This window comes from Phyllobates terribilis, unplaced genomic scaffold (genome assembly GCF_046119375.1).
Source record: "Phyllobates terribilis strain yellow unplaced genomic scaffold, ASM4611937v1 Scaffold_10__3_contigs__length_209671492, whole genome shotgun sequence".
NCBI classification, from domain to species: domain Eukaryota; kingdom Metazoa; phylum Chordata; class Amphibia; order Anura; family Dendrobatidae; genus Phyllobates; species Phyllobates terribilis.
Genome location: NW_027362770.1, coordinates 181,474,007 through 181,618,185, shown reverse-complemented (window position 1 = coordinate 181,618,185; position 144,179 = coordinate 181,474,007). Strand labels below are relative to the sequence as shown.

General features: G+C 47.9%; 3 protein-coding genes across 3 annotated transcripts; 2 read left to right on the top strand and 1 right to left on the bottom strand.

Moving 5' to 3' along the window:
* The first annotated feature begins 41,694 nt into the window (after positions 1 to 41,694).
* Positions 41,695 to 81,920, top strand: LOC141164081 (histone H2B 1.1-like). Its single transcript, XM_073649237.1, has 3 exons — positions 41,695 to 41,797; positions 55,223 to 55,399; positions 81,493 to 81,920. Exons 1-3 carry the CDS (start codon positions 41,695 to 41,697, stop codon positions 81,918 to 81,920), a joined length of 708 nt encoding a protein of 235 aa, XP_073505338.1.
* A 9,672-nt stretch (positions 81,921 to 91,592) lies between these two features.
* On the bottom strand, positions 91,593 to 92,205 carry LOC141164242 (histone H2B 1.1-like). The gene has a single exon (XM_073649369.1). The coding sequence runs from the start codon at positions 92,172 to 92,174 to the stop codon at positions 91,794 to 91,796; it is 381 nt and encodes a 126-aa protein (XP_073505470.1). The 5' UTR covers positions 92,175 to 92,205; the 3' UTR covers positions 91,593 to 91,793.
* A 122-nt stretch (positions 92,206 to 92,327) lies between these two features.
* LOC141164241 (histone H2A.J-like) lies at positions 92,328 to 92,899 on the top strand. The gene has a single exon (XM_073649368.1). It carries the CDS (start codon positions 92,490 to 92,492, stop codon positions 92,892 to 92,894), a length of 405 nt encoding a protein of 134 aa, XP_073505469.1. The 5' UTR covers positions 92,328 to 92,489; the 3' UTR covers positions 92,895 to 92,899.
* Positions 92,900 to 144,179: the final 51,280 nt, after the last annotated feature.

Here is a 144,179-nt window from a genome sequence, read left to right as displayed (position 1 = left end):
CCGCTGCTCTTTCAACCTGACGTAATTGCCTGTAGGAAAGAGTCCTCAATTTGCCCTTATCAGCACGCACACGTGTGTACTGTGAATCAGCTACATACTTCTTGATTGCCAAGACACTTCATCCTGATCATCGCACAATGTTGATTGTAGTCATGCCTTGACCTAAACACTCCACAATTTGTTGCTTCTCAGCAGCCGACACATCCTTTTTCTTTCCCATTTTGGCAGAAAATGTAGGCTGCTTAATAATGTGAGAGAGCCTTCTTAAGTAGTCTTGCCTTTCATTGGACACACCTGCCAAACTAATTAGCACAGGTGTCTGCAATTGCTTACAGTGATATAAAGAGCCCTGACACACATCACCATCAATGAGTTTAACTGACAAACAAACAAATTCTTCCCTTATCACTCCTAAACACTTTTTGCATAATAATTTGGAACGCAGTGTACATGTGCTTTTCCACAAAACACCAGTGGTTCACGTAGTGAATCTTACAGTTCTAACTTGCCAACCGTGGTCTGTATGGAATTGTTCAATAAAGGGCCCAAAATTAAGATAACATAGATGGGAGAGGTCTCTATGAATAGGAATTCCTAAGTATTTGATACCCTGTGAGGGCCAGGCAAAGGGAAAGTTGGACTGGATGGAATTCTATATGGATTTAGGGAGGGAGACATCGAGGGCCTCAGACTTCGCTGCATTGATTTTAAAATTTTACCATGTAACAAAGTGATCTATTTCAGCCATAACAGCAGGGATGGATATATGTGATTGAGTGATATATACTAGGACATCATCAGCAAATAGAGAGCACTTGTACTCGGTGCCTCCCACCTCAATCCACCTAATATTGGGGTTATGGCGAATTGATGAGAGCAGGTGCTCCGTCACTAGGATGTATAAGAGAGGGGACAGAGGACATCCCTGCCTTGTCCCATTGGTGATTGTGAAAGGTGATGAAAATGTTCTGACGCACCCCCTGGGCCTTGGGACACCCGGAGCCGGACCCTTTTTGGTGGATGCTGGTGGTTGTAGTCTTCGTGGCGGCGACCCGGTTCCGTGGCTCAGGGCGGTCAAACCAGTGGCGGAACTATTTATGTGGTTTTGATGTTTAAATGTCCGACTACGCCACCCGTGGATTGCGGTCAGAGTGAACCGCCGCTACAGGGCAGACCGCTGAGGCTGGTGTTGTGGGTGCAGCAGAGCGTAGCATAACTCCCCACGGGAGGAGTATAGCCTCAGGGCAGTGTATGCGGAGGATGGGGGTGATGGTGCAGGGCAGCAGCAGTAACGACACGGAGTCAGTGATGCAGTCCAGGGCCTTTACTCACAGTTCTTATTATCCAGACCACGTCTGCAGGTAACGGCTGCCCACGTCGTACTGTGCTCACCAGGTGAGGGGCTCAGACAACTCCCAGATAACTTTGGAGCACTTCACAGGACACCCTTTGTGTGTCCTTTGTCTGGCCTTTCTTACCAACACTTCTGTCCGGCTGCCTCGGGCCTCCTCTTGGTAAACTTGGCGCCAGTTTCCCTGACCCTATGTGGTGCCTTCCTAGCGGGTGTAGCGAGGGGCTGCGCCACATAAAATGTCAGAGCCTCCGGTTTCTAGCTGAGGGTCGTTTCCTGCCTCCACTAGTTCGGGGACCGGTCTCCCCCTTTGGCCTGACCCCTCCACGCAGGTGGATTCGGGCGTGCGGTGGCGACTCGCCCGTCCGCACCCCTGGGATCCCTTCATTCCTCGTTCCTGGAGCCTTCTCCGCTCCTCTTCCTTCCTTCTCCCTCTTCCAGGCCTGGGCCTCTGTTACTAGGCCCGCCTCCGGAGCAGAGCTCATGCAGAGCCCCTGCTCCCTGCCACTTCTGCTCAGACTTCTCTGCACTGAACTAAGATGGTGCCCACCTTTTATACTCCCTTCTCAATGCACCCAGGAACTGCTTCCTCCCTGCTCCTGCACTACAGGGTTCCCCTTCCTCAGTGTTCCCTCCCCCCACTCCAGCCAGGGACAGGGACTGTCGTGCCCATCTCAGGGGCATATTGGTCGCCCTGCCCCACGGCAATGTGGTGTAATGCATGCAGGTGTCGGGTCCTGATCCACACTCCATCCTTACCTGAGAGTGAGATATCACACCTCTGGGTGAGGTGCAATACGTCTGTAGCAACCGAGCCCTCAGGGTGCTACAGTTCCATTTATCTTCAGCCTAGGTGACGTATTGCGATACAGGGCCGTGATTTTGGCTATAAAAGGGTCCCCTAGACCCCTACCCCAAGCTTTTTAAGAGAATCATATATGGCGTGCCAGGAGACTCTATGGAATGCTTTCTCAGCATCCAACGAGAGTATCTAATTACAAATTTTTAACTGCATCTAGCCCAGGAAATACTTTGTGCCTAGTAGCAGTGTCTGCTAGTCAGCGGATTATCCCGGCTGTTAAGCAAGCTACACCACCTGTAGTTTAGACACTTAATTTTTTCAAAGGAAATGCTTCGGGACCATGGGATACTTAGTGAAGAGCATCAGGAGGCACCCCAAGGCATAGGGGCTGGGACTGGCAGTAGGATGCCTTGCGGTGGACAGCCGAGCTCGATCCTTATAAAAGCTTTTTAACTGCAGCAGCTTTAGTGGACGCTACTGGAGCTGGAATTACCGCGGCTGCTGGCATGAGACTTGCCCTCCAATAGATCCTTGTAAATGGATTTAAAGTGTATTCATTCAAATTAGAGAGACAATTTAAATTAAAAAGCTTAGAGCTGCCTCCACCACAGGGGGGCTCGCTCGACCCACCAGCGGACAGGCACCAGTATTGGGAGAGGGGGGCTGGCCGTCAGGGTTCACCACGGCTCTGGCACAAACCCGGCGACACGGAGGTGGCACGGGCAGGAGCGGACTGGCCGTGTCGGCTTCTCACTTTTTGGATTTTAGAAGGGCATGACATGCCTATATCTGTGTCTCCCCCTCCTTTTACTCCTCCACCTCTTTTATTTTCGCATGACTATATGTACTTGTCACTTTTCCATGTGTTAGTTATGTCTTCTGAGCAGTTTGTCAGCTTTTGGACACCTTTGAAGGTGTTTTCTATGTGTTTCTATGTGTTTTTGTTTGCCTGCCATTGGTTTTAACGGTGTTCGAAGGTGTTCGACGAACAGTTCGACGAACAGTTCGGCGAACACACGGGTGTTCGACGAACCGAACCGAACTCGAACACTACGGGGGTGGCTCAACACTAGTGTTGACTGTGCAGACGTCACTTCCGAGCGCCAACTGCCGGTGTTGGAGCTCAGGGATAATACTGAAAACAGAGGAGCCAGAGGTGTAATTGGAGCAACTTTAAAATCTGTAGTAGTGAGAATGTGGACAGAGCAGGAGAAATTGCCGTCCGCACAGCAAGGGAACAGCTGACGTTACTGAACCCCAATGACACGGCAGCAAGTGTTGACTGTGCAGACGGCACTTCCGAGCGCCAACTGGCGGTGTTGGAGCTCAGGGATAATACTGAAAACAGAGGAGCCAGAGGTGTAATTGGAGCAACTTTAAAATCTGTAGTAGTGAGAATGTGGACAGAGCAGGAGAAATTGCCGTCCGCACAGCTGGGGAACAGCTGACGTTACTGAACCCCAATGACACGGCAGCAAGTGTTGACTGTGCAGACGGCACTTCGGAGCGCCAACTGGCGGTGTTGGAGCTCAGGGATTACAGTTCAGGTGGTAGAAACATGAACAGAACAGGAGACCTGGATACTTTTGCCAACAATTATTTATTCTGGAAGAGGACTGGCAAATTCATGAGAGATCCAGGCCTTGTTCATTTTGAGAAAAGTAAGCCAGTCAACGTTATCGGAGGATAGTCGCATGCGACGGTCTGTTAGTACACCACCTGCTGCACTAAAGACGCGTTCCGATAATACACTAGCAGCAGGGCAAGCTAGCACCTCTAATGCATACTGACTTAGCTCTGGCCATGTATCTAGCTTACAGACCCAAAACTTGAAGGGAGAAGAGCCGTCTGGGAGTACACTAAGAGGGCAAGACATGTAGTCTGTCATCATCTGACGGAAACGTTGCCTCCTGCTGACTGGAGCCGTCTGTGATGGTGTAGACATTTGTGGCGGCGGGGACACAAAACTTTGCCACATTTCGGCCATACTGGTCTTGCCTTGTGCTGAGGCGCTGCTTCTGCTCCCTCTTTGTGCAGAGCTTCCTCCACTGCCTCGACGCACTGAGCTGCTTTGTAAAGCACTAGCAGCACTGCTCTCGGTTGGAATGGAGAACATGATGGAATGCACCAGTGCGTCTTGGTACTCCCGCATTTTACGCTCCCGGTTCAACGGTGTTATGAGGCTTTGTAAGTTGTCCCGGTAGCGAGGATCTAGGAGGGTGGACACCCAATAATCAGCCGTGTTGAGAATGTGGGCGATGCGGCGGTCGTTTCTCAGGCACTGCAGCATGAAATCAACCATGTGCTGCAGACTGCCAACTGGCCAAGAAACGCTGTCCCCTGCTTGAGGCGTGATCTCTGCCTGCTCTGCATCACCCCACCCTCGCTCTAGATACTGACTACTAGAGCATTGTGTACCTCCCTCCGCTGGACAGATGTCTTCCTCATCCATTGACTCCTCCTCATCCTCCTCACAAAGTGTCCCCTGCCTAGGCCTTTGTGAGGAACCACGTTGCGCAGACTGTAGAGAAGCAGATGGCATTTGTGACTCCTCATCCTCCACCTCTTCCAAAACCTCGTCCCTTAGTGCTTGCAGTGTTTTTTTAAGCAGGCAGATAAGGGGGATAGTCATGCTGACTAGTGCATCATCTGCACTCGCCATTCGCGTGGAATAATCGAAGGCACGCAAAACGTGGCAAATGTCCTTCATAGAGGCCCACTCAGTGGTGGTGAAGTGTGAATGGCGCGCACTGCGACTTCTTTGCGCCTGCTGCAGCTGGTACTCCATTACTGCTGCCTGCTGCTCACACAACCTCTCCAACATATGTAACGTTGAATTCCACCTGGTGGGTAGGTCACATATGATGCGATGTTCCGGAAGACGTAATCGGCGCTGCAGAGCTGCAATGCGTGATCTTGCATTGCTGGAACGCCGCAAGTGAGCGCACTCTATGCAGACCTTGTGAAGCAGTGCATCAAGATCCGGATAGTCCCTCAAAAAACTCTGCACGACCAAGTTGAGCACATGTGCCAGACATGGGATGTGAGTGAGGTTGCCTAGGCCCAGAGCTGCCACCAGATTTCGGCCATTGTCACACACTACCATGCCTGGCTGGAGATTCGCTGGCACAAACCACACGTCGCTCTGCTGCTTGATGGCATTCCAGAGCTCCTGCGCTGTGTGGCTTCGATTCCCCAAAGAAATTCATTTTAATACGGCCTGTTGACGTTTGGCCACGGCTGTGCTCATATTGGTCACCATAACAGGTAACCGTTCACGGGTCGATGTGGAGGTAGACCGTGACGGCTCCTGCAGCGCTGATTCAGAGGAACTGGAGGATGAGGAGGAGTCAATGTGTACAGACTGGATTCCTGCAATCCTTGGAGTTGGCAGAACATGTACAGCGCCACTCTCAAGATCTGTACCCGGCTCCACAACATTTACTCAATGGGCAGTGAGGGAAAGGTATCGTCCCTGTCCATGCTTACTGGTCCACGCATCGGTGGTCAGGTGGACCTTGCTAATGACGGCATTTTGTAGCGCATGTTTAATTTTTCCCTCCATATGGATGTTGCAGGGCAGGGACGGCTTGCCTGCTGAAATAAAATCGGCTGGGCACGTTGTATTGTGGGACTGCCAATGCCATAAAGTTACGGAATGTGTCAGTCTCCACCAGCCTGAATGATAGCATTTCAAGGGCCAGTAGTTTAGCAATGCCAGCATTCAGAGCCTGTGCTCGGGGGTGGTTTGCCGAGTATGGGCGCCTTTTCTCCCATGCCTGTGCTAACGATGGCTGTAGACTGGCCTGGGAGTGTGAGGATGACTGGGAAAGTGGTGCTGTGGGTGGAATTACACTGTGTCTCTGTACAACAGTGCCAGAGATTCTTCCATGGCGATCCTGTGAGGAAGCCGAACCAGCTGTGTGTGAGCTGGAGGAAGAGGCTACAACACGAGCTGAAGAGGTGGTAGGTGGTGCTGTAGGTTGGCCTAGGTCTTCAGTGTGTTTTTGTAACTCCACCACGTGCTTGGTCCGCACATGTTTCCACATATTTGTGGTATTGAGGTTGCTGACACTTTTCCCTCTTTTCACCTTCTGATTACACAGCTTGCATTTGACAAAGCAAATGTCATCTGCAACTGTGTCAAAAAAGGACCAGGCACTGCAAGTCCTGGGAGCGCCCGCTTTGGATTTTGGAAGAGCCATGCTCCTAATGGGTGCAGAAGTGGAGGCTACAGGCAACCAAGTCTGCCCCCTCCCTCTCCCTCCTTTTTGGGCTGTTCGGGGAATCTCTTCCTCAGAGCTGCTCCCACCACCTTCCTGTCCCTCACGCCATGATGGGTCAAGGACCTCATCATCTACACCACCCTCTTCAAACAACTGCTTCTCCTGGGTAGTCTCGACAGCACAGTACGCACCAGAAAGTGGCACCTGAGTCTCATCATCAGATGCGTACTGAGGTGTGCTGCTGATCATAGGCACTGGCCCACCCGCCTCTTCAGATTCAGAGAGACAAAACGGTTGCGCATTACTGCATACTACCTCTTCTTCAAATTCTCGAATTCTGCTTGGCTGGCCCCCTCTTTCCAAGCCAAGAGATTCAGAGAACAGAAGTAGAGATGGCTCCTGTCCAGGGCTCTCTGACTGCCTGGGCAATTTGGCAGGTGGTGAAGAGACAGATGGGTGCTCTTCAGTGCTCAGGACCTGAGAGGATCTGGAACTAATTGAAGTCGATGCGTTAGCTGCCATCCATCCGACAACGGCTTCAATTTGGTCCTCCCGCAGCAGTGGGGTACGGCTAGCTCCTACAAAGCTGCGCATAAAGGACTGTTCCCTGGTAAAACTGGGGGATGCTGAGTCACTGGTGCCCGCAGCAGGCACAGAATCCCCACGTCCTCTCCCTGCAGGCACAGAATCCTCACGTCCTCTCCCTGCAGAAGCTCCACGCCCACGACCACGCCCACGACCACATGCCTTACTCCCTGCCTTCTTCATCTTGGTAGACTGATAAAGATAGGCAGAAAAGTACTAAGGGCTTAGTGTGCTTATTCCTGAACAGCTGCTAACAGGTATAAGAAACACTAATTTTATAAAGTGTGGACTAGACTTTAATATGAGCTAATGTGGCCTACACAACTGTAAAGTGGAGTGTTTGGTGAACTTTATTTAGGTTTTTTTTGTCACAAAAAGACACTGGATGTGCCTAAAGATGTAATAACGATAGTATCACAAACTTTTTGTAGCTATTACAATGTAGGAAGGTAACCTACAATGCAATAGATGAGGCTACAAAAAATAGGCTAATACTAATCTGGCTGGGGCTGAAGGGCACAATGCTGCAGAAAGGCTCCTCTAACTACTCCTATATAGTGTGTTTGGAACCAATTTAGCTGAATACGTATGGAACCACCACACTAATAGGAGAAATCAGGAAAAATTATGAATTGGCAAAAAAGGACAATGTATGAGGCAGTGAGACACACTGAGTGCACTACAACCAGACGTGGTTGAAGCACACACTACAGGGTGAGCTGCACTCACACACAGACCTTGCAGACAGCGGTGAACAGTACAGATGCAGAGCACTGTGCACTAGCGCTGCAAGACCAAAAAAATTTCTCTATCTACTCCTATATAGTGTGTTTGGAACCAATTTAGCTGAATACGGATGGAACCACCACACTAATAGGAGATATCAGGAAAAATTATGAATTGGCAAAAAAGGACAATGTATGAGGCAGTGACACACATTGAGTGCACTATAACCAGACGTGGCTGAAGCACACACTACAGGGTGAGCTGCACTCACACACACAGACCTTGCAGAAAGCGGTGAACAGCACAGAGAACTGTGCACTAGCACTGCAAGGCACAGCGATTTATAAAGTAGCTTGGGTAAAGCAGAATAGACCAAATAAGTAGCTAAAACTGTCCCTCAGAACAACAGCATCCTATCCCTAACTGAATTCACAGCAGAGTGAGCTCAAAATGGCGGCGGCGGCTTTTATAGTGCATCATGACATCATTTCAGCAGCCAATCACAGCCATGCCATTAGTTAAGATGCCTACATGCCTAACAGGATGTGCCCACACTTCTTAGGATCCTCATTGGCTGAATAAAATTAAAATGGCTCATTGCATTATGGGAACTTCCGATTCCGGTATACGATATTGCAAAAGTATCGGAATTAAGTATCGGAATTCCGATACCGCGAATATCGGCCGATACCCGATATTTCAGTATCGGAATGCTCAACATTACCAGCAGTATGTCTGCTCCTGGCCATGCATATCCATGTCATAAATGTCTAAGATATTCCCCTTCACTGTGAACCTATCAGCATGATTTCTACATATGTTTTGTATCGCCACATCTGTAACTGTAATGTTAAAAAAGCTGAAAAGGAAAAAAATTAAAATGGCAGAATTTCTGTTTTTTGGTTGCTGCACGTACTAAAAGAATACAATTAAAAGCAATCAAAACGTCTCATGGATTTCACCAAGATATTGTCAAGGTAAAATATATATATTATAGAAAATCAATTAGTTTCCTTTAATAGATTACCTAATCAATGTGAATCAATATAGAGATGATGGAATAATCTATGTGTATGTATGTATGCAAATGTGTATATGCACATGGATTATTTTAATAGTTAATGAATATATAACTAACAGCTTCTGTTCTAATTTGTAGACACGAACAACTAAATGATTTCCTGAGAATGACGTATGCATGATAACAGAGAGATTCGTGTCGAGTTGGCAAAGATGGAGCTGAGAAACGAACTCACACCTCCCATCAGAATTCCTAAGACGTTACTGAGGCCAAGAGATACATAGATGATCAAATTACAGCGTGCCGAGTTATCAGAAAAGAGCAATAAATTTTACTAATCCCACCTAGTAGGAGAATGCTATTTAACCCCATGTCTACGTATTAAAGTATGCCATTTGCGTGGTTCAGTCTCTGAGTGAAGTTAATCAACCAGATTAGAAGATTTGGTTAATTAGCTTCTCTGCATGCACTCGGACATCTTTAATTTGGAGGAGAGCAGTTACCTAGTGTTACGGGTCAGGGTGGTGGAACCTCTGTGCCGTGGTGCAAGGAGAGACCCAGAGGGGCGTAACTAAGTATCAACTCAGACCGACCCTGGTCGTACGGCGGCAAACGACTCCGCGACCAGGGAGGGACCGAGCAGAGGGACCAGGTGCTACTCTGGGGACGACCTTGTAAGAGAGCAGGTGGCTCCCAGGGGTCAGATGACTGGGACTGACCGGTATAGCGGATGGGCACAGCAAGCAGGCAGAAGTCTCTGGGTTAGCTGACAGGTGGTCACGGCACGTGACGGCAGAGCAGGCTGAAGTCTCTAGGTTTGCAGACAGGTGGTCACGGTAAGTGACGGCAGGAGCCTCCAGGTAGGCTATCAGGTGGTCACGGCAAGTGACGGCCAAGCAGGCTGAAGTCTCTTGGTTAGCAGGCAGGTGGTCACAGCAAGTGACGGCAGAGCCTCCAGGTAGGCTAGCAGGCAGATAGCAGGTAACAGGCGAGTGCTCCCAGGTGAGCAGGCTTGCAGGCAGGTAACTGGCAGGTGCTTCCTGGTAAGCAGGCGGGCTTGCCCATAGACAGACTGGCGGGTACAACGGAAGGCAGACTGTCGGGCTGGAGAGTAGTCAGGCTGGCGGACTGGAACAGTAGTCAGGCTGGCAACTGGACCTGAGGGCTGAAGCAGAGGTAAGTATACATGTGCAACAACTATTGCTCGGGCACCTCCATTTTGGAGGAGGTGCCTTATATATGGGAGGTCCTCCGGCAATTGGCCGGGGACTCCTTAGGACAGCGCGCGCGGCCCCTTTAAGAGAGAGGAAGCGCGCACGCCCGCAGCACAGTGCCCGGGAAGCTACGCGCGATGGCCGCAGCAGGAAGAGGAGCGCAGGAGGACGCCGCGCGGGGAGGTGAGAGGGACGGCGTCTCTGCCTGGCAGGGGGCAGAGAGGCCGATGCTACACCTAGTGTATCTGAAATTGGTGAAACCTTCACAATATCAATAAAAACTACAACTCAGTGCACAAAATAGCTCTCACACAGGTTCATTAATATAAAAATGTGACCTGTCCCAGAAAGTAGCGACACAAAATGAATTTTTATTTTACAAAATTCAGAAGTTTTTTAACTACTAAAATATAAGAATATCTTGGACGTTCGGTCAATCACTACCACAGTCTTATGGAACGGTAGAATTATGTTGTCAGATCATCTTTACCGCACAACGAACAACTTAAAACATAAAACCCAAATAACAATGTAGGTCGCCAATTTGGATTTTTTTTCCTTTTTCAGTACATTTATTATATGGTAAAATTAATGGTGTCGCTCAAAACTACAATTCGTGTCTCAGAAAACAAGTCCTCACATGGATAAGGTGATAGAAAAATTAAACAGTTTTGGCTCCTAGAAAAAGGGACATTAACATGAAGCTGCAAAAGTGTAAAAATCTCCACGTCATGATGTGGACTGTGCCCCCAGGAGTCCTGCGCTCAGTTGGGGCATACAGGGCGCACGGCACAGTAGTAGCAGAAATCCATAGATCCTATTGTAAATATGTGTCCGATTTGCTGCGGTGAACCTGAGATTGGTAAACATCAGTAACATAACCAAGCCTAGAACATGGATCTGGTACCAGAACCAAACTGCAAAAATTAGGCTCTGATCACATTTGTGTCTGTGGTTTGTCAGAAGCCTCCAACACCTCTAACACATACTGACACACATGTAACTGAGTGTATAGCAGTTTCATCCAGCAGACACTAGATGGCGCCGTGGTTCCCGGTGACGTCACCGCTCCTGCAGCCTCTAGTCATTAATAGCAGCGCTCAGCATTGCCGGGTGCGGTGGCGCGTGCCTGTAATCCCAGCTACTTGGGAAGCTGAGGCTGGTGGATCGCTTGAGTCCAGGAGTTCTGCGCTGCCCTGTGCTATGTCGATCGGGTGTCCGCACTAAGTTCAGCATCAATATGGTGACTCTGGGGGAGCTCGGAGCTACCAGGTTGCTCTAATGAGGGGTGAACCGGCCCAGGTCGGAAACAGAGCAGGTCAAAACCCCCATGCCGATCAGTAGTGGGACCGCGCCTGTGAATAGCCAGTGTAGAGCAGCCTGGACAACACATCGTGACACAGACATTTTATACAAATAGCAAATGATAATTTTATATTGGGAGATCATTATTAACCCTCAGTTACATCTGGAACAAATATTATTAGATTGTTGGTTTGAAAGAAAAAGAATGAACTATGCAAAATATGAAAATTTATATATTTATATATACATTCGTGTATTTGTACTTTCTTACTATTTCCCCAGATTCTGCTTTTCTGTCTCCTGATCTCTCTGTGACACTGAGCGCTACTGACACCTACTGGCAGAACTAAGAAAATGCCTCCATCTACTGTGCAGTACTGGGTGTTACCAGCAGAGGCCGCTCCATTTCTAAACCTTTAGGAGAGAACATGAATCACTGATACTCAGCAATTCCCGTTATAATAAGGTTACGGTGAAGCCGTCATCAGACAATGATCTATGTATAAATCAGGTTTTTTTGTTGAATGTTGTTTTCCTCCATATAAGAATCTGTATTAAAAATAAAAAGTATTATTACTATGAATATTTATGTTTAGAGCTCCATTAATTTCATGGTCTGTACATGAGGAGGGGTTACATACAGGATGCAAATATTAAGCACGGTGAACACACTCACAATGACAGACTGGTAGAGAAAGGAGAGGACCCTGCCCTTGTGGGGTTACAGTATACAGGATAATGAGGAGGAGACCGTAGTGTAGGGGGTTGCGATAGCTTCAATGGTGGGAAATTGCAGGCTGTAAGCCTTCCTGAAGAGATAGTGATGTGTTGGGGCACAGAATTCCAGATGATGGGGGACACTCGGGAGAAGTGTTGGAGGTGATTGGGTGAGGAACGTATGAGTGTGGAGGAGAGGAGGAGGTCTTGGGAGCAGTGGGGTAACTACAGTCTGTCGGGCCCCGATGCATGATTTGCATGAAAAACCTATTCCCGGTAGGACTAATGCCTACTTGCCAGGACATCCCTCCTGACAGCACCATCAGGAGAATACCAGAGTATACATTCAGGGCGAAACTACTGCTTGGAGGACCTTTCTTCTGAAGGCCATTTTTTGGCCTGATAAAATGTCCAGTTTATAGTGTCTGCAAAAGGTGTTAAGATTTGTCCATGTTGCATCTCTGCAGATTTGGTCCACTGAGGCCCCTGCTCGTTCTGCCCATGATGTGGCCACCGCTCTAGTAGAATGGGCTCTTGTGTTATCCGAAGGAGATCTTCCTTCTGAAGAATAGGCCAGGCTGATCACTGACTAACCCACTTTGCCAGTGTTGCTTTTGACATCTTTTTCCCCGTTTTTACCTGCAAACTGTATGAACAGATTGGGATCTATTCGCCAGGCCTTTGTTGTTTCCAGGTATTAGAGGATTACTCTTCTGACGTCTAAGGAGTGAAAAGTCAGTTCTTGACTATTTTTATGGTGTTGGCAAAAAGAGGGTAAGACTATCTCCTGGCTCATGTGGAAAGTTGTTACTAATTTTGGCAGGAAAGCTGGATCTAGCCTGAGGTTAATACAGTCATCTAAGATTAGGTATGGATCTTTGATAGAAAATGCTTGTATCTCCCCTATCCGTCTTGCTGTAGTTATGGAGACCAGGAAGGCAGTTTTTAGGGAGAGAAATTTTATGCTTGAACTTTCGAGAGGCTCGTATGGTTGTTTGCATAAGACGTTTAGGACTATATTTAAATCCCATGGTGGGACATAGGCTTTAACTGTAAGTCTCATCCTACTTGTGGCATTAATGAATCTCTCAATCCATGGATGACCTGCTTGTGGATAGACCATGAAGGCACTCAAGACTGCAATTTTCACTTTTAAGGTGCTAGGTATCAGGCGTTTATCAAATCCCGTCTGTAGAAACTCTAATATTTATGGAATATTAGGACTAGAGATTTCTGTCCTCGTTTCTTGATACTGTGCACAAAACTTCCTCCAGATTTTTCTGTATATTGCCGATGTTACTGGCTTCCTACTATTTTGCATAGTTGATATGACGGAGTCTGAAAGCCCTTTAGATCTCAAGATCTGCCTTTCAGGATCCAGGCAGACAGTTGCAGGAACTTCACATTGGGATGGTATATCGGTCCCTGGACGTTGTCTCTCTGGTAGGATGATGGGATCTTCTAGGGACATCTTTTTTTTCTGCAAAGGAAACCAACTTCTCCTGGGCCAAAAAGGTAGTATTGCTATTACCTTGGCTTGGTCCTCCTGTATCTTCCTTAGCACTGCTGGAATTAGTGGCAAGGTAAGAAAACCATATGCTAGATCCATATCCCATTTCTTGGACAAGGAAACTACCCCTGTCGGCCTGTCTTTTGGTTTAAGGGAGAAGAAGTTTGCTGTTTTTGTGTTTTTTCTCATGGTGAACAAATCTAACTAAGGAGTACCCCATCGATGTATTATGTGATGGAATTCTTCACAGTTCAGTTCCCATTCTGACTGTTAAAATGTTATCCCACTGAGAAAATCTGCCACAGAATTCTGAGACCCCTCCAGGTGTATCGCTGTCACTGATAGAACTGTTTCTTCTACCTTCTGAGAAGATCTTCCCTTCTAAAGCTTGAAGATGGTGATGTCTTGGTACCCCTTCATGTCTGAGGAAGGCAACTGTCATGATATTGTCTGACAGACTTCTGATGAGTTGGTCCTTTAGACTTTCCCGACACCTTTTTAACGTCTCCCAGACTGCCTGAAGCTCTCTGAGGTTTGATGACCTCGGAAGATCCTGTCTTTGCCAGGTACCGTGTAGGTACTGATCCTTTACATGGACCCCCCAGCCACTTTCACTTGCGTCTGTGGTGACTGTTACAAATTTAGACAACTTCCACATAACCACTTCCCGTAGGTTGGTCCTCAAAGTCCACCATGTAAATGACTTCTTTGTAATCACAGACGTTTATTTTCTTGTCTAGCCCATCTATACTTCTGTTCCAGGCTGTCAGAATCTGATGTTGTAGTTGTCTGGAGTGGAATTGACTCCACCGAATACCTTGTATAGAACCTGTCATTAATTCTAAAATTTTCATACTTTCTCTGATGGAGACCCGTGATCGCCTTCAGAAAGCTAGAAATCTCTGAGTTCTTTCCTTTTTTGCTTGGTAAGAAGGACATTTGTTGTTCTGAATCCAGTAGGATTCCTAGGAAGATTTTCCGTCTTCCGGGTATGAGATCTGATTTTTTTCCCATGTATTCTGATTTTTGATGGGAACGAGGCCTCAGAAAGGCCGATACTTTTTTAGGTTTGTCTTCTGGAAGTGCCTTTTTCTAGTCTGAGGCTCTTTCTAGAATGTCGTCCAGTACTGGACCAAATACTCGAAGGCCGGAAAAGGGAGTGGAACACAATTTGTTTTTGGAGTGGCTATCCCTTGACCAGATTTTATGCCATATTGCTAGCTTCATTTCTTGCGGCAAATCTAATTGACTCGGCTGAGGCGTCAGCCATAAATCCTGTTGCCATTTTAAGGAATGGAATGGATTCAGGGATCTCAATTTTGAATGTCTTTGTAGCGTCGGCGTCCCTGCCCTCTGCTAGGCAGGGACGCTGTTCCCCTCACCTCTCTGCTCCGAGCCCGGCGTCCTCCTCCCGCTCTGCTGGCAGCGCGCGCTCCTTCCCGGCCACTGTGCTTAGGGCGCGCGCGCGCTCCCTCCCTCTTAAAGGGGCCGCGCGCGCCGTCCTAAGGAGTCCCCGGCCAATGGCCGGAGGACTTCACCATATATAAGGCACCTCCTCCAAAATGGAGGTGCCCGAGCAATGTTGTTGCACTGTTCACTACTCTGCTTCAGCCCTCAGGTCCCGTTGCCAGTTACCTGTCAGTTACCTGCCTGATTCCTGCCAGAGTCCTGCCAGTTTGCTGTCTGTTTCCTGCCTGATATTCCTGCTACCTGCTTGCTAGCCTGAGGTCCGACGGTCTGCCTTCCTACTCCTGTCAGTCTGTCTATGGACCAGCTTGGCCGCTCACCTGGGAGCGCACATCTGCTACCTGCCTGCTAGCCTACCTGGAGGCTCCGCCGTCACGTGCTGTGACCACCTGCTATTCCAGAGACTCCTGCCCGCTCACCTGGGAGCGCTCCTCCGCTACCTGCCTGCTTGCCTACCTGGAGGCTCCGCCGTCACGTGCTGTGACCACCTGCTATTCCAGAGACTCTTGCCCGCTCACCTGGGAGCGCTCCTCCGCTACCTGCCTGTTTGCCTACCTGGAAGATCCGCCGTCACATGCTGTGACCACCCGTTCATCCAGAGACTCTCGCTTGCTCACCTGGGAGCATACATCTTCCATCTGCCTGCTAGCCTACCTGGAGGTTCAGCCATCACAGGTCGTACCTACCCTTTACCCAGAGACTGCCCCGGTCACTTGCCGTGACCTCCAGCCCGTTCTTCCAGAGACTGCCCCGGTCACTTGCCGTGACCTCCAGCCCGTTCATCCAGAGACTGCCCCGGTCATTTGCCGTGACCTCCTGCCCGTTCACCCAGAGACTGTCCCGGTCACCTGCTGTGACTGCCTGCCCGTCTTCCCTGGTCGCCACCCGCTCCCTTACAAGGACCGCCCCCTTGTATAGTAGCTCTGAGGTTCCGCCTCCCAGACCCGTTACAGTCTTCTTCCTTAGATGACCTTCTAAGTCCCTTATCCATATATTCATGGATCTTGCTACAGTGGTACCATCTATGTTAGCATTAATTATTGCAACAGAGGTTTCCCAAGTTTTTTTGAGAAGACCGTCTGCTTTTCTGTCCATAGGGTCCTTCAAGCATGATGAGTCCTCAAATAGGATGGATGTTTTATTTGCTACCCTGTCTGTAGGGATATCAAATTTAGGGACCTCTTCCAGTAAATTTATCTCCTCTGGCTCAAACGGTAGATGTGATTTGAAATTTCTTGGGATGATTAGTCTCTTTTCCACTTCTTCCCACTCTTCTAGGATCATGGCTTTTATGTGTTTGTTAACTGGAAATACTCTGTTCATACAGTTTCCTAAACCTCCAAATATTCTTCTTAAACCTTCAAATATTTCATCCTGTACCGAGGAGGGCTGGTGAGTATCCCCAACCTTCATTGTATTTCTCACGGCTAATTAAAGTGTGTCAGTGTCTTCCCCAGAGAAAAGATATTTGGGGGGACTGCGATAAATCCATTCCTTCTGTTCAGGGTCCATGTAACCTGAGAATTCTTCCTCCTCTGAACTGGATTCCATCTCTTTCTTGTGTGGCGCCCTGCTGTGCATTGATGCCACAGAACCCAGAAGGGTGCATAGATGGACTTCTCCACAAGAGGCCCTCATACGTTCACACACCTCCACCCTACCACCTCAGAGACAGAGAGGAACACAGCTCAGAGTGAGCAGAGAGCGTGCTGACGCTCGGAGAGCAGTGAAGAGGCAGCGAGCTGGCTGCTGTGCTTAGGCGAGCCAAGGCCTACAGCACGTGTGAAGGCCTAGTGAGGGCCTTGACTGGGCTGAAGGCGAGAGGAGAAGGAAGAAGTAGCAAGGGGGCAGAGGAGCATACCAGGCTCACCCCGATATATATACCGGACACCGAGTCCACGCCTACAGGGACATTTATACTCAGTAGGAACCACCGGAACCCCTGGAGGACTACAGGTCCCAGGTTCACCAAACGCTGGCTACAGTACCAGGACTAGGAGTCACGGAGGTCCCAGTGTCCAGGGAGAGTGATTTCCAAAGAGAAGGCCCTACCACCAGGTCAGCAGGTGCCAAGAGAGACAGTAACCAAGCTAGGCCTAGCTCCAGGCAGGTCAGAAGCTTAGAGAAGAAAGCAACGGATCAGGAGGCCCTATACCCGCTCACTGGGGAGAGTCCAAAAGTGCGCCCTTCACCTGGAGTTCCCTGGACCGTGCCTGCAGCATCACCAGTAAAGGAACTGAAGCTTACCCCCATGTGAGTGTCCGTCTTTCCTCCGGTACCGTCCTGCCCTCTCTCCCCTGCACCACCATCCATTACACCCCACGCTGCCCTGGAGCTAGCTCTACCTGTGGAGAGCCACACCATCCCTGCTGCCATAACACCAGCTCCAGAGGACTGCTCCGCAGCGGTTGCACCCCTTAGCCGCATTCTACAGGTGGCGTCACGAACTGTCCAAATCCCCCATATCTATACCCCTTTTTCACTGACCGCCCTGGGTCACGGACCGGGTCAGCCACCGTGATATCCCCCAGCAACCAGAGGCCCGGCTGCCGAGCACCCCACGGCCTAGGGCGCGCGTCAGCCTTGGCGTCACAAACAGGATTTCGTGCCCGTTGCCACCGGGTACTGTGCGCCTTTATTGAACTGAAGTGTGTGTTAAACTGCGGTGAGGATCGCCGCAATTATCGCGCTGCAGCGCGGGAAGGAGAGGGGCGTAACCGCGGGAACCTGGGAGGCGTAATTGCTAAAGAATACGAAGCCAAGGACACGCCCCGCCCCTGACGTCGAACCAGGAAGCGTCAGGTCCTGGAAGGAGCCAGAGGGCGCTCTGATGTCAGACGCAAGCGACGCAAGGTCCTGGAAGAAGACCGTCACCCGCGGAGCTGCGGCCTACCTGGTAAAGAAAGTGAAGAAGGTAGGCTCCGGTTCACTAGGGGGGCGCAACAATGGCCGACGACCAGCAAGCCGCCGGAGCACCGGTTAACGCTCCTGATGCCCAACCTGCGCCCGGCGCTGCACAGGCCGGAGCGGCCGCTCCACCAGCATAGGTCGAGACCCCGTTATTACCTATGGCCCTGCCGTATATCCCTGGAGCGAAGTGGCTCCCCCAGTATAACGGCAAACCAGACACCCTGTCTGGATTCAAGAGAAGAATATGCAGTGTGCTAGATATGTATTCTTTGACTGGCAAACAGAGAGCTGCAGTCGTGTTGGGACAATTGACTGGTGCCGCAGAGCGGGAAGTTGAAACCTGGCTAGCCGCAGACAAGGAATCGGTATCCATCATCTTTAAGAGGCTGCAAACTGTGTTTGAAAACCGCACTGAGACATATCTCCAGATGAGGTTCTACCACTGTGTCCAGAAACCCGAGGACAATGTCCGGGACTACGCCTGGTGCTTACAGGTAGCACTGCGGGCCCTGAAACAGGTTAGTCCAGCCAGCATACAGAATGAAAATAAAATGCTGACGGAACAGTTCATCCGGGGTTTGAGGTCCCAAGAAGAGAGCAGAACTGCACGGTGGTGGGCCCTAGATCATCCAGATGCCACCTTTGACACCCTTAAGGACATGGCTATAAAGGGTCTGCAACCCCTGGAAACATCAGGGACTGCTATCCAGCGTTACCAGGGTGGGGACACCCCAGTGCCTGCAGCACCCACTGCTCCTTCATTAACGGCTGAAACAAAGATGCAAACAGTGCCCCCTAGCGAGCTGGACAGCCTACGCTCTGAAGTGCGCCAGTTAAGTTAAACCCTGGCCACTGTCCTGAGCACCCTGCAGCTACAGGAGGAGCCCGAGCCGACAGCCCTGAGGATGTCCCCTGGATGAGAAGAAGAAGGAAGACAACGCCACCCCGTAGGAGGACAACGCCACCCCGGAGGAGGACAACGCCACCTCGTGGGAGGACCAACGACCAACGTCACCCTCCAGGAGAATTCATCTGCTACCGCTGCCAGTAGGCAGGACACACAGTGCGGAACTGTCCTTTAAACGAGCAAACTCTGGGGCCGAGGGCCGACACCCAGTAGTGAATCAAGCAGGCCCATCAAACTGGTACCATCGGTTCGTGAGAGGAAGACCTTTCCTGTCCATTGTGCTGGACGGCATCGTGACTCCTGCCCTGCTGGACACTGGATCTCAGGTAACCATCATGCCAGATGTCCTCTACAAAAGGTTCTGGTCCATAGACGAACTTCGCCCACCAGCTCCAAACCTTTCCGTGTATGCCTCCAATGGCCTTCCCCTTAACCTAGTCGGGGTTAAGGATGTGGCAGTAAAGGTGGGAAGAGTGGAACTGAAGGACCAGGGACTAATTGTAGTAGAGACTAATCCTGATGATACAGACTTGTATATGGCACTTGGCACAAATATTGTCGGTAACTGTTTGGGAGAAGTGTTGTTTTTGCTCCACCAGATGGCCGACACTGCCAAACCAGGGCAGAGGAAGGTGCTCCAGAGAGAGATCCGAGCCCTTATGTACCAGCAACAGGTAAAGCTAACAGGTGGTGAAATTGGTAATGTACGGGTGACAGACCCAATACCTATTGTGATCCCCCCGATGAGTGAGATGCTGATTTGGTGTAGAGCTGCAATAGGTCTCAAAGGACGGAGCTACCAGGTGGTAGTTGAGCCCCTTAGCTCGGAGCATAGACCTACACTCTTGACTGCCAGAGGGGTAGTGGATGTACGCAATGGGAGGGTGACCGTACTAAACTATGGGGAGGACGAGGTTAGATTACCACGCTACACCACTGTTGCCAAACTGTACACAGTAGATATCAACTCCATACACACGGCGGAGTCCTCAACCTCACCAGACGAAGTGGAGGATAATGACCCGGGAACCCAGGTGGAGGATTGGTGTCAACAGCTCCATGTTGGGACAGACACCACTCCTGCCCATCAGAAACAGGGTGTACACCGGGTGGTTCAGGAATACGAGCAGGTATTCAGTAAACACCCACTTGACTTTGGGAGGATTAAAGGGGTACAACACCATATACCCACAGGTGACCATCCACCCATCAAAGAACGTTACAGGCCCATACTACCAACACACTACCAGAAGGCGAAGGAAATGTTGCACGACACGAGGACGGCAGGGGTAATAAGAGATAGCTGTAGCCCCTGGGCAGCTCCCCTGGTCCTGGTCAGGAAAAAGGATGGAAGCATGAGAATGTGTGTAGATTACAGACAGGAAAATCGCATAACACATAAAGATGCATACCCTTTGCCCATATGGAGGAATCCCTGGCTGCATTAAAGTCTGCAAATTACTTCTCCACCCTTGACCTCACTAGTGGGTACTGGCAAGTAGCTGTTGCTGCGGAAGATCGGGAGAAGACGGCCTTTACTACCCCAATGGGACTCTGCGAGTTCAAAAGTATGCCGGTCGGACTCTGCAACGCACCCGGAACATTGCAGAGATTGATGGAGTGCTGCCTGGGACACCGCAACTTCGAGACTTTACTGCTATACCTGGATGACGTGATAGTGTACTCCAAAACTTACGAGGACCATTTGAAGCACCTGGCAGAGGTATTTGAGTCGCTGTCCCAGTATGGGATGAAGCTGAAGCCCTCCAAGTGCCACCTGCTCAAGCGAAAGGTACAGTACCTGGGGCACATCGTCAGTTCAGAAGGAGTAGCACCAGACCCGGAGAAGGTCACTGCCATCCAGAAATGGCCGGAGCCGAAGAGCCTCAAGGAGGTACGTCAGTTCCTGGGACTAGTCGGGTATTACCGGAGGTTTGTGAAGGACTATACCAAGAAAGCGGCGCCTTTGCAAGATCTCCTGGTAGGACAGTCCGGGAGAGGCAGAAACCCCCCGTTCCAGTGGGTAAGGAGCAAGCTGAATCCTTTGAGGTGATGAAGGAGATCCTGACCGGCGAAGAGATCCTAGCCTACCCTGACTACAGCCAACCGTTCCTGCTGTACACTGATGCCAGCAACGAGGGATTAGGAACTGTGTTAAGTCAGAAGCAGAATGGCCGAGAGAAGGTGATCGCCTATGGAAGCAGGAAGCTCCGCCCGACCGAGAGGAACCCAGAGAACTTTAGCAACTTCACGTTGGAGTTCCTGGCCCTGGTCTGGGCCATCACCGAGCGGTTAGAGCACTACCTAGCCTCCAGTAAGTTCACTGCCTACACTGATAATAACCCCTTGATTCATCTGGAAACAGCCAAGTTAGGAGCCATGGAACAACGATGGATGGCTCGGCTGTCAAACTACCAGTTCACCATTAAGTACCGGGCAGGCCGCAAGAATGCCAACGCCGATGCCCTGTCCAGGATGCCTCACCAATCGGACACCAAAGAAGAAGTGGATGACCTGGAGGAGATTGAGCTACCTGCCTTCCACCGTAATGGAATGGTCCACGAGCAACGAGCCTCCAGGAGGCCTCGCGGTAAGACGTTAAACCCTTTGCCTCACAACAGCTGGAAGGAGACCCAGGACAGGGACCCGGTTGTCAGCCATATTAAAGGACTGATAACCCAGGAAGGTTCCTTCCTGGAGAAGGACGCGTCTTCACAAGCCAAGCAGCTGTGGAATGAGATAAGCCGGCTGTTCATCTATAGAGAGAAGCTGTTCCGAAGGTACGTTAACCCCAGGACTCATGAGATGGTATGGCAGATCTTAGTGCCCAGGACGGACATCCAGATGGTGTTGGAGGCCTACCACGATCAAGCAGAACACTTTGGCTGGAAAAAGCTAGAAACCCTGCTGAAAGGTTGGTTTTATTGGGTTAGAATGCGCAGTTCCATAGAGAGATGGTGCAGGGATTGTGGACCCTGTAGCCCCAGAAGAAAAGGCTACAGCAGCCTGAAGGTACCCCTGCAACCCATCAAGACAACTCGACCCTTGGAGATCGTGGCCCTGGATCATGTGAAGCTGTCACCCAGCAGGTCAGGATATTCCTATGCCCTGACCATGGTGGATCACTACTCCCGGTTCCTGGTGGTCGCCCCCGTCAAGGATCTGACGGCAGAAACTGCGGCGAAGATGTTTCAGGCGTACTTCTGCAGGCCCCATGGATACCCGGAGCAGGTGCTGATAGATCAAGGCACTGCCTTCGAAGCCAAATTGTTCAAGGAGTTTTGCCATCTGTACGGGTGTAAGAAGATCCGGACTACACCGTACCACCCCCAAATCAATGGGTGATGTGAAAAGATGAATAACATAGTCATCGACCTGTTGAAGACCTTACCGCTAGAAGAAAGAAACCAGTGGCCAGACAAGCTACCTGACCTGGTAGATCTGTACAGCCACATACCTGTGAGTTCCACCAATTGTACTCCAGCATATCTCATGCGAGCAAAACCCGGAAAGTTGCCCATGGACCTGGAGCTTGGTGTAGTAGAACGCGAAGCAGATATGTCCACTGAAGACTGGGACACGACGCGACAGGAACAGTACAGGAGAGTACAAGCCTGTGTCGAAGACAGTCTGAATAGGGTAAGAGACAAGCAGGAAGCACAGTACAACAAGAGTGCACCAGCAGAACCCTTTTCACCTGGAGAAGTTGTAGTAAAGAGAAAAAGAAGAAACCACATACTTGATGACCAGTGGGAGAGGGAACCCTACACTGTGTTAAATTCAAGATTTGATAACAGGAAGACCTGTTTAATTACCAAGGACGGAGGAAGAACGACTGCAACGGTATCTAGAGACCATCTGAAGTTGTGTCCAGGACCGCTAAAGCCCCAGGAAGAAGAGCCTCCAATCGTACCGGAGGAGCCTAAAGAAGCAGTAATACCTTTTGAATTAGGAGATTTCCCGGCAGATTGGCCCCAACTAGGGGGAGCGGTAATAATACCTGTGCTACACTTCTACCAACAGCCAGAAGACCCTCCACAGCAAGTAGAAGCTGTAGGTGCCACAGAAGAGCCTGCTCAGGAAGAATCCCCAGAAGAAGGATCCCCGGTTGGAGCAGAGCAAGAAGGCCCAGCCAATGGTACACTTACCAGTCCCATAGAGAGGTTAAGGCAGTCTTGCAGTCCCTCCACACCTAGAACTGACAGAATGGGAGGTAGTACAAACACCAGTACCACACGCATCCCAGTACTACGTAGGTCAACACGAAGCACGCAGGGTCAGACCCCTGTCAGATACAGAGAGTAGGAAGAGAAACTCTGAAAGTATAAATAGTTGCCCCTTGGGGTCTGATTGTTCTTGTGTAATTTTCATGTATGTATTAACGTATTTTTGCCTTACAATGGACAATTTAGGTGACATGGACACTTTTCTTGTTGCATTTAATTACCCGTAAGGGTACAAGGACTCGGTGGCTGAGGACTGTGAGCAGCCCAAAAACTGTCATGTATATAGTTGCACTCCCTGGAGTGCCTTTTAAGCGACCACAGAACAAAAACCCGTTTGGAGTGGCGGAAGACGTGGTCCAGCACCTGGATCACCTATGCCCTGTAGCCACTCCCAGGGCCTACGTTGAGGGTTTTCAGGCGGGTCCCTCATGTTCGTCCATCGGTGAAATGGACATCAAGTTACGGAACGTGCTGTAACTTTATTGTTATTTATAATTGTAATTATTGTATTATAATGTTACCTGTAACGTTTAAGAAAAGTGGCTCCCTTAAAGGGAAGAAATGTTAATTGTTAACCTGTTTTGAAAAAATGCTTCAGTCCAGGAGTACTGAGTTTTACTAGGGGGGAATGTGGCGCCCTGCTGTGCATTGGGGCCACAGAACCCAAAAAGCTGCATGGATGGACTTCTCCACAAGAGGCCCTCACACATTCACACACCTCCACCCTACCACCTCAGACCAGCAGAGGGAGCCCATTAGGGATATATAAAGAGAGGGTGGAGCTAGGCAGCAGGGTTAGAGTTCAGTCAGTGTTCAGAGACAGAGGAACACAGCTCAGAGTGAGCAGAGAGTGTGCTGACGATCGGAGAGCAGTGAAGAGGCAGCGAGCTGGCTGCTGTGCTTAGGCGAGCCAAGGCCTGCAGCACGTGTGAAGGCCTAGTGAGGGCCTTGAGTGGGTCGAAGGCGAGAGGAGAAGGAAGAAGTAGCAAGGGGGCAGAGGAGCATACCAGGCTCACCCCGATATATATACCGGACACCGGGTCCGAGCCTACAGGGACATTTATACTCAGTAGGAACCACTGGAACCCCGGAGGACTAAAAGTTCACCAAATGCTGGCTACAGTACCAGGGCTAGGAGTCACGGAGGTCCCAGCGTCCAGGGAGAGTGATCTCCAAAGAGAAGGCCCTACCACTAGGTCAGCAGGTGCCAAGAGAGACAGTAACCAAGCTAGGCCTAGCTCCAGGCAGGTCAGAAGCTTAGAGAAGAAAGCAATGGATCAGGAGGCCCTATACCCGCTCACTGGAGAGAGTCCAAAAGTGTGTCCTTCACCTGGAGTACCCTGGACCGTGCCTGCAGCATCACCGTGCCTGCAGCATCACCAGCATCAAGGAACTGAAGCTTACCCCCGTGTGAGTGTCCATCTTTCCTCCGGTACCGTCCTGCCGTCTCTCCCCTGCACCACCATCCATTACACCCCACACTGCCCTGGAGCTAGCTCTACATGTGGAGAGCCACACCATCCCTGCTGCCATAACACCAGCTCCAGAGGACTGCTCTGCAGCGGTTGTACCCCTTAGCCGCATTCACGAACTGTCCAAATCTCCCATATCTATCCCCCTTTTTCACTGACCGCCCTGAGTCATGGACCAGACCAGCCACCGTGATATCCCCCAGCAACCAGAGGCCCGGCTGCCGAGTACCCCACGGCCCAGGAGGCACGTCACTTGCCTGAGAGCAATCTGTGAGGATTATGGGGGCACTAATTCCGTTACTGAATTCTGGACCTTTTCTCTAATTATGGCCCTTAGGTCAGTTATAAAGGAGGAATATTCCTCTTTAACCACCTTGGCAACACACTCCGGGCATAATTGTTTCCCATATGTGTCCGGTAGTTTTGTGTTACATATGGCACATTTTTCCCCTTTTTCTTAGGTGCAGAAGGTGTCATAGATGTTTTGGGAATCTCCTTATCCTATAAGGAACAAATCAGAATCAAGATCGTATAAAATACTACAGATGACAGATGGAATCAGTGTGTGAGAAAAAAGGGAACATCCAGATAACTGACTTTTACCGGGGGATCAGCAGGGGTATCAGAATGACCTGTGGTTTGTCCTTCTATAGCTGGCAGTCTGGATGCATTGGTAACCTCAGCTCCCCTCTGAAAACACCCTAAATAGTATTATTTCACCTGTCTTCTATCTTAATCGTCAAAAAGAATTTCCACTTTAATTAAGATTTGGCGCTCTTTTTTTCATATTTCCAAAGTGCGGTGGAACGCAGGCCGGGTACTGGAGGTCTGTGCGTCATCACCTCTGTAACCGGAAGTGCTCCTGCATTCAATCTTCACTGCGCACGGGAGATGTGCAGGGACAGAGCAGTGCGAACCGAGAACCCCCTAAGGGGGAAGTGGTACACCTCAGGAGCCATAGCTCAAATGGACAGTATGAGGGACCCCTCGATCAGTGCGGTGTCGGCCTCCGGACCCACGGCAGGAAGAAGTGACGCACCCCCTGGACTGTGGGGTACTCGACAGCCGGGCCTCTATGGATGCTGGTGGGGGATATCACAGTGGCTGGCCCGGTCCGTGACCCAGGGCGGTCAATAAAAAGGGGTTTTCTATTTATAGGGGATTTATAAAGTTCGTGACGCCACCTGTGCAATGCGGCCAAAGGGAGCCGCCACTGCGGAGCAGTCCTCTGAAGCTGATGTTACTGCAGCAGGGATGGTGTGGCTCTCCACAGGAAGAGCTAGCTCCAGGGCAGTGTAGATATTGTTGGTTGTGCTGGGCGTTGTAGTGCAGGGGGAAAGATGGCGCAGCTGAAATAATGGACAGAGGCAGTGCGGTGCAGTCATCCGAGTCTTTACTCACAGTTCTCATGTACGTTCCACTGATACACTGCGCGGGAGCCAGCCTCCCACCAGACCGGGGGTTCAGCTCTTCCTCAGGTAGGTTAGAAGCACCTGACGGAACCCCGCTTTCCTAATGTTCCTCTCTAGACCGACTTCACGCTGGGTCTTCTGCCTCCTGCCCTGCACTTCCCCACTCACAGACCCGCTCGGGTGCTCTGAAGTCCCTCCTGTCTCACTGGAGTTCCCGGACCTGCTTGACCCTCACGGGGATTAGAATGAGGATTTGGCAACTGAACTATATAAGTCAGAAGCCTCCGGTTTTTCCAGCCGAGACTTGGAGTAACACGACTGGTCCAGGGGCCGGTTCCCTTCTTGCGGCCTACGATCCATCTTGTCTTCTGACAGATTGGGGGCGTACAGGTGCCGTCCTGTACCCCTGGGATCCCTTTTACTAGAACGGAGCCTACTCCTCTGCTCCCCTCCTGGGCCTCTAGGACTGGGCTCTGCTTGTGGAGCAGTGCTCCTAAAGAGACTCTGCTCCCTGACTGACTAACACTCTCTTCTCCTCCCCTTTACTGCTTCCTCCACCCACACCCACTACTGGCTCCCCCTACCCTTTGGTTCCCCCCACTCCAGCCAGGGAACAGGGCTCAGCAGCTGCGCACATGCATCTTGCCCTTCCAGCCGGCCTGGAGCAGTGTAGTGTTGAACGCAGGTGTTGGGGTTCCGGGCAGCACTCCCTCGTTACCTGAGAGAAGGAGACACCACACCTCTGGGTGAGGTGCAGTACCTCTGTGGCGACTGAACCCTCAGGGGCGCCACAGAAGGAGAGAGATGCGATGATCCCATCCTGATCCTCCCGTGTCCAACATCAGGAGCACCTGCTTGACTGGAAACTATAAGTTCACCTCTTCTGCGTCTGTCCCTGATAGGGACAGGAAACCTCTTGTGTGTTCTTGTACCTATCAAGGATATGAAGGACGACCTCCTGATGGTGCTGTCACACCCTGATTATGTATACGTCCTCCATCCTGGTATATATGTCCCTCATCCTGGCCCCATCTTGGTATGTATATGCCCCATATATAGTGAGGGAAGGTAAAGGGGAAAAAAAGGATGTGAATAAAAATATAACTTTAATTACCTAATAAAATTAAAAAAATAGGTTGCTGAAGTTATCTATTATATAAACTCAATGGCATACTTGAATTGCCACATTTATTGCACAAAATTCTCAGTATGGTATTATAGATGACAACAAATTGTTGTCAATCTGTATATATAAAAGCTAGTGTTGAGCGAACATGCTCGACACTGCTCAGTACTCGCCCGAGCATCACACTACTCGGGATGTTCGGCGAGCACCGAGCATTTCCGGTTTACTCGGGCGGGAGCTCAGGTCTCCGCCCTGCATGTTTGGCGCTCTTTACAGAGCCAATGAACATGCAGGGATTGCCAGCCAGTCACTGTAATGCCGCAGCCATGTTGTTTGTGGGCATTACAGTGATTGGCTGGCCGCACAGCGTCACCTTGAGTATTTAAAACCGGGCGCCGCCATCTTGGACACAGTCGCTCCGGATCAGACAGTACAGGGAGAGTGCTGCTGACCTAGGGAGAGATTTATACTGTGAAATAGGTAGTGTAGGGTCTCTAAAGCCTGCAAAATCAAACAAACAGTCCTTCTCAGGACTAATATCCATACCAGATATCAGGCAGGCAAGCAGGCTGTATAGGAGAAGCAGAGGTTATACCAACAAACACTGCATTACAGTCCTGTGTGCTCCTGCTGGTCAAATTGCTAGACTTATTCCCCGGTCTCAGGGGCCAGGAAAAATCCTTTTTTTTTTAATCTAAATCCTGTATTTTTTTTTCCTCAGTCAGACTGTCCAAATACGCGTCTTATTAACCTTTTGGTATTCCCCCCACCCCCCCCCCACCCCCCAAAAAAAAAAAAAAAAATTTTAGTGTGTCTGTGACTGTTCAGACACCAATATATCTGTTTGAAAGATTCTGGTGTAGGCCAGAAAAGTATAACTGTGGTTTTGCAGTTCCACGGGTCAAATCTCTGTATTATCCTTTTTTGGCATTTTTTGCCATAAAAAAAAACAGTAATAGTGTCTCCCTGACTGGTCAGACAGAAATATATCTGTTTAAAGGAGTCTGGTGTAGGCCAGAAAAGTATAACTGTGGTTTTGCAGTTCCACAGGTCAAATCTCTGTATTATCCTTTTTTTGGCATTTTTTACCGTAAAAAAAACTGTAATAGTGTCTCTCTGACTGGTCAGACACCAATATATCTGTTTAAAGGAGTCTGGTGTAGGCCAGAAAAGTATAACTGTGGTTTTGCAGTTCCACAGGTCAAATCTCTGTATTATCCTTTTTTTGGCATTTTTTACCGTAAAAAAAACTGTAATAGTGTCTCCCTGACTGGTCAGACACCAATATATCTGTTTAAAAGAGTCTGGTGTAGGCCAGAAAAGTATAACTGTGGTTTTGCAGTTCCACAGGTCAAATCTCTGTATTATCCTTTTTTTGGCATTTTTTACCGTAAAAAAAACTGTAATAGTGTCTCCCTGACTGGTCAGACACCAATAAATCTGTTTAAAAGAGTCTGGTGTAGGCCAGAAAAGTATAACTGTGGTTTTGCAGTTCCACAGGTCAAATCTCTGTATAATACCTTTTTTGGGCATTTTTTGACGTAAAAAAAAACAGTAATAGTGTCTCTGACGCGCCCCCAGGGCCGTGGGGTACTCGGCAGCTGGGCCTCTGGATGCCGGTGGGGGATATCACGGTGGCTGGCCCGGTCCGTGGCCCAGGGCGGTCACCCAAAAGGGGAATTATTTAAAGGGGATTTGTAAAGTGTTCGTGACGCCACCTGTGGAGCAGTCCTCTGAGTCAGATGGTAGGGCAGCTTGTGATGGAACGGCTCCCCACAGGTGGAGTGGGCCTCAGGGCAGCATGGGGTAATGGTTGGTGGTACAGGGGAGAGACGGCAAGGACAGTTCAGGGAGAAATGACAGACACTCACACGGGGGTTCGCTTCGGTACCTTTACTGGTGGAGATGCAGGTATGGTCCAGGGTACTTGGTAAGCAGGGTGCACTTCTGGACTCTCCCAGTGAGCGGGTATAGGTCCTCCTGATCTGTTGCTTCCACTTGCTAAGCTTCTGACCTGCCTGGAGCTAGGCCTGGCTTTATTACTGTGTCTCTTTCTCTCTTGCACCTGCTGACCTGGTGGTAGGGCCTTCTCTTGGAGATCACTCTCCCTGGACCCTGGGGCCTCCGTGACTACTAGCCCTGGTACGGTAGTCAGCGTTGGTCACCCTGGTACTTGTAGTCCTCCAGGTATCCAGTGGTCCCTACTGGGTATAAAGGGGCCCCGTAGGCACAGACCCGGTGTCCGGTGTATATTTTGGAGTGAGCCTGGTACGTTCCTCTGCCCCCTCAACTCCTCTCTCCTTTCCTCCTTGCGGTCGGCCACACTCAGGGCCCTCACTACGACAGCAGCAGACGAGCTGCGTCTTCGCTGGTCTAAGTGCCAGCACACTCTCAGACTCAACACTCAACTCTGACTGACTCTGTCTGAACCACTCTCTTTTTCTGACTGAGCTGCCTGGCTCCACCCTCCCTATATATATATCCCTATCAGGGCTCCCTCTGGTGGTCTGAGGTGGTAGGGTGGAGGTGTGTGAATGTGTGAGGGCCTCTTGTGGAGAAGTCCATCCATACACCCTACTGGTTTCTGTGGCACCTGTGCGTAGCAGGGCGCCACATTCCCCCCTAGTACAATTCAGTACTCCTGGACTGAAGCATTTATAACAGGTTAACAAATAACAATTATAATAATTATAATAATAACAACAACAATAATAAGGTCACAGTAAGTCCCGTAACTTGGTGTCCATTTCACCGATGAAGGAACATGAGGGACCCGCCTGAAAACCCTCAACGTAGGCCCTGGGCGTGGCTACAGGGCATAGGTGATCCAGGTGCTGGACCACGTCTTCGGCCACGCCAAACGGGTTTTTGTTCTGTGGTCACTTAAGGGGAACTCCAGGGAGTGCAATTATTTACAGGAACAGTTTTTGGGCTGCTCACAGTCCTCAGCCTACAAGTCTCTGTACCCTGACGGTTAACGAAATAAACACATATATTTAATTTCAGTTTATACAATAAACAATAACAGGCAATACCCAACTGGGTAACTATTTACATTGCAAGCATTTCTAACTTATTCCTGGTACCTGGCAGGGATCTGATCTTTTGTGCTGCGTGTTGACCTACGTAGTACTGGGGTGTTGTTGATGTTTGTGTTTGCACTGTCTGCTACTCTGTCAGATCTACGTGTGGGCAAATTGTAGAACTGTCTTAACCTCTCGATGGGAGTGGCAAGCACACTGGTTACTGGGCCTTCTGGCTCTGCTTCTACTGGTGATCTTCTTCCAGGGATTCTTCCTGAGCAGGCTCTTCTGGGGCACTTACAGGTCTTACTTGCAGTGGAGAGTCTTCTGGCTGCTGGTAGAAGTGCATCACAGGTATTATTACAGCTCCATCCAGTTGAGGCCAATCTGCCGGGAAATCTCCTAAGACAGTATGGAGTACATCTTCTTTGGGTTCTTCAGTTACTATAAGAGGTACTTCTTCCTGTGGCTTCAATAGACCTGGGCACAACTTCAAGTGGTCTCTTGAGACTGTTAGGCTGTGTGGCCACGATGCGTTTTTTAAGCGTTTCCGCAGCGGCAAAAACGCTGCAGAAACGCTTAAAAAATACATGGTAGAAGGCCTGCCATGTCCCCCAATGATAATCCGCATGTGCTGTGCACATGCTGCGGAAATTTCCGCTGCGGATTATCATTGCGGAAGAGAACGCAGCACTACCAATTATTTTGCGGAAGTGCTGCGTTTTCGCCGCCATTGACTTGCATTGGAACGCGCCAATTCCGCAAGACTGTATCTGTACTTGAGTAATTGGCACGTTCTAATGTGCGGATGGTATCCGGCTGTAGAGGAGAGGAGAGTCTCATCCACACCCAGGTACCATTAAAAAAGCTGTAAAAAAAGAATAAAATAAAAAATAAATGTATACTTACCTTCTGGCGGCCCGCACTGCGCTCCTCCTTGCTTCCCGGCACTTCGCGATGGAATGAAGGACCTGCGCTGACGTCAGAGTCATGTGACAGGTCACGCGACGCTGACGTTGGCAGGTCCTTCAATGCACCGCTGCCGGCAGCCGGGACGGTGAAGCAAGCCAGCACGGGCCATCGGAGGGTAAGTATATATTTATTTTTTTATTTTTTGACATTCTCTCGGTCACACTATATAAGTCCATGCTGTTTGCATGGATTTATATAGTGTGACCTAGTTGACAAGCACTTTCCAAGTGATGCTAAAATCGCTTGGAAAGCGCTTGTCAACCCGCATGCGGAAATGCAAGTGAAGAACACTTCACTTCCGCATGTAACTGGCAGGAAAACGCATGTACAATCCGCATGCATTTTTTTCTGCCAGGGAGATGCAGAAACGCTCAGGAAAAAATCCTGAGCATTTCTGCATGGTGGGCACCAGGGCCGGCTCCAGGTTTTTCTGGGCCCCGGGCGAAAGAGTCTCAGTGGGCCCCTTTAACACATACCACGATTCATGATGCAGAGATACAGCGGAGGAATATATATATATATATATATATATATATATATATATATATATATATATATAGTACAATGCAAAGATTTCACTTCTTACATTACATGAGTGATATCTATTGTAAATTCCACAATAGCTCAGAAACCGGTGAATCGCTCCTCACAGAGTACTGGCCCCCATATAAGGCTCCATACGGAATACTGGCCCCAATATAACGCTTCATACGGAATACTGGCCCCCATATAAGGCCCCATACGGAATACTGGCCCCCATATAACGCTTCATACAGGATACTGGCCCCCATATAACGCTCCACACAGAATACTGGCCCCCATATAACGCTCCACACAGAATACTGGCCCCCATATAACGCTCCATACAGGATACTGGCCCCCATATAACGCTCCACACAGAATACTGGCCCCCATATAAGGCTCCATACGGAATACTGGCCCCCATATAACGCTTCATACGGAATACTGGCCTCCATATAAGGCTCCATATGGAATACTGGCCCCCATATAAGGCTCCATACGGAATACTGGCCCCCATATAACGCTCCATACGGAATACTGGCCTCCATATAAGGCTCCATATGGAATACTGGCCCCCATATAAGGCTCCATACGGAATACTGGCCTCCATATAAGGCTCCATATGGAATACTGGCCCCCATATAAGGCTCCATACGGAATACTGGCCCCCATATAACGCTCCATACAGGATACTGGTCCCCTTATAAAGCTCCATACAGGATACTGGCCCCCATATAACGCTCCATACAGGATACCGGTCCCCTTATAACTCTCCATACAGGATACTGGCCCCCATATAATGCTGCATGCAGGCTGTTACCCCCCACATAATGCCCCATACAGCCCCCCCCCCTTTTAATGCTCCATGCAGGCTGTTACCCCCCACATAATGCCCCATACAGGCCCCCCCCTTTTAATGCTCCATGCAGGCTGTTACCCCCCACATAATGCCCCATACAGGCTGCCCCCCCTTATAATGCTCCATGCAGGCTGTTCCCCCCCTTTATAATGCCCCATGCAGGATGCCCCCCCTTCTCTTTATAATGCCCCATGCAGGCTGTCCCCCCCCCTCTATATAATGCCCCATGCAGGATGTCCCCCCCCCTTTATAATGCCCCATGCAGGATGTCCCCCCCCTTTATAATGCCCCATGCAGGATGTCGTCCCCCCCTTTATAATGCCCCATGCAGGATGCCCCCCCCTTCTCTTTATAATGCCCCATGCAGGCTGCCCCCCCCCTCTATATAATGCCCCATGCAGGATGCCCCCCCCCTTTATAATGCCCCATGCAGGATGTCGTCCCCCCCTTTATAATGCCCCATGCAGGCTGCCCCCCCCTCTATATAATGCCCCATGCAGGATGTCCCCCCCCCTTTATAATGCCCTATGCAGGATGTCGTCCCCCCCTTTATAATGCCCCATGCAGGATGCCCCCCCCTTCTCTTTATAATGCCCCATGCAGGCTGCCCCCCCCTCTATATAATGCCCCATGCAGGATGTCCCCCCCCTCTATATAATGCCCCATGCAGGCTGCCCCCCCCTCTATATAATGCCCCATGCAGGATGTCCCCCCCCCCTCTTTATAATACCCCATGCAGGATGTCCCCCCCCCCCTCTTTATAATGCCCCATGCCTCCATACATTAATAAAAAAAAATCAAATACTCACCTCCCTTCTCCTCACCTGCTGCCTGCTGCCCGCTGCCTGCTGCCCGCTGCCCGCTGCCCGCCGCTCGCTGCTCGGCTCCGAACTCTAGCGTTGTCGGCGTCTTCCCGCTCAGCGCTCCCTGTGACGGCTCAGGGGAGGGCGCGGTGAAAAGACGTCACCGCGCCCTCTGACCTGAGACGTCACAGGGAGCGCAGAGCAGGAAGACAGCGGATCTGCGGAGGCACGGCGAGAGGTAAGTATCGGGCTGCCGGGGCCCTGAGCAAGCGGCGGAGAAGGGAGGGCGCTGACACCGCTCTCCTCCGCCCATAGCCCAGCGGGGTGCGCGACCGCCAGTGGGCCCCTCTGCCTGCTCAGGGCCCCGGCATTTGCCCGGGTGCGCCGGGTGCTGACGCCGGCCCTGGTGGGCACATAGCCTTAAAGATGTCTTACCTCCATCTTTACTAATTAGACAGGTTTTTCTATTGTCAAACCTGGAATCCAACACAGTGTAAGGTTCTCTTTCCCACTGGTCGTCAAGCTTGTGGCTTCTTCTCTTTCGCTTCAGCACAACTTCTCCAGATGTCAAGGGTTCTGCGGGTGCACTCTTGTTGTACTGTGCTTCCTGCTTATCTCTCACCCTATTTAGACTGTCTTCGACACAGGCCTGTACTCTCTTGCACTGCTCCTGTCGGGTCATATCCCAGTCTTCAGTGGACATGTCTGCTTCTGGCTCTACCACTCCAAGCTCCAGGTCAATGGGCAACTTTCCGGGTCTTGCTCTCATGAGGTACGCTTGAGTACAATTGGTGGAACTCACAGGTATGTGATTGTACAGATCTACCAGGTCAGGTAGTTTGTCTGGCCACTGATTCCTTTCTTCTAGAGGTAAGGTCTTCAGCAGGTCTATGACGATATTGTTCATCTTTTCACATAGACCGTTAGTTTGAGGGTGGTACGACATAGTCCGAATCTTCTTACACCCGTACAGATGGCAAAACTCCTTGAACAACTCGGCTTCAAAGGCAGGGCCTTGATCCGTCAGCACCTTATCCGGGTATCCATGGGGCCTGCAGAAGTATGCTTCTTGACGGGGGCTACCACCAGGAACCGGGAGTAGTGATCCACCATGGTCAGTGCATAAGAGTAGCCCGACCTGCTGGGTGACAGCTTGACGTGATCCAGGGCGACGATCTCCAGGGTCTGGGTTGTCTTGATGGACTGCAAGGGTGCTTTCTGGCTGCTGTAGTCTTTTCTTCTGAGGCTACAGGGTCCACAATCCTGGCACCACCTCTCAATGGAGCTCCGCATTCCAACCCAATAAAACCGACTCTACAGGAGGGTTTCTAGCTTCTTCCAGCCAAAGTGCCCTGCTTGATCGTGGTAGGCCTCCAACACCATCTGGATGTTTGTCCTGGGCACTACGATCTGCCATACCATCTCATGGGTCCTAGGATTAATATCCGTTCAGCACAGCTTCTCTCTATAGATGAACAGCCGGCTTCTCTCATTCCGCAGTTGCTTGGCTTGTGGAGAAGCGTCCTTCTCCAGGGAGGAACCTTCCTGGGTTATCAGTTCTTTGATACGGCTGACAACTGGGTCGCTGTCCTGGGTCTCCTTCCAACTGTGATGAGGTAAAGGGTTTAGCGTCTTGCCACGATACCTCCTGGAGGTACGCTGCTCGTGGACCATCCCATTTCTATGGAAGGCAGGTAGCTCAATCTCCTCCAGGTCATCCACTTCTTCTTCAGTGTCCGACTAGTGAGGCATTCTGGATAGGGCATCGGCGTTGGCGTTCTTGTGGCCTGCCCGGTACTTGATGGTGAACTGATAGTTTGACAGTCGGGCCATCCAACGCTGTTCCATAGCTCCCAACTTGGCTGTCTCTAGATGTGTCAGGGGGTTGTTGTCAGTATAGGCCGTGAACTTAGTGGAGGCCAGGTAGTGCTTGAGTCGTTCAGTGATGGCCCAGACCAAGGCCAGGAGCTCCAACTTGAAGGAGCTATAGTTTTCTGGATTCCTCTCGGTAGGACGGAGCTTCCTGCTGGCATAGGCAATCACGTTCTCTTTGCCATACTGTTTCTGGCTTAACACAGCTCCTAGTCCCTCGTTGCTGGCATCAGTGTACAGCAGGAAAGGTTTGCTGTAGTCAGGATTTCTTCTCCAGTCAGGATCTCTTTCATCACTGCAAAGGACTCAGCCTGCTCTTTACCCCACTGGAAGGGGGGGGGGGGTTTGCCTCTGTTGGACTGTCCTACCAGGAGATTTAGCAAAGGCGCTGCCTTTTTGGTGTAGTCCTTTACAAATCTCCGGTAATACCCGACCAGTCCCAGGAACTGACGTACCTCCTTGAGATTCTACGGTTCCGGACATTTCTGGATGGCAGTGACCTTCTCCGGGTCTGGTGCTACTCCTTCTGGACTGACGATGTGCCCCAGGTACTGAACCTTCTGTTTGAGCAGGTGGCACTTGGAAGGCTTCAATTTCATCCCATACCGGGACAATGCTTCAAATACCTCCGCCAGGTGCTTCAAATGGTCCTCATACGGCTTGGAGTACACTATCACGTCATCCAGGTATAGCAGCACGGTCTGGAAGTTACGGTGTCCCAAACAGCACTCCATCAATCTATGGAACGTTACAGGGGCTTTGCAGAGTCCAAACGGCATACTGTTGAACTCGCAGAGCCCCATCGGAGTAGTGAAGGCCGTCTTCTCCCGGTCCTCCTCAGCAACCGTTACTTGCCAGTACCCACTAGTGAGGTCAAGGGTAGAGAAGTAATTTGCAGACTTTAATGCAGCCAGGGATTCCTCTATATGGGGCAAAGGGTATGCATCTTTATGTGTTATGCGGTTTACCTGTCTGTAATCTACACACATCCTCATGCTTCCATCCTTTTTCCTGACCAGGACCAGGGGAGCTGCCCAGGGGCTACAGCTATCTCTTATTACCCCTGCTTTCTTCATGACATGCAACATTTCCTTCGCTTTCTGCTAGTGTGCTGGTGGTATGGGCCTGTAACGTTCTTTGATGGGTGGATGGTCACCTGTGAGTATATGGTGTTGTACCCCTTTAATCCTCCCAAAATCAAGTGGGTGTTTGCTGAATACCTGCTCGTATTCCTCGACCACCCTGTGTACACCTTATTTTTGATGGACAGGAGTGGCGTCAGTCCCAACATGGAGCTGTTGACACCAATCCTCCAGCTGAGCTTCGGAGTCATTGTCCTCCACTGTATCTGGTGGGGTCAAGGATTCCACTGGGTGTATGGCATCATCATTCACAGTACACAACCTGGCAACAGTGGCGCATCTTGGTAATGTGGCGCCCCTGAAGGTTCAGTCGCCACAGGGGTACTGCACCTCAGTTCGAGGTGTGGTATCTCTTCTTCCAGGTTAGGATGGAGCATCTCTCAGGACACCACTTCACCACTCACACCACTCCTGTCCTGAAGGGGACCTAAATACACCAGGGTGCTGCCCCAGCCTGGGATAGAGGAGATGGGGGGAACCAAAAGATAGGGGGAACCATGTAGTGGGTGAGGGTGGAGGACACACTTTTAGGAAACACATATTGTTTCGTATTTAATCTACGGCCATCTTAAGTTCAAGGTCTTTGATTGTGATCTTCGTCAGTGATTGTGGTCTTCGTCTCTGATTGCGGTCATACGCTAAAGTCCAGCATAAGGCCGCAGCTGACTGAAGATACACGGTCCTCGTACTCTGGCCTTGAGACGAGGAGCGGGTCAGAGTTAACCACTGTCTCTACCCGGTCAAGGTCCTGACCTAAGAAGGCCTGGAGGGGAGCAGAGGAGATAGGCTCCACAGGCAAAAGGATCCCAGGGGGATACAGACAGAGCGGCCTACGCCACCTGTATCTCTTACACTGCGTTTATCCAGTGGGACCCGGCCTTACACCACGTTCGAACCACACATAGTCAGGAGAAGACTTAGTGGGAGAACGACCTACCAAGGAGAGGAACACACACCAGAGGGGTCTCGACAGGTGCTCCTGATCTACCTGGAAAGTGCTGGACCCCCTTCCCGGTGGCAGCAGTACACCGCGAGTAGCAGAGAGAAGCTTTGCGGCTAAAGTTCATCTGAATGTGAGTAAAAACCCTGGATGACTTCACACACCGCCTCAGCCTGTTATTTACTGCGCGGCACTGAACCCACCATCCTTCCTCACACTGCCCTGAGGCCTGCTCCGCCTGTGGGGAGCCGTCCCATCTTAGCTGCCCGTAACACCGGCCTCAGTGGACTGAAGCAGCGCCGGTGCCCATCACCGGAAACCGCAGGTGGTGTAGTCGAATACCACTCTTAAGTGAAAGCCCATTACATCTTTTTATGTGACTGCCCTGGGCACGGAACGGGTCCAGGCCATGACTGCATCCCCCGTAACACCTACACTGACCCGGCTCCGAGTAACCCCACTTCCCAGGGAGGGCTATCGGGTGTCACAGTAATTTAACTTCCTCCTCCCCACAATTTAGGAGACTTATGGGTACCCTCCCATTGCGTACATCAACTACCCCTCTAGCAGTCAAGAGTGTAGGTCTGTGCTCCGAGCTAATGGGCTCATCTTCCGCCTGGTAGTTCTGTCCCTTGAGACCTATTGCTGCCCTACACCAAATCAGCATTTCACTCATTGGGGGAATCACAATGGGTATCGGGTCTGTCACCCGTACATTACCAATCTCAACACCTGTTAGCTTTACCTGTTGCTGGTACAGGAGGGCTCGAATCTCTCTCTGGAGCACCTTCCTCTTCCCTGGTTTGGCAGTGTCAGCACTCTGTTGGAGCAAAAACAACACTTCTCCCAAACAGTTACCAACAAAATTTGTACCAAGTATCATATACAAGTCTGTATCACCAGGGTTAGATTCTATGACAATTAGTCCTTGGTCCTTTAGTTCCACTCTCCCAACCTTCACTGTCATGTCCTTAACCCCTACTAGGTTAAGAGGAAGGCCGTTAGAGGCATACACAGAGAGGTTCGGGGCTGGTGGGCAGAGTTCATCTACGGACCAGTACCTTTTGTAGAGGACATCAGGTATGATGGTTACCTGTGAGCCGGAGTCCAGTAACGCGGGTATTGCTATGCCGTCCAGCACGATGGACAGGAAAGGCCTTCTTCCTACGAACCGGTGGTACCAGCTTGATGGGCCTGGTTGACTTACTCCTGGGTGTCGGCCCTTGGCCCCAGGGTTTGCTCGTTTAAAGGACAGTTCTGCGCTGTGTGGCCTGCCTTGTGGCAGCGGTAGCAGATGAAGTCTCCTGGGGGGGGCGACGTTGGTCGTTGGTCCTCCCACGGGGTGGCGTTGTCCTCCTCCGGGGTGGTGTCATCCTCCTACGGGTTGGTGTCGTCCTCCTTCTTCTCCTTATCCAGGGGACATCCTCAGGACTGTCGGTGAGTAGGATCCTTCCTTCCGGCTCGGGCTCCGTCTGTAGCTGCAGGGTGCTCAGGACAGTGGCCAGGGTTTTACTCAGCTGACGCACTTCAGATTACAGGTTGTCCAGCTCGCTAGGGGGCACTGTTTGCATTTTTGTTTCAGCCGTCAATGAAGGAGCAGTGGGTGCTGCGGGCACTGGGGTGGCCACACCCTGGTACCGCTGGATAGCAGTCCCTGATGTTTCCAGGGGCTGTAGACCCTTAATATCCGTGTCCTTGAGGGTGTCAAAGGTGGCGTCTGGATGATCTAAGGCCCACTACCGTACGGTTCTGCTCTCCTCCTGAGACCTCAACCCCCAGATGAACTGTTCTGTCAGCATTTTATTCTCATCTTGTATGCTGGCTGGACTAACCTGTTTCAGGGCCCACAAGGCTTCCTGTAAGAGCCAGGCATAGTCCCGGATACTGTCCTCAGGTTTCTGGGTGCAGTGGTATAACCTCATCCGGAGACCTGTCTCAGTGTGGTTTTCAAACACAGTTTGCAGTCTCTTAAAGATAATGGATACTGATTCCTGGTCTGCGGCTGGCCAGGTTTCAACTTCCCGCTCTGCGGCACCAGTCAATTGTCCCAGCACAACAGCGGCTCTCTGCTTACCAGTCATAGAATACATGTCCAGTACACCGCATATTTTTCTTTTGAATCCAGACAGGGTGTGTGGTTTGCCATCATACTGGGGAAGCCATTTCGCTCCAGGGATATACGGCAGGGCCATGGGTATCAACGGAGTCATGACCCCTGCTGGTGGGGCGGCCGCTCCGGCCTGTGCAGCGCAAGTTGGGCATCAGGAACGTTAACCGGTGCTCCGGCGACTTGCTGGTCGCCGGCCATGGTTGCGCCACCTGTGGAGTGCGGCTAAAGGGAGCCGCTGCTGCGGAGCAGTCCTCTGAGGCAGATGGTAGGGCAGCTTGTGATGGAACGGCTCCCCACAGGTGGAGCGGGCCTCAGGGCAGCGTGGGGTAATGGATGGTGGTACAGGGGAGAGACGGCCAGGGCGGTTCAGGAAGAAATGACAGCCACTCACACAGGGCATTCGCTTCGGTACCTTTACTGGTGTAGATGCAGGTATGGTCCAGGGTACTCGGTACGCAGGGTGCACTTCTGGACTCTCCCCAGTGAGCGGGTATAGGGCCTCCTGGTCTGTTGCTTCCACTTGCTAAGCTTCTGACCTGCCTGGAGCTACGCCTGGCTTTATTACTGTCTCTCTCTCTCTCTTGCACCTGCTGACCTGGTGGTAGTGCCTTCTCTTGGAGATCACTCTCCCTGGATGCTGGGGCCTCCGTTACTCCAAGCCCTGGTACGGTAGTCAGCGTTGGTCGACCTGAGACTTGTAGTCCTCCAGGTATCCAGTGGTCCCTACTGGGTGTAAAGGTCCCTGTAGGTGCGGACTCGGTGTCCGGTGTATATTTCGGGGTGAGCCTGGTACGCTCCTCTGCCCCCTCAACTCCTCTCTCCTTTCCTCCTTGCCATCGGCCACACTCAGGGCCCTCACTACGGCAGCAGCAGATGAGCTGCGTCTTCGCTGCTCTCAGCGTCAGCACGCTCCCTCACAACTAACTGTACTAACTTCTGACTGAGCTGCCTGGGTCCACCCTCCATATATATATCCCTAAAGGGCTCCCTCTGGTGGTCTGAGGTGGTAGGGTGGAGGTGTGTGAATGTAATGAGGGCCTCTTGTGGAGAAGTCCATCCATGCACCCTACTGGGTTCTGTGGCACCTGTGCGTAGCAGGGCACCACATCAGCCTGTCAGCATTTTCAGTTGACAGGCGGATGCGCTTATCAGTTATAATTCCATCAGCGGCACTAAAAACCCGCTCTGATTAAATGCTGGCGGCAGGGCAGGCCAGGACCTCCAAGGCATAGAGAGCCAGTTCATTCCACGTGTCCAGCTTGGATACCCAATAATTATAAGGCACAGAGGAATCACGGAGGACGTTGGTACGGTCGGCAAGGTACTCCCTCAGCATCTTCCCAAACTTTGCACTCCTTGTGAGAGTACCCCGCGCCTCAGGGCCTGTGCGATGGGAGGGGCTAAGAAAATTCTCCCAGAACTTTGACAGTGTTCCCCTGCCTCTGTTGGATTGGAGTTGTGTCTCTCTTGCCTGTAGTCCTTGGTTGTCCAACGAACTGTGACCTCTGCTGCCAGCGTTTTCAGATGGGAATTTTCTTAATAGTTCCCCAACAAGGGCCTTCTGGTACTGCCCCATTTTTGTAGACCTGTTTGCCTCAGGAATAAAAGGTATAAAGTTCTCCTTGTAGCGTGGGTCTAGAAGTGTCACCAACCAGTAACCCAAAATTTTGAGAACGCGAGGGTCATGGGAAAGGCAGTGTAACAAACTCAGCCATGTGTGCCAGACTGCTAACAGGCAAGACTTCCGTGTCCTCACCAAGAGGACTGATCATGCTATCCTCTTCCTCTCTGTCCTTCGGCCATCCACGCTGAAGAGATGGTATGACAGTTGTGCAGGTAGTACCGTCTACAGCGCATGAAACTAGCTACTGTTCTTCCTCCTCCTCATTGTCACCCAATCCACGTTGGGATGAGATGAGGCAGGGCTGTGTGTAATCACCTTGTATGGTTCCTTGCTCCATCTCATCGTGCTCCGCCTGCAATGCATCCTCTTTGATTGTGAGCAGAGAGCGTTTCAGAAGACAGAGAAGCGGGAAGGCAAAGCTAATTATGGCGTCATCGCCGCTCACCATCTTGGTGGAGTCCTCAAAGTTTTGGAGGATGGTACATATGTCTGACATCCATGTCCACTCCAGAGGTCTTATGTGTGGAGTCTGAACTGAATACCGACTGCCTTGTTGATGCTGGTACTCAACAATTGTATTAAAATTGTAAGAGAGAACTGACTGATGACCCTTGTCCCTATAAGAGTACAATTATTGACAGTGGTCAAAATTATTAGGGTCTCAATACACACGAGTCCATATAGTGAACAGACTCAATACATAAAACATTTGAGTGTACAAAGGATTAAATAAGAAAGATCTCACCCATATTCAGTTTTGTCCTCTATGTCCTTTGTACCTCCTCAGGATTCCCTGTTAGTGGTGGAGTTCTCATCGTTTATTGTCCCTGCCAGTCCCTATAACTTAGAGATGACCCTGAGACCCCAAGAACTCCCGCCCTTACAAGAGCAGTCCACAGCTGACCCAGTACTGGTTTGTGACGCCTCTACTCGAAAGCCATTTATTTTACCCTGTGAGATGGGGGACTCGGAGTCGGGTCCTATGATGGAGAGATGGGGTGCAGCCGTGGCCCGGACCCGACCCGTGCTCAGGGCCGTCACAATTAAAAGGATGGTGTGGGCTTATCCGGGTTGAGTGGCTGATTCCGACTACGCCACTTGTGGCACCTGGTGAAGGCCACCAGCGCCACTGCAGTCCGCTGAGGCATGGTGTTATGGCGGCCAAAGTTATTACTACTCCCCACAGGCGGAGCAAGGCCTCAGGGCAGAGAGACAGGATGGCAGGGGTAGTAGTAGAGGAGTACGGGCACCGCGTCCTGCGGTGTGGCGCAGAATAAACAGTCCGGAGGTCATAGGGGTGAACTTCCAAGGCTTTACTCACATTCGAGATGGCAGAAGGAAGGCGACTCCCTGCTCCCCACGGAGTCCTGCGGTCACCAGGGACGGGGGTCCGACTACCTCTGAGCAAGTCCAGCATTCAATCAGGACCCCGCACCAGAGTGTTCCTGAACTACAGACCGTATCCTTTCCTGTCTGTGTGTGTAGATAGGCCGGGTCTCCCTCTGAGCTCCTCTCAGAACAAGGGCACGGGTGGCAGCTCCGCTCCTTCCGATACCCGGTGGGATCCTCAGGGCCTACCGGGCTTTCCCGACCAGGACATGGAGTAGCAAGGTCGGGTGTCGGGGGCCGGTACCCCTCTTGCAGCCGGACTCCCTCTGAATATAGAACAGATCCATAATCTGTTTATCCCATCCATAATCTGGAGGGTGGGTCTTTTTCCCTTATTCCCGATGTGGAGATGCATGTGCCAATCCCCTGAAGACTCAGAATCCTGAAGAAACACGTCGGGAGGCACTAATAGGGCTAGTTCAGGGCTGTACTAGTAAAGGGTCAGCTGTGGACTGCCCTTGTAAGGGCGGGAGTTCTTGGGCTCGCAGGGCCATCTTTAAGTTATAGGGACTGGCAGGGACAATAAGCGATGAGAACTCCACCACTAACAGGGAATCCTGAGGAGGTACAAAGGACATAGAGGACAAAACTGAATATGGGTGAGATCTTTGTTATTTAATCCTTTGTACACTCAAATGTTTTATGCATTGAGTCTGTTCACTATATGGACTCGTGTGTATTGAGACCCTAATAATTTTGACCACTGTCAATAATTGTACTCTTATAGGGACAAGGGTCATCAGTCAGTTCTCTCTTACAATTTTAATATGTTTGTCTACCAAAAAAATTCTCTTTTTAAGAAAAATACTCAGTAAAAGTTACGTTTTAAATCCCCAATTTTGAAATTTTCTGACAAAGCTATTTGTGTGGATATTGGAAGAGGTCCTGAGGGATCTTTACTATGCTATGGCATCTCTATATATTTTTTGCTTAATTGTACTCAACAACTGCCCTCTTCTGCTCACAAATCCTTCCCAACATCTGCAGTGTAGAGTTCCAATGCGTAGGGACATCACAGATCAGTCAGTGAGCTGGAAGCTGCAATTGCTGCTGTAACATGGCAAGGGCGGCGGAAGCTGTAGGTGACTTTCTAAAATGGGCACACAAGCGGCGTACTTTAACAAACAGATCCGGCAGCTCCGGGTAGGATTTGAAAACCGCTGAACCACGAGGTTAAGCACATGGTCCAGGCATGATACGTGTGTGAGCTCGCCTCGCCTCAGAGCCGCCTCCAGGTTCCGGCCATTGTCGCACATGACCATGCCTGGCTGTAGGTTCAGCGGTGTGAGCCACAGATCTTACTGCTCTTTCAGAGCTGTCCACAACTCTTCAGCATTGTGCGGTTTGTCACCTAAGCATATCTTCAGCACAGCCTGTTGTCGCTTGGCCGAGGCAGTGCTGCAGTGCTTCCAGCTTGTGACTGATGAGGTCATTTCGGAGACGGAGGCTGAAGAGGAGGAGGAGGCTGAAGTGTAGGAGCTGTAAACTGTGGATGCAACCCTGATTGATCTAGGGCCTGCAATCCTTAGCATCGGGAGGACGTGTTCCGTCCCAAGGTCCGACTGGGTCCCGGCTTCCACTATGTTAACCCAGTGTGCCGTCAGCGAGATGTATCATCCCTGCCCACAAGCACTTGTCCACGTGTCCATGGTTAGGTGGACTTTCCTGGTAACTGCGTTGTTGAGGGCACAGGTAATGTTTTGGGACACATACTTGTGTAATGCCGGGATGGCACACCGGGAGAATTAGTGGCAGCTGGGGACTGAGTACCGAGGGACGGCCACCGCCATCAGGTTGCGGAATTCTTCCATCTCCACGAGCCTAAAAGGCAAGATTTCGAGCGCAAGCAATCGCGAAATGTGGGAATTTAGTAGTGTGGCCTGTGGGGCGTTGGCTGCGTATTTGCGCTTGCTTTCCAAGGACTGGGGCATGGACAACTGAACGCTGCGCTGGGACAAGGATGTGGACGTGATTCCTGATGCTGCTACTTGAGAGTGTGCAAGAACAGGTGCAGGGCAAGAGGCATCTTCGCATGCACCATGGACAGGGGATTGGCTTGCATGCACTACAGCGGAAGAAGCAATGGTGCCACCCGCAGACACTGTTCCTGGACCCTGGGGTTCGGCCCACAAAGTCGGGTTCTTTGCTGCCATGTGCTTGATCATGCTGGTGGGGGTCAGGCTTGTAGTTTTGCTACCCCTGCTGATGCTGGCCTGGCAGGTGGTGCAAATTGCCTTTTTGGGGTTATCGGCAGAGTCTTTAAAAAACAACCAGACTCGGGAAGACCTAACAGTTGTACTGGCAACTTCCTTCGTGTTAGTGTTACGGGGAACGGATGTCTGCCTTTTGTCTGCGGCCACCACACTGATTCTTCCTGCCTGTTGGAGTTCTCTGCCTCCCTCCCCCTGTGTGCTGCTGTCCTTGCTCTGCATGTCCTCCTGACAGGTTGGGTAATTTACTATATCATCCACCTCGTCTTCCACTTCCGCACCCTGGTCCACCTCCTGACTTTCTGGCAATTGTGTCTCATCATCGTCCATCTCCTGTGACTCTTTCCCACCATCACCTTCGTGTGACAGTGGCTGCTACATGTGATCTCCTCTTGCCCGCTTCAAGTGGACCGGGCGAGAGGCCCAAATCTATAAATGGAAAAGTGAACAGCTCTTCGGAGTGTCCAAGTGTGGGATCAGTTGTCTCTGGGCACTCGGAATGGAGGAAGGAAAGAAGTTCAGGGTGAGGAATATGCGGACCAGACTCACGGCTACCGAGACTTGACAGTGTGGAAGACACGGTGGTGGTGGCTAAGTGACTGGAAGCATTATCTGCTATCCAACCAATAACATTTTCACACTGCTGTGTGTTCAATAGTGGTGTTCTGCGGTCCCCTATTAATTGGGACAAGAAGGTCGAGCGAGAAGATGTGGGTGTTTGTTGTGGCACAATTTCAGCTTGTCCACGGCCTCGGCCTCTACATGCACCATCACCATCACGTCCATTGCCACGTGCCTTGCCCATTTTAAATGAAGGATAATATCTTCCACAATCACAACAAATGGCTGAATTTGGAGCGAACTTATATGTGATCCGTGTGACGGACAAACCACAGTTTTAAATACCTGACCTGTAGGTAACTATTTTGAACAGCAAACTGGTGTCAATAGCTTCACTGACACACTGAAACAAAATTTCAGTGGACGCCAGAAATGGCAATATTTTCAGCGCAATTATATGTGATCCCTTTGACGGACAAACCAGTTTTAAATAGATGGATTTTTAGAACTGTAATATGGAAAGGACCTGGCTGTATTCTGCAGTGTTAACAAGCAAATGCGGCAGAAAACGGTGTTCTCTGGATTGCTTTTTAAGCAAATAATGAGGATTAAGATCCCCAAAAAAATTATTCCTGGCCCCTGAGACCTGGGCCTATTTCTAGAATGTCTAACAGCAGCAGAAGGCAGAACTGGAATGGAGCCTCATGTGCTATATGCACTGCAGTCTGCTATATACCCTGCCTGCCTATATACAATACATATCCGGGTCAGTGCACTTATTATGTCAAATTAGAGATCTAATTCCCCTTCTAGTGAGCAGCGTCCATCAGACAGCGAGCACAGCGCTGATGTGTGCAGCACAAAACTAACATCGTAGTTATACACACAAATAGTTTATACCTGTTAGTATGTATACACCTAACACATACATGCAGGTGTCCACTGACACACGTAACTGAGTGTATAGCAGTTTCATTCAGCAGACACTAGATGGCGCTGTGGTTTCCGGTGACGTCACCGCTCCTGCAGCCTCTAGTCATTAATAGCAGCACTCACCATTGCCGGGTGCGGTGGCGCGTGCCTGTAATCCCAGCTACTTGGGAGGCTGAGGCTGGTGGATCGCTTGAGTCCAGGAGTTCTGCGCTACCCTGTGCTATGTCAATTGGTTGACTCTGGGGGAGCTCAGAGCTACCAGGTTGCTCTAATGAGGGGTGAATCAGCCCAGGTCTGAAACAGAGCAGGTCAAAACCCCCGTGCCAATCAGTAGTGGGACCACACCTGTTAATAGCCAGTGTAGAGCAGCCTGGACAACACAGCGTGACACAGACTTTATATACAAATAGCAAATAAGAATTTTATATCGGGAGAAACAAATATTATTAGATTGTTGTGACACTGAACACTACTGACACCTACTGGCAGAACTAAGAAAATCCTTCCATCTGTTGTGCAGTACTGGGTGTTACCAGTAGAGGCCGCTCCGGCTCTAAACCTTCAAGACAGAACATGAATAACTGATACTCAGCAATTCCCGTTATAATAAGGTTACGGTGAAGCCGTCACCAGACAATGATCTATGTATAAATCAGGTTTTTTTGATCAATGTTTTTTTTTCCATATAACAATCTGTATTAAAAATAAAAAATAATATTATTATTATTATTTATGTTTAGAGCACCAGTAATTCCATGGTGCTGTACATGAGAAGGGGTTACATACAGGATGCAAGTATTAAACTTTGTGAACAAACTAACAATGACAGACTGGTACAGAAAGGAGAGGACCCTGCCCTTGGGGGCTTACAGTATACAGGATAGTGGGGAAGGAGACAGTCGGGTAGGGGGTTGCGGCAGCTCCGGTGGTGGTGAGGTGGCAGCGGGGTCATTGCAGGCTGTAGCCGTCCTGACGAGGTGGGTTTTCAAGTTCCGTCTGAAGGTTCTGAGTGTGGCAGATAGTGATGTGTTGGGGCACAGAATTCCAGAGGATGGGGGACACTCGGGAGAAGTCTTGGAGGTGATTGGGTGAGGAACGTATGAGTGTGGAGAAGAGGAGGAGGTCTTGGGAGTAGTGGCATTACTAGAGTCTGTTGGACCCCAATGCAAGATTTGCATGAGCCCCCCACCCTGATTATGTATGTGTCCTCCATCCTGGTATTTATGTCCCTCATCCTTGTATTATCCTTATCCTGGCCCCATCTTGGTAAATATAGCTAGGGCTGACTTGTGGTGGATGTGTGCAGATGGTGACTTTTATCCAGTACTGCCAGTGGGATGGGAGGGTACATGTGCTATTGTTAAACTCCTGATACCACTCCAGCTTGTGACTCCGAATATAGACCAGCATGACACCAGCTTTCCTACTTCTTTTGACCCTCATGTGTACTTCGACTCTACTGAAGTCCCAAGAGGAGTACCAGACAAGTTCAAAGCCGGAGATCAAGTAGCAGAGGGACTTGAATTGCTAATCCCCATCGTTACAGAAAATAAAAATGTGGACTGGATAAATGATATCTACTATGACCAACTGTTGGATGCCAACTCTGTCCAGCACATGAATGTGGCACCCGTATAGTGTCCTTGCTTGTGGCTTGTGTGTGAGTGTCCATACGATGGTGTGACAGACAGACTGATCTGGAGAATCCGGTGAAGCAGTCTAGGAAGGCCGGCTTCTTCTATTAGGGGAGTAAAACGTATCTGGGGGAGTCTGTAGGAGGTCACTCCGGCTGGAACATCCACCCACTGCCACAAGAGAAGGGAATTGTGATAGCAGGAGTTATATTTTATCTATCTTAACTCTATTGTGGATATTCTACATGTATTCTCTCCTGCTTTCCAAGATGGAGTTTGAGCCAGGATATGTGTGTGAGATAAAGAGTCTTAGGAATGTCTTTGTCTAATGGACTTAGAGAAAGCATAGTGTAAGGTGGCTAATGGTTGCGTAGTGGATGGGAGGTATGTATCACAGAGATGGCTGGTTTCTGTGATGTAACCCGGAGTATTTTCTCGAGTGCACGCCTGCACTAAGAGGACTAATTGGTGCACCTGGGAGCCAGGGTACGGGATGCCAGGAGAGAATGGGCGGGTCGAGCAACACACATACCTCACCTCTGGGTGTGGTTAACAGCCTATAAAATCGAGGCTGTTGTTTGGCACATGGTCTGTATGCTTGAAGGGAGAAGGCTCCTGTGTATGGTTTCCCTCCAGACCAAGCCAGGACACCGGATGCTACACCAGCCTGTGTTACCACAGCGCTGGCCATCCAGAGACTTTGATAGAAGGACTGTTATCTTTGTTTTGCCTGCACTAAAGCCTGTTTTGTTTGCATTTTCCTTTTGAACAGTTTATGAAGCAAACATTACTGACATTTAAAGGAACATGCCTCCTGTTTGCCTCAAACCGCACCTGACTGAGTACCATCAGTACAATTGGTGTTAGACGTGCGGCAGCGTTCCCAGCAGAGACGTGTTATTGCTACAGGAAGGACTACATGTCCTGGGTCAAGTCTGTCACAAGCTAGCAAGCATCGTCAGACAAAATGGAGGACCTGCTGAAGCACCTGGTCCAGTCGCAGCAGCAGCAGCAGGAGACCAACAGGCTGTTGTTACAGCATTTCCAGCAGCATCAGCAGGAACAACGTCAGCAGATGCAGCTTCTGGCAGCCGTCATCCAGAGCAAGACGAGCGCCCCAACCCCAAGTCCGGCTGATAACACCCACGTCCGGAAGGAGGTACGAAAATGGGCTTTGCAGAAAATGACCCCGGGGGATGACGTTGAGGTCTTCCTGACCGTGTTTGAAAGGGTCGCCGAGAGGGAGAAACTTCCGCCAGAGCAGTGAGCAGAGGTACTGGCACCATACTTGACGGGAGAGCCCCAGAAGGCGTAATATGATTTAGCTTTGCAGGACGCCAATGAGTATGGCAAGCTAAAAACTGAGATTCTCGCACGCTTTGGGGTGACAATGTCTGTCAAGGCGCAGCGGGTTCATCGCTGGGCATATCACCGGGACAAACTACCTCACTCCCAAATTTTTGACCTGTTGCACCTGGTCCAGAAGTGGCTGCAGCCAGAGTCCTCTACGCCTGCGCAGAGAGCAGGTGGTGATGGACCGATTTGTGCACTCCCTACCGAGGCCCATACAGACTTGGGTTACCCAGGGTGATCCCCAGAATGCAGATGAACTGATAGGACTGGTCGAGAGATACCAGGGGGTTGAAGGTTCTTTCGGAAGGCAGCCCACCCCATACTGGGGGTCCCAGCAGGGGACGGAGGCCCAAAACGGGGTGGGACGTCCAAGGTCCAAAGGGGCGGGGGAAGTGGTGCCCAAGGTCTCTACGGGTGATGTTGTTTGCTGGAGGTGCCACGGCCCAGGACATCTAGCCACCTGTTGTACCTTGCCCTCCGAGCCGATGGACTGCAGCATAGGACGCCGTTGTTCATACTATGCATATACGGCCTGCAGTGTGAACTGTCCACCCAGTGAGGGGCCACAAGAGTGTCCCGTGAAGGTGAACGGGCGGCAGGTAACGGCACTGCTAGACTCTGGGAGTCTGATGACGCTTGTGAGGGTTACCCTTCCTCTCCAATTGATCCCGGGGAAAAAGTCGGCATACCGTGCATTCATGGTGATGCTAAGGACTACCCTATGGCCAGAGTGAATATTGAAATGGCCCATGGTACTGAGTCCCACGAGGTTGGCGTCATTCAGGACTTGTTGCACCTATTATTTTGAGATCTGTGGGGGAAGGGTTCCGGGTTCAGATAGGAAACCAGTTAACCCTGATGAGGTAGCACCACACCGAGAGTCAGACAGGTTTCCCTATTGTGTCCTTGTAGGGGATGAGGAGGTGGTGTCCCCTGAGTCTGATATCCCAGAGTTAGGGGTGACCAGTGAGAATTTTGGGTCTGCCCAACATAGGGACCTAACTCTGAAGGAAGCCTTTAATAATGTCACCGTCATAAATGGGGTTGCACAGGAACCGGGGGCTGACACAAGGTTTCCCTATTTTATGGTGAATGGGGAGTTGTTGTACCGGGTCACGAAAGTGAGGGAAGAGATGGTGGAACAGTTAATAGTGACGGGTCCCTATAGACGGAAGGTGTTGGACATGGCCCATTCGCATATCTTGGGGTGACATCTAGGGGTGGAAAAAACACAGGAACGGATTATGCAAAGGTTCTATTGGCCTGTGTGTCACCGGGAAATACTAAAGTATTGCAGGTCCTGCCCTACGTGTCAGCTAACTGCCCCCACCTCTCACTTTTGAAGTCCCCTTGTGCCATTGCCCATTATTGAAGTGCCGTTCGAGAGAGCTACCATGGACTTGGTCGGTCCCCTGGTTAAATCTGCTCGTGGGCATCAATATATCTTAGTCACCCTGGACTATGCCACACGTTATCCGGAAGCAATTCCTGAGAAATTCCTCCACAAAGAGTTTAGCCCGCGAATTGGTCCACGGTTTCTCCCGAACAGGTTTACCAAAGGAGAACCTGACCGACCAGAGAACACCTTTTATGAGTAAGGTGATGGGGGAGTTATGCAAGGTCCTGCAAATCTCCCAACTGAGAACTTCAGTGTACCATCCTCAGACAGATGGCCTTAATAAAAACCACCATGGTTTTAATAAACCATCTTATTAAAGATGGTTTATTAAAGCGCTAAATTGTATGCTGAGGAAGGCCATAGTAAAGGATGGTAGAGACTGGGACTGTCTCTTACCGTATCTGTTATTCTCCATCCGAGAGGTTCCACTTTCATCTACGACGTTCTCGCCATTTGAACTTCTCTATGGCCGACATCCGCAAGGTCTCCTGGATATAACCACGTCAACCTCATCAAGCCGTGGCAAGACAGGAAGGTTGTGGACGTTGGAAGAGTCACAATAGCGGAAACGCTAACGAAGGCCCAGAAATAGAGTCGGGAGTAACTGCAGAAGAATCGGGATCTGTTCTCGGAATTGCCGGGCAGCACAAGGGTCATAGAATATATATATGAGTGACCGATGATGTTATAAAGAGAGATCTACCCTGATGCTCAATGTATCAGTGTGGCTCTTCTGTGCACGTATTTGGATTTTACATTTTAATTTGGAACAGGCACAAAGTCTCAGAATGTCCCAAATTATGTGGTGACGACAGATGAAAAAAAATTCAAAACTGTGTAGAACATTAGAAGCCTGTATACAGATTCCCCTGTGAGTCCATACTATAATAATGCTTCACCAGGCACGTACGGTGATATTCTCCCATAGAAGCTTTGCTAGATTACGGCATGCGGTGGAGCACAGCATGATTGTTCTTCTGTTGGATTTTGAAGAATGAATGCAAGACCAAGAATGATCCACCATGTCCTCTATTTACTTCAGTGACAACTGATGGCCGTGTATATCCATGTCATAAATGTCAGAGACATTCCCCTTCACAGTGAACATATCACCATTTTTACTACATATGTTTTGTATGGCCACATCTGTAACTGTAATATTAAAAGCTGAAAAGGAAAACATCAAAATGGCAGAATTCCTGTTATTTGGTTGCTTCATGTCCTAAAAAAATACAATTAAAAGTAATCAAAACTTCTCATGGATTTCAGCAAGATATCAATAAAAACTAAAGCTCTGCACAGAAAAAGCTCTCACACAGGTTCATTCATATAAAAATGTGATCTGAGTTTTATCCAGCAGACACTAGATGGCGCTGTGGTTCCTGGTGACGCCACCGCTCCTGCAGCCTCTAGTCATTAATAGCAGCACTCAGCATTTCTGGGTGTGGTGGTGCGCGCCTGTAATCCCAGCTACTTGGGAGGCTGAGGCTGGTGGATCGCTTGAGTCCAGGAGTTCTGCGCTGCCCTGTGCTATGTCAATCGGGTGTCCGCACTAAGTTCAGCATCAATATGGTGACTCTGGGGGAGCTCGGAGCTACCAGGTTGCCCTAATGAGGGGTGAACCGGCCCAGGTCGGAAACGGAGCAGGTCAAAACCCCCGTGCCGATCAGTAGTGGGACCGCGCCTGTGAATAGCCAGTGTAGAGCAGCCTGGACAACACAGCGTGACACAGACTTTTTATACAAATAGCAAATAAGAATTTTATATCGGAAGATCATTATTAACCCTTAGTCACATCTGGAAAAATATTATTAGATTGCTGGTTTGAAGGTGAAAATAATTAACTATGCAAAATATTACAATTTATATATTTATATATACATCCGTGTATTTGTACTTTCTCACTATTTCCCCAGATTCTGCTTTTCTGTCTCCTGATCTCTCTGTGACACTGAGCGCTACTGACACCTACTGGCAGAACTAAGAAAATGCTTCCATCTGTTGTGCAGTACTGGGTGTTACCAGCAGAGGCCGCTCCAGCTCTAAACCTTTAGGAGAGAACATGAATCACTGATAGGCTATGTGCCCACGATGCAGAAATGAAGCAGAAAATTTCTGCAGCATTTCTGCATCTACCTGGCAGAAAAAAACGCATGCATGCGTTTTTCCTGCAGAATACATGCGGATCCACATGCGGGTTCACTTGCGTTTCCGCATGCAGATTGACAAGCACTTTCCAGGCGATAGCATCACTTGGAAAGTGCTTGACAACTAGGTCACACTGTATAAATCCATGCAAACGGCATGGATTTATACAATGTGAACCGTAAAAATTAAAACAAATAAAGCGATACTCACCCCCGAGGCCCCGGCGTGGCTGCAGCGCTGCTTCCTGTCTGGTTCCTGGCTGCCGGCATATCGCGAGACAGAGCGGTGAAGGGCCTGCGGTCACATGACTGTGACGTCACCGCAGGTCCTTCAGCGCTGCTGGCATTCAGAGAGAAGCCTCCGGACAGGTGAGTATAAACTTTATTTGTTATTTTATTCTTTTTTTACAGGTACAATGGTACCCAGGTCTGGATGAGAGTCTCCTCTCCTCCAGAACTGGGTACCATCCGCACATAGAGACGCACAGAAGCCGCTTGTAAAAATGTACAGTCGCGGTTTCTGTGCGTCTCAATGCAAGTCAATGGCGGGAGTTCCGCTGCGCTTCCGCAAAATTAAATGACATGCTGCGGATTTTTGTACGCAGCATAAACGCTGTGGAAAAATCCGCAGCATGTGCATAGAACATGCGGAATCCCCTTGGGGACCATGGGGTGCGGATTACCTAGCGTTTTACAAGCGTTTCCGCTGCAGAAATTCCGCAGCATAAACGCTTGAAAAACGCTACGTGGGCACCCAGCCATACTCAGCAATTCCCGTTATAATAAGGTTACGGTGAAGCCGTCATCAGAGAATGATCTTTGTGTTTTTTTTGTTTCATGTTTTTTTCCATATAACAATCTGTATTAAAAATAAAAAGTAATATTACTATTATTATTATTAATGTTTAGCGCACTATTAATTCCATGGTCTGTACATGAGAAGGGGTTACATACAGGATGCAAATATTAAACACGGTGCACAAACTAACAATGACAGACTGGCACAGAAAGGAGAGGGCCCTGCCCTTGCGGGCTTACAGTATACAGCAGACTTGGGCAAAGTGCGGCCCGCGGGCCACATTCGGCCCTCTGGCTGTTCCAGTCCGGCCCGTGGACCAAGACTGCCAAGGGGCTGATAACAGTGGCCCACGGGCCGCACTATGCCCTTCCCAGCTCACACACATGCCGTCACTGCCCGCCGTCACTGCCCGCCCACACGCCGTCACCGCTGTCTCAATCCGCGGTCTCAATCCGCTGTGAATGCATTGGTGGAGGAGGGGCCGCTACCTCGCTCTTCCATCAATCAGCATTAGAAACAGCTGACGCGATGGCGTCAGCCTGTGCACTGCGGAGAGTCAGTGCTTCTCAGACAGGAGCGCCAGGGGAACAGGGAGTGAGGTAAGTATATGCTGGACATAGGGGGGGCTTTAATGATGGACACAGGGGGGGCACTCTCATGCTGGACGAAGGGGGGGCTTTAATGCTGGACACAGGGGGGGTACTCTCAGGCTGAACACAGGGGGGCTCTCATGCTGGACACAGGGAGGCTCTCATGCTGGACACAGGGGGGGGCTCTCATGCTGGACACAGAGGGGCTCTCTCATGCTGGACACAGAGGGGCTCTCATGCTGGACACAGGGGGGCTGTCATGCTGGACACTGGGGAGGGCTGTCATGCTGGACACAGGGGGGGCTGTCATGCTGGACACAGGGGGGCTGTCATGCTGGACACAGGGGGGGCTGTCATGCTGGACACTGGGGAGGGCTGTCATGCTGGACACAGGGGTGCTCTCATACTGGAAACTGGGGGGCTTTAATGCTGGACACTAAGGAGGGCTGTCATACTGGAAACTAGGGAGGGCTGTCATGCTGGACACTGGGGAGGGCTGTCATGCTGGACACTGGGGAGGCTCTTGGGCTCTCATACTGGACATGAGGGGGCTGTGTGAGGCTCATGCTGGACATGAGGGGGCTGTGTGGGGCTCATGCTGGACATGAGGGGGCTGTGTGGGGCTCATGCTGGACATGGGGGGGCTGTGTGGGGCTCATGCTGGACACGGGAGGGATGTGTGGGGCTCATGCTGGACATGGGGGGGCTGTGTGGGGCTCATGCTGGACACAGTGGGGCTGTGTGGGGATCATGCAGGACACGGGTTGGCTGTGTGGGGCTCATGCTGGACACGGGAGGGATGTGTGGGGCTCATGCTGGACATGGGGGGGCTGTGTGGGGCTCATGCTGGACACAGTGGGGCTGTGTGGGACTCATAATGGACATGGGGGGCTGTGTAGGGCTCATGCTGTATATAGAGAGGCTGTGTGGGGGCTCAAGCTGTATATAGGGGGATGTCAGCACACTTAATTCTGCTCAATATTAAGTTACACAATTCATATTTATGTAATCATTAATAATAATAATTAGAATTAATATGTTAATATTAATATTGAGCAGAATTAATTTCAGCCTATTGGTTCGGCCCTCCCCAACAGTCACAGTCTCTCATGTGGCCCCTCGGGAAAATTAATTGCCCACCCCTGGTATACAGGATAATGGGGAAGGAGACAGTCGGGTAGGGGGTTGCGGTAGCTCCGGTGGTGGTGAGGTGGCAGCCGGGCCGCCTTCAGGTCATTATTGCACTTACTGCTGTATGGGGTTCGGTGAACAGCAGTAAAGAGGAGGGGCCCCCCTCTTGTGTTTCTACTCACCGGGCCCTGGGGTATCGCGTGCTGGCGTGTCGCCGTATATCTCGGCGCAGGGAGTTTCTGCGTTGGAGCTCTCACGGCTGAATGGCCGTGCAGCTCTGAAGAGAGTCCCTCCGCCTCTTCTGTGAAGCGCTGGAGTCGGCGCGTACACGATGGCGTCATCACATACCTGCCGGCATCAAGCACCAGGATGCCAGTCTGGAAGCGGAGCTGCAGGGATCGTATGAGAGGTAAGTATGAAAACTTGTTTTTAAATAGAATTAACTAAATGATCTTGGACTGGGCAGAGCATATGATGAACTGGGACTGGGGAGTGGGCAGAGCATATGATGAACTGGGACTGGGGAGTGGGCAGAGCATATGATAAACTGGGACTGGGGAGTGGGCAGAACATATGACGAACTGGGACTGGGGAGTGGGCAGAGCATATGATGAACTGGGACTGGGGAGTGGGCAGAGCATATGATGAACTGGGACTGGGGGGTGGGCAGAACATATGATGAACTGGGACTGGGGAGTGGGCAGAGCATATGATGAACTGGGACTGGGGAGTAGGCAGAGCATATGATGAACTGGGACTGGGGAGTAGGCAGAGCATATGATGAACTGGGACTGGGGGGTGGGCAGAGCATATGATGAACTGGGACTGGGGAGTGGGCAGAGCATATGATGAACTGGGACTGGGGAGTGGGCAGAGCATATGATGAACTGGGACTGGGGAGTGGGCAGAGCATATGATGAACTGGGACTGGGGAGTGGGCAGAGCATATGATGAACTGGGACTGGGGAGTGGGCAGAGCATATGATGAACTGGGACTGGGGAGTGGGCAGAGCATATGATGAACTGGGACTGGGGAGTGGGCAGAGCATATGATGAACTGGGACTGGGGAGTGGGCAGAGCATATGATGAACTGGGACTGGGGAGTGGGCAGAGCATATGATGAACTGGGACTGGGGGGTGGGCAGAGCATATGATGAACTGGGACTGGGGGGTGGGCAGAGCATATGATGAACTGGGACTGGGGAGTGGGCAGAGCATATGATGAACTGGGACTGGGGAGTGGGCAGAGCATATAATGAACTGGGACTGGGGAGTGGGCAGAGCATATAATGAACTGGGACTGGGGAGTGGGCAGAGCATATGATGAACTGGGACTGGGGAGTGGGCAGAGCATATGATGAACTGGGACTGGGGAGTCGGGAGAGCATATGATGAACTGGGACTGGGGAGTGGGCAGAGCATATGATGGACTGGGACTGGGGAGTGGGCAGAGCATATGATGAACTGGGACTGGGGAGTGGGCAGACCAGATGAACTGGGAATGGGGAGTGGGCAGAGCAGATGATGAACTGGGACTGGGGACTGGGCAGAGCAGATGATGAACTGTGACTGGGGGATGGGCAGAGCATATGATGAACTGGGACTGGGGAGTGGGCAGAGCATATAATGAACTGGGACTGGGGAGTGGGCAGAGCATATGATGAACTGGGACTGGGGAGTGGGCAGAGCATATGATGAACTGGGACTGGGGAGTGGGCAGAGCATATGATGAACTGGGACTGGGGAGTGGGCAGAGCATATGATGAACTGGGACTGGGGAGTGGGCAGAGCATATGATGAACTGGGACTGGGGAGTGGGCAGAGCATATGATGAACTGGGACTGGGGAGTCGGGAGAGCATATGATGAACTGGGACTGGGGAGTAGGCAGAGCATATGATGGACTGGGACTGGGGAGTGGGCAGAGCATATAATGAACTGGGACTGGGGAGTGGGCAGACCAGATGATGAACTGGGAATGGGGAGTGGGCAGAGCAGATGATGAACTGGGACTGGGGAGTGGGCAGAGCATATGATGAACTGGGACTGGGGAGTGGGCAGAGCATATAATGAACTGGGACTGGGGAGTGGGCAGAGCAGATGATGAACTGGGACTGGGGACTGGGCAGAGCAGATGATGAACTGTGACTGGGGGATGGGCAGAGCATATGATGAACTGGGACTGGGGAGTGGGCAGAGCATATAATGAACTAGGACTGTGGAGTGGGCAGAGCATATGACGAACTGAGACTGGGGGGTGGGCAGAGCATATGATAAACTGGGACTGGGGAGTGGGCAGAGCATATGATGAACATGGACTGGGGAGTGGGCAGAGCATATGATAAACTGGGACTGGGGAGTCGGCAGAGCATATGATGAACTGGGACTGGGGAGTGGGCAGAGCATATGATAAACTGGGACTGGGGAGTGGGCAGAGTATATGATGGACTGGGGGGTGGGCAAAGCATATGATGAACTGGGACTGGGGAGTGGGCAGAGCATATGATGAACTGGGACTGGGCAGAGCATATGATAATCTGGGACTGGGGGGTGGGCAGAGCATATGATAAACTGTGACTGGGGAGTGGGCAGAGCATATGATAAACTGGGACTGGGGAGTCGGCAGAGCATATGATGAACTGAGACTGGGGAGTGGGCAGAGCATATGATAAACTGGGACTGGGGAGTGGGCAGAGCATATGATGAACTGTGACTGGGGAGTGGGCAGAGTATATGATGGACTGGGGGGTGGGCAAAGCATATGATGAACTGGGACTGGGGAGTGGGCAGAGCATATGATGAACTGGGACTGGGCAGAGCATATGATAATCTGGGACTGGGGGGTGGGCAGAGCATATGATAAACTGTGACTGGGGAGTGGGCAGAGCATATGATAAACTGGGACTGGGGAGTGGGCAGAGCATATGATAAACTGGGACTGGGGAGTGGGCAGAGCATATGATGAACTGGGACTAGGGGGTGGGCAGCGCATATGACGAACTGGGACTGGGGAGTAGGCAGAGCACATGATGAAGTGTGAGTGGGGGGTGGGGAGAGTACTTGAAAATGATGATTTAGGAGTGGGGGGAGCACATGAAGAATAGGGGTGGGGAGAGCAACTGATGAATTGGCTGTGGGGAGAGCAAATTAATTGGGAGTGGGGATAGTGAGAGCAAATAATGAATTGGGATGGGTTAAAGTAAATGATGATGCAGTGGGAGTGGGAGAGAGTGAGGACATGACAAAATGAATTATAATAGGACCTGGCCAGAAGAGTCTACCTTGTCCTGGTGGCGGCTTAAAAAATCTTTTGGCCAAAACAAAAGTTGCTGGTTATGTGATACTAGATGGTGGCCCGATTCTAACGCATCGGGTATTCTAGAATATGTATGGGGCCGACCGGGCGCAATCAGCAGAGCGGTGTTTAAATTTGGCGCCAATATCGCTGATTGGTCGCGGTCGGCGGCCGCGAGCAATCAGCAGAGCGTTGATTAAATTTGGCGCCAATCTCTGATTGGTCGCGGTCGGCCGGAGGCCGCGACCAATCAGCCGAGCGTTGTTTAAATATTTTGCGCCAAAATCGCTGATTGGTCGCGGCCGGCGGCCTCGACCAATCAGCAGAGCGGTGTTTAAATTTGGCGCTAATCAGCAGAGCGGTGTTTAAATTTGGCGCCAACCTCTGATTGGTCGCGGTCGGCCGGAGGCCGCGACCAATCAGCCGAGCGTTGTTTAAATATTTTGCGCCAAAATCGCTGATTGGTCGAGCCGGCGGCCGCGACCAATCAGCAGAGCGTTGTTTAAATTCTGCGCCAATATCGCCGACCGCGACCAATCAGCAGATTGTTGTTTAAATTTGGTGCCAATCAGCAGAGCGTTGTTTAAATTTGGCGCCAATCAGCAGAGTGGCGTTTAAATTTGCCGCCCATATCGCTGATTGGTCGCGTCCGGGGGATGCGACCAATCAGCGTCGTATTAGCGAGGACCGGGGAGCGGCGCTGCCTGAGCGGGTACAATCGCTGTGAGCAGCTGGGAGATGAGCGGCTGCTCGCAGCAGAAGCATCCCGACCGGCGGCGCCGCTCCCCGGTCCTCCGTTCACACTTGCCGTCGGGAGATCAGCGGTCCTAGCCGCTGATCTCCCGACGTTAGCCGCATGGAGGTCAGTGGCGCCGCCGGTCGGGGTAGTTTTTCTGCTAGCGCCGCTCATCTCCCGGCTGCATCGCCGCTGACCTCGGTCCGGCAGATGAGCCGCTAACGGCCGCCATCTTTTTTCTGAAATCCTGCGTCGCTGATTGGCCGCGGCCAGACCAATGAGCGACGCGGGATTTCCTGGACAGACAGACAGACAGACGGGATAAGACAATTATATATATAGACTAGATGGTGGCCCGATTCGAACGCATCGGGTATTCTAGAATAGGTATGCGGCCGACGGGGCGCAATTAGCAGAGCGGCGTTTAAATTTGGCGCCCAAATCGCTGATTGGTCGCGTTAGGCAACCGCGACCAATCAGCAAAGCGGTGTTTAAATTTGGCGGCAATATCGGTGATTGGTCGCGGGCGGCGGCCGCGACCAATCTGCGAACCATGTTAGTGAGGACTGGAGAGCGTGTTTAAATTTGGCACCAAAATCGCAGATTAGTCGCGACCAACCAGCAGAGCGGTGTTTAAATTTGGCGCCAATACTGCTGATTGGTCGCGGCCGCCGACCGCGACCAATCAGCAGAGCGATACAGAGCGGGGTTTAAATTTGGCACCAAAATCGCTGATTGGTCGCCGGCCGCGATCAATCAGCAGAGCGGTGTTTAAATTTGGCGCCAAAATCGCTGATTGGTCGCGGCCGGCGGCCTCGACCAATCAGTGATTTTGGCGCAAAATTTAAACAACGCTCTGCTGATTGGTCGCGGCCGTCAGACGCGACTAATAGGCGACTTTGGGGCCAAATTTAAACCCCGCTCTGCATCGATCTGCTGATTGGTCGCGGCCGCCATCCTCGACCAATCAGCGAGAGTGGCGCCAAATTTAAACAACGCTCTGCTGATTGGTCGAGGCTGGCGACCACGACCAATCAGCAGATCGATGCAGAGCGGGGTTTAAATTTGGCCCCAAAGTCGCCTATTAGTCGCGTCTGACGGCCGCGACCAATCAGCAGAGCGTTGTTTAAATTTGGCGACAATACTGCTGATTGGTCGAGGCCGGCGACCGCGACCAATCAGCAGAGCGATGCAGAGCGGGGTTTAAATTTGGCGCCAAAATCGCTGATTGGTCGCCGGCCGCGACCAATCAGCAGAGCGTTGTTTAAATTTTGCGCCAATACTGCTGATTGATCTCGGCCAGCGACCGCGATCAAACAGCAGAGCGTTGTTTAAATTTGGCGCCAATCTCGCTGATTGGACGCGTCTGGCGTCCGCGACCAATTAGCACAGCAGTGTTTAAATGTGGCGGCAAGATCGGTGATTGGTCGCGGCCGCCATTTAAATGTGGCGCCCAAATCGGTGATTGGTCGCGGGCAGCGGCCGCGACCAATCAGCAGAGCGGTGTTTAACTTTAGCGCCAAGATCACTGATTGGTCGCGTGCGGAAAGCGCGACCAATCAGCGAATTGTATTGGTGAGGAGCGGGGAGCGGAATCGTATTAGTGAGGACCGGGGAGCGCCGCTGCCTGTGCGGCTACTTCCGCTGCGAGAACCCGGGACATGAGCGACTGCTCGCAGCAGAAATATCCCGACCCGCAGCGCCGCTCCCCGGTCTTCCCTTCACACCCTAGCCGCTGATCTCCCCACAGTATCCGCATGGTGTTACAAAGGTCCGGACATTTGTGTTAAAAATCGCTGATTGGTCGCTGGCGCTGCCCGCGACCAATCACCGATTTGGGCGCCAAATTTAAATATCGGCCGCGACCAATCACCGATCTTGGCGCCACATTTAAACATCGCTGTACTGATTGGTCGCGGCCGCTATTTAAATGTGGCGCCAAAATCGGTGATAAGTCGCGGGCACCGCCAGCGACCAATCAGCGATTTTTAACACAAATGTCCGGATCTTTGTAACACCATGCGGATACTGTGCGGCTAGGGTGTGAAGGGAGGACCGGGGAGCGGCGCTGCGGGTCGGGATACTTCTGCTGCGAGCAGTCGCTCATCTCCAGGCTTCACGCAGTGGAAGTATCCGCACAGGCAGCGGCGCTCCCCGGTCCTCACTAATACGATTCCGCTCCCCGCTCCTCACCAATACGATTCGCTGATTGGTCGCGCTCTCCGCACGCGACCAATCAGTGATCTTGGCGCTAAAGTTAAACACCGCTCTGCTGATTGGTCGCGGCCGCTGCCCGCGACCAATCACCGATTTGGGCGCCACATTTAAATAGTGGCCGCGACCAATGAGTACAGCGGTGTTTAAATGTGGAGCCAAGATCGGTGATTGGTCGCGGCCGATATTTAAATTTGGCGCCCAAATCGGTGATTGGTCGCTGGCACCGCCAGCGACCAATCAGCGATTTTTAACACAAATGTCCGGATTTTTGTAACACCATGCGGATACTGTGGGGACATCAGCGGCTAGGGTGTGAAGGGAGGACCGGGGAGCGGCGCTGCGGGTCGGGATACTTCTGCTGCGAGCACCCGCTCATGTCCCGGGTTCTCGCAGCGGAAGTATCCGCACAGGCAGCGCCGCTGACATCCATGCCGCAAGGGTGTGAAGGGAGGACCGGGGAGCGGCGCTGACATCCAATTGGTCACGGCCGCTATTTAAATGTGCCGCACAAATCGGTGATTGGTCGCGGTCTTGGCCCGCGACCAATCACTGATCTGGCGGCTAAAGTTAACCACTACTGTGCTGATTGGTCGCGGCCGATATTTAAATTTGGCACCCAAATCGGTGATTGGTCGCGGGCAGCGTCCGCGACCAATCAGCACAGCGGTATTTAACTTTTGCGCTAAGATCAGTGATTGGTCGGGTCCGAAGACCGCGACCAATCATCGAATTGTCTTGGTGAGGACCGGGGAGCGGCGCTGCCTGTGCGGCTACTTCCGCTGCGAGAACCCGGGACATGAGCGGGCGATCGCAGCCGAAGTATCCCGACCCGCAGCGCCGCTCCCCGGTCCTCCCTTCCGCATGGATGTCAGCAACGCCGGCGGTCCTTCCGCTGCTACCGGCCGGGACATGAGCGCCTTGCGCCGCTCATCTCCCGGCTGCATCTCCGTCCCGCAGATGGGTCCGGCGGTCGGGGTCCTTCTGCTGGTACCGGCCGGGAGATGAGCGCCTCGCGGCGCTCATCTCCCGGCTGCAACGCCGCTGAGCTCCGTCCCGCAGATGAGCCGCTAAAGGCCGCCATCTTTTTTCTGAAATCCCGCGGCGCTGATTGGCCGCTGCCGGACCAATGAGCGACGCGGGATTTCCTGGACAGACAGAGAGACAGACAGACGGGATAAGACAATTATATAGTAGACTAGATGGTGGCCCGATTCTAATGCATCGGGTATTCTAGAATATGCATGCGGCCGACCGGGAGCAACTAAGCAGCGAAGCAGTGTTTAAATGGGTTGTGCACTACTTTAAATTAACTTCACAATGTATCCCCTCGGTGCCCCTAATGAATTTTGTCATTACGTCATGTTGTCAATCCTGCTTGTGACTCGCCCCCTGGGCCGTGGGGTACCCGGAACCGGGCCTTCTTGTGTATGGTGCTGATGGGGGTAGTAGTGGCAACCCGATCCCGTGGCTCAGGGTGGTCAGACCAAATGGCAGCAGTCTATTTATAGGGTTTTGAATGTCCGACTACGCCACCCGTGGATTGCGGTCAGGGATGTCCGCCGCTGCAAGGCAGACCGCTGAGGCTGGTGTTGGTGCGCAGCAGAGGGATAGGACAACTCCCCACGGGAAGAGTATAGCCTCAGGGCAGTGTAATAGGATGCTGGGGGTGATGGTGCAGGCGCAGCATAAATAACACAGAGTCCAATGATGCAGTCCAGGGTTTTACTCACAGTTGTTATCCATGTAATTTCTGTCAGCAATGACTGCCGAAGCCGTGCTGCGTCCACCAGGTGAGGGGCTCGGTCAACCCCCAGGCAATTCAGGAGTATGGCACAGGACCCCCTTCTGTCCTTTCTCTGGCCTCTCGTGCCCCACCAGTGACCAAACTTCTGTCCAGCTGTCGCGGATCTTTGCGGGCAAACGTTGGCCCCCGTTTCCCGCTATCCTATATGGTGCCTTCCTAGCAGGTTTGGCGGGGGGTCGCACCAATAGATGATCATGACCTCCGGTTCTTGGCTGAGGGATAATTTACCTCCACCAACTTGGGAATCCGGTACCCTTCCACAGCCTGACCCTTCACCCGATATAATGCGGGTTTGCAACGGTTGCTGTCCGTTCTGCTCTCTCTTAGGGTCCCTTCTGCCTTCTTGTTTCTGGAGCCTTTCCTCTTTCCTTCGTTCTCCTTCTTCTCTTCTCCTCTCTGGACCCGGCCTTCTCTCTAGGCCTGCCTCATGGAGCTGAGTTCAGAGCGAGCCTGTCAGCTCCCTCTCCCTCTTTTCTCCTTCTGAACTGAACTGCTCTGCCTCCTAAGATGGCCCCCACCTTTTATCTGCTTCTCTGTGTCTGAGCTCAGGTGACCTGCACCCAATGAGCTCCTTCCTATGCTCCAGAAACCGTCCCCTCCTGCTCCTACATCACTGGGTTCTCTCCCCCCTCCCCACTCCAGCCAGGGACATGGTCAGTTGTGCCTGCATATATATAAATGGGAGCACCGTCGAGCTGTCCCCCGGAAATGGGGTGAGTGTGTGTATGCAGCTAACTGAGCCCTGGTCCATACTCCATCCTTACCTGGGAGTGGAATATCACACCTCTGGTTGAGGTGCAATACCACTGTAGCAACCGAACCCTCGGGGCGCTACACTTGTGACAACATCGCTGACGACGCACAGCCAGCATGTAATTCCCCCGGCTGCAGCCGGCTCTTGCTTCCACTTACATCACGACTATTTGCGGCTGCAGCCAGGGGTCTGCTGTTCCGCGTACCACAGTGAATGATGGGCTGTGGCCGGGCTTATCCTCCATCGTGTCACACCGAGCATCCACCGCGCGCTCTGTCAATGTATGCTTGTTCGGTGAATGCCTGTTGTGACGGGATGTGGGATAACCCCGGCCACAGCCCATCACTCACCGTGGAACGCGAAACAGGAGACTCCTTGGCTGCAGGTGCAAATAGTCGTGACATAAGCGGAAGCAAGAGCCAGCTTCAGGCGGGGGTACATGCTGCCTGTGCGCGGTCAACCGAGTATAAGCCGAGGCCCATAATTTTTCAACAAAAAAAAGGGACAATTTATTGACTTGAGGATAAGCCTAGGGTGGGAAATGCAGCACCTACTGTTAAATGCTGGTATGTATGGCTTCCTCATTCTGTAATTGTGGTTTGTATGGCTCCGTCATTCCCCTAATCCTGGTTTATATGGCTGACTTATCTTGGATTGTACGCCTTCCTCATCTTAGCTTGTATGGCCCCCTTATCCTGGTTTTGTATGACCTTCTCATTCCCCCATCTCTACAGCACAGTTCAAAAACTAAACCCTAATCCTCCCCTTGTTTCCTTTCTCTGCTCCAGCGCTGTCTGTCCTGTTTTCAGCAGCTCCTCGCAGGATGTGAGGCACAGCACGCGCTCTCAGATACTGCTGTGATTAGCTGCTGTCTGTAGATTCGCTGCTTTCCACGCCGGGACTAAGTGCGTGGAGAGGCACAAATCTGCATTCACTTTAGTAGCAGATGCTGCAGATGTCGCTATGAAGATTTAAGAATGATACAATGAATACACAGAATTTTCTGTGTAAAATAATACTTTGTTATTAAATACTAGATGGTGACCCGATTCTAACGCATCGGGTATTCTAGAATATGTATGCGGCCGACCGGGCGCAATCAGCAGAACGTTGTTTAAATTTGCCGCCAAAATCGCTGATTGGTCGCGGCTGGCAAACACGACCAAGCAGCAAAACGTTGTTTAAATTTGGCGGCAATATGGGTGATTGGTCGCGGGTGGCGGCCGCGACCAATCAGCGAACTGTGTTAGTGAGGACCGGAGAGCGTGTTTAAATTTGGCGATAGAATCGCTGATTAGTCGCGACCGCGACCAATCAGCAAAACGGTGTATAAATTTGGCGCCAATATCGCTGATTGGTCGCGGCCAGCGACCGGGACCAATCAGCAGAGTGTTGTTTAAATTTGGCGCCAATAATGCTGATTGGTCGCGGCCAGCGACCGGGACCAATCGGCAGAGCGGCGTTTAAATTTGGCGCCAATGTCGCTGATTGGTCGCGGCTGGCGTCCGCGACCAATCAGCAGAGCCATGTTTAAATTTGGGGCCAATCTCGCTGATTGGTCGCGTCTGGCGTCCGCGACCAATCAGCAGAGCCATGTTTAAATTTGGTGCCAATCTCGCTGATTGGTCGTGGCTGGCGTCCGCGACCAATCAGCACAGCAGTGTTTAAATGTGGCGTCAACATCGGTGATTGGTCGCGGCCGCTATTTAAATGTGGCGCCCAAATTGGTGATTGGTCGTGCACAGCGGTGTTTAAATTTTGCGCCAAGACCACTGATTGGTCGGGTGCGGAGACCGCGACCAATCAGCGAATCGTATTGGTGAGGACCGGGGAGCGGAATCGTATTGGTGAGGACTGGGGAGCGGCGCTGCCTGTGCGGCTACTTCCGCTGCGAGGAGCCGGGACATGAGCGGGCGCTCACAGCAGAAGTATCCCGACCTGCAGCGCCGCTCCCCGATCCTCCCTTGACACCCTACCTGCTGATCTCCCGACAGTAGCCGCATGGTGTTACTAAGGTCCGGACATTTGTGTTCAAAATCGCTGATTGGTCGCGGGCGCTGCCCGTGACCAATCACCGATTTGGGTGCCACATTTAAATATCGGCCGCGACCAATCACCGATTTGGGCGCCACATTTAAATAGCGTCCGCGACCAATCAGCACAGCGGTGTTTAAATGTCTCTGCGAGATCGGTGATCGGTCGCGCCCGCTATTTAAATGTGGCGCCTAAATCGGTGATTGGTCGCGGGCAGCGTCCGCGACCAATCAGCACAGCAGTGTTTAAATGTGGCGCCCAAATCGGTGATTGGTCGCGGGCAGCGCCCGCGACCAATCAGCACAGCGGTGATTAACTTTTGCAGCAAGATCAGAGATTGGTCGCGGACGAAGACCGCGACCAATCAGCGATTTGTGCGCCACATTTAAATAGCGGCCGCGACCAATCACCGATCTTGCATAGACATTTAAACACCGCTGTGCTGATTGGTCGCGGACGCTATTTAAATGTGGCGCCCAAATCGGTGATTGGTCGCGGGCAGCGCCCGCGACCAATCAGCACAGCGGTGATTAACTTTTGCAGCAAGATCAGAGATTGGTCGCGGACGAAGACCGCGACCAATCAGCGATTTGTGCGCCACATTTAAATAGCGGCCGCGACCAATCACCGATCTTGCATAGACATTTAAACACCGCTGTGCTGATTGGTCGCGGACGCTATTTAAATGTGGCGCCCAAATCGGTGATTGGTCGCGGGCAGCGCCCGCGACCAATCAGCACAGCGGTGATTAACTTTTGCAGCAAGATCAGAGATTGGTCGCGGACGAAGACCGCGACCAATCAGCGATTTGTGCGCCACATTTAAATAGCGGCCGCGACCAATCACCGATCTTGCATAGACATTTAAACACCGCTGTGCTGATTGGTCGCGGACGCTATTTAAATGTGGCGCCCAAATCGGTGATTGGTCGCGGGCAGCGGCCGCGACCTATCAGCACAGCGGTGTTTAACTTTTAGGCCAAGATCAGTGATTGGTCGCGGCGAGAGATCGCGACCAATCAGAGAATCGTATTGGTGTGCTACTTCCGCTGCGAGAACCCGGGACATGAGCGGGCGCTCGCAGCAGAAGTATCCCGACCCGCAGCGCCGCTCCCCGGTCCTCCTTTGACACCCTAGCCGCATTGATGTCAGCACCGCTGCCTGTGTGGCTACTTCCGCTGCGAGAACCCGGGACATGAGCGGGCGCTCGCAGCTCAAGTATCCCGACCCGCAGCGCCGCTCCCCGGTCCTCCCTTCACACCCTAGTCGCATGGAGGTCAGCGGCGCCGGCGGTCGGGAGATGAGCTCCTCGCGCCGGTCATCTCCCGGCTGCATCGCCGCTGAGCTCCGTCCCGCAGATGAGCCGCTAAAGGCCGCCATCTTTTTTCTGAAATCCCGCGACGCTGATTGACCGCTGCCGAACCAATGAGCGACGCGGGATTTCCTGGACAGACAGACAGACAGAAAGACAGACAGAAAGACAGACAGACGGGATAAGACTATTATATATATAGATTATTGCTTGTAGAACTTAATACAACTGAACAAAATTATTAAACAGATGATCGAAATATATAAACTATTCCATGAATATCTATCAATATTTTTAATAAAATCATCAGACAAAAGAAGTACGACCCTAGAATATATTTCTAAACAATATCAACCTAAAATATTTTGGCCGGCAAACACGACCAAGCAGCAAAACGTTGTTTAAATTTGGCGGCAATATGGGTGATTGGTCGCGGGTGGCGGCCGCGACCAATCAGCGAACTGTGTTAGTGAGGACCGGAGAGCGTGTTTAAATTTGGCGATAGAATCGCTGATTAGTCGCGACCGCGACCAATCAGCAAAACGGTGTTTAAATTTGGCGCCAATATCGCTGATTGGTCGTGGCCAGCGACCGCGACCAATTAGCAAAGCTGTGTTTAAATTTGGCGCCAATAATGCTGATTGGTCGCGGCCAGCGACCGGGACCAATCGGCTGAGCGGCGTTTAAATTTGGCGCCAATGTCGCTGATTGGTCGCGGCTGGCGTCCGCGACCAATCAGCAGAGCCATGTTTAAATTTGGGGCCAATCTCGCTGATTGGTCGCGTCTGGCGTCCGCGACCAATCAGCAGAGCCATGTTTAAATTTGGGGCCAATCTCGCTGATTGGTCGCGGCTGGCGTCCGCGACCAATCAGCAGAGCGTTGTTTAAATTTGGCGCCAATCTCGCTGATTGGTCGCGGCTGGCGTCCGCGACCAATCAGCACAGCAGTGTTTAAATGTGGCGTCAACATCGGTGATTGGTCGCGGCCGCTATTTAAATGTGGCGCCCAAATAGGTGATTGGTCGTGCACAGCGGTGTTTAAATTTTGCGCCAAGATCACTGATTGGTCGGGTGCGGAGACCGCGACCAATCAGCGAATCGTATTGGTGAGGACCGGGGAGCGGAATCGTATTGGTGAGGACTGGGGAGCGGCGCTGCCTGTGCGGCTACTTCCGCTGCGAGGAGCCGGGACATGAGCGGGCGCTCGCAGCAGAAGTATCACGACCGGCAGCGCCGCTCCCCGATCCTCCCTTGACACCCTACCTGCTGATCTCCCGACAGTAGCCGCATGGTGTTACTAAGGTCCGGACATTTGTGTTCAAAATCGCTGATTGGTCGCGGGCGCTGCCCGCGACCAATCACCGATTTGGGCGCCACATTTAAATATCGGCCGCGACCAATCACCGATTTGGGCGCCACATTTAAATAGCGTCCGCGACCAATCAGCACAGCGGTGTTTAAATGTCTCTGCGAGATCGGTGATTGGTCGCGCCCGCTATTTAAATGTGGCGCCTAAATCGGTGATTGGTCGCGGGCAGCGTCCACGACCAATCAGCACAGCAGTGTTTAAATGTGGCACCCAAATCGGTGATTGGTCGCGGGCAGCGTCCGCGACCAATCAGCACAGCGGTGTTTAACTTTTGCAGCAAGATCAGTGATTGGTCGCGGACGAAGACCGCGACCAATCAGCGATTTGTGCGCCACATTTAAATAGCGGCCGCGACCAATCACCGATCTTGCATAGACATTTAAACACCGCTGTGCTGATTGGTCACGACACTGCCCGCGACCAATCACCTATTTGGGCGCCACATTTAAACACTGCTGTGCTGATGGGCAGCATCCGCGACCAATCAGCACAGCAGTGTTTAAATGTGGCGCCCAAATCGGTGATTGGTCACGGGCAGCGTCCGCGACCAGCGACCAATCACCGATTTGGGCGCCACATTTAAATAGCGGCCGCGACCAATAACCGATCTTGCAGACACATTTAAACACCGCTGTGCTGATTGGTCGCGGACGCTATTTAAATGTGGCGCCCAAATCGGTGATTGGTCGCGGGCAGCGGCCGCGACCAATCAGCACAGCGGTGTTTAACTTTTAGGCCAAGATCAGTGATTGGTCGCGGCGAGAGATCGCGACCAATCAGAGAATCGTATTGGTGTGCTACTTCCGCTGCGAGAACCCGGGACATGAGCGGGCGCTCGCAGCAGAAGTATCCCGACCCGCAGCGCCGCTCCCCGGTCCTCCCTTGACACCCTAGCCGCATTGATGTCAGCGCCGCTGCCTGTGCGGCTACTTCCGCTGCGAGAACCCGGGACATGAGCGGGCGCTCGCAGCAGAAGTATCCCGACCCGCAGCGCCGCTCCCCGGTCCTCCCTTGACACCCTAGCCGCATGGATGTCAGTGGCGCTGCCTGTGCGGCTACTTCCGCTGCGAGAACCCGGTACATGAGCGGGCGCTCGCAGCTCAAGTATCCCGACCCGCAGCGCCGCTCCCCGGTCCTCCCTTCACACCCTAGTCGCATGGAGGTCAGCGGCGCCGGCGGTCGGGAGATGAGCTCCTCGCGCCGGTCATCTCCCGGCTGCATCGCCGTTGAGCTCCGTCCCGCAGATGAGCCGCTAAAGGCCGCCATCTTTTTTCTGAAATCCCGCGACGCTGATTGGCCGCTGCCGAACCAATGAGGGACGCGGGATTTACTGGACAGACAGACAGAAAGACAGACAGAAAGACATACAGACGGGATAAGACTATTATATATATAGATTATTGCTTGTAGAACTTAATACAACTGAACAAAATTATTAAACAGATGATCGAAATATATAAACTATTCCATGAATATCTAACTATATTTTTAATAAAATCATCGGACAAAAGAAGTACGACCCTAGATTATATTTCTAAACAATATCAACCTAAAATATTTTGGCCGGCAAACACGACCAAGCAGCAAAACGTTGTTTAAATTTGGCGGCAATATGGGTGATTGGTCGCAGGTGGCGGCCGCGACCAATCAGCGAACTGTGTTAGTGAGGACCGGAGAGCGTGTTTAAATTTAGCGATAGAATTGCTGATTAGTCGCAACCGCGACCAATCAGCAAAACGGTGTTTAAATTTGGCGCCAATATCGCTGATTGGTCGTGGCCGGCGACCATGACCAATTAGCAAAGCGGTGTTTAAATTTGGCGCCAATAATGCTGATTGGTCGCGGTCGCTGGTCGCGACCAATCAGCAGAACGTTGTTTAAAATTGGCGCCAATAATGCTGATTGGTCGCAGTCGCTGGCCGCGACCAATCAGCAGAGCGTTGTTTGAATTTGGCGCCAATCTCGCTGATTGGTTGCGGCTGGCGGCCGCGACCAATCAGCAGAGTGTTGTTTAAATTTGGCGCCAATAGTGCTGATTGGTCGCGGCCAGCGACCGGGACCAATCGGCAGAGCGGCGTTTAAATTTGGCGCCAATGTCGCTGATTGGTCGCGGCTGGCGTCCGCGACCAATCAGCAGAGCCATGTTTAAATTTGGCGCCAATCTCACTGATTGGTCGCAGCTGGCGTCCGCGACCAATCAGCAGAGCGTTGTTTAAATTTGGCGCCAATCTCGCTGATTGGTCGCATCTGGCGTCCGCGACCAATCAGCACAGCAGTGTTTAAATGTGGCGTCAACATCGGTGATTGGTCGCGGGCAGCGGCCGCGACCAATCAGCACAGCGGTGTTTAAATTTTGCGCCAAGATCACTGATTGGTCTCCAAGCATCTTCTGGAGCACTGACATATCTTGAGTCAACAAAACGTGATGATTCATCGTGATTGACTGTTTTCTGTTGTGTATCGAAGTTAGCTTTGTCATGCCCCTTGTAGATGTACTTGAAAAGATATTTAACACTTTTTATGAAGCACAGATTTCAACGTTGATGTGACAGTTGTAGCGTTTTAATAAGTACGGGTTGTATGGAACTATCCATGAGTTATTTATAATCTTTTTGTTGTGTACAATGTTATCAATCAGTTGTCGCCGGTAGGATGGATAGCCGTCCAAATCTTTAACAGTGTGCTGTTTCAACTGCTTTGGAAACCCTTTTGTACACTTTCCGTTTTCCATGCATGGACTTTTTGGATTTGCTACACCGCATGGGCCATGAACCAAATTACAGATTACAATATTATACAATTCAGGATACTTTTCTTGGTTAGGAATTTCAGCCCACACTATGTTGTCAATTTCGGCCTCCGTGCGAAACTTGGAATCCGCGTCTAAAATAATTAGTATATGAGCATGTGGGAGACTTCATTTCTGAATCTCTATGACGTGTACCATTGCTACGACTGTTCCAAAACGCCCATTTTTGATGTCTTTAAAAAGGCTGCTGAGTTTTAGTCGAAATACGCGTGCAACTAAGTCCGGTTTGTTTTCAACTTGCTGCCAGGGTTGTAGATTTTCGGTAATTTCCGGCCATTTAGGATTGCAGGTCATTGTTAAAAAAAATGTCAGGTCTTCCATACTTTGTTACTATTGCCATTGCATCTTGATAACGCTGTTACATGTTGCGGGGGCTACATTCAAACGACGACGGGAGAATTACTGTTTTTCCAATTGGAATTCCTTTTTGAATGGATTGTTTTTGCAAATGTTCTTGAAGAACGCAGTAGTCTTCAACTTTAAGTTGTTTTTGGTTCATTCGTATGAAATTGAGCCGACTAGCTTCAATTTTAACGTATGCTTCGACTAAGTACTGTCAGTTTCCCACCGTTTAAAATAGGATTGAAGTAATTTCGGACAGACAGAAGAAAACTGTAGTACTGTAGTTGTGTAATTCTTCTTGAAGTTCCTTGCTGGTGTAGGTTTTCATGCCACCCTTGATCACCGCTTGGAAAGAATAGCGGAAACAGAAGAGCATCAAGGTTGCTGTGCAAAATGCTAATTCGTTGTGTTTTAGGAACGAAAGGGTTGTTTTTGTCTGGCTTAAGATGGACTAATATATCCCTTTGAAAAGGAGGCTCTCCATCATCGTTTTGAAAAACAACTGCGACCTCACTTACACGTGGTTTGTTGTAACATCGGGGATCTTGTTGACGTTCTTGTTTAATGGCCATGATAATAGAAGGCATTTCTGTCCCATTTTGTATAGCTCTCTGTTCCTCCTCAGCTTCGCCGTATTTTAGCATGGATATGCGGCAGCAAATGGGCTGATTGTTTGTAAATGAACGGCAATTAGGTTCATCAGTTCTGCATTACACTTTTCATTTTCTTTTCGGTTCATCCTTTGTTCTGTAGCCTCATTTGGATCAAAGATGTATAATTGTGCAAATTTTGGTGGTTGTCCTAGTTCTGGGTGAAGTGTTCCAGTGCGGTGGTAGATCTGGCCATGAATTTTAAAACAATACGGTCCGAATCCAGGGGGCGGTGCAATGTTGGCACCAAATGAAGCAAACGCATGAGAACTGTTGATACTTCTGATATTTTCCATAAAATTTCTACTGTGTTCATGCGTTCCTTTCATCAACTGCTCAAACAGATCTGAGTAGTGACGTCTTGGTAGCATAACTTTTCCTTTTTGGCAGCATTGAGTAAACTGATTGTCAGATGTTTTTTCTCGATGAAATTCGGAGAGTCGCATTTAGAACAAACTACATTCATATTCCCACAGTAGTGTTGAATAATTATAGTTTCATTGTCTGTTACGTAATGTGCAAGTTGTTGAATGTTCTGCTGGGTTTGCCTTAGTTGGTAGAGCATTCGTTTTTGATAAATTTGGCGATCGTGTTGTTCTCGGTTTGTCCTGGATTCTGGAGATTCATTCAGCCGACATTGTCTATGGGATTCCGCATCGTGTTCCTGTCTAGCCACAGTGTGTTGCGGTGTTTCCCATTCCCGATATTGTCTGTGAGATTGTGCATCGTGTTCCTGTCTAGCCACAGTGTGTTGTGGTGTCTCCTGTTTCCGACATTGTCTGTGAGATTCCGCATCCTGGGCTTGTCTGGCGGTAGTGTGTTGTGGTGTCTCTTGTTCCCGACGTTGTCTGTGAGATTCCGCATCCTGGGCTTGTCTGGCGACAGTGTGTTGCGGTGTCTCCTTTTTCCGGCGTTTTTGGTGAGATTCTGCTTCCTGAGCTTGTCTGGCGGCAGTGTGTTGCGGTGTCTCCTGTTCCCGGCATTTTTGGTGAGCTTCCGCATACTGGGCTTGTCTGGCGGCAGTGTGTTGCGGTGTCTTCTGTTCCCGGCGTTTTTGGTGAGCTTCCGCATACAGGGCTTGTCGGGCGGCAGTGTGTTGCGGTGTCTCCTGTTCCCGGCGTTTTTGGTGAGATTCGGCATCCTGGGTTTGTCTGGCGGCAGTGTGTTGCGGTGTCTCCTGTTCCCGGTGTTTTTTGTGAGATTCGGCATCCTGGGCTTGTCTGGCGGCAGTGTGTTGCGGTGTCTCCTGTTCCCGGCGTTTTTGGTGAGATTCGGCATCTTGGGCTTGTCTGGCGGCAGTGTGTTCCGGTGTCTTCTGTTCCCGGCGTTTTTGGTTAGCTTCCGCATCCTGGGCTTGTCTGGCGGCAGTGTGTTGCGGTGTCTCCTGTTCCCGGCGTTTTTGGTGAGCTTCCGCATCCTGGGCTTGTCTGGCGGCAGTGTGTTGCGGTGTCTCCCATTTCCGACGTTGTCTGTGAGATTCCGCATCCTCGGCTTGTCTGGCGGCAGTATGTTGTGGTGTCTGTTGCTCTCGACGTTGTCGTTTACTTGCTGCTTCTGCTGCTTTTCGGTCTTCCTCCGTGGCGTATTTTCGCTTACGACCCATTATAAAATAGGAAGCGTAAAGAAGTATCTCTTCAGCGCGCGGTCACTGGCAGAACGTATTCAGTAAACCTGACTGAAGTCCCTCACACAGTGTGACTGAGAAAACATGCTCAGTATGTTATGGGCAGTTGGTGAGTCACATGACCACATGGGCGGAGTCAGCCCTGCTATCTCCCGTGGGTGGCATACTTATTTGAAATCCTGCGGTAATTGGCCGGAGAGCGTGTTTAAATTTGGCGCGAAAATCGGTGATTGCTCGCGGGCGGCGTCCGCGACCAATCATGGAAGTGGGTTTTAAATCTCGCGCAAATATCGCTGATTGGTCGCGGCCTGGGGCCGCGTCCAATCAGCGAGCCGTGTAACTAAGGACCGGACAGCATGTTTAAATTTTGCGGTAAAATCGCTGATTTGTCGCGGGCAGCGGCCGCGACCAATCAGCACAGCGGTGTTTAAATTTTGCGCCAAGATCACTAATTGGTCGCGGCCGCTGTTTAAATTTTGCGGTCAAATCGCTGATTGGTCGCGGGCAGCGTCTGCGACCAATCAGCACAGCAGTGTTTAAATGTGGCGCCAAAATCGCTGATTGGTCGCGGGCAGCGGCCGCGACCAATCAGCACAGCGGTGTTTAAATTTTGCGCCAAGATCACTGATTGGTCTCGTCCTCCTGCCGCGACCAATCAGCGAATTGTATTAGTGAGGACCGGGGAGCGGCGCTGCCTGTGCGGCTACTTCCGCTGCTAGAAGCCGGGAGATGAGCGGCTGCTCGCAGCAGAAGTATCCCGACCGGCGGCGCCGCTCCCCGGTCCTCCCTTGACATCCTAGCCGCTGATCTCCCGACAGTAGCCGCATGGTGTTACTAAGGACCGGACATTTGTCTCCAAAATAGCTGATTGGTCGCGGGCAGCGGCCGCGACCAATCAGCCTAGCGGGGTTTAAATTTGGCGCCAAGATCGCTGATTGGTCGCGGCCGCTGTTTAAATTTTCTGCCAAAATCGCTGTTTGGTCGCGGGCAGCATCCGTGACCAATCAGCACAGCAGTGTTTAAATGTGGCGCCATAATCGCTGATTGGTCGTGGGCAGCGGCCGCGACCAATCAGCACAGCGGTCTTTAAATTTTGCGCCAAGATCACTGATTGGTCGCGGTCTCCGGCCGCGACTAATCAGCGTATAGTATTGATGAGGACCGGGGAGCGGAGTCGTATTGGTGAGGACTGGGGAGCGGCGGTGCCTGAACGGCTACTTCCGCTGCGAGAAGCCGGGAGATGAGCGGCTGCTCACAGCAGAAGTATCCCGACTGGCAGCGCCGCGCCCCGCTCCTCCCTTGACACCCTAACCGCATGGAGGTCAGCAGCGCCGCCGGTCGGGGTCCTTCTGCTGCTAGCGGCCGGGAGATGATCGCCTCGCGCCGGTCATCTCCTGGCTGCATCGCCGCTGACCGTCGTCCTGCAGATGAGCCGCTAATGGCCGCCATCTTTTTCTCAAATCCCGCGTCGCTAATTGTCCGTGGCCGGACCAATGAGCGACACGGGATTTCCTGGACAGACAGACAGACGGGATATATATAGACTAGATGGTGGCCCGATTCTAATGCATTGGGTATTCTAGAATAGGTATGCGGCCGACCGGGCGCAAGCAGCAGAGCGGTGTTTAAATGTGGCGCTAAAATCGGTGATTGGTCGCGCCCAGCGTCGGCAACCAATCAGCGATTTTTAACACAAATGTCCGGACCTTTGTAACACCATGCGGATACTGTGGGGACATCAGCGGCTAGGGTGTGAAGGGAGGACCGGGGAGCGGCGCTGCGGGTCGGGATACTTCTGCTGCGAGCGCCCGCTCATGTCCCGGGTTCTCGCAGCGGAAGTATCCGCACAGGCAGCGCCTCAGACATCCATGCAGCTAGGGTGTGAAGGGAGGACCGGGGAGCGGCGCTGACATCCAATTGGTCGCGGCCGCTATTTAAATGTGCCGCACAAATCAGTGATTGGTCGCGGTCTTTGCCCGCGACCAATCACTGATCTTGCCGCAAAAGTTAAACACTACTGTGCTGACTGGTCGCGGACGCTGCCCGCGACCAATCACCTATTTGGGCGCCAAATTTAAAAGCGGCCGCGACCAATTGGATGTCAGGGCCGCTCCCCGGTCCTCCCTTGACCCTAGCCGCTGATGTCCCCACAGTATCCGCATGGTGTTACAAAGGTCCGGACATTTGTGTTAAAAATCGCTGATTGGTCGCCGACGCTATTTAAATGTGCCACACAAATCAGTGATTTGTCGCGGGCAGCGTCCGCGACCAATCAGCACAGTAGTGTTTAACTTTTGCGGTAAGATCAGAGACTGGTCGGGTCCGAAGAGCACGACCAATCATCGAATCGTCTTGGTGAGGACCGGGGAGCGGCACTCCCTGTGCGGTTACTTCCGCAGCGAGAACCCGGGACATGAGCGGGCGCTCGCAGTAGAAGTATCCCGACCCGCAGCGCCGCTCCCCAGTCCTCCCTTCCGCATGGAGGTCAGCGACGCTGGCGGTCCTTCCGCTTCTACCGGCCGGGAGATGAGCGCCTCGTGCCGGTCATCTCCCGGCTGCATCTCCGTCCCTCAGATGGGTCTGGCGGTCGAGGTCCTGCTGCTGGTACCGGCTGGGAGATGAGCGCCTCGCGCCGGTCATCTCCCGGCTGCAGCGCCGCTGAGCTCCGTCCCGCAGATGAGCCGCTAACGGCCATCTTTTTTCAGAAATCCCACGGCGCTGATTGGCCGCTGCCGGACCAATGAGCGACACGGGATTTCCTGGACAGACAGAACGAAAGACAGACAGACGGGATAAGACGATTATATATATATATATATATATATATATATATATATATATATATATATATATATATATATATATATATATATATATATATATATAGACTAGATGATGGCCCGATTCTAATGCATCGGGTATTCTAGAATATGTATGCGGCCGACAGGGCGCAATCAGCAGAGCGGTGTTTAAATTTGGCGCCAAAATCGCTGATTGGTTGATGCCGGCAAAAGTGACCAATCACAAAAGCGGTGTTAAAATTTGGCGGCTATATCGCAGATTGGTCACGGCCGGCGGTCGCGACTAATCAGCAGAGCGGGGTTTAAATTTGGCGCCAATAATGCTGATTGGTTGCGGCCAGCGGTCGCGACCAATCAGCAGAGCGCTATTTAAATTTGGCGCCAATAATGGTGGTTGGTCACGGCTGGGACCAATCAGCAGAGCGGTGTTTAAATTTGGCGCCAATAATGCTGATTATTTGCGACTGGTAACCGCGACTAATCAGCAGAGCGGGGTTTCAATTTTGCGCCTAATGCTGGTCAGCGAACGTGACCAATCAGCGGAGCGGGGTTTAAATTTTGCGGCAATAATGGTGATTGGTCACGGCCATTCAGCAGAGCGGTGTTTAAATTTTGCGGCAATAATGCTGATTAGTCGCGGCCGGCAATTTGGCGCCAATAATTCTGATTAGTCGCGGCCGGCAACCACGACCAATCAGCAGAGCGGGGTTTAAATTTGGCGCCAAAATCGCTGATTGGTGGCGGTCGCGACCAATCAGCAGAGCGGGGTTTAAATTTGGCGCCAATACTGCTGATTGGTCATGGCCGTCAACCGCGACCAATCAGCAGAGCGGGGTTTAAATTTGGCGCCAATACTGCTGATTGATGTCGGCCAGCAACCGCGACCAATCAGCAGAGCAGGGTTTAAATTTGGCGCCACAAATGCTGATTGGTTGCGGACGGCGACCGCGACCAATAAGCAGAGCGGTGTTTAAATTTTGCGCTAATATTGCTGATTGGTCGCGGACGGCGACCGCGACTAATCAGCAGAGCGGTGTTTAAGTTTGGCGCCATTACTGCTGATTGATCTCGGCCGGCAACCGCGACCAATCAGCAGAGCGGGGTTTAAATTTGGCGCCAATACTGCTGATTGGTCACGGTTGCTGGCCGCAACCAATCAGCAGAGCGGTGTTTAAATTTGGCGCCAATAATGCTGATTAGTCACGGCCGGCATCCGCGACCAATTAGCAGAGCGGGGTTTAAATTTGGCGCCAAAATCGCTGATAATTTGCGACTGGTAACCGCGACTAATCAGCAGAGCGGGGTTTAACTTTGGCACCAATAATGCTGATTGGTCACGGCCAGCGAACGCGACCCATCAGCAGAGCGGGGTTTATATTTGGCGCCAATATCGCAGATTGGTCACGGCCGGCGGTCGCGACCAATCAGCAGAGCGGTGTTTAAATTTGGCGCCAAAATCGCTGATTGGTCACGGCCGCGACCATTCAGCAGAGCGGTGTTTAAATTTTGGTGGCGGCCGGCGGTCGCAACCAATCAGCAGAGCGGGGTTTAAATTTGGCGCCAATACTGCTGATTGGTCGCGGTTGCCGTCCGTGACCAATCAGCAGAGCGGGGTTTAAATTAGGCGCCAATACTGCTGATTGGTTGCGGACTCCAGCCGCGACCAATTAGCAGAGCGGTGTTTAAATTTTGCGCCAATATTGCTGATTGATCGCGGACGGCGACTAATCAGCAGAGCGGTGTTTAAATTTGTCGCGAATACTGCTGATTGATCTCGGCCGGCAACTGCGACCAATCAGCAGAGCGGTGTTTAAATTTGGCGCCAAAATCGCTGATTGGTTGATGCCGGCAAAAGTGACCAATCACAAAAGCGGTGTTAAAATTTGGCGGCTATATCGCAGATTGGTCACGGCCGGCGGTCGCGACTAATCAGCAGAGCGGGGTTTAAATTTGGCGCCAATAATGCTGATTGGTTGCGGCCAGCGGTCGCGACCAATCAGCAGAGCGGGGTTTAAATTTGGCGCCAATAATGCTGATTGGTCGCGACCGCTGGCCGCAACCAATCAGCAGAGCGCTATTTAAATTTGGCGCCAATAATGGTGGTTGGTCACGGCTGGGACCAATCAGCAGAGCGGTGTTTAAATTTGGCGCCAATAATGCTGATTATTTGCGACTGGTAACCGCGACTAATCAGCAGAGCGGGGTTTCAATTTTGCGCCTAATGCTGGTCAGCGAACGTGACCAATCAGCGGAGCGGGGTTTAAATTTTGCGGCAATAATGGTGATTGGTCACGGCCATTCAGCAGAGCGGTGTTTAAATTTTGCGGCAATAATGCTGATTAGTCGCGGCCGGCAATTTGGCGCCAATAATTCTGATTAGTCGCGGCCGGCAACCACGACCAATCAGCAGAGCGGGGTTTAAATTTGGCGCCAAAATCGCTGATTGGTGGCGGCCGGCGGTCGCGACCAATCAGCAGAGCGGGGTTTAAATTTGGCGCCAATACTGCTGATTGGTCATGGCCGTCAACCGCGACCAATCAGCAGAACGGGGTTTAAATTTGGCGCCAATACTGCTGATTGATGTCGGCCAGCAACCGCGACCAATCAGCAGAGCAGGGTTTAAATTTGGCGCCACAAATGCTGATTGGTTGCGGACGGCGACCGCGACCAATCAGCAGAGCATTGTTTAAATTTGGCGCCAACACTGCTGATTGGTCGCGGTTGCCGTCCGTGACCAATCAGCAGAGCGGGGTTTAAATTAGGCGCCAATACTGCTGATTGGTTGCGGACTCCAGCCGCGACCAATTAGCAGAGCGGTGTTTAAATTTTGCGCCAATATTGCTGATTGGTCGCGGACGGCGACTAATCAGCAGAGCGGTGTTTAAATTTGTCGCGAATACTGCTGATTGATCTCGGCCGGCAACTGCGACCAATCAGCAGAGCGGGGTTTAAATTTGGCGCCAATACTGCTGATTGGTCGTGGACTCCAGCCGCGACCAATCAGCAGAGCATTGTTTAAATTTGGCGCCAATCTCGCTGATTGGACGCGTGCGGAGAGCGCGACCAATCAGCGAATCGTATTGGTGAGGACCGGGGAGCGGAATCGTATTAGTGAGGACCGGGGAGCGCAGCTGCCTTTGCGGCTACTTCCGCTGCGAGAAGCCGGGAGATGAGCGACTGCTCGCAGCAGAAGTATACAGACCCGCAGCGCCGCTCCCCGGTCCTCCCTTCACACCCTAGCCGCATGGATGTCAGCGCCGCTCCCCGGTCCTCCCTTCACACCCTAGCCGCAGATGTCCCCACAGTATCCGCATAGTGTTACTAAGGTCCGAACATTTGTGTTAAAAATCGCTGATTGGTCGCCGACGCTGGGCACGACCAATCACCGATTTTGGCGCCACATTTAAATAGTGTCGGCGACCAATCAGCGATTTTTAACACAAATGTCCGGACCTTATTAACACCATGCGGATACTGTGGGGACATCAGCGGCTAGGGTGTCAAGGGAGGACCGGGGAGCGCGCGCTGCAGGTCGGGATACTTCTGCTGCGAGCGCCCGCTCATGTCCCGGGTTCTCGCAGCGGAAGTATCCGCACAGGCAGCGCCGCTGACATCCATGCGGCTAGGGTGTGAAGGGAGGACCGGGGAGCGGCGCTGACATCCAATTCGTCGCGGCCGCTATATAAATGTGCCGCACAAATCGGTGATTGGTCGCGGTCTTGGCCCGCGACCAATCACCGATTTAGGCGCCAAATTTAAATATCGGCCGCGACCAATCACCGATCTTGGCTCCACATTTAAACACCGCTGTACTGATTGGTCGCGGAGGCTATTTAAATGTGGCGCCAAAATCGATGATTGGCTGCCGACGCTGGGCGCGACCAATCAGCACAGCGGCGTTTAAATTTGCCGCCCATCTCGCTCATTGGTCGCGGTGGCCGGCCGCGATTAATCAGCAGAGCGGCGTTTAAATTTGCCGGACATCTCGCTGATTGGTCGCGGCCGGCCACCGCGACCAACCAGCGTCGTATTAGTGTGGGCCCGGGAGCGGCGCTGCTTGTGCGGCTCCGTATTAGCGAGGACCGGGGAGCGGCGCTGCCTGTGCGGCTCCTTCTGCTGCGAGAAGCCGAGAGATGAGCGGCTACTCGCAGCAGAAGCATCCCGACCGGCGGCGCCGCTCCCCGGTCCTCCGTTCACACTTGCTGTCGGGAGATCAGCGGGCCAAGCCGCTGATCTTCCGACGTTAGCCGCATGGAAGTCAGCGGCGCCAGTCGGGGTAGTTGTGCTGCTTGCGCCGCTCATCTTCCCGCTGCATCGCCGTAAACCTCCGTCCGGCAGATGAGCCGCTAACAGCCGCCATCTTTTTTTCAGAAATCCCACGGCGCTGATTGGCCGCTGCCAGACCAATGAGCGACGCGGGATTTCCTGGACAGACGGGATAAGACAATTATATATATAGATAGATGGTGTTCGATAGGAACTGTTAATGTGTGATTGGTGAGGAGGTGGTGCAGAAGTGGAGTTTTTCCTAGAGTGGGCGGTGTGACTGTGACAGGTTTGAGGGATGGAGGCGGAGTGTCAAGGGGGCCTGAAAATTTTGCCACTATTGGGCCCTGAAATTCCTGTTGGCAGCCCTGCATTGCAGGCAGGGCCGGCGTCAGCACTCGGTGCACCCGGGCAAGTGCCGGGGCCCTGGACCATTAGAGGGGCCCACTCACTGTCGGGGCCCGGGGTAGCTTACCCGACATCTGTACAGGACCACCGGTGCAGATTGATTGCCGGCATTTCACCAGACACGGCCGCACGCAGTTCACTGCCAAGTCTGCACCAGCGGCAAAGAATGGCTCCAAGAAAGCTGTGACCAAGACTCAGAAGAAGGATGGCAAGAAGAGGAGGAAGACCAGGAAGGAGAGCTATGCCATCTATGTGTACAAGGTGCTGAAGCGGGTCCACCCTGACACTGGCATCTCCTCCAAGGCCAAGGGCATCATGAACTCCTTTGTCAATGACATCTTTGAGCGCATTGCAGGGGAAGCCTCCCGCCTGGCTCACTACAACAAGCGCTCCACCATCACCTCCCGGGAGATCCAGACCGCTGTGCGCCTGCTGCTGCCCGGAGAGCTGGCCAAGCACGCCGTGTCCGAGGGCACCAAGGCCGTCACCAAGTACACCAGCGCCAAGTGATCTGCTCCAAGCTCTACACCCACAACCCAAAGGCTCTTCTAAGAGCCACCCACCCCGTCTATATCAGAGCTGTGGCTGCTTCTGTATTCCACTGTTCTCTCCAGGAAATATGTGGCTGCACTGACAGATAACGTGTTAACAGATTGGTTATTATTTATTATTATAGCGCCATTTATTCCATGGCGCTTTACTTGTGAAAAAGGGGTATAATACAAGAACAATTACAATAATCTTGAACACAATGTGACAGCGACTGGTACAGGAGGAGCGAGGACCCTGCCCGCGAGGGCTCACAAGCTACGAGGGATGGGTGAGGATATAGTAGGTGAGGGTAGAGCTGGTCGTGCAGCGGTATGATGGAGCGGTGGTTACTGCAGGGTGTAGGCTTGTCGGAAGAGGTGGGTCTTCAGGTTCCTTTTGAAGGTTTCCACGGTAGGCGAGAGTCTGATACGTTGGGGTAGAGAGTTCCAGAGTAGGGCGGAAGCACGAGAGAAATCTTGTATACGGTTGTGGGAGGAGGAGATAAGAGGGGAGTAGAGCAGGAGATCTTGTGAGGATCGGAGGTTGCGTGCAGGTATGTAACGGGAGACTAGGTTGGAGATATATGGAGGAGACAGGTTGTGAATGGCTTTGTATGTCATGGTTAGGGTTTTGAACTGGGGTCTCTGAGCAATGGGGAGCCAGTGAAGAGATTGACAGAGAGGAGAGGCTGGGGAATAGCGGGGGGACAGGTTGATTAGTCGAGCAGCAGAGTTTATGATAGATTGGAGGGGTGCAAGAGTGTTAGAGGGGAGGCCACAGAGCAGGAGGTTGCAGTAGTCAAGGCGGGAGATGATGAGGGCATGGACTAGTGTTTTTGCAGATTCATGGTTTAGGAATGTGCGGATCCGGGAGATATTTTTGAGTTGGAGTCGGCAGGAAGTGGAAAGGGCTTGGCTATGTGGTTTGAAGGAGAGTTCCGAGTCCAGGGTTACCCCAAGGCAGCGAGCTTGAGGGACTGGGGAGGGTGGGCAGCCATTGACGTTGATAGATAGGTCAGTTGGGAGAGTTGAATGAGATGGCGGAAAGATGATGAATTCTGTTTTGTCCATGTTAAGTTTTAGAAATCTGGCAGAGAAGAAGGATGAAATAGCGGACAGACATTGTGGGATTTTGGTTAATAAGGAGGTGATATCGGGTCCAGAGAGGTAGATCTGTGTGTCATCAGCATAGAGGTGATAATGAAAGCCATGAGACTATGAGCTGTCCCAGGCCTAAGGTGTAGATGGAGAAGAGCAGGGGTCCTAGAACTGAACCTTGGGGGACACCGACAGATAGGGGGTGAGATGAGGAGGTGGTGTGTGAGTGGGAGACACAATGTCCGTTCTGTTAGGTATGAGGAGATCCAGGATAGGGCCAAGTCTGTGATGCCAACAGATGAGAGAGTCTGTAGTAAGAGGGAATGGTCCACTGTGTCAAAGGCAGATGACAGGTCTAGGAGGAGGAGGACAGAGTAGTGCCGCTTAGATTTGGCGGCTAGTAGGTCGTTTGTGACTTTAGTCAGTGCAGTTTCAGTAGAATGGTGCGGTCGGAAACCAGATTGTAGGCGGTCAAAGAGGGAGCAGGAGGAGAGGTGGGAGGACAGCTCAGAATGGACATGTTGTTCCAGTAGTTTTGAGGCATAGGGGAGAAGTGATATGGGGCGATAGCTAGACACAGAGGATGGGTCAAGGGAGGGCTTTTTGAGGATGGGTGTGATTGAGGCATGTTTGAAGCATGAGGGGAAAACACCAGTTGTTGATGACAGGTTGAAGAGGTGGGCTAGAGCTGGGATGAAGATAGTGGTAAGGTTTGGGATGAGGTGGGACGGGATTGGGTCAAGTTTACAGGTGGTGAGGTGTGATTTGGAGAGTAAAGAGGAAAGTTGATCTTCAGAAATGGTGGAGAAGGTGGTTTTGGAGGAAGAGGGTTGAGTAGGTGTGGGGAGGGGCTGTGGGAGCTTTAGGCAAAAGCTTTGTCTGATGGTGTCAATCTTCTGCTTGAAGAATGAGGCAAAGTCTTCGACTGAGATGAGAGGAGAGGAAAGGAAGGAGACACTAGGGGACGGAGGAGAGAATTTAAGGTGTTGAATAGTTGTTTAGGGTTGTGAGACAGGGAGGATATGAGAGATGCAAAGTATGTTTGTTTTGCTGCAGTGAGTGTGGACTTGAAGGTAGTGAGGGACAGTTTGAATGCGATGAAGTGCTCATGGGAGTGGGATCTTTTCCATCTACGTTCAGCAACCCTGGAGGCCCGTCGCAGTTCTTTAGTTAGGCTGGTGTGCCAGGGTTGTCTGTTGATTGTGCGAGCTTTGGTATGCGTGAGGGGGGCGACCGAATCGAGAGCTGCAGCTGTTGTGGTGTTGTATAAAGTGGCAGCAGCATCTGCATCATGTAAGGAACTAATGTCTGTAAGAGGGAGGAGGGATTCAGAGAGTGAGTGTAGGTCAAGGTGTTAGAGATTTCTGCGAGGGTATGCAAGTTTGTGGAGTGGGGATTGTTGCCCCGGGGAGGAGAGAGAAGAGAACGGGAGTAGGTTGTGGTCAGAAAGAGGGAGAGGTGAGTTAGAGAGGTTAGATAGGGAACAGAGGCGGGTGAAGATGAGGTCCAGTGTGTGGCTATCTTTGTGGGTGGGTGTGGAAGACCACTGAGTAAGACCAAAGGAGGAAGTGAGGGATAGAAGCTTAGAGGCAGCTGAGAGGGAAGTGTCAATGGGGATGTTAAAGTCGCCCATGAGGATAGTGGGGATGTCAACGGAGAGGAAATGAAGCAGCCAAGTGAAGTGTTCAAAGAAAGTGGTGGTTGATCCTGGGGGGGCGGTAGATGACAGCCAGTTGGAGGTTGGATGGGGAGTAGACGCGCACGCAGTGCACTTCAAAAGACGGGAGAGTAATTGCGGGCGGCAGTGGGATCTGGGTGAAGGGGCAGTTTTCTGAGAGGAGGAAACCTATTCCTCCACCGTGCTTGCTGGTGGGGCGGGGGGTATGGGAGAGGTGTAATCCGCCATACGAAAGTGCAGCAGGAGAGGCTGTGTCGGAGGGGGTGAGCCAGGTTTCAGTGATGCCGAGGAAGGAAAGCTTGTTAGTGATGAAGAGATCGTGAATGTAGGAAAGTTTATTGCAGACAGAGCGAGCGTTCCATAGAGCTCCTGTTAGTGGAACTGGGGAAGCGGGGGCTGGGCGGATGGGTATAAGGGTTATGAGAGTTTGGGATAGATCGGGGGTAGGAGGTGGAAGTGAATGTAAGGATGTGGTGAGGAGGGCCAGGATTTGGAGAGATGTCGCCAGCAGTAAGGAGGAGTAGAGAAAGTGTTATTAGGTGGGAGCAGGAGAGGGCATGAGGTGGCTGTCTGTGTTTGAAGACAAAGGATTGTATGTTGTGGAATAGCTCTAAGGAGGAGGTGAGATGGGTGGGGAGAATGGAGGGAGAGATGAAGAGTTCCTTTCCAGGTGTAGGGATTAGGGGTGGTTGAAAGAAGTGAAGGATTAAGGGGGTGAGAGTGAGAACAAAGACAAACATTGTTTACTGTGACTTAGTATCCAGTTACCTTCAGTTCACTTCAGATTCAATTCAGAATTAATTCAAATTTCAGACACTTCAGCTAATGGACATTTAAGCTGAGGGACACAGACTGAAGTCTGACACAAACTCCTGGCTCTCAATATATTTGTAACAGAATGCATTCAGCTGTGAACCAGATGGGAGTGGTCTGTGCTCATCTTGATCAGCTGATTAAGGCTGAACCAGATGTAGGATACTCAAAGGTTCAGTAAGCAGGGTCATAAATGAAAGTGGGGGGTGGGTAGTGTAACTTGGGTCACGTACCATTAGTATATAGTAGGAGCAGAGAGATATAGGGAAGGCTGCATGGAAATCAGGATGGCAAAGTTGGGTCACGTACCTGTAAGAGGAATGGATAAACAGAGATGCTGATTAGAGTGCGGTGGTGGCCAGTAAGGTACAGTCTGCATGCATCATATTATTCAGAATTAATTCAATTGGTTCTGACAGGGGTATAAGGGATTAGAGGAAGGAGATGAATTGCAGTGAGATGCAGAATATTGGGAATAGTCTGAGAAAAGTTATTTAGCAATAGGTGGTAGGTTACCCCCTCACCGATTGCGGATCAGTGGGACTGATGATTGTCTATGATCTGGTGCTGTGACTGGCATTCACTGGTTCGATATCATCTACTTCATCCTCACCCGCCATGTCTTGTAGTGTGAGGTGCTGAGTAATAAAGCTGCTGTCCGGTCCATGATCTGTGAATGGCACCGTGCACTAGAGGAGACAGAGTGTAATGTGGGCAGATGCCCTCCTGATGGCAGCACTGAGCTCTGCAGTGTGACCCTGTTACTGCACCGTCCTCACCTCCCATGTGGCAGCACAGTGTGGTGCATGGACACCACAACTCACACTTGATGTATATGGGGTGAGATATCCAAATATATATATGCACACCCCATATAGTTGCTGTATGCCACCATGTAGTGCTATGTACCCCCATATAGTGCTGTATAGACTCCAATAAGAGTTTAAAATCCCTATATTGTGCTGTATGCCCCCTCCGTACAGTGATACTTAACCACATATTGTGCTGCATACTCCCCATCCATAGTGAATATATGCTGCCATACAGGGCTGTATACTGTCATACTGCTGAAATCCTCCTTGTTATCCTGTCTATGCCCAAATAATGCCATATAGCCTCCATGTAATGCTTTGTAAGCCCATATAGCGCTATATGACTTTTTATAGTACAATATACATCCATATAGCGCTATACAAGGCCATATACCGCTCTGCACCACGTGTAACACCTCCATATAACGCTCTGCACCACGTGTAACACCTCCATATAACGCTCTGCACCAAGTGTAACACCTCCATATAACGCTCTGCACCACGTGTAACACCTCCATATAACGTTCTGCACCACGTGTAACACCTCCATATAACGCTCTGCACCACGTGTAACACCTCCATATAACGCTCTGCACCGCGTGTAACACCTCCATATAACGCTCTGCACGTGTAACACCTCCATATACCGCTCTGCACCACGTGTAACACCTCCATATAACGCTCTGCACCACGTGTAACACCTCCATATAACGCTCTGCACCACGTGTAACACCTCCATATAACGCTCTGCACCGCGTGTAACACCTCCATATAACGCTCTGCACCGCGTGTAACACCTCCATATAACGCTCTGCACCACGTGTAACACCTCCATATAACGCTCTGCACCACGTGTAACACCTCCATATAACGCTCTGCACCGCGTGTAACACCTCCATATAACGCTCTGCACCGCGTGTAACACCTCCATATAACGCTCTGCACCACGTGTAACACCTCCATATAACGCTCTGCACCACGTGTAACACCTCCATATAACGCTCTGCACCAAGTGTAACACCTCCATATAGCGCTCTGCACCACGTGTAACACCTCCATATAACACTCTGCACCGCGTGTAACACCTCCATATAGCGCTCTGCACCACGTGTAACACCTCCATATAACGCTCTGCACCACGTGTAACACCTCCATATAACGCTCTGCACCACGTGTAACACCTCCATATAACGCTCTGCACCACGTGTAACACCTCCATATAGCGCTCTGCACCACGTGTAACACCTCCATATAGCGCTCTGCACGTGTAACACCTCCATATAGCGCTCTGCACCACGTGTAACACCTCCATATAGCGCTCTGCACCACGTGTAACACCTCCATATAGCGCTCTGCACCACGTGTAACACCTCCATATAGCGCTCTGCACCGCGTGTAACACCTCCATATAACGCTCTGCACCGCGTGTAACACCTCCATATAACGCTCTGCACCGCGTGTAACACCTCCATATAACGCTCTGCACCGCGTGTAACACCTCCATATAGCGCTCTGCACCGCGTGTAACGCCTCCATATAACGCTCTGCACCACGTGTAACACCTCCATATAACGCTCTGCACCGCGTGTAACACCTCCATATAACGCTCTGCACCGCGTGTAACACCTCCATATAACGCTCTGCACCACGTGTAACGCCTCCATATAACGCTCTGCACCACGTGTAACGCCTCCATATACCGCTCTGCACCACGTGTAACACCTCCATATAACGCTCTGCACCGCGTGTAACACCTCCATATAGCGCTCTGCACCGCGTGTAACACCTCCATATAGCGCTCTGCACCACGTGTAACACCTCCATATAACGCTCTGCACCACGTGTAACGCCTCCATATAACGCTCTGCACCACGTGTAACACCTCCATATAGCGCTCTGCACCACGTGTAACACCTCCATATAACGCTCTGCACCACGTGTAACGCCTCCATATAACGCTCTGCACCACGTGTAACGCCTCCATATAACGCTCTGCACCACGTGTAACGCCTCCATATAACGCTCTGCACCACGTGTAACACCTCCATATAACGCTCTGCACCACGTGTAACACCTCCATATAACGCTCTGCACCGCGTGTAACGCCTCCATATAACGCTCTGCACCACGTGTAACACCTCCATATAGCGCTCTGCACCACGTGTAACACCTCCATATAACGCTCTGCACCACGTGTAACACCTCCATATAACGCTCTGCACCACGTGTAACACCTCCATCTAACACTGTATACGGCCACATGATGTTATTACCCTCCATATAGCGCTGTATACGGCCACATGATGTTATTACCCTCCATATAGCGCTGTATACGGCCACATGATGTTATTACCCTCCATATAGCGCTGTATACGGCCACATGATGTTATTACCCTCCATATAGCGCTGTATACGGCCACATGATGTTATTACCCTCCATATAGCGCTGTATACGGCCACATGATGTTATTACCCTCCATATAGCGCTGTATACGGCCACATGATGTTATTACCCTCCATATAGCGCTGTATACGACCACATGATGTTATTACCCTCCATATAGCGCTGTATACGGCCACATGATGTTATTACCCTCCATATAGCGCTGTATACGGCCACATGATGTTATTACCCTCCATATAGCGCTGTATACGGCCACATGATGTTATTACCCTCCATATAGCGCTGTATACGACCACACGATGTTATTACCCTCCATATAGCGCTGTATACGGCCACACGATGTTATTACCCTCCATATAGCGCTGTATACGGCCACACGATGTTATTACCCTCCATATAGCGCTGTATACGGCCACATGATGTTATTACCCTCCATATAGCGCTGTATACGGCCACATGATGTTATTACCCTCCATATAGCGCTGTATACGGCCACATGATGTTATTACCCTCCATATAGCGCTGTATACGGCCACACGATGTTATTACGCTCCATATAGCGCTGTATACGGCCACATGATGTTATTACCCTCCATATAGCGCTGTATACGGCCACATGATATTACCCTCCATATAGCGCTGTATACGGCCACACGATGTTATTACCCTCCATATAGCGCTGTATACGACCACATGATGTTATTACCCTCCATATAGCGCTGTATACGACCACATGATGTTATTACCCTCCATATAGCGCTGTATACGACCACATGATGTTATCACCCTCCATATAGCGCTGTATACGGCCACACGATGTTATTACCCTCCATATAGCGCTGTATACAGCCACATGATGCTATTACCCTCCATATAGCGCTGTATACGGCCACATGATGTTATTACCCTCCATATAGCGCTGTATACGACCACATGATGTTATTACCCTCCATATAGCGCTGTATACGACCACATGATGTTATTACCCTCCATATAGCGCTGTATACGACCACATGATGTTATTACCCTCCATATAGCGCTGTATACGGCCACACGATGTTATTACCCTCCATATAGCGCTGTATACAGCCACATGATGCTATTACCCTCCATATAGCGCTGTATACGACCACATGATGTTATTACCCTCCATATAGCGCTGTATACAACCACATGATGTTATCACCCTCCATATAGAGCTGTATACGGCCACACGATGTTATCACCCTCCATATAGCGCTGTATACCCTCCATATAGTGCTGTATACCCTCCATATAGTGCTGTATACCCTCCATATAGTGCTGTATACCCTCCATATAGAGCTGTATACCCTCCATATAGAGCTGTATACCCCTATATAGTGCTGTATACCCTCCATATATGCTGTATACCTCCATATAGTGCTTTGTTCCTATATATAATGCAGCATACAATCCATTCAGTGTTTAGATCCTCATCGTGCTGCTCATATGATCTTTATACCCTCATCCATATAGTGCTATATAACCCCCATATAGAGCTCTTTACCCCTGGACTGCACTCTCCATATACTGCTGGTATACTCCCTATATGATTCTGTGTACACCAATCTGAACATTGAGAAACTGCTGAAAATGCAGCTGAGCACTGAAAGAGTTAACAGCCCATCCTCCCCCATTACCAGGAGAACACTGGAAGCAGAGGGCACTAGGACCCAGTGCTCAGAGAATGGGTTCATTAAGTGAGAGGTGACCCAGCATGAGTCCTTCATAACATGCTAATGTTAATCTAGGTGACACCTTTAATACTTTTAAGACGTGGAGCCCCAAACTGGATCCCATATTATAAAGGCTACCCCTCTATAAATATCTAGAGGCCACAAATACATTGGGATCAAATGATCTCTTTATACATCCTCAAATCTTATTTGCTTTTGTTGCTGCTGCCTGATATTGATTGCTCAACTTGTAACCAGAACTCCCAAGTCCTTCTTTTCTGTAGACTGGAACTTTACTCTCCTTCACAAGGTCATTAATGAAGAGATTAAAGATAATTATTCCAAACCTCTTTTTGGCCCCTACTGCTCCCAGTCCAGATCCTTGTGGTCCCCACCTAACAGATTATTAGATGAATCACCTGATGTAGAGGTAAAAGCTTTGCATCAGGCAGAATTCACACTTTGTAAAGAGGAGCAGCAGAAAAAGGTGGTGATCCAGTGATCTGCCTTATCTGACCTCTTTATTGTGGGGTCAGGGTGTTTCAGGAGAAGGGATGAGTTCCTGAAGCACTTTTCATTTATGGTGCAGGGGTTTGTGGGGACTGTAAATGATCAATAGGGTGGTCTCCAATATAGGGCTGCGAGATCTGAATATCTGGTATATATGGGGGTATACGGAGCACTATATGGGGAGTATACAGCACATGATGATTTACAGCAGTATATGGAGGATCTATAGCACTATATAAAGGGTATACAACATTATATGGATGGTATATAGCATTATAAGGGGGTATACAGCTGGATATGTAGGGTATACTTCACTATCAGAACCATTTGTGACCAACATCCTCATGATAGAAAGTGGAAAAAGGACAGTAAAAAGAGCGGGAAATTCAAAATCCCCAACAGTTCTGTGCTTCGCCCACATCTGCTCCCAGTACAGATCCTTGAGGTCCCCACTTCTGGCAATATCATACTTAGAAAATCTACCATTTAAAACATGTTTCCTGTCCCTTAACCAGTTCTTCACCCATCTGCATACTGGACCTAGTCCCGGCTTCTGGCTGTTGTGTGGTTCAGCGTCAGACGCCTTTGCAAAGTCCAGATATATCACATCGGACGCATGACTAACAACCATAATAGCACTTACCTTCTCAGAAGTCTAACATGTAGGTTAGGCATAACTTCTCTTTCATGGATCCATCCTGGTGGTCAACTATATTTTTTGCAATACGTTCCTGCACGGAATTTCTTGCAGAACACAGACAAGCAGCCACAGCTCTGATGTAGACGGGGTGGGTGGCTCTTAGAAGAGCCTTTGGGTTGGTGGAGCAGAGCTTGGAGCAGATCACTTGGCGCTGGTGTACTTGGTGACGGCCTTGGTGCCCTCGGACACGGCGTGCTTGGCCAGCTCTCCGGGCAGCAGCAGGCGCACAGCGGTCTGGATCTCCCGGGAGGTGATGGTGGAGCGCTTGTTGTAGTGAGCCAGGCGGGAGGCTTCCCCTGCAATGCGCTCAAAGATGTCATTGACAAAGGAGTTCATGATGCCCATGGCCTTGGAGGAGATGCCGGTGTCAGGGTGGACCTGCTTCAGCACCTTGTACACATAGATGGCATAGCTCTCCTTCCTGCTCTTCCTCCGCTTCTTGCTGTCCTTCTTCTGAGTCTTGGTCACAGCTTTCTTGGAGCCCTTCTTGGCTGCTGGTGCAGACTTGGCAGGTTCAGGCATGATGATAGCAGAATGTTCTCTTCACTGGAGAGAGAATAATGATCCTGCTCCTCCCAGAGCGGCCGTATTTATAGACCGGCCATGCAAATGAGCAATGCTGTCAGATCACTGTACTATTGGGTGAGAACATCATGTGATCAATGGACATTCAATTATCTCCGCCCACTGCAACTCATTGGCGTTTCTACAAGTATTGTTTCCATTGGTGACTTCAGATCCAGCCAATGGTAGGAGAGGAGGATTATTAAAGGTGCAGGAGGCAGCACATCTATGACACAAGAGACTTCTCTTATCTGCTGATAACTGATCGCAGTGATGTCTGGACGCGGCAAACAAGGAGGGAAGGTCCGTGCTAAAGCCAAGACCCGCTCATCCCGGGCAGGACTGCAGTTCCCGGTCGGTCGTGTGCACAGGCTTCTCCGCAAGGGTAACTATGCTGAGAGGGTGGGCGCCGGCGCTCCGGTCTATCTGGCTGCTGTGCTGGAGTATCTGACCGCTGAGATCCTGGAATTGGCCGGCAATGCCGCCCGGGACAACAAGAAGACCCGCATCATCCCCCGCCACCTGCAGCTGGCCGTGCGCAATGACGAGGAGCTGAACAGACTGCTGGGTGGGGTGACCATCGCCCAGGGGGGCGTCCTGCCCAACATCCAGGCCGTGCTGCTTCCCAAGAAGACCGAGAGCAGCAAGTCGCCAAACAAAGCGAGCAAGAGCAAGTGAGCGCTGCAGCCGATCCTGTATCATCCACACAACCCAAAGGCTCTTCTAAGAGCCACCCACACCGTCACCACAAGAGCTGGCGCTGCTGATCTCAGGAATTATCTGTACGTACAGATCTATTCTATAGCAGAGATTATTTATATAGCACCGTTAATTCCATAGTGTTGTACTGTACATGAGGAGGGGTTACTTACAGAATGTAAACTAACAATGATAGACTGGTACAGAGGGAAGAGGACCCTGCCTTTGTAGGCTTATATTCTACAGGATGATGGGGAAGGAGACAGTAGGTTGAAGGGGGGGGGGGTTGCAGTGGCAGCGGGGTCATTGCAGGTTGTAAAATTTCTTGTAGAGATGGGTTTTCATGTTACGTTTGAAGGATCCGAATGTGGATAATCGGACATGTTGGAGCAAAGAATTCCAGGGGATGGGGGATAATCGGGAGAAGTCTTGGCGGCAATTGGGTGAGGAACAAATAAGTGTGGAGGAGAGGAGACTGAAGATATCGGTAGATTAGTTCGGAGATGTACGGAGGAGAAAGGTTATGGATGGCTTTGTTTTAGATCGGTATTAGCAGTTTAAATCGGTGAATTGGGAGCCAATGAAGGGATTTGTAAAGGGGGAATGAGCGAGATGAACTAGTGAGGCAGCAGAGTTGAGGACGGACTGGAGAGGTGTGAGAGTGTTCGCAGGTAGGACACAGAGGAAGATGTTGCATTAGTCAAGGTGGGAGATGAGGGCATGCACAAGCATTTTAGTAGACTGAGGGTTGAGGAAAGGACGGATTCTGGAAATATTTTTGAGCTGGAGGTGGTAAGTTTGTATGTGGGGTTTGAAGGACTGAGCAGAGTCAAGGGTACTCCAAGGCAGCGAATTTCCGGCACAGGGGAATATATGATGTCATTTATTGTGATAGGGTAGAGTGGATACGTGAGATGGAGGAAAGATTGAGCACAGATTTGTCCACATTGAGCTTGAAGAAGCGAGAGGAGAAAAAGGAGGATATGGCTGATACTCCGGGATTCTGGACAGCAGAGAGGTACAGGCGCATCTCGTAAAATTTGAATATCATCAAAAAGTTAATTTATTTCAGTTCTTCAATACAAAAAGTGAAACTCATATAGATTCATTACAAACAGAGTGATCTGTTTCAAGTGTTTATTTCTGTTAATGTTGATGATTATGGCTTACAGCCAATGAAAACCGGAATTAGTCTTACCGGTAATGATGTTTCCAGGAGCCCACATCACAGCACCGTAGGAGGAGTAATCCCATATCCTGTGTAGGGACAGGAAGCACAAGAGGTTAAAAGCCCTCCCACCCCCAACCTCCTCAGTGATTTTCCAAGAACCACATTGGCTGGGTACAACAAAATTTTATTTTTATTTTTTGAATTGCTTAGACATCTATATATATAATCGTCTTATCCCGTCTGTCTGTCTGTCCAGGAAATCCCGCGTCGCTCATTGGTCCGGCAGCGGCCAATCAGCGCCGCGGGATTTCTGAAAAAAGATGGCGGCCGTTAGCGGCTCATCTGTGGGACGGAGCTCAGCGGCGATGCAGCCGGGAGATGACCGGCGCGAGGCGCTCATCTCCCGACCGCCGGCGACGCTGACCTCCATGCGGCTAGGGTGTGAAGGGAGGACCGGGGAGCGGCGCAGCGGGTCGGGATACTTCTGCTGCGAGCGCCCGCTCATGTCCCGGGTTCTCGCAGCGGAAGTAGCCGCACAGGCAGCGCCGCTGACATCCATGCGGCTAGGGTGTCAAGGGAGGACCGAGGAGCGGCGCTGCGGGTCGATATACTTCTGCTGCGAGCAGTCGCTCATCTCCCGGCTTCTCGCAGCAGAAGTAGCCGCACAGGCAGCGCCGCTCCCCGGTCCTCACCAATACAATTCGCTGATTGGTCGCGATCTCTCGCTGCGACCAATCACTGATCTTGGCCCAAAAGTTAAACACCGCTGTGCTGATTGGTCGCGGCCACTGCCCATGACCAATCACCGATTTGGGCGCCACACTTAAATAGCGTCCGCGACCAATCAGCACAGCAGTGTTTAAATGTGGCGCCGATCTTGCAGAGACATTTAAACACCGCTGTGCTGATTGGTCGCCGACGCTGCCCGCGACCAATCACAGATTTGGGCGCCACATTTAAATAGCGCCCGCGACCAATCACCGATCTTGCAGACACATTTAAACACCGCTGTGCTGATTGGTCGCGGGCAGCCACATTTATATAGCGGCCGCGACCAATCACCGATCTTGCAGAAACATTTAAACACCGCTGTGCTGATTGGTCGCGGACACTATTTAAATGTGGTGCCCAAAACGGTGATTGGTCGAGGGCAGCGTCTGCGACCAATCAGCACAGCGGTGTTTAAATGTTGCGCCAAGATCACGATTGGTCGCGTCCGCTATTTAAATGTGGTGCTCAAATCGGTGATTGGTCGCGGGCAGGGTCCGCGACCAATCAGCACAGCGGTGTTTAAATGTGGCGCCAAGATCGGTGATTGGTCGCGGCCGATATTTAAAATGTGGCGCCCAAATCGGTGATTGGTCGCGGGCAGCGCCCGTGATCAATCAGCGATTTTGAACACAAATGTCCGGACCTTAGTAACACCATGTGGCTACTGTCGGGAGATCAGCGGCTAGGGTGTCAAGGGAGGACCGGGGAGCGGCGCTGCGGGTCGGGATACTTCTGCTGCGAGCAGTTGCTCATGTCCCAGCAGCGGCGTTCCCCGGTCCTCACCAATACGATTCCGCTCCCCGGTCCTCATCAATACGATTCGCTGATTGGTCGCGGTCTCCGGCCGCGACCAATCACTGATCTTGCCGAAAAAGTTAAACACCGCTGTGCTGATTGGTCGCGGACGCTATTTAAATGTGGCGCCCAAATAGGTGATTGGTCGCGGGCAGCGTCCGCGACCAATCAGCACAGCAGTGTTTAAATGTGATTCCGGCCGCAACCAATCAGTGATCTTGGCGCAAAAGTTAAACACCGCTGTGCTGACCGCCCGCGACCAATCAGAGATTTGGGCGCCACATTTAAATTGCGGCCGCGACCAATCACCGATCTTAGCGCAACACTTAAACACTGCTGTGCTGATTGGTCGCGGACGCTGCCCGCGACCAATCAGCGATCTTGCCGACACATTTAAACACTGCTGATTGGTCGCAGGTGGCAGCCGCGACCATTCAGCGTCATTGGCGCCAAATTTAAACAACGCTCTGCTGATTGGTCGCGGCCGCCAGCTGACCGCGACCAATCAGCGAGATTGGCGCAACATTTAAACAACGCTCTGTTGATTGGTCGCGGCCGCCAGCCGCGACCAGTCTGCGAGATTGGCGCCAAATTTATACAACGGTCTGCTGATTGGTCGCGGACGCCAGCCGCGAACAATCAGCGAGATTGGCGCCAAATGTAAACAGCGCTCTGCTGATTGGTCACAGACGCCAGCCGACCGCGACCAATCTGCGACATTGGCGCCAAATTTAAACAACGCTCTGCTGATTGCTCGCGGCCGCCAGCCTACCGCGACCAATCAGCGAGATTGGTGCAAAATTTAAACAACACTCTGTTGATTGGTCGCGACCAATCAGCGAGATTGGTGCAAAATTTAAACAACGCTCTGTTGATTGGTCGCGGCCGCCATCCGCGACCAATCAGCGAGATTGTCGCCAAATTTAAACACCGCTTTGCTGATTGGTCGCGTTCGCGACTAATCAAAGATTTTGGCGCCAAATTTAAACACAGCTTTGCTGATTGGTCGCGGTCGCGACTAATCGAAGATTTTGGCGCCAAATTCAAACACGCTCTCCAGTCCTCACTAACACGGTTCAGTGATTGGTTGCCGCCGCCGCCCGCGACCAATCACCGATATTGCTGCCAAATTTAAACACCGCTTTGCTGATTGGTCGCGGTTGCCGGCCGCGACCAATCAGCGCTTTTGGCGCCAAGTTTAAACACCGCTCTGCTAATTGCGCCCGGTCGGCCGTATACATATTCTAGAATACCCGATGCGTTAGAATCGGGCCACCATCTAGTATGTTAGAATCACATACAGTAGCAATATAGGGAGGGAAATAAGGGTGCTGTCATGTGGACCCCTGGAAACATCATTACCGGTAACACTAATTCCGGTTTTCCAGTACGTCCCCATGACAGCACCGTAGGAGTATACCCAAGAACTCATAGCTTAGGGTGGGATAACAGCATGAAGTACCTTCGTACCAAACGCAGATCACTGCTGTGAGAGAACATCTAGCTTGTAGTGTTTGCAGAATGTAGTCTGTCCTGACCATGTGGCTGCGGTACATATCTGTTCAATGGTAGCTCCTACTCTAGTTGCCCATGAGGTGGAGATTGCTCTGGTGGAATGGGCTTTTATAGTTTCAGGGGGAGGCTGTCCTTCTGAAAGATATGATAGATTAATCATGGATGTAACCCATCTAGCTAAGGATGGGTTTGAAGCCTTCCTGCCTCTATTTTTTCCCCCAAACTGTATAAAAAGATTAGAGTCTAATCTCCAGTTCCGAGTGGCTTCCAAATAGGCCAACACTGCTCTGCAGACATCGAGATGGTGGAACTCTTCCTCCCTCTGATTCTTAGGGTTTTCGCAGAATGATGGAAGAACCACTTCTTGGTTTAAGGTCATTGATGACACCACCTTCGGGTAGAAACTTGAAGTTGACGCGCCCCCCTGGGCCGTGGGTGCACGTGTGTGGGTTACCCGGAGCCGGGTCTCTGGGGGTTGTAGTCTCCGTGGCGGTGACCCGGTTCGTGGCTCAGGGTGGTCAAACCAGTGGCAGTTTTTCTTAGGGTTTTTATGATTTAATGTCCGACTACGCCACCCGTGGATTGCGGCTATTATGAACCACCGCTGCAAGGCAGTCCACTGGGGCTGATGGTGTGTGCAGCTGAGATAGTATAACTCCCCACGGGAAGAGTGTAGCCCCAGGGCAGTGTAGTAGGATGCTGGGGGTGATGGTGCAGGCGCAGCATAAATCACACAGAGTCAGTGATGCAGTCCAGGGTCTTTTACTCACCGTTGTTATCCGAGTCACTTCTGCCGGCAATGACTGCACAAGCCGTGCTGCGTCCACCAGGTGAGGAGCTTGGTCAACCCCCAGGCAATTCAGGAGTATGGCACAGGACTCCCTTCTATCCTTTCTCTGGCCTCTCGTGCCCCACCAGTGACCACACTTCTGTCCAGCTACCTCAGGCCTTCTCTTGGTGAAACCTATCGCCGGTTTCCCTGACCCTATGTGGTGCCTTCCTAGTGGGTGTAGCGGGGGGTCGCACCAATAGATGATCACGACCTCCGGTCTTTGGCTGAGGGATAATTTACCTCCACCAACTTGGGAATCCGGTACCCTTCTGCGGCCTGACCCTTCACCCGATATCTCGTGGGTTCTTAGGGTCCCTTCTGCCTTCTTGTTTCTGGAGCCTTTCTACTCCTCTTTCTCTCCACCTTTCTTCCTTCCTTCTCCTTCTCCGGCCTTCACCCTAGGCCTGCCTCGTGGAGCTGAGCTCAGGCTGAGCCTCGGCTCCCTGTCAGCTCTCTCCTCCTTCTGCTCTGACTGACTGAACGAACTGACCTGAACTCCCTCCTAAGATGGCCCTCACCTTTTATCTGCTTTACTGTGTCTGATCTCAGGTGACCTGCACCCAATGAGCTCCTTCCTATGCTCCAGAAACCATCCCCTTTGCTCCTACATCACTGGGTTCTCTCCCCCCCTCCCCACTCCAGCCAGGGACATAGTCAGTTGTGCCTGCATATATATAAATGGGAGCACCGTCGAGCTGTCCCCCGGAAATGAGCAGTGTGTGTATGTATGTGTGCAGCTAACTGAGCCCTGGTCCACACTCCATCCTTACCTGGGAGTGGAATATCACACCTCTGGTTGAGGTGCAATACCCCTGTAGCAACCGAACCCTCGGGGCGCTACGGATCCAGCTTCAAAATGATGCAATCATCCCAAATTTGCATACAAGGCTCGACAATAGACAGAGCCTGGATTTCACCCAACCGTTTAGCCGTGGTGATTGCCACCAAGAAGACTGTTTTCAGAGTCAAGTTCTTTATTCCCAATTCATTAACTGGGCCAAAGGCAGGCTTACAAAGGACTCTCAGGACAAGATTCAGATCCCATGGAGGGGAAGAAATTCTCTGGGTAGGCCTAAGTCTCTGGATTGCCTTGACAAACCTGATTATCCAGGGATGCGCGGACAATGATGTGTCGAAGAAAGCACCTAGTGCCGCAATCTGCACCTTCAAGGTACTTGGTCTAAGACCTGCGTCAAATCCTGCCTGCAAAAAGTCAAGGATCGCAGGGATGTCTGGCTGTGAGGTGTCTACCGCCCTGTGGAACTGACAAAAGGTCTGCCAGACTTTTTTATATATGGCCTGAGTTACAGGTTTTCTACTAGCCTGCATAGTCTGGATCATTCTGGCGGATAAGCCCTTATTCTTCAGGATCTCCCCTTCAGAAGCCAGGTTGAGAGCTGGAGTTGTTGAAGATTCCGATGCAACAGTGGACCTTGTGTCAGAAGATCCTCCTGAAATGGTAAAATGATTGGGTCTTCCAACGCTAGATGACGTAGAAGGGAGAACCAACTCCTCCTTGGCCAGAACGGGACAATTGCTATGACTGTCGCCCGATCTTCCTGAATTTTCCGCAGCATTCTCGGAATTAGAGGGGCAGGTGGGAAGGCATATGTTAGGCCTTCTCCCCAATATTGTGAGAGAGCATCCACTGCCAGAGGATGATCTCCTGGGTCGAGAGAGAAGAAAGATGTTGTCTTTGCATTCGTTCTGGATGCAAAAAGGTCTAGGTGCGGCTGACCCCATCTGCGAGTTAGTTGCTGGAACACCTCTTCGTTCAGTTCCCATTCTGAAGCCTTCATCTGACGCCTGCTGAGATAATCTGCCTCCTGATTGTCGGATCCCCGAAGGTGAACTGCTGAAATGGAGCTCACTATTTTCTCTATCCCTAAGAATATCCTTTTGGTCAGGGACTGGAGCAGTGCATGTCTTGGTCCGCCCTGATGTCTGATGAAGGAGACTGCCGTGATGTTGTCCGACAGGATTTTTACATGTCTGTCTCTTAAGACAGCCCGGCTTCTCTGTAGGGCTTCCCAGATCGACTGTAGTTCCCGAAAATTTGATGATCGGGTCTGAATTTCTGTGGACCATGTTCCTTGGAAATAAGAATCTCCCACTCAAGCTCCCCATCCTGAGAGACTTGCGTCCGTGGTCACTAAAAGACAAGGTTCCAGAATCCACTGCACTCCCGTCTGTAGATTCTTCTGGTTGAGCCACCAGTGTAGGGAGTCCTGGGCGTCTCTGGACAAAGACATCCTCCTGTCTAGGTAATTCTGATGTCCGTCTGTCACTTCCAGGATGCATTTCTGTAGAGACCTGGAATGGAACTGGCGCCATCTGACACAGGTGATGCATGATGTCATAATTCCCAAAATACTCATTGCCTTTCGAATTTAAGGTTTCTTCTCTGTTGAAAAGGAACGAATCCTTTGTGGAATTGAGAGTATTTTGTCTTCCGGGAGATAAGACATTCGCCTTCGGGATTCGAGCTGGACTCCCAGGAAGATGTGTGAAGTACTGGGGATAAGATTGGATTTTTCTTTTTTCACAATCAAACCCAGGTTGGTAAATGTCTGTAGGACAACTTCCAGATGTTGCGTCATACCTAGAGGAGATCCTGCCACCACCAGGAAGTCGTCCAAGTACGGAATGATGGTAATATCCCTGAGTCGGATATAGGCCACCACCTCTGCCATGATCTTGGTAAAGATTCTGGGAGCAGATGACAGGCCAAAGGGAAGACATCGGAACTGGTAGTGTAGAATCTGACTGCCTGATGGTAGTGCAAACCTCAGATATTGCTGACTTGAGGAAAGTATTGGCAGGTGGTAGTATGCATCTCTGAGGTCCAGGGTGCACATTACCGCATCTGCGTCTATTAGAGGAATGGCTGATCTTACTGATTCCATGCGGAATTTTTTGTAACAGACCCACCGGTTTAGGGGTTTCAAGTTGATTATTGTATGGAATTCCCCTGACGGTTTCTTTATTGAAAGCAGAGAGGAGTAATGGCCCTGATGTTGTTCGTGTTCCGGAACTGGCACAATAACCCTCTGATGTAGAAGCTTCTCTATGTCTGCCCGTAGACGGGAAAGAGAGGAAGGGAAACCCTTTGTCAGGCGGAATTTTTGCAGGGGATATTGAGAAAATTCTATCCTGTAACCCTGTGCTATAGTTGTTAGTATTCAGGGATTTTGAGTGACCCGATGCCAACTGTTTTTGAAAAACTTTAATCGCCCCCCCACTCTGACATAGTCATTGTCGTTTTGGACGGGAGCTAGTACTGGGCTGGTATTTCCTATCTTATTAAAACTCCAGCTTGTGGACCCCCCTTTTTTCTGAGTGTTATATTTACGGGAGGACCCCCCTTGTGGACCCCCCTTTTTTCTGAGTGTTATATTTACGGGAGGGGAAGGGTTTACGAAAGGGCTGCTCCTTCTTTTTCTCCTCGGGGAAGCCCTTCTCTCTATCGGACGCTTTTTCTAGAATGTCATCTAGTACAGGTCCGAATACTCTGAGCCCTGAAAATGGAATAGAGCACAGCTTGTTCTTAGAAGCTGTATCTCCAGACCATGTTTTTAACCAAACAGCTCTACGGGCCGAGTTAGAAAGCACATTATTTCTGGCCACAAATCTGACCGATTCCGCCGAAGCGTCGGCCAAAAAATTTGTTGCCATCTTTAACAGGGGCAATGATTGAAGGAGAGTTTCCCTCGGGGTGCCATCCCGTAGGTGACTCTCTAACTCTTCTAGCCAGATTCTCATGGATCTGGCAATAGATGTAGCAGCGATATTAGATTTAATGATTGCCACCGAAGATTCCAAGGCTTTTTTCAAAAGTCCGTCCGCCTTCCTATCCATAGGATCTTTAAGTCCTGACGAGTCCTCAAAGGGGATGGAGGTCTTCTTGACCACTTTAGCCACTGGGACGTCAATTTTAGGAACAGTGTCGCACACGTTGGTGTCCTCTGGGTCAAAAGATAGAAGCCTGAACTTCTTCTTTAATTATACTGCGCATTTCATTTAATAAAGCCCCGTGCTCCTCCTTTAGCATGGAGGCTCTACATTCAGCACATAGACGCTTTGCATATGAGTCGGGAAGTTTGATGTTACAATCCAGGCACCTCTTGGATTTTACTGTGGCCTTTTTCCCCATATCCTTCTTTCTTTCAGAAGGAGGTGGTAACTGCCCAGGGACATCCTATAAAATATATATATGGAGGGCCTGGTAAGCGTAAGTCCCATTAACCATATAAAAAAGGGTAATGGTACACTTACATGACTCTGGGACGATCCAGGGTGGGTATCAGGGTGTGACACATCAGCCATTGTACTGCCAGGGGTGCCAAAGCTGTAAGCCTGCCCATGCTGCTCCCCAGCCCCCCTTCTTATACCTTACCTGGTCGTCCAGTCATTTTCTCCTGCTCCCTGGCGTCTGGTCTTACCGCGGTTTGAATTTCCCGCGCGACCGCCACCGGAAGTCGTCATCTCCGGACTTCCGGTTTCGATGCCGGGAGAAGCCGGACCCGCCCAGAGCAGGACGCCGAGAGCCCCGGCGATGGGGAAGCGGCACCCGGAGGCTCCAGCACACCGAAGGGCTGAGGGACTCCCGGCAGGGAGTGTCGGCCCAGGACCTGCTTGACGGCGGGAAGGAGAGAGCCGCGGCCCCCCCGATCCCCCGGGGTCCAGAGGTAAAAACTTTTTCTTCAGTGCTCCAGCACCAGCGCTCCTCCTGCACTCCCTGTCCTGTGTAGGGACAGGAAAAACACTGAGGAGGTTGGGGGTGGGAGGGCTTTTAACCTCTTGTGCTTCCTGTCCCTACACAGGATATGGGATTACTCCTCCTACGGTGCTGTCATGGGGACATACTGGAAAACAGAAAAATCATTCTCAGTAAATTAGAATGCTTGAAAAACAATTTTAAGATCCGAAATGTTGGCCTACTGAAATGTATGTTCAGTAAATGCACTCAATATTTGGTCGGTGCTCCTTTTGCATCAATTACTGCATCAATGCGGCCATGTGGCATGGAGGCGATCAGCCTGTGGCCTGCTGAGTTGTTATGGAAGCCCAGGTTGCTTTGATAGCAGCCTTCAGCTCGTCTGCATTGTTGGGTCTGGTGTCTCTCATCTTTCTCTTGACAATACTCTATAGATTATCTATGGCGTTAAGGTCAGGCGAGTTTGCGGGCCAATCAAGCACAGTGATACTGTTTGTTTGATGATATTCTAATTTTGTGAGATGCACCTGTAGATCTGAGTTTCATCAGCATTCAGATGGTACTGTAAGCCATGGGACTTAAAGTTGTCCCAGGCCAAGGGTATAGATGCATGAGTAGGGGTCCTAGGACAGAGCCTTCAGGGACTCCCAACAGAGACAGGGTGGGATGAGGAGGTAGTGTGGGAGATGCTAAATGTGTGGTTGGAAAGGTATGAGGAGATCCAGGATAGGGCAAGGTTTTTGATACCAAAGTAAGAGAGGATTTGTAGTAGGAGGCAGTGGTCAACTGTATTGAAGGCAAAGGACAGGTCAAGAAGGAGGAGTATAGAATTGTCTGTTGGCTTTGGCTGTAAATCGTTAGTAATTTTGGTCTGGACATTTTCAGTGGAATGGTGGGGACGGAAGCCAGATTGTAGGTTGTCGAATAGTGAGTTACATGAGAGATTAGAGGAAAGTTCAGCGTGAACATGCTGCTCAAGGAGATTGAAAGCGAATAGGAGCAACGATATGGGGTGATAGCCCCCCTCCGTTATAGAGTTCATCAGGAGGCTCATGGAGCAAACAGTGTCAGAGTCTTGATATCTGCGATATGCTGTGAAAAGGGAGAAGAGAGGGAAAGGATGTGAATAAAAATTAACTTATTAATTATTAAATAAAATATTCATTTCTTAATAACAATTGTACCTACATCCAGTTAAGGATGTATATTGGATCACAGTTAATGAATTAGTAAATATTATTGGTGACCATGATCCACTAAAGTCCAGATAGAAACCAGATAATGGGGATGTAATCTATTGTAAATTCCTAACCACTGTCCCTATTTTAATTAACGGTTGGGTTTATATATTAATGTGGTAGTTGCTAAATTGTAATTGAGTAACTTAGATGATGTCTAGGATTGAGTTATACTGTGTCACAGGGTGCACTTATACCCAATGTACACATGAGCCAAAAAATGTTAGACTTATAGCCCATAATATTAATAGATGATGAAAGATGGGGCAACCAGTCCATCAAACCTGGATATAATTAATCACCATGTTTTGTACATGAAGGGGCAATGTATTGCAATGCTTAGCAGAATGTCAAGCAATTGATACTTTGATCCGATATTGTTCACTTTCATGTAAGTATACATCTAAATCACAATGTATCTAGCAGCTCTGTGTGTGCTGCCGCCGGTACCCTTCCACATTGCCCGCACATGTGTTTGTGCGGACAACAGGAGAGATCGTATATGAGGGCTTCAGTTGCGCTCACAGTCTCTCTGGTATGCGAGAGACCCAACACGCGGCATACACCGGTGTAGGTCTTGGGCTCAAATCAACCAATGCACTGCACTCTGCACCTAGCAATGAAATGGCAATCTAACTATGGCTATCTGGTTTACAGTCAGGGCAACGTCCCTGATGCGCATTTCGCCGGGCCTTTATACTCCCCTGTCTGCCGTAATCCCGATCACTCGGCAGCTCGCTATACACTGATAGGAGTGTGATCATTCCTGCCAGTGTATAGTGCTGAGCTGATGGGACTTAGGTCACTGGAGTTCCATCAGCCTTGAGCTCCGGTGACCTCACTTACGGCACCGGTGCTGCGTGAGAATTTTCATACGCAACACTGATGTAGTAAGTGAGGTCACTGGAGTTTTCAGCTGATCATCAACTGATTGAGCACCAGTGACCTTAGTCCTGGCAGCTCAGCACTATACACTGGCAGGAGTGATTACACTCCTGTTAGTGTTGTAGAGGACAGCACTCTATGCAGTCACACCAGTGATTGCTGGTGTGACTGCTGTAGAAATGACCCAAATCGTCGTGTGACACTGGATTATGTCATCACGGCGGACAGATGGGGGATATGGTTGTTTTTTATTTGTTTTTTTTACAGGTGACAATGGCTTTAGCTGAATGGGCGCTAGGTGAGTATAAACAGTATTTATTTGTTTTAATAAATTTTAAATAAAATTCCACATTGTTTTAATCACAGACTTTATTCTGTCCGTGTCTTTATTTCAAAAACTTTAATATGGGGTTAGTAATGGGGGCGTCTAAGATGCCCTCCATTACTTACCTGGGCTTCACGTCAGCTGCCAATACAAGACTGACATGAGCCCCAACCTTATTACCCCACTTGCCACTGCACCAGGGCAAGTGGAAAGAGCAGAGGCTAAGCGCCAGATTTGGCGCATCTTATGGATGTGCCATTTCTGGGGTGGCTGAGAGCCGATATGATTTGACCATTCTCGGTGTGTGACGTTGTCAGACTTAGTGATGTTAGAACATACTGCGCAAATGAAGGAAGAGAATGTGCTCTGTCTACGGGAACAAAGGAAGCGTTGAATGGACCATTTCTGGATACAGTTAGGTCCATATATATTTGGACAGAGACAACATTTTTCTAATTTTGGTTCTAGACATTACCACAATGAATTTTAAACAAAACAATTCAGATGCAGTTGAAGTTCAGACTTTCAGCTTTCATTTGAGGGTATCCACATTAAAATTGGATGAAGAGTTTAGGAGTTTCAGCTCCATAACATGTGCCACCCTGTTTTTAAAGGGACCAAAAGTATTGGACAATTGAATCCAAGGCTATTTCATGAACAGGCGTGGGCAATCCCTTCGTTATGTCATTCTCAATTAAGCAGATGAAAGGCCTGGAGTTGATTTGAGGTGTGGTGCTTGCATTTGGAAGGTTTTGCTGTGAAGTAAACATGCGGTCAAAGGAGCTCTCCATGCAGGTGAAACAAGCCATCCTTAAGCTGCAAAAACAGAAAAACCCATCCGAGAAATTGCTACAATATTAAGAGTGGCAAAATCTACTGTTTGGTACATCCTGAGAAAGAAAGAAAGCACTGGTGAACTCATCAATGCAAAAAAACCTGGGCGCCCACGGAAGACAACAGTGGTGGATGATCGCAGAATAATCTCCATGGTGAAGAGAAACCCCTTCACAACAGCCAACCAAGTGAACAACACTCTCCAGGAGGTAGGCGTATCAATATCCAAATCTACCATAAAGAGAAGACTGCATGAAAGTAAATACAGAGGGTTCACTGCACGGTGCAAGCCACTCATAAGCATCAAGAATAAAAAGCCTAGACTGGACTTTGCTAAAAAACATCTAAAAAAGCCAGCACAATTCTGGAAGAACATTCTTTGGACAGATGAAACCAAGATCAACCTCTACCAGAATGATGGAAAGAGAAAAGTATGGCGAAGGCGTGGTACAGCTCATGATCCAAAGCATACCACATCATCTGTAAAACACTGCGGAGGCAGTGTGATGGCTTGGGCATGCATGGCTGCCAGTGGCACTGGGTTACTAGTGTTTATTGATGATGTGACACAGGACAGAAGCAGCCGAATGAATTCTGATGTATTCAGAGCCATACTGTGTGCTCAGATCCAGCCAAATGCAGCCAAACTGATTGGTCATCGTTTCATACTACAGATGGACAATGACCCAAAACATAAAGCCAAAGCAACCCAGGAGTTTATTAAAGCAAAGAAGTGGAATATTCTTGAATGGCCAAGTCAGTCACCTGATCTCAACCCAATTCAGCATGCATTTCACTTGTTAAAGACTAAACTTCAGACAGAAAGGCCCACAAACAAACAGCAACTGAAAACCACCGCAGTGAAGGCCTGGCAGAGCATCAAAAAGGAGGAAACACAGCGTCTGGTGATGTCCATGAGTTCAAGACTTCAGGCAGTCATTGCCAACAAAGGGTTTTCAACCAAGTACTAGAAATGAACATTTTATTTACAATTATTTAATCTGTCCGATTACTTTCGGTCCCTTTAAAAACAGGGTGGCACATGTTAAGGAGCTGAAACTCCTAAACCCTTCATCCAATTTTAATGTGGATACCCTCAAATGAAAGCTGAAAGTCTGAACTTCAACTGCATCTGAATTGTTTTGTTTAAAATTCATTGTGGTAATGTCTAGAACCAAAATTAGAAAAATGTTGTCTCTGTTCAAATATATATGGACCTAACTGTACTTCCTATGTCGGCTTTCACTAATCTGTCACAGATGTTGCAGGGTCTTTTCATTCACATGAGGGCTGGTGATTTGAATGCCTCAATATTGGGGTAGGCTTTTGTTAGGAGTGGCCAATGTTTCCTGATAATGATGTGAATTTTGAGCATCAGGGGATGGTATACGTGCATGAATGGTACTCTTCCCCTTTGAACTTTTGGGGAGAGGGAGAGTCTGAAGCGAGAGCCCTGTTCATTTCCTTGTTGAGAAGTGTGGTGGGATAGTTCCTGTTCCTAAATTTAAGCAACATTTTGTTCAGTCTGGTGGGTAGAGCATTTTTGACGATGCGGGAGTCCCTCTGGAATGGTGAGCGAGGGAGGCTGTTTTTAGTGTATGTGGGATGGCAACTGGAGTAATGTAGTCGTCTGGTGCAGTCAGTTGGTTTTGAATAAAGGTCTGTAGAAAGGATCTCTGTGGTGTCCTTGGCTACTATCCTGCCAGAAATGAGTGCTGTAATTGAAAGTGAATTGAAGTTCTGGTCTGATGCAGTTGAAAACAATAGATACCATCAATGTATCGGTGCCGGCATGTGGAACGCCGTTTGAAGAGTTCATTGGTGTATACATGGAGGTCTTCGAAGAGGTTAATGTAAGCATTGGCATATGCCGGAGCTACATTCCAGCCCATTGCAGTCCCAAATGTTTGTACGTAGTATGTATGTATTGGGGACAGTGATGATAATGTCTGTAAGGCACTGTGGAATTAATGGCGTTCTGTAAGGGAGTAAAATAAATGGAATATATTGGGGTGTAACCACCCATATAGGGCAGTATATATGGCCACATGATGCTTTCTGCTTCCAAACGTGCTGTACACGTTCAAACAGCCTGATATCCAGTCACATAGTGAGGAATGTACCAGATCTGCTCCCAGTCTGATAGGAGCCGCCGCCATCACACCACGTGTAATACCTCCATATAGCGCTGTATACGGCCACATGATGTTATTACCCTCCATATAGCGCTGTATACGGCCAAATGATGTTATTACCCTCCATATAGCGCTGTATACGGCCACATGATGTTATTACCCTCCATATAGCGCTGTATACGGCCACATGATGTTATTACCCTCCATATAGCGCTGTATACGGCCACATGATGTTATCACCCTCCATATAGCGCTGTATACGGCCACATGATGTTATTACCCTCCATATAGCGCTGTATACGGCCACATGATGTTATTACCCTCCATATAACGCTGTATACGGCCACATGAAGTTATTACCCTCCATATAGCGCTGTATACGGCCACATGATGTTATTACCCTCCATATAGCGCTGTATACGGCCACATGATGTTATTACCCTCCATATAGCGCTGTATACGGCCACATGAAGTTATTACCCTCCATATAGCGCTGTATACGGCCACATGATGTTATTACCCTCCATATAGCGCTGTATACGGCCACATGATGTTATTACCCTCCATATAGCGCTGTATATGGCCACATGAAGTTATTACCCTCCATATCCTGCTGTATATGACGCGCCCCCTGGGCCAGTGTTGTTGGGGATACCCGGAGCCGGATCAGATGGGGGTTGTAGTCTCCGAGTGGCTGTGACCCGGTCCGTGCCCAGGGTGTCAAACTCAGTGTGTGGCAGTCCTTACTGATGTTACTAAAGTTCTTTATGTCGACTACGCCACCCGTTGAATTGCGGTCACTACGGCCGCCGCTGCAGCAGGGTCCGCTGAGGCTGATGGTGTTTGTGCAGCTTAGGTAGTATAACCCCCAACGGGAGGGGTATAGCCTCAGGGGGGTCAGGTGCAGAGGATGGTGGTTGTGGAGGTGCAGGGATGATGGTAATGAGAGTCAGAGTCGGGTTGTGCAGTTCAGGGTTCTTTACTTACTGCAGATGTTCCGGTCACTCCGGCCTTGAGTGACCACCCGAGCCGTGCTGCGTCCACCAGGTCCTGGACTCGGCCAACCCCCAAGTAGTTCTGGAGCGTGGTTCTGAGCTCCCGTTCTGTCCTGTCCTCGTCTCTGGCCTTCCCCACCAGGGATCCACCTATGTCCGGCTCCCTCGGGCCTCTTGTTGGCGAACCCTTGCCTCTGGTTCCCTGACCCTATGCGTGGTCTGCCTTCTGGGTGGATATGGTGGGTGGCCGTGGCAGATGCTGCCCACGGCCTCCGGTCTCTGGCTGAGGTATGTTGTAGCCCCCACCAGTTTGGGATCCGGTACCCTGTTGCCAACTCTTCACCCTGTGATTATATTTGGGCTCTCAGAGTTCCTTCTTTCTCCCCCTCTGGGTCTTTCGTTCTCTCCTCTCTCACTCTGGCCTGGGGCTGCTCTGCTCCTCTGCTCTCTTCCACTCCTCTGCAAAGGCTTACAAACTGTCTTCTCACAGACTGACCGACTGACTGACTGACCCTGATCTTAGATGGTGCCCACCTTATATACTCCCTCTATGTGTGAGCTCAGGTGACCAGCACCCAATGAGCTCCTAACTTTACCCAGGCTGCTCCCCCTATCTGCCCCTACACTACTGGGATGTACCACCCCCCTCCCACTCCAACCAGGAACAGACTCTGTCGTACCTGCACATTTCTAAGTGGGAGTACCGTTGGTCTGTTCCTCGGAAATGGGATGTGTGTAGTGCATGCAGCTTACTGAGCTCAGTTCCACACTCCATCCTTACCCGGGAGTGGAATATCACACCTCTGGGTTGAGGTGCAATACCCCTGTAGCAGCCGAATCCTCAGGGTGCTACATTTACCCTTATATAGTGTTATATACCGTCCGTTTCACCCCACAATACTGATGTTTAACCTCCATATTGTTAGAACCTTGCTGTTAGGTTTTTTTTCCTTTGCTGGTCACATGACCTTGTTGGCCTATTTAGTCCTGCTCCGCCCTTCTGGCTTTGCTGGACTTCATTGTATATCTACTTTCTAGCTAGCCTGTGCTCTGTATCTAACTCTGTTAGTTTGCTTGGTCTACGGACCTCTATGTTCTATCTATTTTGTTTGTTCGTCTGTCTGCTACTATTTCTGTTAGGAGGTGTCCCATATTCCTCCCAGTCCTTAGTACTTGTAGGGATTCCCTCCCCACATCTATAGGTCTTCGTATAGACTAGATTAGGACTTTAGCAGGTCTGATCGCAGGATCAGGTTCCCTGTTACATCGTAGGGATTCAGCTGAGTCTCATAGTAGGGACAGATCTCCTCTCTTTCCTTAGCTTTGGTAGCAGAACATAACAGTAAGTCCAGCCAGCAAATTCTCTAAGGAAAGATTTTTCTGTTCCATCATGGTGTCGGTTCAGGATTTGGCTCATCGCCTGCAGGGACTCTCTCTGGAGGTGGCCGAGCTCCGTCAGCACGTGAGTAACTGTCCTGGAGCACATTTCTTGGAGCCTAAGGTATGTTTGCCGGATTTGTTTTTTGGTGAACACCGAGAATTTTTTTCATTTAAAAATGCTTGCTTATTGTATTTACGTTTGAGACCTAAGTCCTCTGGGGATGAATCCCAGCGCGTAGGGTTCATAATGTCACTTTTGCGCAAAGAGCCTCAGGAGTGGGCCTTTTCTTTGCAACCTAGTGATTCATGCCTCAGATCAGTGGATAGTTTTTTTTTCTGCTTTGGGACTATTATATGATGATCCTGACCGTGTCGCATCAGCTGAGACTGAGTTGAGACGTCTAAAACAAGGATCGGGTAATGTGGAAAAATATTGTACACATTTTCGTCGTTGGTCCACTCAAACAGGGTGGAACGATTCTGCTCTGAAAAGTCTATTTCTTGCTGGGCTCAGTGAAAGGGTTAAAGACCTGCTAATTGCTTATCCTACACCTGAAGATTTGCAACAGGCTATGCAATTAGCTATACGGGTGGATAGAAGACTGCGTGCTAGGGTTAATGAGAGCAAATCCTCTGCTATGTCAGTTTCTGGTTATGATAATGTGTGTACTAACAGTGGTGAACCGATGGAGATTGGATCGGTGGCACCTCGCTCTCAAGAAAAAGACCGTCGTTTTTCGCAAGGCTTGTGTTTCTACTGCGGAAAATCTGGTCATTTGATTAAAGGCTGTGAGCTTCGTATGAAGAAAGAAAAAAAAATGGTCAGTCACGCCCGTATTGCCTGTTTAAATTCCAAGGGTATATTTTTAGCTGCTTCCACGATTGCTCAGGAAAAATTAATGGAATTTCGGGTGTTTGTTGATTGCGGGTCTACACTGAATGTAATTGATGGGGGATTCGTGGAAAAACTCAATTTAAAACCTGAACCTTTGTCATCCCCCATTGCTGTGGTTTCTGTGGATGGCTCCCCTTTGAAGAATATTACTCTCAAGGTCAGTGAATTTCCTCTCACTATTAATGGTGTTCACCATGAGAAATTGGATTTGGTAGTGTTGAATAACTTGCCTTCTCCAGTAATATTGGGTTTGCCCTGGTTAAAATGTCACAATCCTGTACTGGATTGGTCTACCAGTGAAATTAAATCCTGGAGCCATAAATGTTATGACAAGTGTTGTAACGGGCGTATTGCAGCTTTGGATAGGGGAGAATTGCCTGTTCCTATTCAGGATTTTTGGAGAGTTTTTTCTGAGAAGGAATCGCAGGTTTTGCCTCCCCATAGAGACTATGATTGTTCTATTGAATTTGTCCCTGGAGCGACTCTTCCTAAGAGTCGTTTATTTAACCTTACTATTCCTGAGAGGAAGGCTTTGGAGGAATACATACAGACAAGCTTGGCCGCCGGTCACATTAGGCCCTCTAAGTCTCCTGTGGCGGTTGGATTTTTTTTTGTAAAAAAAAAGGACGGCAGTTTACGTCCTTGTCTGGATTTTCGTGAGATTAACAAAATTACGGTACGCAATCCTTACCCACTGCCATTGATTCCTGATCTGTTTAACCAGTTATTGGGGGCCAAGTGGTTCTCTAAAATTGACCTTAAGGGGGCATACAATCTGTTGCGCATGAAGGAGGGTGATGAATGGAAGACTGCTTTTAACACTCCTGTGGGTCATTTTGAGAATCTGGTTATGCCTTTTGGTCTCACTAATGCTCCTGCATTTTTTCAGAATCTGATTAATGACATCCTTAGACCTTTGATCGGTAAAAATGTGGTTGTGTATTTGGATGACATTTTGATTTATTCGCCAGATCTGGAGTCTCATTGGCGGAGCGTGCGTGAGGTATTACAGTTATTAATGGACAATTCGCTTTTTGCTAAGCTGGAGAAATGTGAGTTCGCTGTACAGAGAATTAGTTTTTTGGGCTACATTATCTCCAGCAAAGGTTTTGAGATGGATCCGGTTAAGGTTCAGGCTGTGCAGGAATGGCCTAGGCCTATTGGTTTGAAATCGATACAGAGGTTTTTGGGTTTCGCCAATTACTATAGAAAGTTCATAAAAAATTTTTCTAGTATTGTCAAACCTCTGACTGATCTCACCAGGAAAGGTGCTGATGCGGTTCAGTGGTCTTCTGAGGCCATTGAAGCTTTTGTGTATCTCAAGGAGAGGTTCACCTCTGCTCCCATCCTTATGCAGCCTGATGTTACTAGGCCGTTTTTGGTTGAGGTTGATGCTTCCTCTGTGGGGGTTGGCGCAGTATTGTCTCAGGATAACGGGGATGGATTACATCCCTGTGCCTTTTTTTCAAAAAAATTTTCGGAGACTGAATTGAATTACGATATTGGTAATCGGGAATTATTGGCTATTAAACTCGCATTTGAACACTGGCGCCACTTCTTGGAAGGTGCGGAATTTCCCGTTCAGGTTCTTACGGATCATAAAAATCTGATATATCTTGATGCTGCCAAGCGCCTGAATGCCCGTCAGGCTAGGTGGGCACTGTTTTTCTCGCGGTTTAATTTCTCCGTTACTTACATCCCTGGTACTAAGAATGTAAAGGCGGATGCCTTGTCTCGCAGTTTTTCTCCCATAGTCGGTGCTGAGAAAGAGGAAAACATTTTACAAGAAGGTGTTGTGATAGCTGCTTTAGACTCCGTTTTGGAAGATGAGATTCTTAAAGCTCAGGAGAATGCCCCATCTAACACTCCTCATGGGAGGTTGTTTGTGCCTGAGACCTTTAGGAGAGATTTGTTTGTTGAGTGTCACGAATCTCGGTTGGCAGGTCATCCCGGAATCTCTGAGACCAAGAGACTGGTGGGTCGCAGTTTTTGGTGGCCTGGATGGCAGAAGGAAGTCATTAAGTGGGTGCGCCAATGTACTATATGTGCTAGATCTAAGTCCTCACATACTCCTGCTGCGGGGTTGCTTTGTCCTTTGGAGGTCCCCAGTGCTCCTTGGACACATTTGGCTATGGACTTTATAACTGACCTTCCCCCCTCTGAGGGTTTTACTGTCATCTGGGTGGTCGTGGACCGCTTTAGCAAGATGTGTCACTTGGTTCCCTTCGTCAAACTGCCCTGCGCTAAAACTCTCGCTAAGGCCTTTGTCAAGGAAATTGTCAGACTTCATGGCGTTCCTACTGACATTGTTTCTGATAGGGGTCCTCAGTTCGTGGCTCGTTTTTGGCGTGCCTTTTGTGACAGGTTGGGAATTCATTTGTCGTTTTCGTCCGGATATCATCCTGAATCTAATGGCCAGACTGAAAGGAAAAACCAGGATGTTGAGCAGTTCTTGCGTTGTTTTGTGGCAGACAATCAGGAGGGGTGGTCTGAGTTTCTGCCACTTGCCGAATTTGCTCTGAACAATCATACATCTTCTTCTGCTGGTTGTTCGCCTTTTTTTTGTTGTTCTGGGAGACATCCGTCGTTTGGGTCGTTCTCCAAGTTGGGATCTGCCGTGCCTGAGGAGGAGAATTTTTCCGGTGATTTGGAAAGAGTTTGGACGGATGTGCGTGGTAATCTTCAGGAGGCCAACAGAAAATCTAAAGACTACTTTGATAGGAAACGACAGGAGGTTTTGTTCGCTGTTGGTGACATGGTTTGGTTGTCCTCTAGGAATCTGCGGTTGAGGATTCCTTCTAAGAAATTGGGTCCCAAGTTTGTAGGGCCCTTTAAGGTGCTTCAGGTTGTCAACCAATCTGCTGTTAGGTTGGAGGTTCCTACCTCCTGGAGAATTAATCCGGTCTTTCATGTCTCTCTGTTAAAAAAAGCTGTTGTGTCGGATGGTGACGCCTCTGCCTCTGTTCCTCCGGTGGTGGAGGACGGGGAATATGAAATTTCTCGCATCCTTGACTCTAGACGGTATAGAGGTAGTTTGCAGTATCTTGTGGCCTGGAAAGGTTTCGGACCCGAGGATAACTCTTGGGTGAGGTCAGATGATGTTTCCGCGTCCAGACTTATCAGAGCGTTTCACAGGAGATTTCCTGATAAGCCTGGTCCTAGGGGATCCGGAGGATCCTCTTAGAAGGGGGGGTACTGTTAGAACCTTGCTGTTAGGTTTTTTTTCCTTTGCTGGTCACATGACCTTGTTGGCCTATTTAGTCCTGCTCCGCCCTTCTGGCTTTGCTGGACTTCATTGTATATCTACTTTCTAGCTAGCCTGTGCTCTGTATCTAACTCTGTTAGTTTGCTTGGTCTACGGACCTCTATGTTCTATCTATTTTGTTTGTTCGTCTGTCTGCTACTATTTCTGTTAGGAGGTGTCCCATATTCCTCCCAGTCCTTAGTACTTGTAGGGATTCCCTCCCCACATCTATAGGTCTTCGTATAGACTAGATTAGGACTTTAGCAGGTCTGATCGCAGGATCAGGTTCCCTGTTACATCGTAGGGATTCAGCTGAGTCTCATAGTAGGGACAGATCTCCTCTCTTTCCTTAGCTTTGGTAGCAGAACATAACACATATAGAGCCATCTACTCCCATATACACTGAATATACTACTGTGTTGACGCGCCCCTGGGCCTGCTGCTTCGCGCGGCATCGCGCGCACGGGGGAGCTTACCCGGATCCGGATCAGATGGGGGTAGTAGTCTCGTGGCGGTGACCCGGTCCGTGCCCAGGGAGTCAAACTGAGTGGCTGAGTAGTAGCAGTAGATGTTGGACGACTACGCCACCCGTTGAATGCAGCTTTAGGGCCGCTGCTGCAGGACAGTCCGCTGAGGTCGGTGTTATAGTTGTGCAGCGTAGATGGTATAACCCCCAACGGGAGGGGTACGGCCTCAGGGCAGATAGTGTAGATGACGGTGGTAGTGATGGTGCGGTAAGGAGGCACAGAGACGTGGGATGCAGTTTCAGGGTTTTTACTCACAGGTGTTGCTCCGGTCACTCCGGCCTTGAGTGACCACCCGAGTCGCGCTGCATCCACCAGGTGTGGGACTCGGCCAACCCCCAGGCAAGTCCAGAGCGTGGTCCTGAGCTCCCCTCTCTTCCTTCCTACCGGCCGTTCCCACCAGGGACCCACCTTTGTCCGGCTCCCTCAGGCCTCTTGGTGGCAAAACCTTCTCTGGCTTTCCTGACCCTACTCTTGGTATGCCTTCCTGGTGAGTGTGGTGAGGGTCGTGCCAAATCTTGACCACGACCTCCGGTTCCTGGTTAAGGATATCTTGCCTCTGCCAGCTTGGGATTCGGTACCGCACTGTGCCAACCCTTCACCCTTTTTGGTCACTCATGGGTTCTCAGGGCTCCCTCTTGTCCTGCGTCTCTGGGCCTTTCTTCCTTCTCCTCTCCAATATAGGCCCGGCCCTGGAGCTGGGCCCAGCCGGAGCCACAGCTCCCTGTCAGCCCTCCTGGCTGAGCTCCTCTCTGAACTCACTCCCTGAACTCTCCCTGTCCTAGATGGTGCCCACCTTATATATGGTTTGAGGTGTAATACCCCTGTAGCAGCCGAGTCCTCGGGGTGCTACATTCCCCCTGGTAAATCACAGCACGTCCTCGGGCTGGAAAAGAATAAAACATACCAAAACATACAAACTTTTTAAAATATACACTAACATATAAAACATTATCAAAAGATATAACATTACAGGTAACTTCTTATATATTATTTTAGCAGCATAAACTTTTGATATAAAACTTTTCCATCTTGTTCCTCCGGCCACGGTGCAACTTGTGACCGGGTAAAGTGCAACAGTTACTGGTAGGAAAACAGTTCTTTATAAAACCAGAAGGGGGCGCTTTAGGAAGCGCAACTATTTACAGGGTATGGCCGCTCTCAGTCCTCGGCCAGTGGGGAATAGGGGAATGGCTGCTCACAGTCCTCAGCCTGGTTAGGGATGGGGACACACACAGGTAACAGTTCACACTAGTCCCAACGGGGACCACTTAAATTGGCAGTATGACAAGTACCCCTACGGGTAACTATATACAGTTTCAGTTTATGCTACTTCCCTTCAGCAGCGGTGTCCTCTCCTTGTCTCCTCCTGAGGGTAGTCTTCAGACCCGTCCGGGTCCTCTTGTTCCTCCTCATACCGTAGCTCTTCCTCGGTCAACCGGTGCACATGAAGAGCATATGGTCCCTTAGCACACTGATGCCGGGTGAAGGTGACCTCGTCACCCGGGTAAAGGTCACGTCCTCGGTGTCCCTCCGGCAGATGACTCTCGACATCTCTGCGGGTGACAAATACGTCGCCGGGGGTTCTGTGATCCCTGATAAAGCCCCAACCGTGCTCCAGTTGGAACTTGATTACGGTCCCGATGGCGCGGGGGCCGTGGGCTGCACGGGGGTTTCGCCGGGTCCGGCGTTTCTGCTCCGCACTCTGGACTTGCAGCCGCTCCTCGCGGACCCGCCTCTCTCGCCGTTCCCTGTCGAAGACCTCCAGTTGTTGCCGGCAGCACTCCGCACGCTGGGCTGCGGCCGCCCGGGTCTCTTGGGTGAACCCGATGAGGTTTTCTCCAGTGGGGTCCCATGCGAACTGCGCCTCCTCCAACGGGAGTGGGGTGATCTTGGCGGGCGCCGGAGCCGGAATCAGGGGCTCACACAGAGGCCATTTCTTCCGGAATCGGGGACTGATGTATTCCGGTGGCCACTCAAAGGGCTGCCCATCCGGGCAAGTATGCTGGGCGAACAAGTCTTCACCCAAGGGTAGCACTTTGGAGGTCGAGGGCGCGGTGGTGGCAGCGGCGCCCGGATTCACCAGGCCTTGCGACCAGGCCGGCGGCACCCTGAAGGTGAAGGGCGCTGTGGAGACTGCGGCGCCCGGGGGTACTCGATCTTGCGACCAGGCCGATGGCTTAGTGGAGGTAGAGGGCGCTGTTGGAACTGTGGCGCCCGGGGGTACTCGGCCTTGCGACCAGGCCGGTGGCGTTTCCTGCTTGGCCGCGCTCTGGATTGAGGCGCGTGACATCACAGGGGGCGCGGCCGCGGCTCCGGCCGCTTGAGGCCTAGTTTGGAGCGGTGGCGGTGCAGTAACGGGCACGGTCGGTGGGATTTCGGGCTCTGCGACGGGGAGCTGGGGCAGGCTTACGGCTACTAGGCTTGGGGTGGTGACGTCCCCTTTACCTGCTTCCGTCTCTTCAGCTCCTTCCACGGCGTCGTCTCCGGCCTTCGTCCCTCCTGCTCTATCCTCAGAGGCTGACAGGCTCCTCGTCCCGGGTGGCGTTCTTTGCTGGCGGGTTCCAGCCTGCAGGGCCATTTCTCTGCTCCACTCGGCCAGCACTTCTTGCTGCACTCGGGCCATCTTCCGAGCCAAGCCCTCCAGCGCGGTCTGTGCATGCTCCCGATCTCGGGGGAGCTGTGCCAGGATCTCTACCAGGCCTTCTGGGGTGGCGGCCTGCAACAGGCTCCTGACCACAGGGTCGGTGCTGCCTGACTCTCCCTCCATCTCCGGGTGCGATCTCTCCGGACTCCTCCAGGCTGCACCCATCCTCTCTCTTTTGTTCTTGATCCGCCCATACTGAGGGTGGTCCCGGGGCCACTTGGTGATTGTCAGTTCCAGGGGCAGCCCCTCACTCTGATGGACATCTCTATCATTGCAGTCTCTGCTGGTGGGGGCGGTCTCCGCTTTTGGCGCTCTTCTGGGACCAGGCCCACGATGGGAGGTCATCTCTTGCCACCCTCTGGCACGCCCATAATGGCGTGCGCTCTGCCAGGGCGGTAAATCGTCTCAGATGGCGGGAATCGCCTCCCAATGGCGGGAAACTCCGTGAATGGCGGGAAAAGGCTGCAGATGGCGGGCAAACGGCGGGAAACGACCCGAGATGGCGTCCGATGGCGGGGACCCTCTGGAATTGGCGGGAGACTCCTTTTTACGGTAAATATGAACTTTTCTTCAGGCACGCAGTACCCGGTGGTTACGGGCACGTGATCCTGCCGACTACGCCAAAGTTGACGCGCCCCTGGGCCTGCTGCTTCGCGCGGCATCGCGCGCACGGGGGAGCTTACCCGGATCCGGATCAGATGGGGGTAGTAGTCTCGTGGCGGTGACCCGGTCCGTGCCCAGGGAGTCAAACTGAGTGGCTGAGTAGTAGCAGTAGATGTTGGACGACTACGCCACCCGTTGAATGCAGCTTTAGGGCCGCTGCTGCAGGACAGTCCGCTGAGGTCGGTGTTATAGTTGTGCAGCGTAGATGGTATAACCCCCAACGGGAGGGGTACGGCCTCAGGGCAGATAGTGTAGATGACGGTGGTAGTGATGGTGCGGTAAGGAGGCACAGAGACGTGGGATGCAGTTTCAGGGTTTTTACTCACAGGTGTTGCTCCGGTCACTCCGGCCTTGAGTGACCACCCGAGTCGCGCTGCGTCCACCAGGTGTGGGACTCGGCCAACCCCCAGGCAAGTCCAGAGCGTGGTCCTGAGCTCCCCTCTCTTCCTTCCTGCCGGCCGTTCCCACCAGGGACCCACCTTTGTCCGGCTCCCTCGGGCCTCTTGGTGGCAAAACCTTCTCTGGCTTTCCTGACCCTACTCTTGGTATGCCTTCCTGGTGAGTGTGGTGAGGGTCGTGCCAAATCTTGACCACGACCTCCGGTTCCTGGTTAAGGATATCTTGCCTCTACCAGCTTGGGATCCGGTACCGCACTGTACCAACCCTTCACCCTTTTTGGTCACTCATGGGTTCTCAGGGCTCCCTCTTGTCCTGCGTCTCTGGGCCTTTCTTCCTTCTCCTCTCCACTACAGGCCCGGCCCTGGAGCTGGGCCCAGCCGGAGCCACAGCTCCCTGTCAGCCCTCCTGGCTGAGCTCCTCTCTGAACTCACTCCCTGAACTCTCCCTGTCCTAGATGGTGCCCACCTTATATACTCCCTCTATGTGTGAGCCCAGGTGACTAGCACCCAATGGGCTCCTACCTCTATGCCCAGAGCCCCTCCCCTATCTGCCCCTACACTACTGGGATGTTCCTCCCCCCCTCCCACTCCAGCCAGGGACAGACGCTGTTGTACCTGCACATCTACTTGGTGGGAGTACCGTTGTTCTGTCCCCCGGAAATGGGATGAGTGTAGTGCATGCAGCTTTCTGAGCTCAGTCCCACACTCCATCCTTACCCGGGAGTGGAATACCACACCTCTGGTTTGAGGTGTAATACCCCTGTAGCAGCCGAGTCCTCGGGGTGCTACATCCTTCATGTGGTGCCATAAACCCCATTAATTTCATTAATGACAATAAGATTCAGACCTAGAAATAGATTACTTTTTGGGAGCTCATCGATCAGGTGCCTCCACAGGTTTGGGGAGTAAAGGGTGTGTAACCAAGGAAGAGCAGAGAGCTGTGATCAGAGCATGGAGCAACTGCTGAAAACACAGCTGAGCACTGAAAGAGTTAACAGCCCATCTGCTCCTTCTACCAGCAGAGAACACTGGAGGCAGAGGGCACTAGGACCCAGTGGTCAGAGAGAATGGGGTCAGTAAGGAGGAGGTGAGTGGACATGAGGCCTCCATCCCAGGTTAATGGAATCTAGTTGCTGCCTTTAATGTCCTAATATTTTCTAAAATGTGGAGCCCCAAACTGGACCCCATATGTTAGATGTTACCCCTCTATAAATAACTGGTCAGGAGACAAATACACTGGAGGCACAGGATTGTTTTGCCTGAGTAGTCAGTGTCTGAGTCCCTGCAACCAGAACACACAAGTCCTTGTCTGTAGAATGAAACCTTCCTCCTTCCATCCACATGGTCATTAATAAAGATATTGAAGATTAGTCCAAACAGATCATTCTGGGCCACACTGCTCTCAACCCGACAGATGGATCACCTGATGTACAGAGGGAAAAGCTGTATGGAGGTATACAGCAGTATATGGGGTATATATAACACTATATGGGGTATATACAGCAGTATATGGAGTATATAGAACACTATATGGGGTATACAGCAGTATATGGGGTATATATAACACTATATGGGGTATATACAGCAGTATATGGGGTATATATAACACTATATGGAGTATACTGCAGTATATGGAGTATATATAACACTATATGGGGTATATACAGCAGTATATGGGGTATATATAACACTATATGGAGGTATATACAGCAGTATATGGGGTATATATAACACTATATGGAGGTATACGGCAGTATATGGAGTATATATAACACTATATGGAGTATATACAGCAGTATATGGGGTATATATAACACTATATGGGGTATACAGCAGTATATGGGGTATATATAACACTATATGGAGGTATACAGCAGTATATGGGGTATATATAACACTATATGGGGGATATACAGCAGTATATGGAGTATATATAACACTATATGGGGGATATACAGCAGTATATGGAGTATATATAACACTATATGGGGTATATACAGCAGTATATGGGGTATATATAACACTATATGGGGTATATACAGCAGTATATGGAGTATATATAACACTATATGGAGGTATATACAGCAGTATATGGGGTATATATAACACTATATGGGGGATATACAGAAGTATATGGAGTATATATAACACTATATGGGGTATATACAGCAGTATATGGGGTATATATAACACTATATGGAGGTATACAGCAGTATATGGAGTATATATAACACTATATGGGGTATATACAGCAGTATATGGAGTATATATAACACTATATGGAGGTATATACAGCAGTATATGGAGTATATATAACACTATATGGGGTATATACAGCAGTATACGGAGTATATATAACACTATATGGAGGTATACAGCAGTATATGGAGTATATATAACACTATATGGGGTATATACAGCAGTATATGGAGTATATATAACACTATATGGGGTATATACAGCAGTATATGGGGTATATATAACACTATATGGAGGTATACAGCAGTATATGGGGTATATATAACACTATATGGGGTATATACAGCAGTATATGGAGTATATATAACACTATATGGAGGTATACAGCAGTATATGGAGTATATATAACACTATATGGAGGTATACAGCAGTATATGGAGTATATAGAACACTATATGGGGGTATACAGCAGTATATGGGGTATATATAACACTATATGGGGTATACAGCAGTATATGGGGTATATACAGCAGTATATGGGGTATATATAACACTATATGGAGGTATACAGCAGTATATGGGGTATATATAACACTATATGGTGGTATACAGCAGTATATGGAGTATATAGAACGCTATATGGGGGTATATATAACACTATATGGGGTATATATAACACTATATGGGGTATATACAGCAGTATATGGGGTATATACAGCAGTATATGGAGTATATGTAACACTATATGGGGTATATACAGCACTATATGGGGTATATACAGCAGTATATGGGGTATATACAGCAGTATATGGAGTATATACAGCAGTATATGGAGTATATATAACACTATATGGGGTATACAGCAGTATATGGAGTATATATAACACTATATGGGGTATATACTGCAGTATATAGAGTATATATAACACTATATGGGGGTATACAGCAGTATATGGGGTATATATAACACTATATGGGGTATATACAGCAGTAAATGGAGTATATATAACACTATATGGGGTATACAGCAGTATATGGGGTATATATAACACTATATGGAGGTATACAGCAGTATATGGAGTATATAGAACACTATATGTGGTATACAGCAGTATATGGGATATATATAACACTATATGGGGTATATACAGCAATATATGGAGTATATAGAACACTATATGGGGTATATACAGCAGTATATGGGGTATATATAACACTATATGGGGTATATATAACACTATATGGGGTATATAGAGCAGTATATGGGGGATATATAACACTATATGGAGGTATACAGCAGTATATGGAGTATATATAACACTATACGGGGTATATACAGCAGTATATGGGGTATATATAACACTATATGGGGTATATATAATAGTATATGGGGTATATACAGCAGTATATGGAGTATATATAACACTATATGGAGGTATACAGCAGTATATGGGGTATATATAACACTATATGGGGTATACAGCAGTATATGGAGTATATATAACACTATATGGAGGTATACAGCAGTATATGGGGTATATATAACACTATATGGAGGTATACAGCAGTATATGGGGTATATATAACACTATATGGGGTATATACAACAGTATATGGAGTATATATAACACTATATGGAGTATACAGCAGTATATGAAGTATATATAACAGTATATGGGGTATACAGCAGTATATGGAGTATATATAACACTATATGGAGGTATACAGCAGTATATGGGGTATATATAACACTATATGGAGGTATACAGCAGTATATGGGGTATATATAACACTATATGGAGGTATACAGCAGTATATGGGGTATATATAACACTATATGGAGTATACTGCAGTATATGGAGTATATATAACACTATATGGGGTATATACAGCAGTACTTGGGGTATATATAACACTATATGGAGGTATATACAGCAGTATATGGGGTATATATAACACTATATGGAGGTATACGGCAGTATATGGAGTATATATAACACTATATGGAGGTATATACAGCAGTATATGGGGTATATATAACACTATATGGGGTATACAGCAGTATATGGAGTATATATAACACTATATGGAGTATATACAGCAGTATATGGGGTATATATAACACTATATGGAGGTATACAGCAGTATATGGGGTATATATAACACTATATGGGGGATATACAGCAGTATATGGAGTATATATAACACTATATGGGGGATATACAGCAGTATATGGAGTATATATAACACTATATGGGGTATATACAGCAGTATATGGGGTATATATAACACTATATGGGGTATATACAGCAGTATATGGAGTATATATAACACTATATGAGGTATATACAACAGTATATGGGGTATATATAACACTATATGGGGTATATACAGCAGTATATGGGGTATATATAACACTATATGGGGTATATACAGCAGTATATGGAGTATATATAACACTATATGAGGTATATACAACAGTATATGGGGTATATATAACACTATATGAGGTATATACAACAGTATATGGGGTATATATAACACTATATGGGGTATACAGCAGTTTATGGAGTATATATAACACTATATGGAGGTATATACAGCAGTATATGGGGTATATATAACACTATATGGGGGATATACAGCAGTATATGGAGTATATATAACACTATATGGGGTATATACAGCAGTATATGGGGTATATATAACACTATATGGGGTATATACAGCAGTATATGGAGTATATATAACACTATATGGAGGTATATACAGCAGTATATGGGGTATATATAACACTATATGGGGGATATACAGCAGTATATGACCAGCTCTACCCTCACCTACTGTATCCTCACCCATCCCTCGTAGACTGTGAGCCCTCGTGGGCAGGGTCCTCACTCCTCCTGTACCAGTCGCTGACTCGTTTTGTTAAGATTATGTAAATGCTTTTGTTATGTATATCCCTATCACATGTAAAGCGCCATGGAATAAATGGCGCTATAATAATAAATAATAATAATAATATGGAGTATATATATCACTATATGGGGTATATACAGCAGTATATGGAGTATATATAACACTATATGGGGTATATATAACACTATATGGGGTATACAGCAGTATATGGGGTATATATAACACTATATGGAGGTATACAGCAGTATATGGAGTATATATAACACTATATGGGGTATATACAGCAGTATATGGAGTATATATAACACTATATGGAGGTATATACAGCAGTATATGGAGTATATATAACACTATATGGGGTATATACAGCAGTATATGGAGTATATATAACACTATATGGAGGTATACAGCAGTATATGGAGTATATATAACACTATATGGGGTATATACAGCAGTATATGGAGTATATATAACACTATATGGGGTATATACAGCAGTATATGGGGTATATATAACACTATATGGAGGTATACAGCAGTATATGGGGTATATATAACACTATATGGGGTATATACAGCAGTATATGGAGTATATATAACACTATATGGAGGTATACAGCAGTATATGGAGTATATATAACACTATATGGAGGTATACAGCAGTATATGGAGTATATAGAACACTATATGGGGGTATACAGCAGTATATGGGGTATATATAACACTATATGGGGTATACAGCAGTATATGGAGTATATATAACACTATATGGAGGTATGCAGCAGTATATGGGGTGTATGCAGCAGTATATGGGGTATATATAACACTATATGGAGGTATACAGCAGTATATGGGGTATATACAGCAGTATATGGGGTATATATAACACTATATGGAGGTATACAGCAGTATATGGGGTATATATAACACTATATGGTGGTATACAGCAGTATATGGAGTATATAGAACGCTATATGGGGGTATACAGCAGTATATGGAGTATATAGAACGCTATATGGGGGTATACAGCAGTATATGGGGTATATATAACACTATATGGGGTATATACAGCAGTATATGGGGTATATACAGCACTATATGGGGTATATACAGCAGTATATGGAGTATATATATCACTATATGGGGTATATACAGCAGTATATGGGGTATATACAGCACTATATGGGGTATATACAGCAGTATATGGGGTATATACAGCACTATATGGGGTATATACAGCAGTATATGGAGTATATATAACACTATATGGGGTATATACAGCAGTATATGGGGTATATATAACACTATATGGGGTATACAGCAGTATATGGAGTATATATAACACTATATGGAGGTATACAGCAGTATATGGGGTATATATAACACTATATGGAGGTATACAGCAGTATATGGGGTATATACAGCAGTATATGGGGTATATATAACACTATATGGAGGTATACAGCAGTATATGGGGTATATATAACACTATATGGTGGTATACAGCAGTATATGGAGTATATAGAACGCTATATGGTGGTATACAGCAGTATATGGAGTATATAGAACGCTATATGGGGGTATACAGCAGTATATGGGGTATATATAACACTATATGGGGTATATACAGCAGTATATGGGGTATATACAGCACTATATGGGGTATATACAGCAGTATATGGAGTATATATAACACTATATGGGGTATATACAGCAGTATATGGGGTATATACAGCACTATATGGGGTATATACAGCAGTATATGGGGTATATACAGCACTATATGGGGTATATACAGCAGTATATGGAGTATATATAACACTATATGGGGTATACAGCAGTATATGGAGTATATATAACACTATATGGGGTATATACTGCAGTATATCTAGTATATATAACACTATATGGGGGTATACAGCAGTATATGGAGTATATATAACACTATATGGGGTATATACAGCAGTATATGGAGTATATATAACACTATATGGGGTATACAGCAGTATATGGGGTATATATAACACTATATGGAGGTATACAGCAGTATATGGAGTATATAGAACACTATATGTGGTATACAGCAGTATATGGGATATATATAACACTATATGGGGTATATACAGCAATATATGGAGTATATAGAACACTATATGGGGTATATACAGCAGTATATGGGGTATATATAACACTATATGGGGTATATATAACACTATATGGGGTATAGAGAGCAGTATATGGGGGATATATAACACTATATGGAGGTATACAGCAGTATATGGGGTATATATAACACTATATGGGGTATACAGCAGTATATGGAGTATATAGAACACTATATGGGGTATACAGCAGTATATGGGGTATATATAACACTATATGGGGTATACAGCAGTATATGGAGTATATAGAACACTATATGGAGGTATACAGCAGTATATGGGGTATATATAACACTATATGGGGTATATACAACAGTATATGGAGTATATATAACAGTATATGGGGTATATACAGCAGTATATGGAGTATATATAACACTATATGGAGGTATACAGCAGTATATGGGGTATATATAACACTATATGGGGTATACAGCAGTATATGGAGTATATATAACACTATATGGGGTATACAGCAGTATATGGAGTATATATAACACTATATGGAGGTATACAGCAGTATATGGGGTATATATAACACTATATGGAGGTATACAGCAGTATATGGGGTATATATAACACTATATGGGGTATATACAACAGTATATGGAGTATATATAACACTATATGGAGTATACAGCAGTATATGAAGTATATATAACAGTATATGGGGTATATACAGCAGTATATGGAGTATATATAACACTATATGGGGTATACAGCAGCATATGGGGTATATATAACACTATATGGAGGTATACAGCAGTATATGGAGTATATATAACACTATATGGAGTATATACAGCAGTATATGTGGTATATATAACACTATATGGGGTATACAGCAGTATATGGAGAATATATAACACTATATGGAGTATATACAGCAGTATATGGAGTATATATAACACTATATGGAGGTATACAGCAGTATATGGGGCATATATAACACTATATGGAGGTATACAGCAGTATATGGGGTATATATAACACTATATGGAGGTATACAGCAGTATATGGAGTATATATAACACTATATGGGGTATACAGCAGTATATGGGGTATATATAACACTATATGGGGTATATACAGCAGTATATGGAGTATATATAACACTATATGGGGTATATACAGCAGTATATGGGGTATATATAACACTATATGGGGGATATACAGCAGTATATGGAGTATATCTAACACTATATGGGGTATATACAGCAGTATATGGGATATATATAACAATATATGGGGGATATACAGCAGTATATGGAGTATATATAACACTATATGAGGTATATACAACAGTATATGGAGTATATATAACACTATATGGGGTATACAGCAGTATATGGAGTATATATAACAGTATATGGGGTATATACAGCAGTATATGGAGTATATATAACACTATATGGGGTATACAGCAGTATATGGAGTATATATAACACTATATGGGGTATATACAGCAGTATATGGAGTATATATAACACTATATGGGGTATACAGCAATATATGGGGTATATATAACACTATATGGAGGTATACAGCAGTATATGGAGTATATATAACAATATATGGGGTATATACAGCAGTATATGGAGTATATATAACACTATATGGAGGTATACAGCAGTATATGGAGTATATAGAACACTATATGGAGGTATACAGCAGTATATGGGGTATATATAACAGTATATGGGGTATATACAACAGTATATGGAGTATATATAACAGTATATGGGGTATATACAGCAGTATATGGAGTATATATAACACTATATGGAGGTATACAGCAGTATATGGGGTATATATAACACTATATGGGGTATACAGCAGTATATGGAGTATATATAACACTATATGGAGGTATACAGCAGTATATGGGGTATATATAACACTATATGGAGGTATACAGCAGTATATGGGGTATATATAACACTATATGGGGTATATACAACAGTATATGGAGTATATATAACACTATATGGAGTATACAGCAGTATATGGAGTATATATAACAGTATATGGGGTATATACAGCAGTATATGGAGTATATATAACACTATATGGGGTATACAGCAGTATATGGGGTATATATAACACTATATGGAGGTATACAGCAGTATATGGAATATATATAACACTATATGGAGTATATACAGCAGTATATGGGGTATATATAACACTATATGGGGTATACAGCAGTATATGGAGAATATATAACACTATATGGAGTATATACAGCAGTATATGGAGTATATATAACACTATATGGAGGTATACAGCAGTATATGGGGTATATATAACACTATATGGAGGTATACAGCAGTATATGGGGTATATATAACACTATATGGAGGTATACAGCAGTATATGGAGTATATATAACAGTATATGGGGGATATACAGCAGTATATGGAGTATATATAACACTATATGGGGTATACAGCAGTATATGGAGTATATATAACACTATATGGGGTATATACAGCAGTCTATGGAGTATATATAACACTATATGAGGTATACAGCAGTATATGGGGTATATATAACACTATATGGAGGTATACAGCAGTATATGGAGTATATATAACACTATATGGGGTATATACAGCAGTATATGGAGTATATATAACACTATATGGAGGTATACAGCAGTATATGGGGTATATATAACACTATATGGGGTATACAGCAGTATATGGAGTATATAGAACACTATATGGGGTATACAGCAGTATATGGGGTATATATAACACTATATGGGGTATACAGCAGTATATGGAGTATATATAACACTATATGGAGGTATACAGCAGTATATGGAGTATATATAACACTATATGGGGTATACAGCAGTATATGGAGTATATAGAACACTATATGGGGTATACAGCAGTATATGGGGTATATATAACACTATATGGGGTATACAGCAGTATATGGAGTATATATAACACTATATGGAGGTATACAGCAGTATATGGAGTATATATAACACTATATGGGGTATATACAACAGTATATGGAGTATATATAACACTATATGGGGTATATACAGCAGTATATGGAGTATATATAACACTATATGAGGTATACAGCAGTATATGGGGTATATATAACACTATATGGAGGTATACAGCAGTATATGGAGTATATATAACACTATATGGGGTATATACAGCAGTATATGGAGTATATATAACACTATATGGAGGTATACAGCAGTATATGGGGTATATATAACACTATATGGGGTATACAGCAGTATATGGAGTATATAGAACACTATATGGGGTATACAGCAGTATATGGGGTATATATAACACTATATGGGGTATACAGCAGTATATGGAGTATATATAACACTATATGGAGGTATACAGCAGTATATGGGGTATATATAACACTATATGGGGTATACAGCAGTATATGGAGTATATATAACACTATATGGAGGTATACAGCAGTATATGGGGTATATATAACACTATATGGAGGTATACAGCAGTATATGGGGTATATATAACACTATATGGGGTATATACATCAGTATATGGAGTATATATAACACTATATGGAGTATACAGCAGTATATGGAGTATATATAACAGTATATGGGGTATATACAGCAGTATATGGAGTATATATAACACTATATGGGGTATACAGCAGTATATGGGGTATATATAACACTATATGGAGGTATACAGCAGTATATGGAGTATATATAACACTTTATGGAGTATATACAGCAGTATATGGGGTATATATAACACTATATGGGGTATACAGCAGTATATGGAGAATATATAACACTATATGGAGTATATACAGCAGTATATGGAGTATATATAACACTATTTGGAGGTATACAGCAGTATATGGTGTATATATAACACTATATGGAGGTATACAGCAGTATATGGGGTATATATAACACTATATGGGGGATATACAGCAGTATATGGAGTATGTATAACACTATATGAGGTATATACAACAGTATATGGAGTATATATAACACTATATGGGGTATACAGCAGTATATGGAGTATATATAACAGTATATGGGGTATATACAGCAGTATATGGAGTATATATAACACTATATGGGATATACAGCAGTATATGGAGTATATATAACACTATATGGGGTATATACAGCAGTATATGGAGTATATAGAACACTATATGGAGGTATACAGCAGTATATGGAGTATATATAACACTATATGGGGTATATATAACACTATATGGAGGTATATTGCAGTATATGGAGTATATACAACACTATATGGAGGTATACAGCAGTATATGGAGTATATATAATACTATACGGAGGTATACTGCAGTATATGGAGAATATATAACACTATATGGGGTATATACAGCAGTATATGTGGTATATATAACACTATATGGGGTATACAGCAGTATATGGGGTATATATAACACTATATGGGGTATACAGCAGTATATGGAGAATATATAACACTATATGGAGTATATACAGCAGTATATGGAGTATATATAACACTATATGGAGGTATACAGCAGTATATGGGGTATATATAACACTATATGGAGTATACAGCAGTATATGGAGTATATAGAACACTATATGGAGTATATAGAACACTATATGGGGTATACAGCAGTATATGGAGTATATATAACACTATATGGGGTATATACAGCAGTATATGGGGTATATATAACACTATATGGGGTATACAGCAGTATATGGAGTATATATAACACTATATGGGGTATATACAGCAGTATATGGAGTATATATAACACTATATGGGGTATACAGCAGTATATGGGGTATATATAACACTATATGGAGGTATATACAGCAGTATATGGGGTATATATAACACTATATGGGGAATATACAGCAGTATATGGAGTATATATAACACTATATGGGGGATATACAGCAGTATATGGGGTATATATAACACTATATGGAGGTATACAGCAGTATATGGGGTATATATAACACTATATGGGGTATATACAGCAGTATATGGAGTATATATAACACTATATGGGGTATAAAGCAGTATGTGGGGTATATATAACACTATATGAGGTATATACAGCAGTATATGGAGTATATATAACACTATATGGAGGTATACAGCAGTATATGGGGTATATATAACACTATATGGGGTATACAGCAGTATATGGAGTATATATAACACTATATGGAGGTATACAGCAGTATATGGGGTATATATAACACTATATGGGGTATATACAGCAGTATATGGAGTATATATAACACTATATGGGGTATACAGCAGTATATGGGGTATATATAACACTATATGGGGTATATACAGCAGTATATGGAGAATCTATATAACACTATATGGGGTATACAGCAGTATATGGGGTATATATAACACTATATGGAGGTATACAGCAGTATATGGAGTATATATAACACTATATGGGGTATACAGCAGTATATGGAGTATATATAACACTATATGGGGTATACAGCAGTATATGGAGTTTATATAACACTATATGGGGTATATACAGCAGTATATGGGGTATATATAACACTATATGGGGGATATACAGCAGTATATGGGGTATATATAACACTATATGGGGTATATACAGCAGTATGTGGAGTATATATAACACTATATGGAGGTATACAGCAGTATATGGAGTATATATAACACTATATGGGGTATACAGCAGTATATGGGGTATATATAACACTATATGGAGGTATACAGCAGTATATGGGGTATATATAACACTATATGGGGGATATACAGCAGTATATGGGGTATATATAACAGTATATGGGGTATACAGCAGTATATGGAGTATATATAACACTATATGGAGGTATACAGCAGTATATGGAGTATATATAACACTATATGGGGTATACAGCAGTATATGGGGTATATATAACACTATATGGAGGTATACAGCAGTATATGGAGTATATATAACACTATATGGAGGTATACAGCAGTATATGGAGTATATATAACACTATATGGGGTATATACAGCAGTATATGGGGTATATATAACACTATATGGGGTATATACAGCAGTATATGGAGTATATATAACACTATATGGAGGTATACAGCAGTATATGGAGTATATATAACACTATATGGGGTATACAGCAGTATATGGGGTATATATAACACTATATGGGGTATATACAGCAGTATATGGAGTATATATAACACTATATGGGGTATATACAGCAGTATATGGAGTATATATAACACTATATGGGGTATATACAGCAGTATATGGAGTATATATAACACTATATGGGGTATATACAGCAGTATATGGAGTATATATAACACTATATGGGGTATACAGCAGTATATGGGGTATATATAACACTATATGGGGTATATACAGCAGTATATGGAGTATATATAACACTATATGAGGTATATACAGCAGTATATGGAGTATATATAACACTATATGGAGGTATATACAGCAGTATATGGGGTATATATAACACTATATGGGGTATACAGCAGTATATGGAGTATATATAACACTATATGGGGGATATACAGCAGTATATGGAGTATATATAACACTATATGGGGTATACAGCAGTATATGGAATATATATAACACTATATGGAGGTATATACAGCAGTATATGGAGTATATATAACACTATATGGAGGTATACAGCAGTATATGGAGTATATATAACACTATATGGGGTATATACAGCAGTATATGGGGTATATATAACACTATATTGGGTATATACAGCAGTATATGGAGTATATATAACACTATATGGGGTATACAGCAGTATATGGAGTATATAGAACACTATATGGGGTATACAGCAGTATATGGAGTATATATAACACTATATGGGGTATATACAGCAGTATATGGGGTATATATAACACTATACTGGGTATATAGCAGTATATGGAGTATATATAACACTATATGGGGTATATACAGCAGTATATGGAGTATAAATAACACTATATGGGGTATACAGCAGTATATGGGGTATATATAACACTATATGGAGGTATATACAGCAGTATATGGGGTATATATAATACTATATGGGGGATATACAGCAGTATATGGGGTATATATAACACTATATGGGGGATATACAGCAGTATATGGGGTATATATAACACTATATGGGGTATATACAGCAGTATATTGGGTATATATAACATTATATGGGGTATATACAGCAGTATATGGAGTAAATGTAACACTATTTGGGTATACAACAGTATATGGGGTATATATAACACTATATAGGGTATATACAGCAGTATATGGAGTATATATAACACTATATGGGGTATATATAACACTATATGGAGGTATATACAGCAGTATATGGGGTATATATAACACTATATGGGGGATATACAGCAGTATATGGAGTATATATAACACTATATGGGGGATATACAGCAGTATATGGGGTATATATAACACTACATGGGGTATATACAGCAGTATATGGAGTATATATAACACTATATGGGGTATACAGCAGTATATGGGGTATATATAACACTATATGGGGTATATACAGCAGTAAATGGAGTATATATAACACTATATGGAGGTATACAGCAGTATATGGAGTATATATAACACTATATGGGGTATATACAGCAGTATATGGGGTATATATAACACTATATGGGGTATATACAGCAGTATATGAGTATATATAACACTATATGGAGGTATATACAGCAGTATATGGGGTATATATAACACTATATGGGGTATACAGCAGTATATGGAGTATATATAACACTATATGGGGGATATACAGCAGTATATGGAGTATATATAACACTATATGGGGTATACAGCAGTATATGGAGTATATATAACACTATATGGAGGTATATACAGCAGTATATGGAGTATATATAACACTATATGGAGATATACAGCAGTATATGGAGTATATATAACACTATATGGGGTATATACAGCAATATATGGGGTATATATAACACTATATGGGGTATATACAGCAGTATATGGAGTATATACAGTCATATGAAAAAGTTTGGGCACCCCTATTAATCTTAAGCTTAATGTTTTATAAAAATTGGTGTTTTTGCAACAGCTATTTCAGTTTGATATATGTAATAACTGTTGGACACAGTAATGTTTCTGCCTTGAAATGAGGTTTATTGTACTAACAGAAAATGTGCAATCTGCATTCAAACAAAATTTGAAAGGTGCATAAGTATGGGCACCCTTATCATTTTCTTGTTTTAAATACTCCTACCTACTTTTTACTGACTTACTAAAGCACTTTTTTTGGTTTTGTAACCTCATGGAGCTTTGAACTTTATAGCCAGGTGTATGCAATCATGAGAAAAGCTACTTAAAGTGGCCACTTGCAAGTTGTTCTCTTGTTTGAATCTCCTCTGAAGAGTGGCATCATGTGCTCCTCAAAACAACTGTCAAATGATCTGAAAACAAAGATTATTCAACATAGTTGTTCAGGGGAAGCATACAAAAAGCTGTCTCAGAGATTTAACCTGTCAGTTTCCACTGTGAGGAACATAGTAAGGAAATGGAAGAACACAGGGACAGTTCTTGTTAAGGCCAGAAGTAGCAGGCCAAGAAAAACATCAGAAAGGCAGAGAAGAAGAATGGTGAGATCAGTCAAGGACAATCCTCAGACCACCTCCAGAGAGCTGCAGCATCAACTTGCTGCAGATGGTGTCACTGTGCATCGGTCAACTATACAAGGCACTTTGCACAAGGAGAAGCTGTATGGGAGAGTGATGCGAAAGAAGCCGTTTCTGCAAGCACGCCACAAACAGAGTTGGCTGAGGTATGCAAAAGCACATTTGGAGAAGCCAATTTCTTTTTGGAAGAAGGTCCTGTGGACTGATGAAATCAAGATTGAGTTATTTGGTCATACAAAAAGGCGTTATGCATGGTGGCAAAAAAACACAGCATTCCAAGAAAAACACTTGCTACCCACAGTAAAATTTGGTGGAGGTTCCATCATGCTTTGGGGCTGTGTGGTCAATGCTGGCACTGGGAATCTTGTTAAAGTTGAGGGACGCATGGATTCCACTCAGTATCAGCAGATTCTTGACAATAGTGTTCAAGAATCAGTGATAAATATGAAGTTACAAAGTGGATGGATCTTTCAGCAAGACAATGATCCAAAACACCGCTCCAAATCTACTCAGGCATTCATGCAGAGGAACAATTACAATGTTCTGGAATGGCCATCCCAGTCCCCAGACCTGAATATCATTGAACATCTGTGGGATCATTTGAAGAGGGCTGTCCATGCTCGACGACCATCAAACTTAACTGAACTGGAATTGTTTTGTAAAGAGGAATGGTCAAAATACCTTCATCCAGGATCCAGGAACTCATTAAAAGCTACAGGAAGCGACTAGAGGCTGTTATTTTTGCAAAAGGAGGATATACTAACTATTAATGTCACTTTTCTGGTGAGGTGCCCATACTTATGCACCTGTCAAATTTTGTTTGAATGCAGATTGCACATTTTCTGTTAGTACAATGAACCTCATTTCAAGGCAGAAACATTACTGTATCCAACAGTTATTACATATATCAAACTGAAATAGCTGTTGCAAAAACACCAATTTTTATAGAACATTAAGCTTAAGATTAATAGGGGTGCCCAAACTTTTTCATATGACTGTATAACACTATATGGGGGATATACAGCAGTATATGGGGTATATATAACACTATATGGAGGTATACAGAAGTATATGGGGTATATATAACACTATATGGGGTATATACAGCAGTATATGGAGTATATATAACACTATATGGGGTATAAAGCAGTATATGGGGTATATATAACACTATATGGGGTATATACAGCAGTATATGGAGTATATATAACACTATATGGAGGTATACAGCAGTATATGGGGTATATATAACACTATATGGGGTATACAGCAGTATATGGAGTATATATAACACTATATGGAGGTATACAGCAGTATATGGGGTATATATAACACTATATGGGGTATATACAGCAGTATATGGAGTATATATAACACTATATGGGGTATACAGCAGTATATGGGGTATATATAACACTATATGGGGTATATACAGCAGTATATGGAGAATCTATATAACACTATATGGGGTATACAGCAGTATATGGGGTATATATAACACTATATGGAGGTATACAGCAGTATATGGAGTATATATAACACTATATGGGGTATACAGCAGTATATGGAGTATATATAACACTATATGGGGTATACAGCAGTATATGGAGTTTATATAACACTATATGGGGTATATACAGCAGTATATGGGGTATATATAACACTATATGTGGGATATACAGCAGTATATGTGGTATATACAACACTATATGGGGTATATACAGCAGTATATGGAGTATATATAACACTATATGGGGTATACAGCAGTATATGGGGTATATATAACACTATATGGGGTATATACAGCAGTATATGGAGTATATATAACACTATATGGGGTATACAGCAGTATATGGGGTATATATAACACTATATGGGGTATATACAGCAGTATATGGAGAATCTATATAACACTATATGGGGTATACAGCAGTATATGGGGTATATATAACACTATATGGAGGTATACAGCAGTATATGGAGTATATATAACACTATATGGGGTATACAGCAGTATATGGAGTATATATAACACTATATGGGGTATACAGCAGTATATGGAGTTTATATAACACTATATGGGGTATATACAGCAGTATATGGGGTATATATAACACTATATGGAGGTATATACAGCAGTATATGGAGTATATATAACACTATATGGGGTATATACAGCAGTATATGGGGTATATATAACACTATATGGGGGATATACAGCAGTATATGGGGTATATACAACACTATATGGGGTATATACAGCAGTATATGGAGTATATATAACACTATATGGGGTATACAGCAGTATATGGGGTATATATAACACTATATGGAGGTATACAGCAGTATATGGAGTATATATAACACTATATGGGGTATATACAGCAGTATATGGAGTATATATAACACTATATGGAGGTATACAGCAGTATATGGAGTATATATAACACTATATGGGGTATATACAGCAGTATATGGGGTATATATAACACTATATGGGGTATATACAGCAGTATATGGAGTATATATAACACTATATGGAGGTATACAGCAGTATATGGAGTATATATAACACTATATGGGGTATATATAACACTATATGGGGTATATACAGCAGTATATGGAGTATATATAACACTATATGGGGTATATACAGCAGTATATGGAGTATATATAACACTATATGGAGGTATATACAGCAGTATATGGGGTATATATAACACTATATGGGGTATATACAGCAGTATATGGGGTATATATAACACTATATGGGGTATACAGCAGTTTATGGAGTATATATAACACTATATGGGGATATACAGCAGTATATGGAGTATATATAACACTATATGGTGTATACAGCAGTATATGGAGTATATATAACACTATATGGGGTATACAGCAGTATATGGAGTATATATAACACTATATGGGGTATATACAGCAGTATATGGGGTATATATAACACTATATGGGGTATACAGCAGTATATGGAGTATATATAACACTATATGGGGTATATACAGCAGTATATGGAGTATAAATAACACTATATGGGGTATACAGCAGTATATGGGGTATATATAACATTATATGGAGGTATATACAGCAGTATATGGGGTATATATAACACTATATGGGGGATATACAGCAGTATATGGGGTATATATAACACTATATGGGGGATATACAGCAGTATATGGGGTATATATAACACTATATGGGGTATATACAGCAGTATATGGGGTATATATAACACTATATGGAGGTATACAGCAGTATATGGAGTATATATAACACTATATGGGGTATACAGCAGTATATGGGGTATATATAACACTATATGGAGGTATATACAGCAGTATATGGAGTATATATAACACTATATGGAGGTATACAGCAGTATATGGAGTATATATAACACTATATGGGGTATATACAGCAGTATATGGGGTATATATAACACTATATGGGGTATATACAGCAGTATATGGAGTATATATAACACTATATGGGGTATACAGCAGTATATGGAGTATATAGAACACTATATGGGGTATACAGCAGTATATGGAGTATATATAACACTATATGGGGTATATACAGCAGTATATGGGGTATATAAAACACTATACTGGGTATACAGCAGTATATGGAGTATATATAACACTATATGGGGTATATAGAGCAGTATATGGAGTATATATAACACTATATGGGGTATACAGCAGTATATGGGGTATATATAACACTATATGGAGGTATATACAGAAGTATATGGGGTATATATAACACTATATGGGGGATATACAGCAGTATATGGAGCATACATAACACTATATGGGGGATATACAGCAGTATATGGGGTATATATAACACTATATGGGGTATATACAGCAGTATATTGGGTATATATAACATTATATGGGGTATATACAGCAGTATATGGAGTAAATGTAACACTATTTGGGTATACAACAGTATATGGGGTATATATAACACTATATAGGGTATATACAGCAGTATATGGAGTATATATAACACTATATGGGGTATATATAACACTATATGGAGGTATATACAGCAGTATATGGGGTATATATAACACTATATGGGGGATATACAGCAGTATATGGAGTATATATAACACTATATGGGGGATATACAGCAGTATATGGGGTATATATAACACTACATGGGGTATATACAGCAGTATATGGAGTATATATAACACTATATGGGGTATACAGCAGTATATGGGGTATATATAACACTATATGGGGTATATACAGCAGTAAATGGAGTATATATAACACTATATGGAGGTATACAGCAGTATATGGAGTATATATAACACTATATGGGGTATAAAAAGCAGTATATGGGGTATATATATAACACTATATGGGGTATATACAGCAGTATATGAGTATATATAACACTATATGGAGGTATATACAGCAGTATATGGGGTATATATAACACTATATGGGGTATATACAGCAGTATATGGGGTATATATAACACTATATGGGGTATACAGCAGTATATGGAGTATATATAACACTATATGGGGGATATACAGCAGTATATGGAGTATATATAACACTATATGGGGTATACAGCAGTATATGGAGTATATATAACACTATATGGAGGTATATACAGCAGTATATGGAGTATATATAACACTATATGGAGATATACAGCAGTATATGGAGTATATATAACACTATATGGGGTATATACAGCAATATATGGGGTATATATAACACTATATGGGGTATATACAACAGTATATGGAGTATATATAACACTATATGGAGGTATACAGCAGTATATGGAGTATATATAACACTATATGGGGTATATACAGCAGTATATGGGGTATATATAACACTATATGGGGTATATACAGCAGTATATGGAGTATATATAACACTATATGGAGGTATATACAGCAGTATATGGGGTATATATAACAGTATATGGGGTATATACAGCAGTATATGGGGTATATATAACACTATATGGGGTATACAGCAGTATATGGAGTGTATATAACACTATATGGGGGATATACAGCAGTATATGGAGTATATATAACACTATATGGGGTATATACAGCAGTATATGGAGAATATATAACACTATATGGGGTATACAGCAGTATATGGGGTATATATAACACTATATGGAGGTATATACAGCAGTATATGGGGTATATATAACACTATATGAGGGATATACAGCAGTATAGGGAGTATATATAACACTATATGGGGGATATACAGCAGTATATGGGGTAAATATAACACTATATGGGGTATATACAGCAGTATATGGAGTATATATAACACTATATGGGGTATACAGCAGTATATGGGGTATATATAACACTATATGGGGTATATACAGCAGAAAATGGAGTATATATAACACTATATGGAGGTATACAGCAGTATATGGAGTATATATAACACTATATGGGGTATATACAGCAGTATATGGGGTATATATAACACTATATGGGGTATATACAGCAGTATATGGAGTATATATAACACTATATGGAGGTATATACAGCAGTATATGGGGTATATGTAACACTATATGGGGTATAAACAGCAGTATATGGGGTATATATAACACTATATGGGGTATACAGCAGTTTATGGAGTATATATAACACTATATGGGGGATATATAGCAGTATATGGAGTATATATAACACTATATGGGGTATACAGCAGTATATGGAGTATATATAACACTATATGGAGGTATATACAGCAGTATATGGAGTATATATAACACTATATGGGGTATACAGCAGTATATGGAGTATATATAACACTATATGGGGTATATACAGCAGTATATGGGGTATATATAACACTATATGGGGTATATACAGCAGTAAATGGAGTATATATAACACTATATGGGGTATACAGCAGTATATGGAGTATATAGAACACTATATGGGGTATACAGCAGTATATGGAGTATATATAACACTATATGGGGTATATACAGCTGTATATGGGGTATATATAACACTATATGGGGTATACAGCAGTATATGGAGTATATATAACACTATATGGGGTATATAGAGCAGTAAATGGAGTATAAATAACACTATATGGGGTATACAGCAGTATATGGGGTATATATAACACTATATGGAGGTATATACAGCAGTATATGGGGTATATATAACACTATATGGGGGATATACAGCAGTATATGGAGTATATATAACACTATATGGGGGATATACAGCAGTATATGGGGTATATATAACACTATATGGAGGTATACAGCAGTATATGGAGTATATATAACACTATATGGGGTATACAGCAGTATATGGGGTATATATAACACTATATGGAGGTATATACAGCAGTATATGGGGTATATATAACACTATATGGGGGATATACAGCAGTATATGGAGTATATATAACACTATATGGGGTATATACAGCAGTATATGGGGTATATATAACACTATATGGAGGTATATACAGCAGTATATGGGGTATATATAACACTATATGGGGTATACAGCAGTATATGGAGTATATATAACACTATATGGAGGTATACAGCAGTATATGGGGTATATATAACACTATATGGAGTATATACAGCAGTATATGGAGTATATATAACACTATTTGGAGGTATACAGCAGTATATGGGGTATATATAACACTATATGGAGGTATACAGCAGTATATGGGGTATATATAACACTATATGGAGGTATACAGCAGTATATGGGGTATATATAACACTATATGGGGGATATACAGCAGTATATGGAGTATGTATAACACTATATGAGGTATATACAACAGTATATGGAGTATATATAACACTATATGGGGTATACAGCAGTATATGGAGTATATATAACAGTATATGGGGTATATACAGCAGTATATGGAGTATATATAACACTATATGGGGTATACAGCAGTATATGGAGTATATATAACACTATATGGGGTATATACAGCAGTATATGGAGTATATATAACACTATATGGAGGTATACAGCAGTATATGGGGTATATATAACACTATATGGGGTATACAGCAGTATATGGAGTATATAGAACACTATATGGGGTATACAGCAGTATATGGGGTATATATAACACTATATGGAGTATATATAACACTATATGGGGTATACAGCAGTATATGGGGTATATATAACACTATATGGAGGTATACAGCAGTATATGGAGTATATATAACACTATATGGGGTATACAGCAGTATATGGAGTATATATAACACTATATGGGGTATACAGCAGTATATGGGGTATACATAACACTATATGGAGGTATACAGCAGTATATGGAGTATATATAACACTATATGGAGTATATACAGCAGTATATGGGGTATATATAACACTATATGGGGTATACAGCAGTATATGGAGAATATATAACACTATATGGAGGTATACAGCAGTATATGGGGTATATATAACACTATATGGAGGTATACAGCAGTATATGGTGTATATATAACACTATATGGAGGTATACAGCAGTATATGGAGTATATATAACACTATATGGGGGATATACAGCAGTATATGGAGTATATATAACACTATATGAGGTATATACAACAGTATATGGAGTATATATAAAACTATATGGGGTATACAGCAGTATATGGAGTATATATAACAGTATATGGGGTATATACAGCAGTATATGGAGTAAATATAACAATATATGGGGTATACAGCAGTATATGGAGTATATATAACACTATATGTGGTATATACAGCAGTATATGGAGTATATATAACACTATATGGGGTATACAGCAGTATATGGGGTATATATAACACTATATGGAGGTATACAGCAGTATATGGAGTATATATAACACTATATGGGCTATATACAGCAGTATATGGAGTATATATAACACTATATGGAGGTATACAGCAGTATATGGGGTATATATAACACTATATGGGGTATACAGCAGTATATGGAGTATATAGAACACTATATGGGGTATACAGCAATATATGGGGTATATATAACACTATATGGGGTATACAGCAGTATATGGAGTATATAGAACACTATATGGAGGTATGCAGCAGTATATGGAGTATATATAACACTATATGGGGTATACAGCAGTATATGGGGTATATATAACACTATATGGAGGTATACTGCAGTATATGGAGTATATACAACACTATATGGAGGTATACAGCAGTATATGGGGTATATATAATACTATACGGAGGTATACTGCAGTATATGGAGTATATATAACACTATATGGGGTATATACAGCAGTATATGTGGTATATATAACACTATATGGGGTATACAGCAGTATATGGGGTATATATAACACTATATGGGGTATACAGCAGTATATGGAGAATATATAACACTATATGGAGTATATACAGCAGTATATGGAGTATATATAACACTATATGGAGGTATACAGCAGTATATGGGGTATATATAACACTATATGGAGTATACAGCAGTATATGGAGTATATATAACACTATATGGAGGTATACAGCAGTATATGGAGTATATATAACACTATATGGGGTATATACAGCAGTATATGGAGTATATATAACACTATATGGGGTATATACAGCAGTATATGGAGTATATATAACACTATATGGAGGTATACAGCAGTATATGGGGTATATATAACACTATAAGGGGTATATACAGCAGTATATGGAGTATATATAACACTATATGGGGTATACAGCCGTATATGGAGTATATAGAACACTATATGGGGTATACAGCAGTATATGGAGTATATATAACACTATATGGGGTATATACAGCAGTATATGGGTTATATATAACACTATATGGGGTATACAGCAGTATATGGAGTATATATAACACTATATGGGGTATATACAGCAGTATATGGAGTATATATAACACTATATTGGGTATACAGCAGTATATGGGGTATATATAACACTATATGGAGGTATATACAGCAGTATATGGGGTATATATAACACTATATGGGGGATATACAGTAGTATATGGAGTATATATAACACTATATGGGGGATATACAGCAGTATTTGGGGTAAATATAACACTATATGGAGGTATACAGCAGTATATGGGGTATATATAACACTATATGGGGTATATACAGCAGTATATGGAGTAAATATAACACTATATGGGGTATAAAGCAGTATATGGGGT

What these genes read in the sequence shown, in the direction of transcription:
- LOC141164081 (XM_073649237.1), top strand. Translation starts at nt 41,695, where the DNA reads ATGACCCTGAGACCCCAAGAACTCCCGCCCTTACAAGAGCAGTCCACA. An exon ending in AAAGCCATTTATTTTACCCT is followed by an intron (nt 41,798 to 55,222) that starts GTGAGATGGGGG and finishes ATCTCGGCGCAG; the next exon opens with GGAGTTTCTGCGTTGGAGCT. An exon ending in CTGCAGGGATCGTATGAGAG is followed by an intron (nt 55,400 to 81,492) that starts GTAAGTATGAAA and finishes ACATCTGTACAG; the next exon opens with GACCACCGGTGCAGATTGAT.
- LOC141164242 (XM_073649369.1), bottom strand. Translation starts at nt 92,174, where the DNA reads ATGCCTGAACCTGCCAAGTCTGCACCAGCAGCCAAGAAGGGCTCCAAG.
- LOC141164241 (XM_073649368.1), top strand. Translation starts at nt 92,490, where the DNA reads ATGTCTGGACGCGGCAAACAAGGAGGGAAGGTCCGTGCTAAAGCCAAG.